The sequence below is a fragment of the Cynocephalus volans genome, chromosome 12 (genome assembly GCF_027409185.1).
Source record: "Cynocephalus volans isolate mCynVol1 chromosome 12, mCynVol1.pri, whole genome shotgun sequence".
NCBI classification, from domain to species: Eukaryota; Metazoa; Chordata; class Mammalia; order Dermoptera; family Cynocephalidae; genus Cynocephalus; species Cynocephalus volans.
Window position 1 is genome coordinate 82,281,184 of NC_084471.1, and position 141,252 is coordinate 82,422,435.

Consider the following 141,252-nt stretch of genomic DNA (forward strand, 5'->3'; position numbering starts at 1 on the left):
GTTTCCAATAATTTTTAACTTCTAATTTTTCCCCAAACATAAAGATAATTGCGTTAGCTAGGAGAATGTTGGTGGTAATAGTAGTCATTATTTTTTAAAACCTTTTGTTAATGAGAATTGCCTTGGGTAGAATGTCCTACCATACCGAAACTTATTCCCCACTGTAACTGTTGAGGATGGGAAATCCTATTATGGTAATTGAAAGATGGGGCCTTGAAGAGGTGATTAAGTTGACCGTTTAATGGTTGTCATGGATGTGGTTCTGAGGGCTTTAAAAGGAGAGCACATGAGGAGCTATCTCTCTCTCTCTCTGCTCCACCCATTTTCTGCCATGTAAGACCCCTGTGTTGCTGTAAAGCCACCACCAGAGAAGACTCTCACCAAATGTGTTCCCTGGATTTTGGATTTCCCAGCCTCCAAAACTGTAAGCCATAAATTTTATTTTCTCACAAAGTACCCTGTTCCAGATATTTTGATATAAGCAACAGAAATGGACTAATATAGGAGTGCTTCTAATACTATTCTTTGAACATTAGCTACCTTAGGGTTAAAATAGATTTATGTTAAGGAAGCTTCTTCTATCCTTCTTATTTTATGAACATTTTTGATCCAAAAGTATATGTTAAAAGATTTAATCAAATTCTTTTTTTTTTTTTTGGCACCTGGCTGGTATGGGGATCTGAAACCTTCACTTTTGTGTTATAACATTGCACTCTGATAACTGAACTAACCAGCCAAATTACTTTTCAAAGCCTATAGAATTGCTCTTCCTTGGATCTACTCATAAAATAGATGACCTAATATTTAATCATCCTTGTATTTCTGAAATAAAACCCATTTTGTCATGTTATTATTTTAAGGCATTACAGGATTCTTTTTTTCTAATACTTAGTATTATTTCATCAATATTTATAAGTGAGATTAGTGTGCAGTTTTTTTTTTTTTTTCTTCAGTCCTTGTCAGATTTAGTATCTGTTTTAGTTTGTTTTGTGTTGCTATTACAGAAATACCTGAGACTGGGTAATTTATAAAGGAAAGAGGTTTGTTTGGCTTATGATTCTGGGACAGCTGCATCTGGCATGGGCCTCAGGCTGCTTCTACTCATGGCGGAATGTGGCAGGCAGCCGGCGGGTACAAGCATATCATGTGGCGAGAGGAAACAAGAGGTGCCAGAGTCCTTTAACTAATTAGGTCTTGCAGGAACTAACAGAGTGAGAACTCACCCAGTACCCCTCCTCCCCAGGGAGAGCATTAATCCATTCATGAGGGATCCACCCCCATGACTCAATCAGTTTCCAACACTGCCACATTGGGATTCAAATTTCCACGTGAGTTTTGGAGGGGACAACACATCCAAACTCCATCATTCTGCCCCTGGCCCCCCAAAACTCATGTCACTCTCACATACAAAATATAATAATTCTATCCCAACAGTCCCAAAAGTCTTAGCTTGTTCCAGCACTAACTTAAAAGTCCAAAGTCCAGTCTCCTTCCAGCTATGAACCTGAAAAACAAAACCAAATTTATCTACTGCCAAGATACAATGGTATAACAGATGTTGGGTATATATTCCCATTCCAAAAGGGAGGAATAGGCCAAAAGAAAGGAAAAACAGGCCCCAAACAAATCCAAAACCCAGCATGGCAGACATTATGTCTTAAAGCTCCAAAATAATGTTCCTTGACTCCAAGTCCTGCATCCTGGGCACAATTGGGCATCTGGGCCCCCAAAGCATCAGGCAGCCTTGTTCCCACAGCTCTGCCAGGCACAGCCCAGTGGACGATGCTGGTGCCTGTGGCTTTTCCAGGCCTGTGTTGCATGTTACCACTGACCCTGCAGTTGTGGGGTCCTGGCGGCAGCCCTGCTGCATTGGCTCTACTAGACATTTCCCTGGTGGGGGCTCTCTGTGGGGGCTCTGACCCCACTTTCCTGCTTGGCACTGGTCTAGTAGATGCTCTCTACAGTGGCTCCGCCCCTGCGGCAGGTCTCTGCTTGGGCCCCCAGGCTTTTCCATACATCCTCTGGAATCTGGGTGGAGGCTGCCAAGCCTCCACTGCTCTCATGTTCTGCCGGCCTGCAGACTTAACACAACATGAATGCCACCAAAGTTTTGGGCCTCTACTCTCCAGGGCTGCTACACGAACCACACTTGGGGCTGCTCCACCTGGAGCAGCTGGGATGCAGGGAGCAGGATCCTGAGGGCAGCTGTGCCTCAGGTCTGTCCTCCAGGATAACTCAGTCCTTCTAGGCCTCAGGGTCTGTGATGGGTGGGGCACCCTTCCAGACTTCTGAAATGCCTGCAGGGCTTTCCTCTCATTTTCTCTGCTATTAGCATCTGGCTGCCTCACTGCCAAGATAATGTCTTTAGCAACAAGTTTATCTGCTTCACCACTGCATTGTTCTCTGGCTCTCTGCTTCTTTACCACATGGCCAGTCTGCAAATTTTCCAAATCTTTATGCTCTGCTTCCCTTTTAAATTCTGGCTTTACATCATGCCTTTGCTGCCATAACTCAGAGTAGGCTCTTAAAAGCAACCATGCAGCTTCCTTAATGCTTTGCAGCTTAGAAATTTCTTTGGCCAAATGTTCTGGTTCACAACTTCTAAGTTCCAACTGCCACAAAGTCCTGGGGCAAGGACCAAATGCAGCCAAATTCCTTGCTATCGTGTACCAAGGGGTATGTTTTGTCTAATTTCCGATAAGTTCCTCATTTCAATCTGAGACCTCATCATCCTCATGGTCTTTATTGTCCATGTTTCTATCAGCATTCTGCTCACCACCACATAAGTCTCTAAGACATTCCAAACTTTCCCTCATGTTTTTCTCTTCTTCTAAGTCCTCCAAACTCCTCCAACCTTGCCCATTACCCAGTACCAAAGCTGCATCCACATTTTCAGGTATCTGTTTAGCAACACCCCACTTCTGGTACCAATTTTCTGTTTTAGTCCATTTTGTGTTGCTCTAACAGAAATACCTGAGACTGGGTAATTTATAAAGGAAAGAGGTTTATTTGGCTTATGATTCTAGGACAGCTGTGTCTGGCGTGGGCCTCAGGCTGCTTGTACTCAAGGCGGAAAGTGGCAGGCAGCTGGTGGGTACAAGCAGATCACATGGTGAGAGGAAGCAAGAGAGAGAAGCAAGAGGTGCCAGGGTCCTTTAAACAATCAGGTCTCGCAGGAACTAATAGAGTGAGAACTCACTCACTACCCCTCCTCTCCCAGGGAGAGCATTAATCTATTCATGAGGGATCCACCCCCATGACTCAATCAGTTTCCAACACTGCCACATTGGAGACCAAATTTCCACATGAGTTTTGGAGAGGACAACACATCCAAACTCCATCAGTATCAAAACTATTCTTGCTTTATAGAAAGAATTTGGAAGGCTTTTTTCTTTCTCTATATTCTGAAAAAGCTTAACTTTGGAATTATCTGTTCCTTAAAGGTGCAGCATACCATCTATGAAAATATTTGAACCTGGCACTTTTTCTGTGGGACAATTCTTTGTACTTTCTTTTATGGTAATTGGTTTACTTAGATTTTCTGTTTCTTTTGAGATCAGTTTTGATAAATTATTTTAAAAGAATCCATTTTATCTAGACTTTTCAAATTATTTCCTCAAGTATTTTTTTGCTTTTTTTCTTAATTAACTTAGCTAACTTATCTTTTTTTTCTTTCAAGTAATCATCTCTTGGATTATTCATTTAATTCTAACTACTCTCCCCTTAATTAAGTAGTTTTTATTTTTATCTTTTTAATAGCTCTATTTTGCTTATCTTTAACTTCATTTGGATGCTTCATTTATTTTCATTCTTTCTTATTAATTAATATAGTGAAATTTTCCAGCTGCTTTATGATTTGTTTACCTGTGGATAAAACCTAGTTTGGAATATTTGTGGAGCCAGATTCTAGGATACGTCTGTGTCAGCATGACCTGGAATATATGCAATTTATATCTGCTAAAAAAACAAAATCACTTAGTGGACACTGATAGCCAGTCACAAGGCTGGTCAAACGTAGTGCTTGACATGACTTTACTGTGCTTTGACAAGGACGGCTAGGTAGGCCCTGAACTTTATGTGAACTTTATGCACTCTAACTGCTTTGCTCCATCTCAGACCCAAACTCTCTCTGATGTGCCTAACCACCAACTGAAATTTGCTGCCTTGTTCTTGCTGTTGATGCAACATTTGACACAATTCATTAAATCCAAGACTTCCCATAGCAATTTTATTTTATTTTATTTTTTATTTTTTATTTTTTTGTCTTTTTCGTGACCGGCACTCAGCCAGTGAGTGCATCGGCCATTCCTATATAGGATTCGAACCCGCGGCGGGAGCATCGCTGCGCTCCCAGCGCCGCACTCTCCCGACTGCGCCACGGGCTCGGCCCCCATAGCAATTTTAGTATGCCCCTTCCTCCTTCTACAGCCACCTGTCCCCCTACCGCTGCATATAAAAGTTTTATTTCCTCACCACTTCCCTGAGATGTTTCTGGCTTAGATTTTGAGTGTCTCTCTGCTGGCAGTTGTCACCATAAACAAAGTCTTGCCTTGCTAAGGTCTGGACTTGCATTTTTGCTTTGCTGTAAGAAGAGTTTGAAAGACACTTTGATTCCTAGAACTCCACTGATTTTTGGATTATAGTTTTGCTGCTAGTGACTTTTGCTTACTAAACAGGATAAACGTTTTACATATGTAGTAGATTTCTGGAATCCCACAGTATGATCCCTAGCTACTGTGAACAAATTCGGGTCAATTTACCTGCTATTTTAGCATATTACAAAAGTATTTATTTATTATTATTTTTTGCTTTGGTTTTTAATATAACACTTATTGTTAAGTTCTGCATTTGTAATTTGATATCATTTTCTTTAAGGTAAGTGTTGAGGAGAATTTCAGAAAATTTCTTTCCCTGCTCAGAACTTGTAACAAAAGTATTTAAAATATAATGTTTACCCTAAGCAGTATTGCAGATGTTCTGATATGTAATATTTTTATTACCATTACTTTCTAGATAGTCTGCAATTCCATTTGGATTTTTGTCCTGGGCTCAAGAGCTGTTTAGCCCAGTATATTTTATTTCCAAAAACAACAAGGCTTTTGTTTCCTTATTATATTATTGCCTTCTAGTTTCATTGCATTGCTACTAGAGAAAGTTGTCTGTACTGTTTTATCATTTTGAAATTTATTGAGGTTTCCTTTTTTATTTGGAATATAAAAAGGTATATTCTCTGTTTTCAGAATCACAAAGTTTAACATATATCAATTAGATCTACTTTATTAATTATGTTATTTAAGTCCACTATATCCTTATTTTTTTATATACACTTTATCTGTCATGGACTGAGAGGGGTAAATGAAAGTTTCCTACCATTATTGTGTTTCTCTCTACTTTTCTGTGTAGATCTTAACTTTTGCTCTAAGGGCTATGCTTATATTGATGCTATGTTATTTGTAAACAGATATTCATAACTTATTTCTGTGAATTGCAGCCTTTAGCATATGAAATATCCTTGCCTTATTTAATGCTTTTTGTCCCAAACTCGATTATATTTGAAATTAAGATCAGGACCACTTTTGTCTGAATTAGCCTAGTACAGATTGCCCTTTCATTTATCTGTTTTTGTTTGTTTTTTGTTTTTCATTTTCGTTATTGCTGTTAATTCAAGCAAAAAAGGGTGCATAAAATCCAATCTGCTCTAGAAATATAAATGGCCTTTCCAGTACATAACATTTCGAGTATCAAAGTATATGGTAAACATGCAAATAAGGAGAAAGTAACATAACTCCTACATACGGTACAGTATTTTAAATCATAAAATAAGCTACATAAAGTTCAATTGGTGAGTGATTCACATTCATACATTGCTTATCAAAACTGTCATCTGAGCAACTCAGCTGTAGCTCAATAGTTAATTTAATAATGTGGTCCCCAAATACCCAGATCAAACAAAATATATTTAATCAAAACAATTTTCTTTGGGCTGGCCTGTGGCTCACTCGGGAGAGTGTGGTGCTGATAACACCAAGGCTGTGGGTTCGGATCCCACATAGGGATGGCCGGTTCACTCACTTTGAAGAGCATGTTGCTGACAACCCCACGTCAAGGGTTAAGATCCCCTGGGGGCCGGCCCGTGGCTCACTCGGGAGAGTGCGGTGCTGAGAACACCAGGGCCCCGGGTTCGGATCCCATATACGGATGGCCGGTTCGCTCACTGGCTGAGCGTGGTGCTCACAACACCAAGTCAAGGGTTAAGATCCCCTTACCGGTCATCTTTGAAAAAAAAAAAAAAAAAAAAAGGGTTAAGATCCCCTTACCAGTCATCTTTAAAAAAAAAAAAAAAAAAAAAGGGTTAAGATCCCCTTACCAGTCATCTTTAAAAAAAAAAAAAAAAAAACAACACAAAACAATTTTCTTTACTCAAACTTTTCATACCCACCTCTTCCCCTTCCCCATAACTCCTAACTCTGAAAGTTTCGAAATGTACACTAGTGCAATAAATATAAATGCTACTTATGAAGCATTAAATTATGCTTCTTTTTTTCTCCAGTTTTTTTCTTTTGCCTAGCAATTGGTCAGGCTTCTGAATTAAAATGAAATATTTAAGTTCCTCTGCTGCATACCAACATTCCTCCACACAACTGCTGTCAACTGAGGAAAAATCTGCAACCTCTTCAACGTGTGACTATACCGTGGTAGTTGTTCATCGCTGTTGAAAGCAGCAGTCACCAACAAATCCACCCAATCTTTGAGATAACTTCAATGCACTTTAGGAAATAGAAAATTACCTGGAAGCAATTTAGTACATAGATTGGCTTTTCAAAAAAACTTTTATTTTTAAAGCAGCATTAAATTTAGTGACATGACAGTGACATGATTAATACCATCTTAACACATTCAGAATTGAGTCTTTCACATTATAAAGAATAGTGGTAAACTGTTATAAAAGTGACTTTGCTACAAGAGATAGCTTAGGGACTTTTCGTAGAAACCCATAGTTTCTTTTTAGATTGCAATAAACCACACACATTTTAAACACAACCTAATACTGCAACAGTTGGTATGGAAAAGAAGGAATCTTTGCTCAAGTAATGTCTCTTTGAGCATGACACAGTGGTACAAGATAAGTAAAATGACTTTTGTCATTTTTTTCCTTTTCCTTTTCCATTCTTCCAATCTCTTAGTTTTAGGTTTCTCTTTTTTTTTTTTAGTGTTGAATTATTCTTAATCTGTGATCCTATCTGACTTTTTTTCCATTTTACTGGATGAGTTTAACTCATTTACAATTATTACAATTCTTTACAATTTTTGATAAGAAAGATATGTTTGGTCATAATTATGTCATGTTATTTTGTGTTATGATTCATATTTTCAAGGTTAAAGATAATTTCCTATGTGAGATTTTGCTTTGTACATTTCTTCTGATGATTAAGAATGTTTATATTTTTGTCTAGTGTGTAATCTTTTTTTTTTTTTTGGTGGCTAGCCAGTACATGGATCAAACCCTGGACCTTGGTTAAACAGCACCATGCTCTAACCAGCTGAGCTAACCAGCCAGCCCTAATCTTCTTTTCTTTAGATAGTATTACCAATGTGCTAATATGAACAATAATTAGTAGCTTTCTTCTTCCTTTCACCTCCTCATTCTTTCAACAATTTCCCAATTTCAGTTAATTATATTATGTTTCTTAGTGTTTATCTTTGTCCTGTTTAATAACAATAATCCTCACATTGTTTTAGTCTTAGTTGTACTTACCAGCAGTCCTTATGCTGCTATTGGTCTTATGCTTTCCAGTCATCTCTTGTTTGATAAAATTTGTCCACTAGCAAACTCTTCAAATGAGTTAATGGAAACAATATTCCTAAGATGTTGCGTTTTCAAAACTGTTTGCCTTTATACTTAAGCAGCAGTTTGACTGGATATAAAATTCCTGGATCCTACCTAGTTCTTGAGGATTTTATTGGTATTATTCTATCTACAGTGTCTTCCAGGAGTGAATGCTGTGGAGAAATCTAAAGTCAGCCTAAGTTTTCCTCATTATAAGTGATTTATTCTCTTTGTCATTCAAATAATTGTTTATTTTTGAAATCTAATCATTTTATGAGGACATATTAGTCTTGACCACTTGGAATTTTTTTTTTTAATAATACACATCTGTTTACATTTCTAGATGCAAGTTTCCTTTTAATTCTGCAATTTTTTCTTGAATTATATTTTAATATTTTTTGTTCCCTTATTTTTTTTCTTCTTAGCTTTCAAGATCTTTGGATTTATGCTTTTCATGAGCCCTGGAAAATTCACACTCATTATCTCTTTACATATTGCCTCTCCTCTTTTCTCACTATTCTTTCTAAGTGGAACTCTATTTAAGTGTATTTTAGATCTTTTCATTCTGTCTTCCATATCTTTTAACCTTTTTTTCATAGTTTCCATTTCCTTGTTTCTCTTTGTTGCATTCTGGATTAGTTCTTCAGGTATATCTTCTGGTTCATAAATTCTCACTTTTTGAGTTATATAATTTGCTAGTTAATCCCCTCAATGAAGCCTCCCCTCTCCCACTCCCAACTATATCTTTTTATTTCTGCCTCCTTTTGGATTGTTTCCAAAATGTTTCTGTTCATTTCTGAGTGTGTCTAGTTGAATGTTCACTTTTTAAATTACATGCTTTATTTCTTTTAACACTTTATACATAGCTGTTTTATGTTGTATGTATGTAATTATGATTACAATATTTGAAATCTTTGGGGAATCTAAATCTGTTTATTGTTTCTGCTGACCCTCACTCATGGTGATTGCCCTCTCATGTGTTGGGTAATCTTGTTTGTGAGTTCCTTGTTTCATCATAATCTGTGGGAGTGCTCTGGATCAAACTTGGAGAGCTCCAGACAAGGTTTGTTTTTATTCCGTCAGTAACCATAAACACTTTAGCTCTCCTCAGGGTTTTTGGCTCAGAGTGTCCCAGACTCAGCAACCATTCTAGGGTTTGGTATCCACAGTGGTGTTGCAATAGGAATACTTCCTCAGGCCAACACTGTTCTTTCTGGCTTCCTGCCCATCATGGCAGCTTCCTGACACTCTGGTTCTCTACTGTTTTTCAGGCCACCAAGAATTTTGTGTATGACCCAGTATTAGTATATGAGTTTGTTTGGACTTTACTTCTCCCCAGCCAATGGAGACAGGCTGTTATAGGGATGTTCACAATGTGATGTGTCTCTCCTCCCTACTGTCACAGATGCAGACTGTTTTCTGCAAATCCAACTTATCTATGTGATGCATACGTTGCTGCACTTTCTCTGCTTTTTATAACCATGTGGGATCCAAGGAAGCTCCTGAAAGTAGCCTATGAATCTCATTCCTTCCTTTGAAACAAGAAATTTAGGCTCCACACAAGAGATTTAAGTATATTTTGCTACTTAAACTTAACTTTGACCCAAATCCAATCCCAGACACTAAATCTAATAAAATATTTCTAAAATCTGCACCCTTAACATCCTCCCATACTCAACCCCTCCGCTTATGTTGTAATTTAGGGATTTGTCTCATAGTTTCTTTTCCTCATTCTGCTTTTTACTTTTGGTGATTTCCCCCCCAAAAAGGAAAAATGCTAACTTTACACTATCTTTGTACATCTTAAGCCCTGCTACATTCTTAGTGATAATCTCATTTTTGCAGATAGCACATGTCCTTGAAAAGCTGCATTTGGCAATGTGTCTCCACTGTCGTTGTTACCAGGAGCTACTCATCTTGGTTTAAAGTATTTTCACAACACTTTAGTTTTCCATGTGGTTATTATGGTATGGCCTTATATCGCCAATGTTCTAAAAAATGTTAACAGGGACTTTGAAAGTGTCTCACTAAAGCAGAACATAATGATGAAACAGTAATGTGAATATTAAAGTTCAGAATGTCATAAATACAAAAAATGAACAGAAGCCCCATTTTTAGATAAGTAGATAGGCAAATGTGATAATTTCGTACAAACAAATGAAAAAGAAAAATACAAATAGTAGTACGAAAGTGGATATTAGCAAGCTAGCTATTCTTTTTTCATACTGTATTATCTTCTAAGGAACTTTATCAACTTTTGTGATGAAGTTATTGATTCTTTCATTTTGATTTGTAACTAAACACTGTTACCTCTGGTAAACCAATTAGATTTTTTATTACTAGCACAAAACAGTATAGTACAATATTAAATAATTCTTTTGTTCAAGTCAGAAAGAGACCAAAAGTACAGATACTTACTCAGCGTTGCATTCCTCATATACTAAAATAGGTAGTTCTAACAGTTGTCAAAAAGTTTGTAAAAACCAGGTGCAAAGTTATTGAAAATATGCTCAGAGAGGAAGCAAAAGAAGCTACTCACAAATTTACACTGTCAAGTGACTTATTTGACATTGTGTAACATTGATAGCATTCATTGTGAAAGAGGAATTATTGTCCTGTGTGCATGCTAGCAAATATCCTGTTCAGAATTTGATGAAGACACTAACACCTGCTTCTTCCATTAAAACATCTAACAAAGTTGCTGACCACCTTCACCTTGCCAAATCTAATGAGTAGTTCTCATCCAAATCATACTTAATCTCTTAGTAGTATTTGGCTATTCTTTTTTTTTTTTGAAACACTTTCTTCTCTAATCTGTCCTGAAACTATACTCAGTCTCCCTCCTTCATTGCTGGCTGCTCCTTCTCAATCTCCTTGCTAGTACCTACCTCTTTTCTCTGCACGTCTTCTAAATATTAGGACTCTCTAGCTCTAGGCCCCTGATGCTTCTGAAATTAACTCAAAATGGACCAAAGATCTAAATGTGAGAACTAGAACTCTTCAAAGAAAACATAGGGGTAAATCTTTGTGTCCATAGACTTAGTAAGGATTTCTTAACTATGACACCAAAAGTACAAGCAATCAAAGGAGAAAAAAAAAAGATAAGTCAGACATCGTCAAAATTAAAAACTTTTTTCTTCATAGAAATGGAACACTTTCAATACCTCATAAGGCCCCTTCCTGTCCATTTCTCCTGACTTTCTACAGAGATAACTGCAGTTCTTTGCGTGTGCGTGCATGCACTTGTGTATGTATGATCATTCTCTTGCTTTAGATTTATCTCATATGTATACATCCCTAAACAATAGTTTAGTTTTACCCATCTTGAAGTTGTGTAAATGAAATCTCACTGTATATATATTTTTTGTGACTTGCTTCTTTTGGATCATTAGCATCATCTGTCCTGGTGCATATAGCTGTAGCTCTGTATAGAATTTCATAATATAATATATCATAATTAATCCCATGATTCATTATATTATTTGTGGACTTTAGGATGTTTTCAGTTGTGATTAGTGCTACAATGAATATTCTGATACATGCCTCCTGGTACTTGTGGGCAAGAGTTTCTCTAAGATACATATCTAGGAAAATGCAGATATTGGGCTGTCTAATAAACTTGGAGATATGCATGCTGTATTTTTTTTTTAATTTTCCAAAATAGTTATACAAATTAAACATTCTGACCACCAGAGGATGAGTTTCCATTGGCATTGTCAAAGTTCCTCAATACTGTAAGATTGTTTTCCCTTGCTTTTATCAATCTAGTGGCCTGCGCAGGTATCTTGTTGTTTTAACATGTAATTCCCTGGTTGATTAATGAGATAAAACACTTTTCATATGTCTACTGATCATTTGGATTTCCTCTTTGGGGAAATGCCTGCTCAAATATTTTGCTAATTTCTAATTGTGTTGTCTTTATCATATTGATTTGTATGAGTACTTTTTAAACTCTACATATGAGTTATTTGTGTTATAGATATTTTCCTAAAATCTATGGCTTCAGACTGATCTATTAAAAAATGCATATCAGAGGGCTGGCCCGTGGCTCACTTTGGAGAGCGTGGTGCTGACAACACCAAGTCAAGGGTTAAGATCCCCTTACCAGTCATCTTTTCAAAAAGAAAAAAAAAAATGCGTATCAAATCCTGTCATGTCCTTGTTTAAAGCCCTCCAATATCTCCTGATTGTACTTAGCTGTAAAATCTGAATATCTACGATCCTCAAAGCCCTATATGATCTAGTCCCTGCCTACCTCTCTGTCCTTTTCTCCTTCCTCCCTAAGCTTTAGCAACACTGGTCTTCTTTAGTTCCTCAATTATGTGTGTGAGATAGACTTACTCTCCTTCTCTTGCACAGCTTTGGACAAGTGTCAGTTCTTGGCAAATGCTCACTTACACCTCTGCACCACTGCAGGAAGTTGAAAGGCCCAGCTGCAAGATGCTTAACCTAGCTTTGAAAAAAACACATTCTTGCAGTTGTGCAAGACCAGGAAAAAAAAAAAAAAGCAATAATAACCTCAACTACAAAAGGGGAAGTGAGAAACCAACTTATGTAATATCTGTTGTTAAAGCTTGTATCCAGTGGAAAATTACCAGCTTAAGTAGTAGACCAGATGTCACTAATAAGGAGAATTATATAAGTGTAGGAGAAGTTCTTCAGATGAGGCAAGTTCCCACCTAATACTGGCTGCGGGTCTGTTGGAGGCCACACATGCCAAGTGGCTTGAAGTCTAGAAAAATTGTGCATTCCTGGGGAAAAAAAAAAATACCATAGGAAATAACCTGCCTGAAAATATATGTATATCTCTTTCACTGGAAGTCTGAAATTGAGTTCCATACGCTTTGTGTTAATAGATGAACAATGATAAAAGGTCCTGTGTGAGAATTCTTCACTAAATCAGATCCAGTTGAATCAAACGGTTCTTCTGATTCGTACCAAGTTTGTCTTGTCTTGAGGCATGTGCATTTACTATTCTTTTTTCTAAATAACAGCTTTATTGAGTTATAATTCATCTACCACACAATTCACCCATTTAAAGTATATAGTTTAATAGATCTTAGTGTATTCGCAGAATTGTGCAATTATCACCAGATTCAATTTTAGAACATTTTCATCACCCCAAAAAGAAACGCTGTATCCGTAAGTAGTGGTTTGTTCTTCTTCACCCTTGGAATGCTAGTCTCCAGATTTTACAAGACTGACAACTTCTTTGCAAATCTCAAGTAAAACATGACCCCCCTAGGGGTCATGGTAACCCCTTACCATCTTTCCACCCCTTTTAGTTCTTCCCTGACTGTCCCTGGATGACAGTGCTTGTAATTTACAGATATCCCCTCTCCCCTCCCCTTCCTTTTAAAAGAATCCTGATTTTGTTCAGGTGTCAGGTGGCCATGTGCTACAAGAGCAGTCAGGCCCATCCTGAACCCTGAGGGATGAATCATGGTTGATCTAAGTCAAAGATATGTCTTATTTCCTTTGGCAGTGATTGGTTTGGTCATGATAGGAGTTATAATACTGAAGGTGCTGTGGGAGGGTTCTTCCAGGCAAAGATTTCATGCCATTAAAAAGAAATGTGAGAAAAACAGGTACATTTTCTCTGCCTCCAGGCACCTTAGTGCAAAGATGGATTTCTTGATCTGTAGAGCCATCTTGCAAGCATGAGGAGAAAACTCAAGGGAATCACAGAGATGCTGAGCTGGAGTCGTAATGTTTTTGAGCCACTGAATAACCAATCCTGGAACCATTTTACTCTGACTTTTCATGTGGGATACAAATCTTAATGCTAAAACCATTTTGATTTGGGCTTTCAGCCCCATATATTCTACCTAAAAATCTATTACAACATCCTTTTTTATTTTCCTCTTGGCACTTAACACTCTCTGTAATAGTGTGTGTTTATTGCTTATCTCCATCAATTAGAATGTAAGCTCCTTGAGATCAGGAACCTTCCTCTTGTTTGCCACTGTACCTGGCACCGAGTGGTAACCAATAATGATTAGTTGAAAATGAATGAATTAACAAAGCTTTGATTTCTCTTTTCAATCTTTACCTCCTTGCTTCCAGTCTTTCAGTGGTTTGCTTGGCTAAATCTTCAATATGTATCCAAATTTGACCACTGCTGGCCATCTCTTGGAACTGTCATCTGAGTGCGTATCTGGGTTGCCCTCCTATTCACTTCATTTCTCTTCCCATTTTTTTCGTTGATTTCACATTTATTGAGGCATGTGCAGGGTGCTGGGCTGCCCTTTTGAACTCTGTCTAGTGGGGGAAGTGGAAGAGGGAAACTGACATTACTGCACAAGAAATGGTAAATGCAGAGGTGAGTATGGTTGTCTGGGCAGGTAGAGACCTATAGGCTCCACTCCAATTGCACAGAAGACTAGGCTAGAAACAAGGAGCCCCAATATTTATTGAGTAATTCTTATGTGCCAAATTTGTTCCAAGCACTTACAGACAGTGTCTTGTTCCAGAAACCCTGTAAGGCTATATGCTATAAGCCCACAATCTCTTGCCTGCAATTTTGAAGCCCTCAAAATTCTGAAAACCAAATACTTTTCCTATATTTGCTGCCAAACCTCTTCTGGTGACAAAATTTGTCCTGAACAGATGTGAAGCTATTTAAGTTATAATTTTTTAAAAATATTTTTTTATTTATAAGTTGTAAAAATCAGGGGGAAAAGGCATGAGTATCCTTATTTTATTAGTATTCTATTGCTATGTGTTGATTAAAATGATCAGAGACGCGAAGGAAGACACAGCAGACGAGATGCAGGCGAAGAGCGGGGTGCTACTGCTCTCTCAGGCAAGTAGCACCGACCCAGCTGCTGTTACAGCTTTTATTACATTTAGCAAGCTTGTGCATGCAAGATAAGCATTAATGCATAAATTCTGTTATACTTTTCTCAAGAGCAGAAGGCCATTACTTCCCTTCTCAAGCACTTGGTTATCTATAATGCGCCTCCTGGGAACATCCCAAGAAAGTGTTCTCACAACTTCAAGCCATTCTCAAGGATTGTTTGCAATCCTTGACATTTCTTGGTTAACTCGTTTGCGAGTTCGCCAAGTGAACACGTCCGTGGGTGCTGACCACAGAAGTCCATTAACCATTTCCTTCAGCTATGTAACCATATTATCACAAACTTAGTGACTTAAACCAACACATATTTACTATCTAAGTTTCTGTGGGTCAGGAGTCTGAGCATGACTCAGCTGGGCCCTCTGCTTAGGGTCTCATAAGATGTATTAGTTCGTTTCTGTTGCTTATAACAAAAATACCTGAAACTGGGTAATTTATAAAGAAATAATATTTATTGCTCACAATTTCAAATGCTGGGAAGTCCAAAGCCCTGGGAACACATCTGATGAGGGCCTTCTTTGGTGGTGAGTCTACAGTGACAGAGTATCACATGGCAAAATGGCAGAAGCCAAGAGAAAGGGAGCTTCTCACAGATCTCCTTTTAAAGCCATCAGAACCATGCCCATGACCGCCATTAAACCATCAATGAAATAATCTAGTCACTAGCGCATGGTCCTCACAGTCTAATCACCTCTTCAAGGCCCCACCTTTCAGTTACCGTAATAGAATTTCCCACCCTCTTAACACTATCACAGTGGAGATTAAGTTTCTAATACTTTAAACTTTGAGGGAACACAATTTAATCCATAGCACGAGACTACAATCAAGGTGTCAGCAGGGGCTGCAGTCTCATCTGGGTTCAGATAGAGAAGGATTCACTTCCAAGCTCATGCACGTTAGTGGTGGAATTCATTTCTTTGAGACCGTAGGACTGAGGGCTTCAGGGGTTTTTTTGTTGGCTGTTGCCTGAAGACTTCCCTCAGCTCTTAGATGTTGCCCATTTCCCTTGTAGAGTATCCATGTAGAGTTGCCTAACATGGTCATCTGCTTCCTAAAGGCCAGAATGAAAGTAGGGGAAGCGGGGAGAGAGAAAGTGAGGGAGAGAAAGACTCCAGCAAGATGGGCACTACGATCTTATGTAACATAATCACATAGTCATGTACACATAATCACACACATCCCATCATCTTTTCCATATTCTTTCAGTTGGAAGCAAGCCACAGGTCCTGCCCACCATCAAGGGGAGAGGATCACATAAGGGAGTGAACACTGAGAGGCCAGGATTGTGGGGACACCTAAGAGTCTGTCCACTGCAATAGCTATCAATGCAGAAATATTAATGCATTTGATTATGGCCTAGACCCCCATGGGGGTGTCTCATAATATGTGGCATATGACACCATGAAAGCTTTAAAAGATTCTGAAAATTTGAATTCTGAGACCTATCAGTCCTCATGGATTTTGGATAAGATATTGTACTAGTGTACTTCAAAAAGCTCATGGAAAAATAGAATTGAAAGATAGTATGAATTTTTCCATGAGCTTTTTGAAGGACTCTCGTATTACTATCCTTATTTTACAAGTGAAAAAACTGAATTACTAACGAGGCAAGTGACTCACTTTAGACTAAAATAAAGGTCAGATGCTGAATTCAGATGCCAAGCTCTTAGTCACATGCAGGCTCCATGGTTCTGAGACTTGGGAGCTTACGATGCTAACATTCCAGGTGCTACCACTGCCACGACAGCAACGTGGGACTGCAGATGTTAGAGCCCAGACACGGAAGTCCTGTAGATGTCCTAGCTGTGTACCGCCACCATCGTCACCCTTCTCTATCACTGGAGGACATCCTCCACCTTGCAGGGGGTGGGAGGGCTAACGTTTTTAGGGGGAGTAGGGAGAGGCACAGCCCCTTCCATTTGTTACACTGTAGCCCAAATGGTATCAGTCCCTTTCCTTAACCCTTCAGTGTTTCCATTTCACTTGAATGTTATTTTGAAGAACATTCAAATTCATTCAGTCCTTTGATCATCAAGTTTTCACCTGATTTGGCCTCTGGCTTGTCCAATTCTATCTCCTCCTACTCCCCTCTCCATCCAGTCACACTGACATCCTTCTGTCCATCAGATGATAGATACCAAGCACATGTTTGCTTCAAAGTCTTCCTCTTCCCGCTGTCTCCAGATCTCTTCATGACTGGCTCCTTCTTATCCTTCAGATCTCAGCAAATATGCCGCAGTCCCAGAGATGCCTTCCTGACCACTTGGGCAAAAGCAAAACTCCCTCTCTTTCATCTTGTTCTTGATAGTCCTTATCTCCACATCCTGTTTTGTATGTGTACTTTTCTATCTCTCACACTAGAATGTAAGCTCCTATAGGACATATTTGTTTACTGATACATTCTGCCTAACACATAGTAGGTATTAAATATTTGTTTGAATGAGTGTAATTAATGGGGTTTTAAAGTCTCATTATCTGACAGAAATACAGGTATTTGATTCCATTGCAAATGACCAATAATTGTGAGTTAGGAATTCTATGACTTTTTTAAAAATAAAAATAACAAGTGAAGCTAACTAAAAAAGATAGTAGCTTAAGCTTTTATTGCACTGGCTCTCAGTATCCTGAGGGAAGACCACAATTGTCCTGGAGTATGAATTAATATGAGATATAAAAAGAAACTAAATTAAAAAGAGCATACGTTATTTTCTCACAGAGACCAATTAGAGGCTCTCCTATTTGGAAATGACCTACACATGGTAGGATAATAAAGTAGGGGCTCATCTGATTTATCTCCATCCTGTTTATGTGAATGTACACGTACATATATATATGTCTATATATATATGAGACTTACTTAATCATTTAAAATATACATATATTTATTGTATGTGGTTCCATATATATACATGAGTATCATATATATTATACTATGAATTAATAACACAATTTAAGAAAAATAATTTTGCTTATTATTCTTATATAACCTACCCAGATCAACAGATTATAATAAAGTTTTCTTTATATGGCACCTATGGTAGGAAATGGAGCAGGCTCTGAGCTAGAGGAAACTACAGTGAAATGGCTACAGTAAGCAAAGAGATGAAAAGCAGAAAACAACATCTTGCCCTTAGCGGATCCCTGGCCACAAATCACTTATTATAGACCAGAAAAAACTTCCATTCCTAATAGTATCATATTCCAAGATAAACCATGAATAACAGGAATCTCCTAAAAGCCTTGATTAACAGGAAATCCTAAAAGCTTTGCCTCTAAAGATAAGCCACAAAAACAAGAACATCCTGTTTTCTTTACCAAAAGATGGAACATCTTGTTCTTATCCAATCTGAATTAATTGCCATATTTGAACTATAAATATCTGTGATATTATCTGAGCTATAAATTCCGCTTATTCTATCTGATCAGCCACTATTTCCGAAAGCCTGGTTTCCTTGAACTTCCAGTAAACATGTTTCCCTGTGCTTTTATTTGCCTCTAACTTTAATTTTGACAAAGGGCTCTTGAATAGTAAGTACTTGGAAATGATTTTCTTGGGAAATCTTGAGGTTGGGTGCACCCGGGGCTGGTTTCATGGGTGGACAACATGTGCAGGCACACAGACCAACCCTTGGCTTAATGCTCTGCTAGTACCATGTTGAAATTCTTAATAATTTATTTTATTTTATTTTTATTTATTTATTTATTTTTGGTGGCTGCCAGTGTGGGGATCCAAACCCTTGACCTTGGTGTTACAACGCTACTCTCTAACCGAGTCAGTCGGCCAGCTCCTTTAATTTTTTTAAAGGGACTCTGCAAGTTATATTGCTGATCTTGGATGCACCATTGCTATGGTTTGAATGTTTGTCCCCTCTGAAACTCATGTTGAAATTTAATCCCCAATGTAATAGTATTAAGAGGTGGGGCCTTTAAGAGGTGATTAGGTCATGAGGGCTCTGCCCTCATGAATGGATTAATCCATGAATGGATTAATGGGTTAATGGATTAATGGATTATCATGAGAATGAGTCTGTTGTAAAAGCCAGTTTGTCTCTTTGTCCTGAGCCTCCTCGTCATGTGATACCCTGTGCTGCCTCTGAACTCTGCAGAGAGTCCTCACCAGTGAGAAGGACCTAACCAGATGGAGCTCCTTGACCTTGGACTTCCCAGTCTCCAAAACTGTAAGAAGTAAATTTCTTTTCTCTATAAATTACCCAGTCTCAGGTATTCAGTTATAGCAACAGAAAACGGACTAAGCCAACCATAAACCTCTCTCCTGGGTACCCAGATAGAGTAGAAAGAGCATGGTCTTTGGAGTCTGATGTACCTTTTTATTTGGGAAAGCTCTCACCTTCGTCTATAAAATACATTATACCTCAGACTTGTTTGAGGATTACATGAGATCATGTAAGTATTTATCATCTTTGACACCTAGAAGCTCCATAAATAATAGTTCTCAACTGTCCCGCTTTACCATCTTTGAAGTACAGCTATACTCTTGAGAAATACCTCTGTTCTCAGTGTGAGTCTGAATAGAAGCAGCAATTCATTTCAACAAGTATTTATTGTGAGTGGGCGTGGGCTACTTATGTATCCGCTTCCTCACTTCCCATTCATCTTCCCATTAAGATCAGGCTGCATCCTCCACCACCACCTCAATGACCCTCAGTGATCTTCTTATTGTTAAATTACTTTCAAGTCTTATCTTACTTTACCTCTCTGTAGCATGTAACAGTTTTGATCATTTGTTTATCTTCTGTACCCCCCCCAACTCGTTTGTTTGTTTGGTTGGTTTTTCCTACCTCTTCGGTTACTCCTCAGTGTCAACTGCCAGCCAATAAATGTGTTCTTCAGCTATTTCTCTAAGGATTTTTTGTTGCTCTCACTTTACATATACCTGTTAGGTGGGCTCATCCATTCCTAAACCTTAAATTTTCACCCATATGCGGGTGACTCCTGCTATGCATATGTTACTGTTAGAGTGTTTTTGACAGAAGAAATGGAAAATTCAACTCCATTGATTTTATCAACAACAAAGGGAACTTATTAAATTATGTAATAGAAAATAGAGAGAAGGAGTGATGCTCAGGCATGATTTAATTGGGACCCTGGCTGTTCTTCTGTAATTCTCATACTCTGCCTTCCTCTGTTTAATTCCATTCAACATGACAATGTTGAGAAAAGAGTGCTGCTTCACAAAGTATTGTCATAAGTTTAAGGAAGGTTCTTTCCCCAAAATCTCCACTTTTCCTTCTTCTTAATGCCCTCTCGTAGGTCACATGCCCATGTGCTTATTCTTGAACCAATCCTGTGGCTGAGGTAATACAGGCATACCTCATTTTATGGTGCTTTGCTTTATTGTGCATCAGATACTGCATTTTTTACAAATTGAAGGTCTGTGACAACCCTGTGTAGACCAAGTCTATTGGTACCATTTTTCCAACAGCATGTGCTTACTTCATATATCTGTGCACATTTCAGTAATTCTTGCAATATTTAAAACTTTATTATTATTATTATTATTATTATTATTATTATATCTGTGATGGTAAGCTGTGATTAGTGATCTTTGATGTTACTCTTGTAATTATTTTGTGGTGCCATGAACCACACCCATGCAAGATGGCAAACTTAATAAACGTTGTGTGTGTTCTGACTGCTCCGCCAACTGACCATTTCCCCATATCTCCCCCTCTCCTTGGACCTCTCTATTCCCTGAGACACAACTATATTGAAATTAGGCTAATTAATAACCCTACAATGGGCCGAAGTGTCCAAGGTGAAAGGAAGAGTCACATGTCTCTCACTTAAAATCAATAGCTGGAGATGATGAAGCTTAGTGAGGAAGGCAAGTTGAAAGCTAAGATAGGCCAAAACTAGGCCTATTGTGTGAAATAGCCAAGTTGTGAATACAAAGGAAAAGTTCTTGAAGGAAATTAAAAGTGCTATTCCAGTGAACACAGGAATGATAAGAAAGCAAAATAGCCTTATTGTTGATATGGAGGAAGTTTTAGTGGTCTGGATAGAAGATCAAACCAGCCACAATATTGCCTTAAGCTAAAGCCTGATCCAGAGCAAGGCCCTAACTTTAATTGTATTCTGTGAAGGCTGAGAGAAGTAAAGAAGCTGCAGAAGAAAAGCTTGAATATAGCAGAAGCTGGTTTGTGAGGTTTAAGGAAAGAAGCCTCCTCCATGACATAAAAGTCAAGGTGAAGCAGCAAGTGCTGATGCAGAAACTGCAGCAAGTTATCCAGACGATCTAGCTAAGGTCATTGGTGAAAGTGGCTACACTAAACAGCAGATTTTCAGTGTAAATGAAACAGCTTTCCATTGGAACAAGATGTCATCTGGGTCTTTCATAGTTAGAGAGAAGTCAATGCGTGGCTTCAAAGCATCAAAGGACAGGCTGCCTCTCTTGTTAGGGGTAATGCCTCTGGTGACTTTAAGTTGAAGCCAATGCTCATTTACCGTTCCAAAAATCCTATGGCCCTTAAGAATTATGCTAAATATACTCTGCCTACACTCTATAAATGAAACAACAAAGCCCAGAGGACAGCACATCTGTTTACAGCATGGTTTAGTGAATACTTTAAGCCACTGTTGAAACCTACTGCTCAGAAAAAGTTTCTTTTTAAAATACCTGTTACTGGGCCGGCCCGTGGCTCACTTGGGAGAGTGTGGTGCTGATAACACCAAGGCCGCGGGTTCGGATCCCATATAGGGATGGCTGGTTTGCTCACTGGCTGAGCGTGGTGCTGACACCACCAAGTCAAGGGTTAAGATCTCCTGACCGGTCATCTTTTTTAAAAAAATAAAAATAAATAAATAAATAAAATAAAATACCTGTTACTGCTCATTGACAATGCAGCTGGTAACCCAAAGCTCTGATGGAGATGTACAAGGAGATTAATGTTACTTTCATGCCTGCAGATACCATCCATTCTGCAGCTCATTGATCAAGTTATAATTTTGAACTTCAAGCCTTATTATTTAAGAAATACATTTCATAAGGCTACGCTGCCACACATAGTGATTCATCTGATGGAACTGGTCAGAGTAAAACTGAAAATCTTCAGAAAAGGATTCAGCACTGTAGATGCCATTAAGAACTTTCTTGATACATGGGAGGTCATAGACATATAAAGAACAAATTAAAGAAAAGAACAAGAAAGAATGAAAAAGCACTAAAAAGCAGCAAGTACTCTGCAGGAGAACCAAAGAAAGAGAATTCCACCTGGGGAAAGGTGTGCTTTCTTTTGTTCAAATCTTTCTGTTTTCAGTAAGTCCCCTCTTCATCCACAATGAAATTCTTACTTAGCGTATTATTGGCATGGAGTGTCCTCATCTGTTAAATAAGGCTAAATAATTCCGACTTCACAGGATTATAACGAATATGATTAATTATTAAAATAAAGCACGGAAAGCACGTAGCTCTGCGTATTTCATAGCAAGTGCTCAGCAAACGGCGGTCACTCTCGGATCCTCTCTCTCTGATCGCTCTTGTTTGATGTCACCGGAGTCCGTATTCCAGGTCACATAGGGGCGTCTCCGGTGTACACCGCCAAGTCCATGGCCCAGCATCCAACGCACCCCTTGAGTAAGAGCAGCGACCTGTCAGCACTCCCTTCGCCACAGGATAGTTCTCGACTCGTGGAGTAGCGGCTAGGCTGCTGGCAGGGCTGGAACTCCAGAGAACTGCCCGGAGCCCAGCTGAGGGCCAACGCCCGCGGGATGGAGGAACTACAACTCCCGTCGTGCTTCACCCGAGTTAGGGCTTCTCTACATATTATCATACCCCGCCTTTTCCGCGCAGCCCTCAGTGGTTCCGCCCCAAGGGGTGTTCTCTACTTTCCCTCCGTAGTCCCGAGCGTGGCCACTCCCTGATCGCCGGAAGAATCTGTGACGTCACACGGACCTTCGCGTCGCGCGGGCGACTGGAGTTGGCGGACGGTCCCTGGCTGGGTTCTGGAGGCTCTGGTTCCTCGGAAGAGGCTTCCGAGGGCGGTCGCGATGCCTCGGCCGCGGCGGGTCAGTCAGCTCCTGGATCTGTGAGTCCACCCCGTCCCGCCTCCCCTTCCGGGCACCTCCTCTGTCCGGCCGGGCCCTGCGCTGCTCTCCCTCCCCGCCCTTTTCCCACCTCTCGACCTCTGAGGAGGCCCCGCTGGTATTTCTCCTCCTGGGTTCCTGATTTGTTGGCTCCGCGCTGAGGACGGTTGCGGAGTGGGCTGCTGAGCGGGTTTGCCCCTCTGTCCTCTGCCCCGGGCGCTCCCTGACGAGGGGGCAAATGTCTCCGTCGGCCTTAACCGCCCAACGGCCGGTGGTTTCCGGCGGTGGACGGCCTCCGTCAGGAGCTAAAAGCCTTAGTAGAACAAAACACAACACTAGATGGGGCCCTGAAAAGCTTTCAACAGCATCCCACCCGGTTACGGTAACGGGTAAATATCGACTCTCTGAGGCAGTAGGTAGCAGAGTGGTTAAGAACAGCGACCTTGGTCAGCTCCCGGCTCTGCCATTCACAGGCATGTGACCACGGACGAGTCGCTTAACCTCTCCCTGTGCCTGAGTTCTTTCTCTGTAAAGTTAGTGTAGTAATAGCACCCAGGGCGTGGAGTGGTGGTGAGGAACAAATTTAACACATGTAAAGCCTTGGAAGGATGCCTAGCAAATAATAAACAACACTAAGTGGTAGTTATAGTTATTATTAATTATTTAATACCAGAAATTGTGCTGGAAATTGCAGTTACAGTGGCAATTGTTTCTCTCCAGGACCTTTGAGTCCATTAATGTTGCCACGTGAAAATCCAAGACCACGGGTTTGGATTCCTATATAGGGATGGCCGGTTTGCTCACTGGCTGAGCGTGGTGCTGACAACACCAAGTCAAGGGTTAAGATCCCGTTACCGGTCATCTTTTTTTAAAAAAAAGAAAGAAAAGAAAAATAGACAGCTTAAGGCTAAGGAAAATAATCTCCTTAATCTATTGAAGGCTCTCTAAAACAACGTGATTTGACATTTTACATGATATCTTGTAAACTCTTTGGCCTCAGTCCACAGTCACTTTTCATAGAAGAGAAATCGGTTGGTTCTCCTTTGTGTAGATTCCGTCTCGTGTAAAGAAACAGATCTTGCTGTAGTTCTTGGCATATATTTTACACGTGATCCAAATGGAATTTTATTTCCATCAGTAAAAGACAGTTCAGGGCTGGCGGGTTAGCTCTGTTGGTTAGAGCACAGCCTTCTAACACTAAGATCAAGGGTTCAGATCCCCATCCCCGCCAGCTGCCAAAAAATAGAGGCAGTTTTGTAAGCTAGGAAGACTACCTGAGTTCTATTCATACATCTAACGTTTACTAGTTATATAATCTTGAGCAAATAGTATAACCTGGGTTTCAGTTTTCTCATCGGTAAATGGAAGACAGTAATAATGTTACCCACATTATTGAACTGTTGTGAAGATTAAAAGCCAGTACATGTAAAGCCTATAGAACAGTGCTTGACAAATAGTAAGATGTTCATTTATGTTAGTTATTAATATTTTTTCATGTCTACCATGGAAAACACTCTGACAAGGGATATGTTACCTAGTCCTGACCTTTCTTCTAAAGCTCAGCTTAATTCTTATCTCTTTCCTGAAGGCTCACCAAGGTTTCCATACAAATGATCCTCTGAACTACTGTGGCCAGAATCAAGTCTTTGTTCTCTCTGTACCCACAGTTCCTTATTTTTAGGAGTTGCTCAGTATTCATTTAAGCATGTATTTAAACCATATGTGGCATATGAAGCTAGGATAAAGGAGGTGCAGTCTTATGGGAGAGTACAAGTTTATAAATAACTATAACATAGGTAGAATAATACCACAAAAGAGAGATTAACAAAGTGTTTTGAAATTTCTGATGAGGAAAAGAACATACAGTACTAGTAGAAAGCTTTGTAAAGGGGGTTATATTTGAAAATTGGTAGCATCTGACAGTTCCAAATGGGAAGGAATGCATCCAAGAGGGAGTGAGATACAGATATTGTATCCTCCATTCAAATTGTAATACTACTTTCTGGTTTTCTCACATATTTCTAATTGCCTGTCAAGGCAGTTTACTCTTATTACAGGTTGAGTATCCCTTATCCAAAATGCTTGGGACCAGAAGTGTTTCGAGTTTGTTTGTTTTGGATTTTGGAATATTTGCAGAACACCTATCAGTTGAGCATCCCTAATCCAAAATTCTGAAATAATAATGCTTATTGGAGCATTTCGGATTTTAGATTTTGGATTAGGATGCTCAACTGGCATGTGTTCTACAAATATTCCAAAATCCAAAAAGAACTGAAACTCGAAACACTCCTGGTCCTAAGCATTTCGGATAAGGGATACTCAACCTGTAATGAGTAAAGTCTTGACAGGCAATTTGAAATACGTGAGAAAGCCAGAAAGTAGTATTCCAATTTGAATGGAGGATACAATATAAATAGCAGAGTACTGAGACATAAATCCAGATAATCAGAGTAGAATCTTAGGGACCAGAATGAAGTAAGAGTACTTAATTCTGTAGCAGACTGGGGGTAGAGTCTTTATAGATGATAGGTGAAGCCATGACTACCTTTAAGGGAGAGGATAGAGAAAAAAAGAAAGTCAAGGACAAAATTTTATGCAACAGTTACATTAGAAGCAGACCATTTTGCCAAAAATCATTTCTTTGTTAGATTGATTCACCGTATCAGTGATTGGTTAAAAACTACTAAGTTGTTTTTTTAATTATAAAATTTAGAGTAATTCATATTGGATGGATATCCACCTCCCTTTTCCCCATTATTTTTTTACAGCTGTTGAAGATTTTGATGTTTTAGCTGACCACTTATCATTTTGTCTTGAGGACAGAGACCACCTGTGTCAACTTTGGGCCTGAGAACTGAGACCACTTATGTCAACAATAACTTTTTGCTTTGGGAAACTTTTGTAAATCCACTTATCTAAATAAACAGTGACCTGTCAGGACAAACATTTTGATTGTTAGAGCAAACATTATGTTTGTCAGGACAGATTGCTCATCAAGGCTTGCTTCAAGACCGTGTGTCTATCAATCTTAAACTATTATGTCACACTTTGCCAAGTACTATCCCATTCTCCATCTTGAGGGGAAAAAAAACACCCTCTTAAACTACTGGAGCTTACACCTCAAAACTCTATATATACATTTGCCTAACTTTCTCCTGAAACACTACCAAAATCCTGTCAAGGTAGACTCCGTTGCTGCAGTATATTAAATAAACTCTGCTATGTTTGACCAACAGGCTTTTTCTGTGGGCTTTGTGGACCATTTAATAGTCCTCATAGCAGCATTAAAAAATATTTTATTTGTTTCTGTCCTAGCTTCCTGCTGTTGCAGCAGGAGGAAACTGGAACAGAAAAGGGAAACCATTTATTGTGGGAAATACCTGGTACTGCCTGCACAGCTGAGCTCAGAGGAGAGCATACTAAAAAGCCAATATGAAAAAGACTGAGAGAAGAGATGGGGGTGGGGGGAGAGGATTATTGGGGGGAAAAAAAGATAACATTGAAATATAGCTGAAATCTGCATAAAGGAAAATATAAGGGGAGTGGCTGTCAGTTGCTTCAAATGCTTTACTTTTCTCCAATCATCCCCTACTCTCAGGGGTCAAGTGCAAGAGGAACAAGGGCATTTTTACAAAATATATGGAGACCCATCATATTTCCTACTCTGACTGTCATGGGCTACTGTAGGGGGACTTGATGAGCAGTGTACTCAACCAAGTAGTTATCATTTCATCATTTAGGACAGGGGTTGGCAAATGTTTTCTGTGAAAAGCCAGATGGTAATATTTTGGGCTTTGTGGACCACATATCCTCTGTCATAATTACTCCAGTCTGCCTTTGTAGAGCAAAAGCAGCCATATACAGTACATAAAGAAATGGGTATGGCTGTGTTCCAATAAAACTTTATTTACAAAAACTGGCAGCTAGCCAGATTCAGTCCACATGTTATAGTTTGATGACCCCTGATCTAGGGGTTCAGTCCAATGAGAGAATCCAGGTGGCTGAACCAGAATTAAGTTTCAGTTCCCTTCAGATCCCCATACCAGCCAGCCACACACAAAAAAAATAGTTTGAAATCCCTAAGCTTCCTTTTGGCCAGGCTGCAGCCCAGACAGTATATATACCTACCAGGCTGGTTTGGGGTTGCTGTCAGGGGAAAGAAAGATGCATCCTGCCCAGTAATTGTCAGAGTGGAATCCCAAAATTTCAGAATAAGTCTAGATAACCTTTTCCCCCTTTCATCTTAAGCATTATCTAGGAGGTTGCTAGGAGAATATGAACCCTTTTAGGGGATGGTTGCATTTAGTGATCAAACTACCTTACTAAGATGTGTGAACCAGGAGAATGTGAAGGAGGTAGAGTCAGAAATCTCTTTTAGTTGATTTTTTTTTAAAGTCCATGTTACCTCTTATTGGAGCCAGGAGCCTAAGGATGATAATGAGTGTGAAATGTCCATTGAATACTTTGACTATTGGCCCCTGTTGAATGACCTTTTCAATAAAAGGCATACACCACTGTCAGACTGCAAAAGGTCTGGAAAACCAAAAACTAACACATGTTATGGCCAGTGTGGATGGAGTTGGTTGATCAGACTAGAACAATGAAACTACAACCTGAAAAAATGTCAACAATAGTATGGCATTAATGATAGCCCCAAGGCGGGTGGGGGGGTCAAGGGGCCAATATAGTCAACTTGTCAGGAGCAAAATGAGGCAACATCCTATGCAATGTGGCCTGTTTCATTCACTATAAGACAAACAGGTTGACTTTTTAAAGGAGGCATAAGACTGGCATGTAAAGGTAGCTTCAGCACCAGACACATGTAATCTTTACTTTGTTCCCAGGCTAGATGGTAGATGTATTGCTATGTGCAGTATGTTGATGGATCCTGGGCAGCAACGGCAGCAATCTGGGTGGTGCATACTTGATTAGCAGAATGATTTCAGTCAATTCCTTCAGAAAATGAGCCATTATTATGTACATCTGTCTAATTGTCGGCTACGATTTGTTTCCATAGTTCACAGTTCATGATTCTAAAGAGCAGTGTCAGTAATCTGCCAGTCTGTGTTCTTCCAAGTGGCAGACCAGGTGACTAGGCCACTGGCAACAGTCCAAGAGTCAATAAAAATATTATATGCCTTGACCATAGGACTGTTGTCTATTGTCTAAGGTAGATACTGGCAAACTTTGTCTTTAAAGGTCCAAATAGTAAATATTTTTGACTTCGCAGGTCAAATGATCTTTCTTTACAGGTCAGATGAGTTCTGCCATTATAGTGTGAAAGCAGCCATAGATGATAACATAAATGAATGAGCATGGCTGTGTTCCAAGAAAACTTTATTTACAAAAGCAGGCAACAGACCAGATTTGGACCACAGGCCATAGTTTTTAGACACCTGGTCTAAGGCAAAAAAGTAACAGTTTTTAATCTGCCCGTTCCCAGACCAGCCCATACTGCAGTGTGTCTTCCACAGTTATTCAGGCTGGACAGCTATTGACACCCAATGAAAACCATCCTGGTGAACCAGCCCAGATATTTAGGGGAACCTCTGTGAATCAAGGGCCCCATTGAGCCAATGTCTTGACTTCAAGTGATGGGAGTGGCAGATAAAGCATCCCCCAAAGCTGTCACTTTTTCATGTAAAACCAAGATCCCACTAGGGCCAGGCCAACTATGATCTTGAACATACCAATTCAGTAAGGCCTTTTGGGCTCTTCCCTTGTTAGTTGTAGAGTCCTAGTTGATCCAGCCCAAAATGAGAATATCAGGCCATACAGTCACAAGCCCTCATGCTCAGGCAATCAATTTCAAAAGGAGTTTGTTATCAGGTTAATAGCTGCCTTAAAAAAAAAGTGCATGTAATAGTGGTGTCAGTCAGGTAGTAATGTTGTACTTGAAAAAGGCTTTTCTGAACACTGTGGCAATTAAGTGTTTAAAATCCGTGATTTCCTTTTCTCCTCCTGGAATTTAATAGATTCTGCTGTACTCTTAGGAAAGGTCAGGTAGGTGGGTTGGAGGGTGAGTTGCATGTTTCTTATTATCTCTCTGCACATGGCAGTCCTGGAACAGGAGAATCCTCTCTGATGCTTTTGGACCAGGAAAGAGTAACATAACATATCAATATCAATTATACATTCAGCAGCCACAACAACAGTATGTTGGTAAGCCTAAAGGACTCCACCCACAAAATTACTTTAGCTTCTCTTCCCCACTGAGAACTTTACCCAAACCCTATCAGTTGAATTTGGGTGCTGCTTTCCCCGAAGGGATCAGAGACTAAGGAGCTTAATATGTGCCCAAGTTATGAATTCCAGCAACAGCCTATGGGAAGACTGCTATTCCCTAGCTGGGAATGTGGGGAATGCAGAGTGGCAGAGAGGCCAGCTCACAAGGAATGGTGAGGGTAATGAAGATGCTTTTTTTTCCCTTGCCTCCCACTCCAGTATTGATGTCACCCCGATATTGGCACTACTTCTTCCCCTGGGTACCTCCCAGTGAGCATCCAGGCCCAGAGGTTCCTTTTTTCCTTCCCTAGTGGACATCACTGTGTTGCACCCAACAGTTGCTGGTAAATTTGGCCACCCCTATGACCAGCACACAGCCATCCTCACCAGTCATATCAGACTGTGGCAGGAGCCAGGTACACAAGCAGCTAGCTTTGCACTATTAGCCAAGGCTTTGCATTCACTTTTATTTTTAAGGACTGCTCGCTTGCGGCTCAACCGAATTAACTCTCAGTGTTTCTCATCTATCAAATAATATCTGGTCCTCCAAGGTCAAGGGTCAGATCCCCATATCAGCCAGCCACTGAAAGCAAAAAACAAGTAGCAAGGTCCTCACTACCGATACCATTTATTTCAGCTTTAGGGATTAATTGCATCAGAAACCACAAGCATATTGCCTTTTAATTGGAGCCACAGGTCTTGCTACCCAATTGGGGGTGTTTTTTGTTTGTTTTTTTAATTTTATTTTGTTGATATACAATGTGGTTGATTATTGTGGCCCATTACCAAAACCTCCCTCCCTCCTCCCTCTCCCCCCACTTGCTACCCAATTGTCATGATAATATTCCTTCCTCCTCCCACATGGAAGAGAGTGAGCAACAATCAAAACACCATTCAGTTTGATTATTTCATTCCTACTTTTAATCACTCAGCCTCATCAACAGGTAGGACAGTGGGGGACCGTTATTTCTTCCCCCTTTACCCAGCACCCAGGTGAGAGCATTCCCTGCCAGATATCAGGGAGTCTTCTCACATCCCCAAACCTGGCCCACAGGACCCTTAATCTTGCTCTTCTGTAAAGCCATGTTTCTATCAGCATCCAATTCTCATTGCCAAACTGTCAGATCTGGGATTCAATTTTACATTACTTACATGCTAATAGGTTAGACTGTTACTTTGTTTCATGGATGCTGGCAGAAGCCATGAGATTCCTGTGTTAGAGACAAAAGACTTTGTTACTAATAGCAGAAAAAGCAGCATGAGCATTACCATGTTTGCCTCAGTTCCTCTTCTCCCCCAAACCTCATGAGGGTGACACAGGACTTAGAAGGATGCCTGACCAGGCTTTGGTTGCATTACAGAAGAACACTGAGCTTGGGGAATACATTGTTTTTATGGCAAGCAGTAGGCAAATTTGCCCTTTGTCCTGTGTGAAATGATATCTCCTCTCTCAAAATTGCTGCTGCAGACAGCCTACCTGGGAAATGGTTCAAATAAAGACCAGTTAAGCCAGGGTCTTACATTCTTGGCATACCCAGAAAGACACATAGAAATGCAAAACACCTAACTGAGACCACCAGCCATAAGTTGGGAAGCTACTTCACTTCAATATTGAACACATTTCAACAGTTTTACTGGTTCTTGTGTATAAATGAGTTTTAAACCACACACAAAAGCACATATGCATACATACACACATGCGCGCACACACACTCCACCCCTTCCAAGAATTGTTTTAGAATCCATTGGGATGAAAGGACTTTGTACTCAAAAGTAATCAAACTTAAAATGACCAGTTTATTTGAAAAGTGACAGAGAATATATATGGAAGAAAATGAGTCATGGTATTTCTTATTAATGGGAGCTGATGTTTGTTAAATGGAGGAAAAGACTTGATATTTCGAAGACTTATGGAATGACAGTCTGAGGAGTTCCATGGACCTGCTCCTCAGTGAAATAAGCATGAATTTTGGAAATTGTAAAATAAAACCATTTAAAGTCTCTGGAAATTCTCCTAAGGGTGTACAGCAAATGAAGAAACAATTTTTTGAAGAAAATCTATTTAAACTTAGTAAGAACATCAGGAGTCTGTGGCATTTGAACCACAATCTGCTCCTTTCCTCCACCATCTGCTAGAGGGAGAGGTAGCCTCATCATCTTGACTAACTCCCCCAGCTCAGCTTGACTGGAAGCCCCACTTCAGGGGGGTTAGCCAGGATGATGGGGCTACTTCTCCCTCCAGCTCTCAGTCAAGAGCTTCATAATCTTCCAGGAAGGGGCAGACTGCCACCATTTCTTATTACTTGTCCCTACCCGACCCCACCCCTAGCTACTTGTGCATAGGCTAAATTCCAGGTCAGTGCAGCCAAGAGTTTGGAGGATTGTTGCTTCCACCCCACCCCCACTCATAGGACAGAAGATCAGTCTCAGAGTGTCATGATGAGAGTACTGGTGTTCACATCTCCCTCATCCCGCTTATTTATGGAGCAGAGGTTCTATCCTAGAAGAATCAAGCCAAGAAGACCAGAGGCTACTGCCCAGCACCCTGCTCCTAAAGCAGGGGTGCTGCTTAGAGAGAAGCACATCACTGTCCCTGTTCCCAGCCCTGAAATTGTAGCTCAGAGATTTTTCCCAGGGTGTGTGGCAGGCCACAAAACAGATTTCCAAAGCTCTGCCCTAAGAAACTGACTTTATTTAAAACAGAGTTTGGAGAAGTTCAAGCCTAAGGATACTCAAAAGTGATGTAGGATTTTAGTATGAAGCAATTAAAATTAAAATTAATGGAGGCAAACAGCTGGGTGTTATAACAACAGAGGCTTAACAGTAATCAGAGGAAGAGATAGAGAGGGGCTTACTGAAACTACTGTCAGATAGAGTGACAGTGTGAAGGCTATGCCTACTGAGGAGCAAAATCAGAGGTTGCATACAGTGAGGGAAACAGACTTAACTAAAATAATCCAGCCATGTCATGAAACAAATAAATAAATCAACACATCCCAGGGAGATCAGTTTCCAAAGGAGCTATACTATTTTATCTAAACTGTCTGGTTTTCAACAAAAAATTATGACAAGCAAGGAAACAAAATATGACCCAAATATGGGGAGTAGGGGATGGGGGGGATGAGGCAGCAGAAACTGCCTTTGAGAGGGCCCAGATATTGGACTTAGCAAAGACTTCAAAGAAGCTATTATAAATGTGTTCAAAGAACTAAAGGAAGACATACTTAACAAAGTAAAGAAGAAATCAGTTTGGTGATTCCCCAAAACATTTAAACATATAATTACTGCAATTCCACTCCTAGGTATATACCCAATAGAATTAAAATGGAGCACTCAAATACTGTCCATGAATGTTCATAGCAGCATTATTCACTTTAGCCCAAAAGTAGAAAAACCCCAATTTCATCAACCAATGAAAAAACAAACAAAATATGGTATATTCGTACAATTGAATATAATTCAGCCATAAGAAGGAAAGAAGTACTAATACATGCTATAACATGAATGAACCTTCGAACATTACACTAAGTGGAAGAAGCAAGATACAAAGGCCACATATTGTATGAATCCAGATAAATCTGTGTGACAGAAAGTAAAATGGTAGTTGTCAGGTAGTGGGGAAAAGGAGGAATGGGGACTGACTCCCTAATAGGTACAACTTTTCTTTTGAGATGATGAAAATGTTTTGGAACTACATAGAAGTGGTAGTTGCACACCATTATGAATGTACAAAATGCTACTGAATTGCACACTTTAAAGTGATTAATTTTATTTTATGTGTATTTCACCTCAATTTTTAAAAAGAAAAAAAGTAAAGCAAATTATGATGACAATGTCTCATCAAATAGAGGGTATTAATAAAGAAATAGAAATTATTATTTTTTAAAAAGAACCAAATGGGAATTCTGGAATTGAAAAGTACAATAACTGAAATAAAAAATTCCCTAGAGGGGCTTAACAGTAGATTTGAGCTGGCAGGAGAAAGAATTAACAAACTTAAAGATAGGTTGATAGAGAGTATACAATCCAAAGAACAGAGAAAATAAGATGAAGAAATCTGAAGAGAAACTCACTAGTATGGGACAACATTAAGCATGTTAACATATGTGTAATTGGAGTACCATAACGAAAGGAGAGAGAAAGGAGCAGAAAAAAATATTTGAAGAAATAATTGCTAAAAACATTCCAAATTTAATGAGGAATTTAATCTATACATCAGAGAAGCTCAATGAATTTCAAGTAGTAGAAACTGAAGTCAAAGACAAAGAGAATATCTTGAAAACAGCAAGAGAAATGTGTAAGGGAACCCCAATAAGATGAACAGCAGGCTTCTCATCAGAAACAGTGAAGGCCGGAATGTAATGGGATGACATATTCAAACTGCTGAAGGAAAAACCTCAACCAAGAATACTATAACTCACACAACTATCTTTCAAAAATTGAGGTGAAATAAACACATTCCCAGCTGAAGAAAAACGAAAAATTCGTTCCTATTAGGATGACCTTACAAGAAATACTAAAGGAAGTTGTTCAGGCTGAAGCAAGTGAATCCAAATTGAAATTCAATTCACATGAAAAAATGAGTGCTGATAAATTACATAATTATTAAAAAAAAAACAGTATAAATGAATCTTCTCTCAACTGATTGTGGGAGTGAGTGAGTGAGTCTGGGGAAAACACACATTGTCTTTCCTCTGGTCTCTCACAGCACAACAATCGTCAGCACAGAAGACTGACTTCTGTGACCAAACGTATGGGTATTTCTTCCCACTGGCAAGCAAGTCAGCAGTTTTCCAGCAGACTCCAGCTGTGTATCCTCCAATTCAATTCTGAAACTATCTACCTGGAGATAGTGTCAGATCCCACAGGGTTGAGGGCTCAGACCCCAAGACTGCTCCATCTTCAGATGCCAGTCACAAATCCAGGCCTCCAGAACTTCTGACTAACTAGCTATAAATCAGAGTTCCCACAACCCTCCCCTTGGGTTCAGTTAGTTTGCTTGAGTGAATCACAGAACTCAGGGAAACATATGCTTATGTTTACTGGTTTATTATAAAGGATATTACAAAGAATACAGATGAGATGCATAAGGCAAGATATGGGGGAAGTGGCACAGAGTTTCCATCCTTCTTGGAACACACCACTCTCCAAACCTCCACATGTTGAGCTATCCAGTAGCTCTCTGATCCCTGTGCTCTTGGGTTTTTATGGAGGCTTCATTACACAGGCATGATTGATTAAATCATTGACCACTGATCATCAGGTTAACCTTCAGTCCCTTTCCCCTCCCTAGAGGTTGGGGGGTGGGACTGAAAGTCCCACCTTGGTCTTTCCTGTGACCAGCCCTCATCTTGAAGGTACATATGGGCTGCCAGCCATCATTAGCATGCAAAAAGACTCATCACTTTGGAGATTCTAAGGATTTTAGGAGTTGTATGTCAAGAGACTAGGGATCAAGACCAAATATATATTTTCACAATATTACACTGATTTTTAAAGCAATTGTATAAAGCAGTGTGTTTATAATTGTAATTTTGAATCCGTGGCATATAGAAATGTAATATATTTGCCAATAGTAACGCAAAGGAGGTAAACGGGAGCAAAGATGTGTTAGACTAAGAAAATAACACAAGATGCTAACTCAAATCCACAACCAAAAATCCTTAATAAAAGATTAATGTAATAAGCACTATGAATATATGCTGCTTCTTTTTTCTCTCAGCTTCTTTAAAAGACAATTATATAAAGTAATAATCATACCACTGTATTTGTTGGGTTACATATAGATGTAACATGTATGAGGGTACCTCAGAAAGTTCATAGAAATACTTATATTATGTTTTAATTCTGTTTTTTTCACAAACTTTCTGAAGTATCCTCATATATCACTTATAGCACAAAAAAAGAGGAAGATGGAAGAGAGCTGTTTAGAAGAGAGATTTCTATATTTCCCTGAAAAGAAGTTAGTATAAATCTGAAGTTGATTGTGATAAGATGTATATGGTAAGCCCTAGAGCAACCACTAAGGAAATAACTTAAATATGCTGTGAAAATAGTATTAAAGGAATTAAATGTAATATTAGAAAAAATTCACTTAATGCAAAAAAAGCAGTAAAGAAGGAACAGAGGAACAAAAAGACCTGAAACATAGAAATAAAAAATGAAATAGCAGATGTAAACCCATCTGTAACAGTAATAACATTAAATGTGAATGAATTAAACAAATCTAATCAAAAGGCAGAGATTGCCAGTCTGGATAAAAGAACAAGATCCAACTATATGTTAACTACAGGAGACACATTTTAGATTCAAAGGTACATACAGAACAAAAGTAAAAGGGAGGGAAAATATATGATGCAAACAACAACCATAAGGAAGATGGGATGGATATACTAATATCACACAAAATATATTTTAAAAAACCCAAAAGATTACTAGAGATAAAGAGAGATACTTTTTAATGATAAAAGGGTCTATCCATCAGGAAGACATAACAATTATATATGTCCCTAACAACAGAGCACCAAAACCCATGAAGCAAAAACTGATAGAAATGAAGGGAGAAATAGACAAGGCAACAGTAATAGTTAAAGACTTTGACCCCCCACTTTCAATAATAGAAATAACTAGACAGAAAACCAACAAGGAATTAGAACACTTGAACAATATTAAAAACCAACTACTCCAGAGATCTACAGGATGTTTCACCTAATATCAGCACAATGTACATTCTTCTCAAGTGCACATGGAATGTTTTCCAGGGTAGAACATATGCTAAGCCACAAAACAAGACTCAATACATTAAAAATGATTTTAAACATACAAAGTACGTTTTCTGATCACAGTGGGATGAAATTTGGTATCAATAGCAATGAAATTAGAAAGATTCACAAATATGTGCAAATTAAACATACACTTCTAATAACCAGTAGGTCATGGAAGAAAGTACAAGGGATATTATAAAATATTTTTGAGATGAATGAAAATGAAGACATACTAAAAAATTATACAATGTGTATAGCTAAAGCAACACTAGAGGGAAATTTGTAGCTATAAAATGCCTATAATAAAATATAAGGCAGGCTGGCCAGTTAGCTCACTTGGTAGAGCACAGTGTTGATAACACCAAAGTCAAGGGTTCAGATGCCTGTATGGGCCGGCTGCCAAAAAAAAAAAAGATCTCAAATATATAATCTAATCTTTCACCTCAAGATATTTTTAAAAGAGCAAACTAAATCTAAAGCAAGCAGAAAGAAGAAAATGATAAACATTAGAGCATTAACTAATGAAATAGAGAACAGAAAAACAATAGAGAAAATCAACAAAACCAAAATTTAGTTCTTTGAAGAGATCAACAAAATTGACAAATGTTTAGCTAAGTTGCCCAGAAAATGAGGGCACTGAAATTACTAACTCGGGAATAAAAGAAGAGACATTCCTGACAAACTTACAAATAGAAGGATTTATAATTTCCTTATAGGGAATACTATAAACAACTGTATGCCAATAAATAAGATAATTTAGATGAAATCAATAAAATCCTATGAAGACACAAATTACCAAAACTGACTCAAGAAGAAATAGAAAATGTAAATAAAACTGCAACAAGTAAAGACATTATAATAGTAATTAGAAAGCTACTCACAAAGAAAAGCCCAGATTCAGATGGCTTTATTAGTGGATCATACCAAACATTTAAAGAAGAAAATAATACTAGTTCTTCTCAAACTTCCAAAAAATGGAAGAGGAGGGAACATTTCCCAACTCATTTTATGAGGCCAGTATTATTCTGATACCAAGTAAGATTTATCCCAGGAATGCAAGGTTGGTTGACCATATGAAAATCAAGCAATATAATACACCATATTAATAAAGTAAGGACAAAAACCACATGATCATCTCAGTTGATACAGAATGCAACATCCTTTCATGATAAAAACTCAACAGGCTAGGAATTGAAAGGAACTCTCTTAGCCTGGTAAAAGGCACCTATGAAGACTCCACAACTAACTTCACATTAATGCTAAAAGACTAAGATCAGAAACAAGACAAGGATATCCCTCTTGCAACTTCTGTTTAACGATGTACTGGATGTTTTAGTTAGGACAGTTCAGCAAGAAAATAAAGTAAAAGACGTCCAGATTGGAAACGAAGAAGTAAAACAATCTCTACTAGAAAATGTCATGATCTTGTGTATAGAAGATCTAAGACACCCAAGAAAAAATATTACGACTAATAAATGACTTTATTAAGGTTCCATGATATAAGATCAATATACCAAAATTAATTGCATTTCTATACCTTAGCAATGAATCTGAAAATAAAATTAAGAAAACAATTCCATTCACAATAGTATCGAAAAGAAAAAAAATACTTAAGAATAAATTTTTAAAAGAAGTGAAAAACTTATACTTTGCAAATTATAAAACATTGTTGAAAAAATTAAAGGAGATCTAAATAAATGGAGAGACATTCCATGTTCCACATTGGGAGACTTAATTTTTTAAGGCAGTGTATTAAGTTTGCTAGGGCTACCATAACAAAATACCACAGATTGGATGACTTCAACAACAGAAATTTATTTTCTCATAACTCTGGAGACTATAAGTCCAAGGAGAAGGTGTCAGGCAGCTTTGGTTTCTTCTGAGGCCTTTCTCTTTGACTGGTAAATGGCTACTGTCTTACATTATCCTCACACGGTCTTTCCTCTATTTGTATACATCTATGGTGTCTCTCTGTGTCCAAATTTCCTCTTCTTATAAGGTGAGATTAGATTAGAGTCCATCCTAATGGCCTCGTTTTAACTTAATTCCATCTTTAAAGGCCCTGTCTCCAAATACAGCCATAATGAATAAGGCCATAATGTGAGGTACTGGGGGTTAAAGCTTCAACATCTGAATTTTGAGGGGACACAATTAAGCACATAACAGATAGCAATAGCCTGTAAGTGGAGCTACAGATTTAGCATATCCAGTCAGAATCCCAGCTGGCTTTTTGCAGAAATTGACAAGCTGATCCTAAAATTCATATGGAAATGCAGTAGATCTAGAATACCCAAACACAATCTTGAAAAAGAAGAACAAAGTTGGAGGAGGCTTACATTTCTCTATTTCAAAACTTGCCACAAAGATAAAGTAATCAAGACAGTGTGGTACTAATATATAGACCAATGGAATAGAATTGGGAATTCAGAAACAAACCTTCACATTTATGATCATTGATTTTCAACAAGGATGCCAAACAATTCAATGTGGGAGATAATAGTCTTTTCAACAAATGGTTTTGGGATAACTGGATATCCACATGCAAAAGAATGAAGTTTGACCCCCACCTCACACCACATACAAAATTTAACTTAAAACTGAAAGTGGGCCTAAATGTAAGAGCTAAAACTAAAAAAGTCTTGGAGGACAATATAGGTGTAAATCTTTGTGACCTTGGATTTTGCAGTGGTTTCTTAAAGATGACACCAAAAGGATAAGAACCTAAAGAAAAAAAAATGGCATATTGGCTTATTAACAGTCAAAAATTACAAAGCATGTAGGGAAAAAAATAGCATTAAAGAGACTCAATAGCAAATAGGAGAATTTGGGTACTTTAGAAACTACAGATAATAGAACAATTTGAAAGGTATTGTAAATAAGTATTTCAGAGATGAGTAGAAACAAAGGAAGAAACAGTTATCCTTGAGGGAATATGGATAAAATAACCCAGATTTTAAAAAATTATAAGGCCTAGGAAAGAAAAATATAGTCATTGAAATAACAGTCTAACCCTTGCATGTTTCATAATGGATCATAGACTGGACTTTGACAACATCTACCTACTTATCACTTCTCCCATCCCCCCATATTTACTAACAATTAGGTGGATCTGGGACCTTGGGGTAACCATTAAAGTCATTACTGCAGGTCGGCTGCTTGGAGTACTATTGATAGTAGCCTTAATGAAATGCTATAAGAGACAAATTGAACACATTTGGTTTCAACCTCTGTTGGTCTCATAAATTAGAGTAACTGACAGAGTGACATGGTTATGTCAGTATTTGAGTTCATCCAAGAACATGTTGGCGTCTTGTTGGGAGAGGCAGTCTTCCATGGACCTGCACATTTTTGCTGGGTTTGTAAAAAATGCAAGACCCTGAATGCTTTTTACCTAGGCCATTTCTCAAGGTTGTGTGTATAGCAAGCAAAGTTGAGGGATGAAGTACTGTCTCCCTCTGAAAAAACAGCAGGCTTGCTTCAGATTCCTACAAAAGTGGCAAATCCTCCAAGTCCAGTGTTATTCTCCTGGTATCTTAATCAGTTCGGGCTGCTATAACAAAGTATCATAGAATTGGTGGGTCATAAAAAACAGAAATTTATTTCTCACAGTTCTAGAGGTTGGAAGTCCAAGATCAGGGTGCCAACATGATTGGGTTCTAGTGAGGACTCTCTTCTGGGATGCAGACTGACAGCTCCTCTTTGTGTCCTCACATGGTAGAAGCAGAGCTACAGAGTTCTCTGGAGTCTCTTTTATAAGAGCAGTAATCCCATTCATGAGGGCTCCATGCTCATGACTTAATTACCTCCCAAAGGCCCCACCTCCTAGCACTATCACATTGGAGGTTAGGATTTCAACATATAAATTTTGGGTGGGACACAAACATTCAGTCCAACAGCAAGCATCCATCTAGGCCCACCTACATTACTCCCATGGGACTCTGAGGACATGGGGAACCAACACAAACTCTGGCTACTGCTTTTGTCCTTTTTCTCTGATCCGAGAATCTCAAGTCTTCTGTCAGCTTCCACGAAATGGTAATAGACTAACTTATGTGCTCCTAAGTAGGGTAAAGTCTAAGACCATGCATAATTCTTGACATACAGAAATCAATTCCTGGTGGTTTTTAAGTCAAAAAATAAAAGGTAGAACAATTGGTCAATTTTTTTAGAGGAAAACAAAAGAATATCTTCATGACCTTCAGACAGGGAAGGAGTTTATAAACAGGACAAAAAAAATCATTTGCTGTACAGAAAAACACTGATAAATTGGACTACATTAGAATGTACTTCTCTTCAGAGGATGTGATTAATAGAGTGAAAAGGCAATCCACAGAATGGAGGAATATATTTGCAACATGTATAACAAACAGAAGGCTCACATCCAGAATATAAAAGGAATTCCTACTGTCAGCCCAAAAGAAAAGTGAGCAAGATACAAGAGTAGATACTCCAGGAAAGAGGATATCCAACTGGACAATTAAAAAAATGAAAATGTGACTGGTTAGCTCAGTTGGTTACAGCAGTGTTGGTAACACCAAAATCAGGGGTTCAGATCCCCATACTGGCAAACTGCCAAAAAAAAGAAAAAGTGCTCAAATTAATTAATCAAGGATTGCAATTTAAAACCACATTTCATTGCTACTATACATTCACTTAAATGGCTAAAAATTTTAGAAATTAACAATGCCAGGTGTTTACAGGGATATGGACTACAGGAATGCTCATTCACTGCTGGTAGGATTGTAAATGGGTACAACCACTTTGGAAAACTGTTTGGCATTAAGTTAAACACATGAATACCCTATGAGCCAGCAATTCCACTCCTAGGTATATACTCAGTTGAAACATGGCACACATGGACCAAAAGACATGTCCAAGAATATTCATATTAATATTTTTCATAATAGTAAAAAATTGCAAACAACCCAACTGTATATCAACTGTAGAACAGATAAGTCGTTCAAACAATGGAATATTATGCATTGATGAAAATAGACATGAGCAAACTGAAAATGGAAATGAACAAGCCATAGCTATCTGCAACAATACAGATGACTTTCACAAGCATAATGTTGAGCAAAAGAAACCAAAGAAAGATGATGGAGCAACAATGAAACCAGTCTGAGGGGCTGGCTAGTTAGCTCATTGGTTAGAACACAGTGTTGCTAACACCAAGGTCAAGATTTGTATCCCCATACCAGCCAGCTGCTCAAAATAGAGTAAAATAAAATAAAAACCAATCTGTATAGAATCTAAAGTAAAAACATTGCTATGGATAAAGAGAGACATTACTTAATGATAAAAAGAATATTACAAAAGAAAATATGATTATGCATTTGTAACTAATAACATAGTGTTTTAGAAAGGAAAGTTGTCATAATTACGAGGACAATTGACAAATTCAGTCATGATAAGACACTTAATATACTGATAGTCAACACTGTAACCCAAAAATATGTATAATCAATTATGTTTCAATTAAGAAAGCCAGGCCAGCACCTCAGCCACCAAAAAAAAAAAACAGAAAGAAATAATACCCTACTCTTACATTTTATAAATACAGAAAACAACACTATATATTATTCATGGATATATATATTAGTATTAAAAGTATAATAAAATTACAGACAGGAACCATTTTAGAAACTTCATGGTAGTAGTTGCCTCTGCAAAGGGAGATAAAGAGAATAAGTCCGAGTAGGTGTACAAAGGAGACTTTAATTTTATCTGAAATGTTTTATGTCTTAAGAGAGAGATCTGACACAAATATGATAAAAGAGTAAAAAAAATTTTATGTCTGGAGTACATAGATTTATATTATCCTATTTTAATTTTCTGTATTTTTGAAAATTTTCATTATAAAGAAATTAAAGGAAAAGATTTCAAAATATGAGTGTCATAAAATAAGAATACAACATATTTAGTAGAAAAGTAAGAATAGAAGAATTAAATAATACTATCAAACGTGTATACAAAATATATTTTGTACAGACACATATACATACACAGATATATATATATATACACACATACACAGAGTACATTACATCTGTTAAAGAGGTAAATACATTCTCTGATTATTTAGAACATATATAAAAGCAGTCATGTATTTGACCAAAACAGCTCTTACAAATTTAAGTCAAATAATAACAATATTGGCCAATGATATGTATAGACAATTTACAGAAAATCATGTCGATATAGCCAGCAAGTTCATGAAAAGTTGTTAAATTTATTGGTAATTAGAAAAATACAACATTTAAGAGTAGATGGATATGGAAAACATAGTGCTGAGTGAAAAACTAAACAAAGGATGTGAAGGAAAAGGAACCTCCACATACATATAAATATATGTGTTACAGACTTTCTGGAAAATAATGTGACAACATACGTTGAAAATACTAGAAACAGTGCTCATCACTATGGGAATGACTAAATAAATCATCCACACTGTGAAGTATTATGTAGCTATTAAAGGAGAATTGAATCTATATTTGATGTCTTCAAGGGATTTCATAAGATACTGTTGAATGAAAGAAGGTGTAAAATAAATGTGTATACCGTGATATCATTTTAGGAAACAATGATAGACCCTCCCCACAAAACTTTAAATGTATGTGTGTGTATGTGTAAACAAGCACAGATAAAAATAAGAAAGAATATTCTAGGTTATCATTGGGAACTAAACTAATAGAGGGGGGGAAGGATAGGAGAGGGAAAGTCATAGGCAACAAAAGAGGAAAAGGAAAAATTGCACTAAAAAGATCACAAGTATATGACCACATTCATTCATGAATGTAAAATTTAGTATATGTGATGGTATTTGTAGATAGAAATTAAATAATATTTTTATTTATTTATTTGTTTAAAGTATGAGTTTCTCAGATGTGTGGAATTTTAGGCCACAAATGAGATATGTTGGTTCTATGGGTCTTGGTTGTTGCTTGATCTGATAACTCAATACATATATTTGAATAATATTGGCACTAAGTTTGGTATCTCCATGATTTGTACTATTTGCAGATTCTTGGTGGTTATAGTTCTTTCTCTAGTAATTTCATTATCCACATAAGTTTTTTAAAAAATAAAAGAAGTTTGCTGGATTAACAGATACAACTTTTCAATTAGTGGGCCCAGTTTAATGTTTATTTAGGAATATGTGACTGAAATCTTGGTGGTAACTGTGTCTTGGGGAATTAGACAGACTGATTTAGAAAATCAGAAAAACATTCCTTTTGATCATTTTAAATGCTTTTTTTTTTTTGGTGGCTGGCTAGTATGGGGATCAGAACCCTTGACCTTGGTGTCATAACACTGCTCTAACCAACTGAGCTAACTGGCCAGCCCTCATTTAAAGTGTATTTTGATAAATGAGGTATGCTGAGAAGAAGTGTAGAGGAAGCGCATCTTGTCCATAAGTTAGCATAGACTAAGCTTTTGAACCTTACTGAGTTGAAATTGTAAATATTAATATAAAATGTACACATTGTTTTATGAAAGAGCTAAGTGTTAACAAACAGCATTAAGTGTTAGGAATCAGTACAGGCACCGTGTGATTTACTATATTGTATTTATATTTCAGATGTCTTTGGTGCTTCATGAAGAATATTTCCAGATATATCACAGACATTAAGCCTTTGCCTCCCAACATAAAAGATAGACTGATTAAAATAATGAGCATTCAGGGGCGGATAACAGATTCAAATATAAGTGAGGTAAGTGTATGTATACCTGTAAAGCAAGCATATTATATTTTACTACTTAGATATGGTTTCAGAGTTTTGGAACAATGGTATATGGTAGAATTAGTAATCATTTTTAAATGCTATAAAGCATCAGGGTTGGGTTTTTTTTTTTTTCTCCTGATAACCAAAATGTCTATATGCAATACTTTCTAAAAAGTCTTCTCACACCAGTCTCAGTTATTTCCTTTGCCTTCATGGTACCAGCACCCTTGATCTCCATGTTTTCAAAAAGTGTAAGACTTTTTGGTCAAGACTTACAATAATACGTTATAACATCAAGGTCAAGGGTTCAGATCCTCATACTGGCCAGCTGCCAAAAAAAAGAAGAAAAGAAATATATGCTACACCATGATCCCAGTACACAAACTACACTTAGGTGTAACAATACTGTGTACAGTACACTTTGATATTTTATATTTCATTTTATTCTGTTTTCTCTTACTTCCTTTTTAAATATGTTAATCATAACCAAATAAATTGATTTTTTAATCCACTCATGGATAAATACCAGCAGTTAAAAATCACTCTTCTAAACTAGTCCCTTCTTCTGGATACCTCACTCCTTCCTGCTGATTTATATTTACTTCCCTTCCCTACAACTAAGCTAACTTTCTTCAGGACACCTGTGCCTTTCATTGGCTTTTCCACAAGGCAGTAAGTATAGCAAATCCATCCAACCTGAATTAAAATTCCAGCTTTGCCACTTTTTCTGACATGGAGCCTCAGTTCTCTGAACTATAAAATGGGAGGTAAAAGTAATTACGAGGAGGGGTTTTATGAGGACTATTTCCAAGTGGCTAATACATGGCTTTGGAAAATCATGTGAGCTTGAAATTGAGAGAACAGCTGAGCCAGTTCTCTGAGCAAAGAACAGATGAGAAATTGAGCTAATGGAAGGGAGGTGGCCCAGTGTTGAGAGACTATTGTTAGAAGCAGTGGGAGGTGGTTTTCTTTCTTAATTGAAAGAGAGGGTTCATGCATTTTTGTTATTTTTTGTTTTTGGGTTTTTTGGTGGCTGACAAGTACAGGGATTAACCCATGGTGTTATCAGCACCATGCTCTAACCCACTGAGCTAACCAGCCAGCTCCATACTTTTTACATTTACTAAATAGTTTATTAATTTTGTGAAAGTCAAGTTGTGTGAAAACTATCCTTTTGTTCTACTCTTTCAGTGTGTCAAAACATAATTCTAAAAATGTTAAAAGCATAATTCTCACACAAATAAAAAGCATGTGCCAAAGTTTTAAATAATTGATTAATAAAAGAACCAGCAGGAATACAGAACAAGTTCAAAAGAATATTTGAGAAACTGATATCTACACACACACAGACACAACACACACAGACAAATGAAGCTGGAATAAATTTACTAAATTAGATACAAAATTGTATAATGTATAATGTATTGGAAAATAAAACTAACCATCTAGGCTCTCTTTTCTACTGAACAGAAATCTTTGCACCTCTATAGAAAAAAAAGCATTTGCATTTAATCAGTTTTCTTTATATATATACTTAAATTTATTTTATTTATTGAATCAAAATTGATTATACATATTTTGGGGGTTCAACATTGAGATATGTTGATCAAATCAATATTACTAGCATATATATTGTTACAAATTGTAATTATTCTTTATGCCCCTTTGTCCAATCTCTCCCATCCCCCTCTCCCACCCCCCTCCCCCCTCTAATTACCCTAGATTTCTTCTCTCCTTATGATAGAATAATGGTTACTCTGTTGATTTGTTGCCTAGATGATCTGTCCAATGCTAAGAGGTGTGATCAGGTTCCCCAGTATTATCATGGAGCAGATGCTTCTTCTGTCACTCTGAAATGGGCTTGGTGGAGAGAGACATCTCTTCTTTTCTTTATCTCTGCTGGTGACTCTCCTTGTGTGAACGCACTCTAGTGGTTGGTGGGCCATCTGCGTGGTGGTTGTGGTGTCTAGCCGCTTTCACAGCAGCCATGGTAATTGTGGTGGCTGTGGTGGGCCACCCACATGGAGGTGATGTTTTTGGCATGCTCCTTAGCACTAGCGGTGTGCCTGGTTATGGGGTGTATCTGGTCCCCTTCTCCATGCCCCAGGTCCCCAGGTGGGCCCTGAGGTGCTGGTGCGGTGTGCCTGGTTATAGGAGGGGGTTCCGGTCCCCTTCTCCATGCCCCAGGTCACTGGGTGGGCCCCGAGGCACTGGTGTGGTATGCCTGATTGTGAGGTGGGGGTCTGGTCCCCTTCTCCATGCCCTGGGCCCCCAGGTGGAGTCCCAAGGCACTGGTGGTGTGCTTGAATGTGGGAGTGGGGTCTCGTCACCTTCTTAATGCCTTGGGACTCCAGGTGGGCCCTGAGGCACTGGCATGGTGTGCCTGGTTGTGGGAGCGGGGTCCAGTCCCCTTCTCCATCCCTCGGGTCCCTGGGTGGGCCCTGAGGCACTGATGTGGTGTGCCTGGATGTGGGAGTGGGGTCTGGTCCCTCACTCCAAGCCTCCAGTTCCCAGGCAGGCCCCAAGGTGCTAGTGGTGTGCCTGGGCTGGAATTAATTTTTTGTCCTTTGCTTACTTCTAAAACGGGGGAACTTCCTGTGGAAACCAATACTTGTGCTGTGTTGAGGTAAATTGCTGCTTTGCTGCTATTTCCCTAGGGAAAGCTTTTTGTGCAGCTCAGGTTTTAATGGTTGACCTTATAGGTACTTCTGGCTCTCCAGAGACCTGGTGGATCTGTGTTGTATAGAAACTCTGTTCTGGGCCTGAGTTTTTTCATCAAACTGTACCCTGTGCAATTCTGCATTCCCGACCAGTCTCCTCTGAGTGGTCCTGCCCTGATTGGGGGGTGGATCAGCTGTCTTTGCTGTGTCTCAATGTTCTCCCAGTGGGCCCATCTCCTCTACTGCCTGTGCTCCAAACACTTCCCATGGGATGGGCCTTGCGCTGTTCCCTTGCTATGACTTGCCAGCCTCTGAATGGCTCCCGTTTTTCAGTTGTTCTGGCTCCTTGCCCCTGCATGGGCCCTCTTCTCCTCTGCTGCCTCCAAGCAACTCCATCCGAAGGGCACAGCTGCAGCTTTTGCTGGCTCCTGCTCCATGCGCTCAGCAGTTCCAGCCTAGAAGCACCCACGGCACAAAATGCTCAAAGCAGTTTTTTATTTCTCTCATTGTGGTTTCTCCTGCCTTCATGCACTCCATAGGTCTCTCCTCCTCTTCCCCTGAGCTCCAGTGGCCCCAGCTTGGCTGATGTTACATTTTTTATAGTTGTAAATTGGTTGATTTGTGGGAGAGAGTGATGCTGGGGATGGTCTAGTCCACCATCTTGACCGGAGCTCTTAATCAGTTTTCTACAAGTTAACCCCTCACTTTACAGAACTGTAAAATAATTAGGATCTCTGCTTCAATTAATAGTAAATAGGAGATCAAACTTGACCATCAGGTGGTCTTATGGGTTGAATTGTGTCCTCCATCCAAAAATATGTCCAAGTTCTAACTTCTAGTATGTTAGAATGTGATCTTATTTTGAAATAGGGTCACTGTAGATATAATTAGTTAAGATGAGGTATTACTGGAGTAGTGTGGGCCCCTAGTCCAATATGAGTGGTGTCCTTATTAAAAGATGGCCACGAGAAGACAGAGATACTGGGAGAATACCATGTGAAGGTGGAGGCAAGTCTGGAGTGATACATCTACAAGTCAAGAAATGCCAGGGATTGCTGGTTATTACCAGAAGCTGATAAAAGAGGCATGGAACAGATGAGCCCTCAGAAGGAAACTACCCTGCCAAAACACCTTGGTTTCAGACTTCTACCCTCCACAACTGTGAGAGAATAAATTTCTGTTGTTTTAAGCCACTCAGTTAGTGGTACCTTGCTATGGCAGCCCTAGCAGGCTTCTTAGACAGTGTTCTAGTGTGATACTTGCTGTAGATTGAATGTCCTGCCCCCAAACTCATTGAAGCTTAATCCCCACTGTATCTTTGAGGATGGTAAATCCTATGATGGTAATTGAAAGGTGGGGCCTTGAAGAGGGGATTAGATTGTGAGGACTATCCCCTAGTGAATGGATTAATAATGGTCATGGGCATGGTTATGAGGGCTTTAAAAGGAAAGCACATGAAAGTCTCTCTCTCTGTGTGCTCCACCATTCTGCCATGTGAGATTCCTGGGTCACTGTTACCACCACCAGGGCCTTCATCAAATGTGTTCCCTGGACTTTGGACTTCCCAGTCTCTGAAACTGTAAGCAATGAGTATTGTTTCTTTATAAAATTACCCAGTTCCAGGTATTGTGTTATAAGCAACAGAAATGGACTAATGTAGAAAATTGGTACTAGAGAAGTAGGGTGTTTCTTATAACAAATACTTGAAAATGTGGAAGCAGCCTTGGGGAGATGGGTGTTGGGAAAAGGCTGGAAGAATTTGAAGGAAGAGTCTAGGAAAAGCCTAGATGCTGGTGAGGAAAGTTTGGATCATCTTAGAGAATAGTTAAGTGGTGGCAACCACAATGCTGATATAAGTATGGACAGTAAAGGCAATTCTAAGGAGGTTTCAGATAGAAATAAGAAGTTTATTGGAATCTGGGGCAAAGATCACCCTTGCTATGAACTTGCAAAGAACTTTGCATTTTGTTCATGCTCAAAAGTTTTGTGGAAAGTGGATCTTTAGGTGCTGACCCAGGATATTTGGCAGAAGAAATTTCTAAGCAGCAGAGCATTAAGGAAGCTATGTGGCTTCTTGCAACAGCCTGTGCTGAGTTATGGCAGAAAAGTCACGACATAAAGCCAGAATTGGTAAGTTGACAAGAAAGCAGAGGGCAAAAAATTGGAAAACTTTCAGCCTGGCCATGAAAGCAAGGGCGCAGCCCAGAGACCGTTTGCTAAAGAGATTGGTACAGAAGAAAGGTATTATGAAGAGAAGGGAAAAAAGACCTTGAAGGCATTTCAGAAATCTTTGAAGCTGCCTCTTCCATTACAGGCCCAGAGGCCTAGGGAAACAGAATGGTCTTGGGGAACAGGACTGAGGCACCCTCCACGGGCTCACTGCCTAGGGCCACTTGGAGAAGCTGTTTCCAGTACAAGCACCCTAGTTGCTTTGGCTGCTTCAGCTATTGCTAAATTGGCCCTGGTGTAGCTGGACCAGTAGCTTCAGAAGATACAAGCCAGAAGCCTTGGCGGCATTCAGGTGGTGTTAGGTCTGCAGGTTCACAGAATGCCAGAGCTGATGAAGGCTTGGGAAACTCTACTCTGATTTCAAAGGATATATGGAAAGCCTAGAGGCCCGGGAAGAGATCTGTCACAGGGGTAGTCACCACAGACAGCCTATGGTAGAGCAATGGCAAGAGGAAATAAGGTCAGAGCTGCAGCAGAAAACACCCACAAGCACCATGCCTAGTATAGCCATGAGAGTGGGACCACAATGGAGACCCCAGATCTGCAGAGCTACCAGCATGCACAGCTAGCCTTGGAGACCCAACCCCTGCACCAGCATACAGAGAACATTGAACATGGAGTCAAGTTACATGATTTGCCAGCTTTGAGATTTAATGCCTGCCCTGCTGGGTTTCAGACTTGCTTAGGACCTATTACCCCTTTCTTTTGGCCTATTTCTCCCTTTTGTATGAGAATATGTACCCTATGCTTGTCCCATCCTTGTATCTTGGAAGTAGATAACTTGTTTTGATTTCACTGATGGGTCTTTGACACTTTGGACTTTTGAGCTGAAACAAGTTAAGACTTTTGGATGAAATGAATGTATTTGTATGTGAAAAGGACATGAGTTTTGCGGGGTTCAGGGGTAGAATGCTGTAGATTGAATGCTCCCTCCAAACTCACTGAAGCTTAATCCCGACTGCAACTGTTGAGGGTGGGAAATCCTATTATGGTAATTGAAAGGTGGGGCCTTGAAGAGGTGATTAGATTGTGAGGACAATGCCCTAGTGAATGGATTAATAATGGTAGTCATGGGCATGGTTCGGGGCTTTAAAAGGAGAGCATGTGAGAATATCTCTCTCTGCTCTGCCATTCTGCCATGTGAGACCTCTGCATCACTGTCCCCACCACCAAGGCCTTCACCAAATGTGTTCCCTGGACTCTGGACTTCCCAGCCTCTGAAACTGTAAGCAATAAATATTTTTCTTTATAAATTACCCAGTTCTGGGTATTTTATTTAAGCAACAAAAATGGACTAATGCAATATTAAAGGTAGTGTCTTGAAACTAGACCCTATAAACAAGAAATTTTAAAAAACAAAAGATCTAGATCCCTACCTCTCACCATACAAAAAAGTCAACTCAAAATAGATCAAAGACCTAAATTTAAGACCCAAAACTATGAAACTCCTAGATGAAAACATAGGGGAAATGCTGCAGAAATGGGAGTGGGCAGCACTTTTTGAGCAAGACTACAAAGGCACAGGCAACAGAAGCAAAAATACGTAAATGGGACTACCTCAAACTAAAAAGCTTCTGCACAGCAAGGGACACTGTCAACAAAGTGAAGAGACAACTTACAGAGTGGGAGAAAGTGTTTGCTAACCACATATCAGACAAGGGGCTAATATCCAGAATATGTAAGGAACTTAAATAACTCAACAGCAAAAAAATAAATAAATAAATAACCCAATTAATTTTCAATAAATGTGCAAACGTAGAGTGCAGCCTTATAACACGAAGGTCACAGGTTTGGATCCCTGTGCTGACCAGCTGCCAGAAAAAAAAAAAAATGGGCAAAGGACCTGAACAGACATTTCTCAAAAGAAGACATACAAATGGCCAACAGGCACATGAAAAAATACTCAACATCACAAATCATCAGGGAAATGGAAATTAAAACCACAGAGAGATATCATCTCACTCTGGTTAGAATGGCTATTATTAACAAGATTAAAAATAGCAAATGCTGTTGAGGATGCAGAGAAAAAGGAACTCTCCTATATTGCTGGTGGGGGTTTAAATTGGTACAGCCACTGTGGAAAACAGTATGGAGATTCCTCAGAGAGCTAAAAATAGATCTACTCTACAACCCAGCTATCTCACTACTGGATATAAACTCAAAGGAAATGAAATCAATATGTCAAAAAGACACCTGCACTCCCATGTTCATCACAACATTATTCACAGTGGCCAAGAGATGGAATCAACTTAAATGTCCATCAGTGGATGAATGGATAAAAAAAACCATGGTAAATATACACAATGGAATACTATTCAGCTTATAAAAAGAAATGATATTTTATCATTTGCAGCAACATGGATGGAACTACAAACTATCATGTTAAGTAAGTCAGGCACAAAAAGACAAGTACCACATGATCTCACTCATATGTGGAATCTAAAAAAAAAAAAAAGTGGTTCTCATAGAAGTAGAGAGTAGAATAATGGTTACAGGGTTAGGGGGCAGTTAGCATGTGGTGCTGATAACACCAAGGTCAAGGGTTCAGATCCCTTTTACTGGCCCGCCACCAAATAAATAAATAAATAAATAATAAACATGACACCAAAGTTAGAAACCAAGAAGAAAAGAAAAAATAATTGCAAAATGTGTGAAAATTTATATTTTTAAAAATCTTGACAACATAAAGAATCCCTGCAAACCAATAAGAAAACACAAAACAACCAAATAAGAAACAGAAGAATTAGGAAATACTCAAAGGAAAAAATTAGAGATCACTAATAACATAAAAGGCTATCTAACTCACTAGTAATCAAAGTGACAATTTGCCTTTCAGTTTGACAGAGACTTAAAAAATATAATACCTAGTGTTGGCAGTAGTGTGGGGAAACTGTCACTTCTATCCCCTCTTAGTGAGAGTGTAAATTGATTTTTAAAAATCCTTTTAGGAGAACAGATTGGCATTAACTATTAAAAGTCTTAAAAATACCATTGACTCAATAATTTTATTTGTGGTATAAATCTCAGGAAAAAAATAGAAAAGCACACAGGTATGTTCATCATAATATTGTTTATAATAATAAAAATAGTTAAATTATGTATAGCCTATATTATAAGCAAGATACCTTTCTTTCTCACCACATCTTATCCCTGCTTTAATAATGAGGATGGTCAAGCACAGAGAAAACAGAGCTTAATCACAATCACAGGGTTCAAACTCAGGCTGTCTGCCTCCAAAGGAGGCACTCTTAATCACTATACCATATTGCCTCACTAAATCAACCTGAATGTTCAACTTAAGTGTTGGCCAGTGTAGGATGCATTTAATAAGTTGTGGTACCTGAATAAAATGGAATAGTATGCAACCACAATCGATTGATTTTGTAAAACATGCTCATCTTATAAATGAGCTGATCCTATTTTTCTTCAAAGGGATTTTTTTAAACTCAAAAACCATCAAAACTAATATAATTTTACCTCTGGGTATTGATATTATGGGTAATTTTAGTTATAGTGGTTGAAAGCATAGTCTTTGGAATTAGAAGGACCTAGGTTCCAATCCCAGCTCTGCTCCTTTTTTGGCTGTGTTCTTTATGTTGGCTACTTAAGGTCTTGGGGCCTCAATTCCTTCATTTATAAAATGGCAATGACCAATCCCTCAGGGTGTGTGTGTGTGTGTGTGTGTGTGTGTGTGTGTGTGTGTGTGTGTGTGTGTGTGTGTGTGTGTGTGTGTGTGTGTGTGTGTGTGTGTGTGTGTGTGTGTGTGTGTGTGTGTGTGTGTGAGAGAGAGAGAGAGAGAGAGAGAGATTGAGAGAATATTTAATAACATAATGTATATAACACTTAGTACCCTTCCTGGTAAGCACCCAATGAATAGAACTAGTTATTCTTATCATTTATTATAATTTTGCTATATTATCTTAATGTTTTACAATAATAATCCATTGCTTTTATATTCAGAAAAGTGTGGCTCTGGGGCTGGCGAGTTATCTCAACTGGTTGGAGCATGGTCTCATAACACTAAGATCAAGGGTTCAGATCACCTTACCAACCAGTTGCCAAAAAAAGAGAAAAGTAAAGCCCTTTCTATTTGGGAAAAAACATAAAGTAAAAGAAAGGAGGGAAGGGAGCTCCAGGAAGGGAGCTCAGAATTCTTAGAAATTGATATTGTTTGTTGCCTTTAAGAAAACACTCAATAACACTGGGTTTGTTTGTTCTACCTCCCCAAAATAATGATGAAGAAAGTAAATGTTCTAGATATGCAATACTAGCAACCAGTGAGCATTTAATATATAAGCAATTAAAGACTCATACCTGCTGGGTAAAGAGGCACAGGGGTACAGTCTCTAATGAAAGTGAGGGACTATCACCTTGGTTCTGCTTCTCAGGTCTAGGGGTTCTTAAATTGTTCCTTACATCTCAACAGTGCTTCATATCCCAATAAGGGCTTTGGGCACACTTGGAAGTAGACTTGTTTTTTTCCTGCTTTATGTCAGTTTTTTATGATGACCAAACCACTGAATATGGAATAAATGTTTATATTTATAGAAAAACTTAATTTTTTGAAATCATGTATTTGTTACAGATTTTACATCCCGAAGTTCAAACTGTAGATCTACGGAGCTGTGATATCTCAGATACTGCTCTCCTGCACCTGTGTAACTGCAGAAAACTGAAGAAATTAAATTTAAATTCCTCAAAAGGAAACAGAGTTTCTGTAACTTCAGAAGGTATGTTTATTAACATTGAATAAATTGGTAGATTACTATTCACCATTTGGATCAAAGAAGAGGAAAATATATCAAATGACAGTATAAAGATGTCAAAGAAATAGGAATTATATTTATCAGTAAAAATATTTAGGGTAAGAAACATAATCCAAGTTAGAATTCTTGCTTATAACCAGTGCTAAAAGTTAAGAAATACATTGGGTATGTCACTACCTTGTATTTTAAACATACTTAAAATAAGCATGGATGCATACTTCTTTTATATTTTAAATATTTTGCCTGGTATAGTGGAACAAGAAATGACCAATTCATATATTGTTAAGGCTTTTTGGATGCAGTATTATAACAGAATTAATCATTAGACTAAATTTTACCAGGTACTCTCCTATGAGTCATAAACATCGTTTTATATGGCCAAACTCCATTTTTTAGTGTCAGTATTACACGAATTAGTGGATTTTTACCTTTTTGTCTTCCAATATAGACCATTTTTTTCCAATATAAAATTTGTATCTTTTTATTTTCAATATAGGAAAAAGAGCCTTATTTGGCCAAGTAGGTTTCTAGAAATTTTTGTGGGTAGTTGGCTATATTTTGCAGTTATCTTGGTTAGCAAGTTAGGATATTCATAATATTTCAAACAAGCATAAGTTTTTAAATGTATACATAAATAATAACTCACTAAAAAACTCCGAAAAAATACATTTCTCTACACAATACTTCTGACAGATAATGTGTGGGTTTTTTCCCACATCAAGCAGTTCTCCAACCTTCTGGACACCAGCTAGATGTCCAACAACATAATTCAATTCTGACACTATCTACCTGGAGGTAGCATCAGATTGCACAAGTTAAGGGTTCAGTCTTGTAACCAAGCCAAAGAAATCTAATTGAGTTTGGTTGCTCATGGTACCAAGAGCCAGTCAGAGAAATAAAAATAGTGCCTGGAAGAAGGATTTTATTTACAGCTGGCTGGGAGAACTGGTGGACAGAGCAGCAATCTCAGCCCACCTCCATAATGACTAAAGTTTTGGTTTTTAAAGGGAAGAAAGGAATGCAGGTCATGCAGGAAGGTAGTGAAGGGGGGGAAGTAGTGAAGGGAAGGGTAGTGCAGGGAGGTAGTGAAGGGAGGGTTTGCAGGTGACTTAAGTCAGAAGTCAGGATTTCATGATAAACAGAGTTCCTTGATGTCATGGGGTCTGTGGTGGTGGTCTGGTGAGCCTCAAGTCTCTGATGTTATCTCAAAGCTGGAGTTGTTTCCTGGGGGAAAAACTCAAAGACAAAATGACTTTAGCCAAGCATCAGTGGAACTTTGAAGTATCTGACTCAGACTCTTTACTAATGTGCATGCCTGACACAATCTTCTCTAAGCAAGAGTGTAGGTTAATAATCAACTTAGTCTTTCTTTGGAATGCCTTTGTTCAAAAAGGTTGATTAGGAAAGTGGGAGAACAGGAGGGAGACTCAGTTCTGATTTATAACCCTTAAGCATATAGAAGCTATGTAAGTGGGTACATGGACAAAGAGTAAACTTTTAAGAGAAATCCTTATGGGGGCTCGGTTTCAGTCTCACAAGAAGTCCCACTTCAGATGCCAATCGCAAGTCCAGGCATCTGGTACTTATGATTGACCAACTGTAAATCAGGAGTTTCAATGACCTTGTTTTGAGTAATCTGGCACAACGGCTCACGGAACTCAGGGAGATAATTTACTTACATTTACTAGTTTATTATACATAAAGGATACAGATGAACAGCCACATGAATAGTACATAGGATAAGGTCTGGAAGGGTCCCAAGCTCAGGAGCTTCTGTCACCATGGAGTTGGGGTGCACCGCCTTCCCACTGTGGATACATTTACCAACCTGGAAGCTCATCAGATCTCCTTGTTCAACAGACAGCGTGGACCAATGGAACAGAATAGAGAACCCAGAAATCAGCCCACAAACTTACAGCCAACTGATCTTTGACAAAGGCACCAAGAAAATACATTGGGGAAAAGACTGCCTCTTCAATAAATGGTGCTGGGAAAACTGGACATCCATATGTAGAAGAATGAAACTAGACCCATACCTCTCATAATATACCAAAATCAACTCAAAATGGATAAAGACTTAAATATTAAGACCTGAAACTATAAAACTCCTAAAAGAAAACATAGGAAAAACACTTCAGGAAGTAGGACTGGGCAAAGACTTTATGAATAAGACCCCAAAAGCACAGGCAACAAAAGAAAAAAAATAAACAAATGGAATTCTGTCAAACTAAAAAGCTTCTATATAGCAAAGAAACAAGTGAAAAGACAAGCTACAGAATGGGAGAAAATATTTGCAAACTATGTATCCGTAAGAGATTAATATCCACAATATACAAGGAACTCAAACAGCTTAACAGTAAAAAAAAAAAAGTAATCCTATTAAAAAATGTGCAAAGCAGCTGAGTATATATTTCTCAAAGGAAGATACACAAATGGCCAACAGACAGATGAAAAAATGTTCAATATCTCTAGGCATCAAGGAAATACACATGAAAACCACACTGAGATATCATCTCACCCCAGTTAGACTGGCTATTATCAAAAAGAGAAAATAACCAATGCTGGCAAGGATGCAGAGAAAGGGAAACCCTCCTACACCACTGTTGGGACTGTAAATTGGTGTGGCCGTTGTGGAAAACACTATGGGATTTCCTCAAACTATAATCCAGCAATACAATCCAGCAATCCCACTGCTGGGTATATACCCAAAGGAATGGAAATCATCATGTCGAAGGGATACCTGCACTCCCATGTCTATTGCAGCTCTATTTACAATAGCCAGGAATTGGAACCAACCTAAATGTCCATTGACAGATGACTGGATAAGGAAAATGTGGAATATATACATCATGGAATACTATTCTGACAAAAAAGAATGAAATTCTGTCATTTGCAGAAACATGGATGAACTTAGAGAAAATTATGTTAAGTGAAATAAGCGAGGCATAGAAAGAGAAATACTGCACGTCCTTATTCATAAGTGGAAGTTAAAAAAAAAACCAATAAAAAAAGAAAGAAAGAAAGATACAACCATTACAGTAATTCACTGAACTTTCAAAAGGAGAGAATGGAACTGAGGCCACACAGGTGGAAAAGGGGGAGGGGGAGGGGGAGGGGACTTAGTGAGAAACTGGTAAAGGGCCACAAAAAAATGATTACATTGTAGGATGTTGAATATACTTATTATCCTGATTTGAGCATCACATATTGCACACAGGTATTGATATCCAATGCCATGTCCCATAGATATGTACAAACTGTCAATTATATTTGAATAAAAAAAAACCCCAAAAAACAGTAAAGAGTTTCTCATATGCTAGGCAGGTAGTTTTCATTAAATGTTTGGAAGTGTTTGGCTAGTGATGTAGCTAACATTTAAAGGTTTGGGGAAAGTGAATTTTTAAAATCCATAAGTAGGAAGGGAATATTCGTTCAGAGGAATCTTGGCCATTTGTTTGTATTATTATTATTACAATTATTATTATTAATTGGCTGCTGTCAAATGCACAATATTAATAAACAGGGCATTAAACAAACTAAAACAAAGTTTTTATTTATAGAGTTTAATTCCCACCCCCTCTTCCCAGAAGTCAGTAAAGTTCTAACCTGATCACTTAGTCTTTCTGGAGACTGGACACACACACACACACACACACACACACACACACACACACACACACACACACACCCCACACACACACACACACCCCACACACACACACACACCCCACACACACACGCGTAAATAAAAAAAGAAAGAAAGATAACAATCACAATAATTCACTGAACTTTCAAAAGGAAAGAATGGAACTGAGGCCTCACAGGTGGAAAAGGGGGGGAAGGGGGTTACTGAGAAACTGGCAAAGGGCCACAAAAAATGATTATATGTGTGTTTGTGTGTGTGCGTGTGTGTAAAGATGATGGTAACTAAATTTTTATATTCAGAAATTTTAACAGTGCTATAGTGTTTGTGCCTGCAATGTGGCATGATGTGATGTACCAGTCTCCAGTGTGCATTTACATCAGGATCTAAGGATTTCAAGACTTCTCTTTTCTTGACGCTCAGTAAAATGTAAGACTGGTCTGGACTAACAGAGAAGTAACATGGTGGCCAAAAAGAAATCCAGGTTTGAGGACAGAGTCAAAGGGTGGGAAGAGAGAATAGATACGTATAACTATGATTCCTAAGGATAAGCATGGAGACCATTACTTAAAACATATGGGCAATTTGGGCCGGCCCCGTGGCGCTGCGGGTTCGGATCCTATATGGGGTTTGCCGGTGCGCTCACTGGCTGAGCGTGGTGCGGGCGACGCCAAGCCAAGGGTTGCGCTCCCCTTACCGGTCACAAAAAAGACAAAAAAAAAAAAACACATATGGGCAATTTAACTTTTGATTTCCCTTCAGAGTCCACAAGAAAATTAACTTTATTCCTTTAAAATTTTTGTTTTAACCAAAAGGAGAATCATCTAATTTGGTTCTGAATGAATTTTTCCTATGTCTTAAAAGCAAATCTACTTGTGACAATACAGGCTTACCATTAATTGCGGATATTCTGAAGAATACACTACAGACTGTAGAGAATTCCTGAAACATTCCAAGAATTTTGAATAATGACAGCATCACTAGAAAATAAGCATAGCCTCACAGATGGACTGCTTTGAAAAAGGTTAACATGCAATTGGTGATTGTTGAAATGAAAACCAGTCACATTTCTCATAAATATGTAATATACACACACACATGTGGCTCATTGATACATAATTGTGTTTTTCTCCAGGAATAAAAGCTGTGGCTTCATCTTGTTCATACCTGCACGAAGCTTCTTTGAAAAGATGCTGCAATCTCACTGATGAAGGAGTCCTGGCTCTTGCACTCAATTGCCGGCTGCTGAAGATCATTGATTTAGGTGGCTGCTTAAGTATTACTGATGTGTCCTTACGTGCATTAGGGAAAAACTGCCCATTTTTGCAGTGTGTTGACTTTTCTGCTACTCAGGTAAATGAAACAGACTTGAAACATATTGACTGTGTTTGCTCAATGTATTTCAATGATGAATCAGAAGAGCATAATTACTGTAATTCTTTTTGTTATTGAAACTGCTGACCACTTCTTGCTTTTGGTGGTTAAGTAATTGCAATATAATTTGGCTTATTCCCCTCAATTTTGTTAAGTAACAAGTGTAGAACGTATGTATGGCTAAAACACGTTTGCTGAATGGGATGCGATAAAACTATATCTAAATGATTAATACACTTTAGAAAATTCTGCTCCCATCATCTCCATTTATGGTTGTTTTTCTTTTTCCCTTTGCTTAGGTATCTGACAATGGTGTGGTTGCACTTGTTAGTGGACCTTGTGCCAAGAAATTAGAGGTAATTTAAAAATATCTATAAAGACTTGTCAAACAGGTCCAGGCAAATATATATATATTATATATATATATATTATATATATATATATTTATTTATACTAGCAGACAACCAATGCCTTATCAATTAGGTATTTCATTGACTTGGTTTTTTTTTGCCTCTACCTCTTTATTCCCAGAGTAAATAAAAACTGGTAAAGTAGGAGGTAAAATAAATGTGCTTAAAACACACACACACACACACACACACACACACACACACACACACACACACACACATTCTACTTGCAATGAAAGTTCTCATTTCCCAGAAATTTTAGTTTCTAACAGATTTAAGGATAGTCTTATGGATGAAGATTGTAAAAGTTTATCAATATAAAGTGATATTCTTAGGATTTCATGTTTAACTGATATTTCTACCAGGACTACTAATTTTGTTACCATCCTATTTTTCTTGATAGCCACATTGTACAACCATTTAAAAAGATCTTAAATTAGTGTTTAGCCTTTGGATTCAATGACTGATGTGGCACCAATAGCCTTTTTCTAAATATATTAAGAAGGCTATCCTTGACCTTGGTGTTACACTTACCATAAGTTTGCAAGGTTCATCCATGTTGTAGCATTTATCAGAATTTCATTCCTTTTAAGGCTGAATAATATGCCATTGTGTGTGTGTTTGTGTCTCTGTGTATGTCTGTGCATGTGTATCACATATTTTGTTCATTCATCTGTCAATATTTTGTTCCTATCTTTTGGCTATTATGGATAATGCTGCTATGAACATGCGTGTACAAATATGTTTGACTCCCTGCTTTCAATTTCTTTGGGTATATACCTAGAAGTAAAATTGCTGGAACATATGATAATTCTATGTTTAATTTTCTGAGGAACTTCCAAACTGTTTTTACAGTAGCTGCACCATTTTACATTCCCACCAGCAATGCAAAAGTGTTCTAATTAGAACATCAAACAAAGGATATATAATATTTCAAACATATGGAAAAGTATATAAAGTAATATAACAGAGACCTGTGGACCAACCACTTGGATTTTAACATTTTCTGCATTTACTTCAGTTTCTTTTTCTAAAATAATGTCACATCTAAAACCCCCCTCATTTATTCCCCCTTTCTTCCTTCAGAGGTAACCACTATCGTAAAGATAATTGTGTATCTTTCCTTGCATGTTTGGATACTTTTTCTTTTTTTTTTTTTTTTTTTTAAAAGATGACCGGTAAGGGGATCTTAACCCTTGACTTGGTGTTGTCAGCACCACGCTCAGCCAGTGAGCGAACCGGCCATCCGTATATGGGATCCGAACCCGGGGCCTTGGTGTTATCAGCACCGCACTCTCCCGAGTGAGCCACGGGCCGGCCCGATACTTTTTCTTTATATGTATAAATCCATAAATAAGATATAGTATTGTTTTATATGTTTTAAAAATTTACATAATGATTTCATAATGTATATGTCCTTTTACAATTTGCTTTTTTATTTAAAATTATGGTTTTAAATTTTTTAAGCTTGGGCTGGCCAGTTAGCTCAGTTGGTTAGAGTGCAGCCTTGTAACCAAGGTCACAGGTTCAGATCCCCATACCAACTAGCCACCAAAAAAATAAATAAATAAATAAAATTTTTCAAGCATTATTGAGATATAAGTAACATGTAAGTAAATTCACCCATTTTAAGTGTACAGGAATTTCGATAATTATTATATCATCATGTAGCCACCACTACAGTCAAGATATAGAACATTTCCACCACTCTAAGAAGTTTTCTGCTATCCCTTTGTAATTTTCTCTTCCTGTGACCCTCCCTGAGCAAACACTGATTTACTTTGTCATTATAGTTTTGTCTTTTCTAGAATTTTATATCAGTGGAGTTATGCAGAATATAGTCTTTTGTATTTTACTTCTTTCTTTTATGTTGCTTCTTTCACTTAGCATAATGTTTTTTAGATTCATCCATGTTATTGCATGTGTTAATACTTCATTCCTTTTTATTGCTAAGTAGTATTCCATAGTATGGATATGCCACAATTATTTGTACTTTCATTTGATGGACATTTGGATTGTTCCAATTTGGGGCTATTAATGAATACTGCTACAGACATTTGAGTGCAAGTCTTTGTATAGATGTACATTTTCATTTTCCTTGGGTAAATACCTAGGAGTGAAATTGCTGGGTCATATAGCAAGTACATGTTTAGCTTTATAAGATACTACCATACTGTTTTCCAAAGAGCCTGAACTAACATTGTGTTTGAGATTATGTCCATTAATACAAGTAGATATTTTTCATTTCAACTGTTTTATCTTATCCCATTATATTAATAAACCACTTACTTACACATTCTCTACTTCTTTACTATTGCAAGTAATATTGCAATCATCATATTTATAAATTGTTTCCTTATACACATGTATAGAGGAGTTTCTCTGAAATGGAAATCTACAGTTGGAATTGCTGGGTTCTGGGGTATACTTATCTTCAGATTTAATTGATATTGCCAAATTCTTTATTAAATGGTTGCATATTTAACTTTTAAGTCTGCTTTACCTTCCAAATTACTTCAGACTTACATTGGTCCTTTCTTTATAGTTTTTCTTGCAAGTAGATATCTGGTTCTTTTTGTACCCGAACTTTTTCATACTGTTATAGATATATTTTTTTCCTTTAATTTTCTTTTTATTTTTAAATAGGAGATCCATATGGGACATTGTGTAAATCTGACTGATGAGGCTGTAGAAGCTGTCCTTACTTACTGTCCTCAGATACAAATATTACTTTTCCATGGATGCCCCCTGATAACAGGTTAGTCTGATAGTCTGCTTGGCTCCAAATCCTGGCTTCATCTCTTACAACTGTGTGACCTTGAGTAAATTACTCAATCCATTCCATTATTCAGTTTCCTCATTTGTAAAATGGGCATAATGAAAATGGGCATAATGATATGGGCATAACTCACAGGCTTGGTCATAAGGATTATCTGACAACTCTTTTTATGGTACCTTGCACATAGTAAGAGCTCAATTAATGTTAGTCATGATAATGATGGTGGTGGTGGTAAGTGCTAATAAATGTTAGCAAGGATGAGGATGAGGATAACAGTAGTGGTTGTGGTCTTGATATTAAATACGATGCTTCATGTAGACAAAATTTCAAGTTTGTAATATTACATCTATCAGACATGCTAAATGGCCTGTCAACTGTTATCAAGTGTGGACATTGAAATTGAGGATAATTTGGACTCTATTCTAATGTGGCTCTTCACTGAATGAGAACAAAGTAGCCATAACCCATTTGGCCTGTGTAAGAGCCATGATACTGTTTATCACCCTCCCCCAGAAACCATGGCACCTTTCACATTACCCCTACCCATACCATAACATAACCTGGGTCTCACTTGTAAAACAGGAGTTATATCCATTTCTTTAATTACAGTCTAAGCAATTATTCTCTAGCTTGAGTTTCTATCGTGGAAGTCCCTATGACAGCTTCTCTATCTTTTCTTATGTTTGGATTGCCAGTGTCTTAACCAAGGCTGTAACCTTGGGTTTTATTTGGGTATTAGTGGCATCTATAGTGAAGAGTAGCTCTTATTTTAGGCAGACATGTCTCAAGAAACTGGAGCCAAAAGGGACATATAAAAAAAACGTTAACAGTGGTTACCTCCAGAGAAAGCTGTGGAGGGACAAAATTAGGAAACAGGCTTCACTATATACCCTTTTGTACCATTTGAATTCGGTATCATGTGGATGGTATTAACCTATTAAAAATTAATAATTTTTTTTTGGCAGCTGGCCGGTAGGGGGATCCAAACCCTTGACATTGGTGTTATAACATCACGTTCTAACCAACTGAGCTAACCGGCCAGCCCATAATAATAATTTTAAGAAAATAATTTAGAACCAGAAAAACTCATGGGACTGTGACTTGGTATGTGTACACTATTCTAGAGATTGTGAAAGGAGAAACAAAGGGTCTTTGGTCATCAAACAAGACAGAAAATTGTATTTTCAGAAAACAAGTAAGCTATTTTTTAAAGTAGAAGAGACCACAATATGCAGAATGTTATAACAGCAACCTTTGATAGCAGATCTTTTCAGAATACCAGCTAAAAGTGTATAAATCTACCCACTGAGCTATGTGTGCATTTAACCATTACACTGAACAAGCAAGAGGGACTCATAAAATATGTTTAGAAATATTTTTAATCACAAACAAAATGATAATTACAATTACAAAATAAAAATACCTCAGTTAATCAGGAAGGCCATTCCCATGCCCATGGTCAATTAAAGATTAACTATTTCCCTTTCTATAGAAAAGGGAAAAATACTTTAAAAATATTCCGTTTTATTCAGAGGTCATAACACTTAAAAACATAATGTAGAAAACTTAAAATGATTCTTAATACAGTCAGCCCTGCATATCCATGAGTTCTGTATCCACAGATTACAACTGAAAATATTCAGAAAGAAAAAATAAAAAATACAACAATAAAAAATAATACAAATAAACAACACAGTAAAACAACTATTTACTTAACATTTACATTGTATTAGGTATTGTAAATAATCTAGAGATGATTGAAAGTATATGGGTGGTTGTGCATAGGTTATATGCAAATACTGTGCAATTTTATAAAAGAGACTTGAGCATCTTCAGATTTTGGTAACTGTGGGGGTCCTGGAACCAATCCCCAGTGATTACCGAGAGACAACTGTACTATGAGACTTACTAGCCATTCCCTTCTTCAAGGAATTCATTCATTCATTCAGTGGACTTCCAAATTAATGTGTTTAGAAAATTGTTCAAATAAAGCTATTGACTTGTAATCTCCAGAGTATTTATGGAATTATTATTCAAACTGTAATATTCTCTAATACAATGATAAGCTTTAGTCAAATTATGAATACATAGTTTATTCTCTTAGCTTTGAAAATGGGCCATTTCTTCTTTAGTTTAGGGAATTTTGTGACTCTATAGTTCAATCCTTTTGGTTATTATGAAGGAAAGAATGACCATAAAGCCTGTGACTCATCCCCTTCAACTCAGGATCACCCTAAGGAAGGATTGCCTAAACTAGACCTCCTGATAAACATGTGAACTAGTAAGGCTAATGGAAAGGGTCTGTTTAGATTGCTTGTTGCACACAAACTTGGAATTTATTAATTTATGGGGCATCACTGACTGCATAGTTACCACATGCACTCTTTTCTATCTGTGTAACTAATAGTACATAAAAATAGAAATTTCCACACTAAAACCAGATTCCTCTGAGAGGAATGGTCCAGACACATTGTAAAACAGTTATGTTAATCTGAAAGCAAAATGTATCCTGTGGTTTATTCTTTGTGAGAAATAATGTTCTGATGATGTTGACCTATGTAGGTATGTCAAAATCATGTTTTTCTCCTTCCCTATAGTATTTTTGTTTCATCTTCCTTCTAAAAGATATATGCTAGAAATGTTACTCAATTATGAAAAATCTTAGATTTTTGTATGTTTCAGAACAATTCTATTGGTTTTCCTTTGTATTTTTTTTATCAGTGATTAGACAAAAAAACCTTCACCATTTGTAGGTTTCAGTAATTGAGATAATAGTTTCTGGCAGCATTTTTCAAATAGGCCTTAGAACCCATTTATATTCTTAAAAATTATTGAGGACCCCAAAGAGTTTTTATTTATGTGGGTTATGTTTACAAAGTTAAAAATTAAATTAAAACAAAATTTTAATGTATTTATTCACTTTTTAAAAAATAATAAACCTGTTACATGGAAAAGAGAAATATTTTCATTCAGATCATCACGTTTTAGATCATTATGGATATACTTCTTTGATATTACCCCAAAACTCAGCCAGTGGTAATTTCTTAAAAGTTAATTTTAGTGTGGAAGTTGAACACATATCAATTAACTTTTCATATGTTTACATTATAATTCACTGGTCTGTCTTGAATTTTGAATGGGTCTTTTACCCATGTATGATTTGTAACATCATGCACTGGCAGTTTGGAAAATATTGGTTCTCTGAGTTATACAGGTCTTCCAAATGTTGACACATTTCCTTATACAGAAAAAAATTACTGGTTAATATTACCACTGATCTCCTCAGAAAGGTACTAAGTAGCTTTCAAGATCATAGTGATAGCTACAAGTTTTCCAAAATCCACTTGAAAGCTAAAGTTTTATCACTGGCAACAAATTCTGTCATTTGTTTTGTTTGAAGTGACAGGCTCGTTTCACTCTTTTTCAAGAAACAGTCTGTCAAGTACCCAAATGGGAATAAACTTAGGCTGTCAGTCATTCTCTCAAGTAAAAATGGTGTTCCATGAAAAAACTCTGAAAGGATCATGGACTGTAGAATACAAAGACCACACTTTGAGAACCATTACTTTATGGTAAAGAAAAATGATCAGTCAACTAAAGCATTACAAGCAAGAATCATACCCCTTTCAAATCACTTCTTATATTTTCATGTGGCTGCTGGAAGTGGAGAAAGTAGACATTGAAATGGCAAGAGTTCAAAATATTTCGTATAGAGTAATAATATTTTTGACCTAGAAGTTCATCTGGCCCAGGATTTACCAACTATGTTGCTGTTACATAAATGACCCAAAGATGCCCTCTGAGGCCCTATGTTTATTTTTTACAGCATACCAGGACTATTAGCTCAAAAGCCTGCCAATACCAAAGTCAAATTTTTACATATCCAATTATTTTAAATATAGATAAAAATAAGCACATTTCCAGACATCTAGAGCCTGACTGCTGTTAGGTTCAGTGAGACAGAGAAAAGGGGGGGGGGGAGAAATAGAAAAAGAGGGAGACTCACACCAGGCGCTATTTCATCCAAGCAGTTTTATTCCACCAACATGGAGGGGAGACTGAGTCAGATCAGTTCCCCCAAACAAAGGAAAGCAGGAGATTTATAAGCCTTTGAGGGTTCTGGCAGAGTAATGGGCAATTTCAAAATCAGTGGTATGCAAGGTGACAGCCCTTGTGGTCCGCTAACATCTGGTCAATTAGGGTATAGGCTTCTAATTAATGTGCCACTGTATCAGTACAAAGCATTCCAGCCCAAAGCCTGTTCCCGCAGCTCACAAGATGTTCCTTTGATGATAATGGTCATGTTTACCCCTTTCCAGGAGAGGAATTTTTCTGACCAGTTCCTGGAGCAGAAAAGATAAAAGGGAGGGGGAAGAGGATTGAAAGTTGCTTAACATTGGTGTGCTGATGTTAAGCTAGCCATGAGGCCTAATATTCCTCCCTTTATATATATATATACACATACATATATAAAGGAAGGCTTTATATATATATATATATACACACACACACACATACACATATATAAAGGAAGGCTTTGTATATGTTATATATATGCATAAATGTATATATACATATATACATAAATGTATACGTATATACATATATATACACATACACACACACACACACATATATATATATAAAAGAAGGGAGGGGAGAGTTTGGACAAAGGTCTCCTGTATTTTCTTCTAGCTGATTATGGGCACCAAGTCATTAGCGGGTATTTGGGGGGTCTGATAGTAATCACTGGTATCAGACAGCTTGAAGTGTAAGGACTGTCTTGACCTGCTGGGCAGTGATGGATTCTGTGGTCCGTTTGATGAGAGTGATGAATATTTGGAATTAAAAAATCCAGTTGTTAAACCTAGAACTAGAAGCACATGAGGAGTTGGAAAAGGGATTAGAAGGGAGGCCCACTGGGGCCATTGGGACCAGGATGTGTCTGTTGTTTGTTGAATTTGAGGTGCCCTGTCACATTACTTTTTGCCGCATCTCAGACTGTTCTGGACTGGTTAACATAAAAAACAGCATTCTTCCTCTAGGAAGAGACAGGTACCTCATTTTTCAGCAGTTAGGATATTCAAAGCCATCTATTTTGAAGAATGATTTCTGCCAGTGAATTTATTTAATTTTGAGTGGTGGTAAAGGTGGAGGCCATTTCACCTAGAGTGTCAGAGAGAGCTTTTGACAGTTGTTGGAAATGGATTGTGGCAGTGCTAACCCCAGCTATTCCTGTCCCTAGAGCTGTGGAAATTCCTCGGGTAGCCAGTAAGGGAATGAGGAGTGGAGCAGCCCAATTATGATGGGCTGTAGAAGAGAGAACTGTGTCAGGAAGGGTTTGATTGAATAGTTTGATTGCTTGACAGTAAGGTAACAGTGGGGAGCTGGAACACTAAGGTACAGGTGCCAGGCCAGGCAGAGGAAAGGCAGAGGTAGGATGAGGTGCCACAGAGGAAGAAGACACCTGGGGTAGTAAAATAGAAGCTATAGGCCTAAATGGCCAGCCATGAAACTTGTTTATTTTCTAGGTCCCACACTGAGCAGGATCTGGAGAGGATGACACCAGTTAGGGGCTGGTAGGGAAGGTTGGTGGGGGAAGAGACAAAATCTTTTTTGTTTAAGAGTGAGAGGAAGAAGTGGGTGCTGGGAAGATGTGTTGAGAGAGAGAAAAGGAAGGCAGGAAGACTGGTCGGAGCATTTCTGCCAAGGCATTCCTTTCTGTAAGACACATGGTGACCTCTTGTCTGCAGAGAGGGTGTGTGGTTGTTGGTTTGGAGGTGGTGGTAGGAGGAGGTTTATTCCAGGAGATGGAAAGGGGACCTGAGAAGCACATATCATTTCCCCAAACTAGGGTGGATCCTTTTCTGTAGTGAGTTTATTGAGTTTGGGTAGAAAGACAGATCCAGCAATTAGCTGACAGAGGAGAATGTGACTGGATTAGGAGTTGTTGTGTAAGGTTTATGAAAGGGATCCAGCTATTGATTTGATGGCTGCACTGAGGAGTGGAAATATTTGTGGTGAGGATGAGTAGTAGAAGGAGTGGCCCGAGCATTATGGAGTATATCTGGCAAATAGAAGGATGCAGGTAATAAAAGTAAACCACTGTAGCTGGTCTAAATTGAAGTTGCTGAAATCTCCCTGGAGGTATAACTCTCTTATAGCCGCCCAAAGTCCATCTACTGAGGTAGGAGGGTGTTGAAAAGGGTACCGAGAGGTTGAGGTACAGGATATGAAAGGTTTGTAGATCCTTTAGCACAGGACCAATGGGAAGTAAGGAGTGTCTGGAGTAATAATTGGATTTGTAATTAGATTTAAAAGACATATCAGTTAGAGCAATACAGGGTACAGTAAGGTTGGCAGTGGGATAGAAGTAGGAAGAGTCAGAAGGCCCAAGCGGTGAAAGGAGGCCGAGGATTGAGGCAGCTATGCTGTTACTGATCTGCAGTAGCCTGTTCCTCTGGTATCCGAGAGAGCCGGATAGTGGTTGGACCAGTGTTGATTACTCTGAAACAAAAGGGGGTGACAGACTTTGGGAAAATGGGTTTCCTTTAATAGGCTAGCCTGGAGTGATTATTGAATAACTGGCTTAAGTCTCTGGAGTCCCTCTTTACTGACTGGATATAGGGCTTGGTGACGGAATGTGGAAGGGTTTTTTTAACTTGTGTTTGTAGTTGGGGGGTGATGTTGAGCAATAGAAGTAGTAGTGGTATCCCAGACCTCGGGGTCAACTATTTCAGGGGGTAGGGGGTTAGAGGGAGAAGCAAGTCTGGGTGGCATAAGAGTAGAAGAGGTTCAGGTGGGTTTGGAGTGAAGTATATGGATGCCTGGAACTTAGTGAAGATGTCCCTTTCCAAAATAGGAGTAGGCCAATGTGGAATGACTATAAACTGCTGTATGAAAGGTACTTTAAAAAGAATACAAGGTGGGCCGAGCCCGTGGCGCACTCGGTAGAGTGCCGCGCTGGGAGCGCGGCGACGCTCCCGCCGCGGGTTCGGATCCTATATAGGACTGACCGGTGCACTCACTGGCTGAGTGCCGGTCACGAAAAAACGACAAAAAAAAAAAAAGAATACAAGGTAGAGGGGAGGTGACCTTTGGTTTGAATGGAATTCCTCCCACTCCTACAACAGAAATGGAGGAATCAAAAACTTGGCCTGAAGGGCCGAGCCCGTGGCGCAGTTGGTAGAGTGCTGCGCTGGCAGCGCGGCAACGCTCCCGCCGCGGGTTCGGATCCTATATAGGACTGACCGGTGCACTCACTGGCTGAGTGCCGGTCACGAAAAAACGACAAAAAAAAAAAAAAAAAAACTTGGCCTGAATATTCTGGAAGTACCAAATGTGTGTGGTCCCCATATCTAGTAAGAAAGAAATGAGCTTACCTGTTATCATTACTGTTAACTGGGGTTCAGAGGCAGTGACAGGCGTGGCAGCAGGGATTGTAAGCCCCGGGCTGCATCAGTCGCAGTCTTCAGGGGCTTATCCCAGCAGGTCAGATAGCTCCAAACTGGGCTCAGTAGGGGTATTTGGAGCGGGTCCAGAGACCCTTTTACTACAGCTGACTCTCCAATGCCCCTTCTCACCACACAGGGGACAGGGCCCTGCTGGAGCCTCAGGTTTGAGCAGACACTTGCTTAGTGCCCTGGTTTACTGCACTTGAAGCAGTTACTTGGGAGAGCAATGGTAGGTTTTTAGCCTTGCCTTGAGGTGTTCGCGGTTTCTGATTTTCCCAGATAGCAAGCAGTAGTCAGTAACTGGTATTTGATTTGGTCATAGTTTAGTTTTTGGGTTTTTTAGATTCCTCCTCTCTGTTTCGGGATTACGGTTGGTATATTATATTACAGCCTCAGTGAGGTGAGACATAAAAAGTGCAGGGCTTTCAGTAGGTTCTCGAGTAACTTTCTTTATTTTGTTATAATTGACTGTTTTTAAAGAAAACTTTTTCATCCCTTCTGTAAGACATGTGAGCATGTGACCTCTCTTTCTTCTATCTGGAGATTTTAGTTGATAGTTCCAATTTGGGGTCAGTTCGTGGGACAGCCACAGGACCCAGAGGATACTGAGTCGGGTCCTGAGTGTGTATGGTGTCTGCATGGGCTTGGGCTGCAGTCCAGACTCACTCCTTCCCCTCCAGGGCTAACGTGGAAGAGAGGATAACAGAAAAGTCATGCCAAGTGAAATCATAGGATTGAATGAGATATTGGAATTCCTTTAGATATTGAGTAGCATCTATAGTATATGATCCCAGTTGCTTCTCTATTTGAGCCATATCAAAAGGAACATGAACCCTAATAGTGTCCTCAGTTCCTGCTACCTCTCAAAGGAGAAGAACAGGAGAAGGGGGATGCAGTGATGGGGGCAGGTGGTGGCAGGTCAGTTTGGTCATATCTGAAAACCTGACATTCCAATCAAAGACATTGTAAAATAACCAGTGTCTCCAATTGTGTCCTATTACAAGAAGAACACATCCTTATTGAACTTATGTAAATAACTATATTGCCATAAAATAACAATACTTATGAATAGTTTTAAAATCCTAGATGCATAGAGTAGAGAGAAAAGTAAATGTTTTAATTGTTGAAAAGAATCATCAATGTTTTAAAACAAAAATTGTAGAAACCCATTTTTTATCAGTTAATTTAGTTTTAGGTAATTAACTTTTGTTCTTTTGACCTTGATTAGTAATTTTATAAACCCATTAGTTTTTTTATTAGAATATTGGTACAAACTCAAAGTTGTCAGGAACCTGTATCTGTTAGGTTAGGAAATAACATTTTAAAATTGTAATTGAACCAAGATTATGACTGACAGCATTTATATAAGACATAGATTTCTAAGAACCTTATACAATTTTGGAACACAAAGAGAGTCAAACATTATTTCTTGTTTTGACAATTCTTCCCATATAGTTTAATTTATCACATAAGCCAATTGGTTTTGATACATCTTGTATATATATACTTTGAGAAGCTCCAGCACCCTTGGAACCCCTCAAAGTTAGTTTAAGTCAAAAGTTTGAATTTTTAGAATTTGGTTTTGGAAAGTGTGTCAAATAACAAAGACTTAAAATACTTAGATAAATAAGATCACAAATCATTTATAAAAATAAAATCAAAGTGATAAAGGATTTTAAAGGCAGAGAGCACAAGAAATTGTCTTGATAAAACATGGAATGTTTCCTAGGCCAGTTATCTAAAAGGTAAAAAAAAAAAAAAAAAAACCTCTTAAAATTTTTTATTAAGAGCAATTAAGAGCTTTCAGAAAACATGGTTGTCCCAACATAGGAAAGCAAACTCTAACCTTGCATCAGAGTACTTTTGATATTAATGTTTAATTAAAAAAATACATAATTTGATTCAAAATGATCTTTTTATTTTTGGCTGGGTTTACAACTTTAACCTTAAAAGTCTTTAGCAAAGTCAAATGTAATCCCATTTGATTAGAAAACCCAGGCAAAGATGTAAGCTGATAATTCTGAAAACTTTTTTCATAGCAATATGATTTTAAACTATTTACACCTGCATCACCACCTTTTTTCTTTCTGATTATCAGATCTTAGGTAACCAAAAGGCACAGACTTAGTTGCTCAAACCCAAGCATACAGACCTTTCCCAAACATATAAAATGTTGGCTTTTTTTAATCCTTGAGTCATTTTTAACACCCAAAAGGTAACTTTTAAACAGTGTAAAAAGAGTGTTACCGAGAAAAGATGCTTGAAGAGGGATACACAGAAAAACAAGGAAGAGTGCAAAGCTCACAATGTTCAGCATAATTAGGGAGCAAAGCATGCGGTGAAGGAACACAGAAAGGAGAGGGTCGCCTATTGTGCCTCCCCTAGTTTGGCCGCTGTAGTTACTCCTTGTTTGACCATTAGGCTATGTCTTAGCTACTGAGTTCCATTGCAGGCTATAAGTTGAAACTGTTTCAGTCACTGCAGGAAATATTCCACATTCCACCTTTAGCTCAGAATGTTACACATACAATGTTGCTAAATGAGCCCTGCAGTTTCTAAACAAACCCTGCCAGAGATGGCTCCTTTTAACTTTTTTTTTTTTTTTTTTGCCTGTAAGACTGTGTGATGGGAGCATGTAGCCTAATTTGCTATATACTGATTGTCTATCCTAGTAGCCTGACACAAAGTGGCAAGGTTTGTGATCCAGTGACAGAGTGATCAGTTCTGCCCTGGGCCATGTAGCGTTACCCCAAGGCAGGGAGTTGGGTTCAGTTTGTAAAAGAAGTATCTGAAAAGTAGCACAAGAGCAACAGAGAGAGGGTTGAGAACGAAGGTAAACAAAGGCTCAGGTACAAGGGACTTTAGACCATTTTCCATTGCAGTGGAGGAAGTTTTCTAAATTGCAGAGAATTTGGAAATTGAGAGCACCATCTTCTGGCCACCAGCTTTCATTATCCAATTTGTATTGTGGCCAGGCAGTGTTGCAGAAGAAAATAAGTCATTTGGGGCAGATGTCAGGTGATAGTATTACAAATGGTCTGATTGCCCATAAGGTGAGAGGTAAATTTGAGGGGTGAGAGAAATTCAGGTCTCTCAGATCCTCAGCAAAGACCAGGCATCCCCAGAAATCTGTGAAGGTCTGAGAGTGAGAGGCAAATCAAGGACACTAGGTGTCCCTAAGTGTGGAGGTGCCTAGCCACCAGTGTGGCTGAGAGGAGAGCTGCCACCCTGGTGCTGGGGTTTTGTTGAGAGTCCTGGATTGTCTGTGAACAGGGTCCCATAGTGAGAGGGAGACAAGAATTCACTCACCTAAGCAGAGATCAGTAGCCAGTGTTGGATGCAGGAATCAGAAATGGAATATGGTAGCAAAAAGTGGCTGGCTCAAGTCTTGGGACAGTATAGATGAGGCAAAGCAGAAGAGAGAGAAATCTCCAGGGCCTTCAGTTGCCATCAGTTATGCTGCCTTTTAGTGGGAGATTTCAGAGACAGAAGGAAGAAGAGAGGGTTTGAGAGAAAGTACCTCACTGGGTCTTTGTGGCCGGGCTGGCTGGGAGCAAAACTACCCGGCCCCATGTTGGGCGCCAATAAATGTTAGGTTTGGCAAGATGGAGCAAAGAGAGGGAGGGAGGGAGAGAGAGAGAGAGACCTGAGCCAGGTGCTATTTCAGCCAAGCAGCTTTATTTCACCAACACGGAGGGAGACTGAGTCAGATCAGTTCCCCCCAACAAAGGAAAGCAGGAGGTTTATAAGCCTTTGAGGGTTCTGGAGAGTAACGGGCAATTTTGAAATCAGTGGTATGCAAGGTGACACAGCCCTTGTGGTCCGCTAACATCAATTAGGTCAATTAGGGCATTGGCTTCTAATTAGTGTGCCACTGTATCAGTACAAAGTGTTCCAGCCCAAAGCTTGTTCCTGCAGCCCACAAGACATTCCTTTGGTGATAACAGTCATGTTTACCCCTTTGCAGGAGAGGAATTTTTCTCTCTGCAGTTCCTGGAGCAGAAAAGGGGGAGGAAGATGGAAAGTTCCTTAACATTGGTGTGCTGATGTTAAGTTGGCCATGAGGCCTAATACCTGCTTTGCACACCCTGCAAACTACACCCAACATCTACTACCCATAGAGAAGATAAAACCCAGGTCTACAAAAGACCCCAAGCCACTGCTGCCCTGGTGAACAACATCATGACACATTAACTGTCTCTCCAGTCCTCCAGAAATTCCCTTACCCTTCTCCCCTTCTGAGTAGTGACTCCCTACACCATTGCCTTTGGAATGTCTCATGCTGTGAGGGACTTACCCTGCACTCAAACCTGTCAAAGTGCTGCCTGGCTAATGTTCATTGTATCTACTGCCATCTTGTGGTCATACCTTCCTCCTTGATCTGCCCTGAAATCTCTCAAATTCACTACAATGACATGGTATGGCATTCTAGAAGACATCCATAGGTATAGCATAAAACAAAAAGTGTTTATATGTCCAAATGTTTGCAAAATGCAACATACTACTATAATGAATGTTAATTTATCAAAGGCTCTGAGAAATACTGTAAATAAACTTGTTTAACTTTATTTATCCAAGCATTTCCCAGTTTTTATCACAGAATACTTTTTTGATTGACCTAGCCAACTCCTTTGTTATATTTTATTATATGTTATTATTCTGACCCTTGATTTCACAGAATAGGAAAGTGAGATGCTAAAATGTTATTTGCCAAATGTGACAGTTTTTAATAATAGTGCCAAGACCAAAACTACAATCTAAGGTATTGTGAAATGAGTATTGATCCCCAGTCTCCTGCCATCTCTCCAAAACTTTGCATAAATCACTTAACTTTTATGGATCTCAACTTTCCCTTATGCATAGTGATCAATCATAAAATTGGGAGATCTGATGATAATGCAAGAGTTCATACAAAATGGCTTTTATTAATAAAGATTCTGTAGGGAGAAAAAAACTGAACATTAACTATCCAGATCATTTCTACTCTTCCCCCTTTCCTGTCAATACTCTTAAATCTGCTGCCTTTGCATATTTTTGCTACCATCATTGAATGAAAATAAAGCGGGCTAATATGTTCATTTTATATTTAATTTTTAATTTCTTCTTTTTCCAAAGAAGATAAATGCTTCTTTTTTTTTTCCTGGTTCGTTAAATGAAAGTTATTTCTTCTTTCATGACACCTTATATAACGTTTCCTCTTATATATGCATGTGATCGCTCATATGAGTGTTTAATACAGTACAATTTATATTCTATAGTACTTACTATACTTGCATATGCACGTGCAATTATAATATTATATTATCCTCAAAGCAACCTGACCCCCAAATTGGCAGTGTTCACTGTAATTTCCCATCAGACTCCCTGAATTAATCTATTTTCTCTACAATATTTCTTAGTATTTATAGTATTTCTTAACTTTAGTCAGACTATAAACAGAACTCCACATTATGAGTTAAGTTGTGAAACTGTTGGAAACCTCTGACTTGATTTCTGCAGAAGAGACAAAAACTAAGCTGCTATCTAAAATACTATAAATCATAATGTAGTTTTTATAGATGTTATAGAAGCATAAAAATAATTTTTAAACTTATTAAATTATTTTAAATTCAATTATGTCTGCAATGATTACCAGTAAATTCAACTTATATACCTTTGTTAATATCCCACGACAGACATGCATTTCAGTTTCTCAATTATCTAAACATGTTTCACATGAGGCATGGAGGTTTAGCTTTGAGAAGGGCAATAAAGCAATTAGACAGCAAGGGAGTCCTTATATTTTATATTGAAAGGTGGGAAAACCCACCAGAAAATCTGCCACTTTTGAGCGAATTGACTTAAACTTTAGTCATATCTGAGAATTTTTTTCAGCCAGATTACTTTACAGGCAAGTTCTTTCCTACATTCCTGGATAATACATATGTCAAGATTTACCACAGAGAGCCCAAATCAAATTATTTTAAGACCTGAGTGGTTTGCTTCAGAATTTCCCTTTAGTTAAAGCTGACTCCTTGCTTAAAGGACAACTTTATTTCATATATTTCTTTTTCTAAATCCTATATTATTCTGTTTCTTCATCATTATCCCATTACTTATTACTAATCCAGCATGAGAGAACTTCTTTATGCCAGACCACTGTAGAAGCATTAGAACTTTTTTTTTTTTTTGGTGGCTGGCTGATAAGGGGATCGAACCCTTAGACCTTGGTGTTATAATGCCGGGCTCTGACAAACTGAGCTAAACAGCCAGCCAGAACTTTGATCACTGTTTGTAAAAATGTACCCAGCCTCAGTTTTTTTCACTGTGTACTCCACAAAAATGTCTAAATTACATTTTCACCAATCAATTGAAAAAATTATTTTGTTAAAAGTTTGTATTTCACATAGTTTCTTCTTACTCTTGCTGCTCCAATAGTGCCTGCCATGAATCTTTCAGAAATGATCTCCATCTATATAGTCATAGATTTTTAGAAAGATAGTGGATGGTTCCTTAGAGGTCATTTATACAATGGCTTCTCTGTAAAGATAAGGAAACAGAGACACAGTGGATTTAAGTGGCTTGCCCCAGATTTTAGAAATAGTTCATAGACTTGGAAGTAAAACCTAAGTCACCTGATCTACAATCTATAATTCTTTCCCCTGTAGAGCAATTTCCTGAACCTTTGGTGTAAAGCAGCTTAACTGTTACTAGAAAAAGGAAAGAAAATAGGGTGACATCAAGCATCAGCAGTGTGATTGGTATAAATGACCTTTTAGCTCCTTTTCAGTCTGGAGAGTCTGCTTCTATAAAGTGTTCTGCCAGGGGATCATGAAAGAGAGACCCCACAGTTTTTCCCTATGCATAATAAACTCATAGGCACTGAATATTCCTACTATTTAAACACACAGTCCTAAATACTCTTTTCATGGGAAGGTGCCTAAAGAGACTGTGAGTAATGTAATACTGCCATCTAGCATGAAAAATTTTTAACTGCGTAAAAATATGTTGTATGCTTACTATTGGAGGGAAAAGCATCTTCCTGTTATGTGTAATAGTAAATTCCTACAGAAGAGTGATAAATGTAGTCAGAAAACAAATGTTTATATATAATGTTTGATAACATGTTCACAACTAGGAAAAATGCCAAAATAACCCTAGAATAGAAATACCGGCTAAAATGAAATTGGGAAGTACAGGTCCCCAATTTTGTTCATTTTCAAAATCATATTGGCTATTCTGGGTTCCTTGAACTCTCATATAAATATTAGAATCATCTTATCAATTTCTGACCCCCCCCCAAAAAGCCAGCTGGGATTTGATACAGATATCTGAAGATAATCTGGGGAGTATTGCCACTTTAACAATATTAAGTTTTCTTATCTATGGACATGAATGTCTATTTATTTAGATTTTCTTTCTTTCAATAATGTTTTGTAGTTTTCAGAATATAAATTTTGTTAAATTTATTCCTAAGTATTCTATTCTTTTTGATGGCAACATAAATGGAATTATTTTCTTAATTTCATTTTTGCATTATTCATTGCTGGTGTTTAGAAATATAGTTGATTTGTGTATATTGATCTTGGACCTTGCAACCTTGCTGAACTCCTTTATTAGTTCTAAATCTTTTAGTGGATTCCTTGGGACATTCTATATACAATATTTCATCGTCTACAAATATAGTTTTACTTCTTCCTTCCAACCTGAATGCCTTTTATTTTTTTCTTGCCTAATTTCCATAGCTGGAAACTCTGGTATAATATTGAATAGAGGTGGCAAGAGTGAACATCCTTGTCTTGTCTTTATCTTAGGGGTAAAACATTTAGTCTTTCACCACCAAGTATGACGTTAGCTATGAATTTTTCACAGATGCCCTTGTCTGGTTGAAGAAGTTCCCTTCTATTCCTAGTTTGTTGAATGTTTTTATGAGTTTTGGATATTGTCAAATAGTTTTTCTGTGTCTACTGAGAAGATCATGTGGTTTTTATCCTTTATTTTATTGATAGTGGTGTATGTGGTAGGCAGAATAATGTTCCCATACGAAGAAATCCATGTTCTAATGTTCAGAACCTGTGAGATGTTATGTTATATAAAGTTGCAGATGGAATTAAATTTGCTAATCATCTGACCTTAAAATAGGGACATTATCCTGCATTATCCAGGGAGGCCCAATGTAATCATAAAGGTCCTTAAAAGTGGAAGAGGAAGAGAGAAGAATAACCATAGAGATGGCATCATGAGAAGGACTCTGCCCAATGTTGCTCATTTTGAATAAGCAAGAATGCAAAGAATGTGGTGGTCTCCAGAAGATGGAAAAGTTAAGGAAGTAGATTCTCCTGTAGAGCTTTTTTTTTTTTTTTTTTTTTTTTACAAGAAGCTGACATGTCCAACAGAGAATTACATTTCCACCTTGACATACCAGCTGGGGATAGTTGTTCTTTACATAATAATAATGACTGTAAATTTTCTTTTTTTTTTTTTTTTTTTTTTTTTTTTTTTTTTTTTAAATTTTATTTTGTCGATATACATTGTAGCTGATTAATGCTCCCCATCACCAAAACCTCCCTCCCTTCTCCCTCCCCCCCTCCCCCCCAACCATGTCCTTTCTGTTTGTTTGTTGTATCAACTTCAAATAATTGTGGTTGTTATATCTTCTTACCCCCCCCCCGTTTGTGTGTGTATGTGTGTATGTGTGTGTGTGAATTTATATATTAATTTTTAGCTCCCACCAATAAGTGAGAACATGTGGTATTTCTCTTTCTGTGCCTGACTTGTTTCACTTAATATAATTCTCTCGAGGTCCATCCATGTTGTTGCAAATGGGAGTATTTCATTCGTTTTTATAGCTGAGTAGTATTCCATTGTGTAGATGTACCACATTTTCCGTATCCACTCATCTGATGATGGGCATTTGGGCTGGTTCCAACTCTTGGCTATTGTAAAGAGTGCTGCGATGAACATTGGGGAACAGGTATACCTTCGACTTGATGATTTCCATTCCTCTGGGTATATTCCCAACAGTGGGATGGCTGGGTCGTATGGTAGATCTATTTGCAATTGTTTAAGGAACCTCCATACCATTTTCCATAGAGGCTGCACCATTTTGCAGTCCCACCAACAATGTATGAGAGTTCCTTTTTCTCCGCAGCCTCGCCAGCATTTATCGTTCATAGTCTTTTGGATTTTAGCCATCCTAACTGGGGTTAGATGGTATCTCAATGTGGTTTTGATTTGCATTTCCCGGATGCTGAGTGATGTTGAGCATTTTTTCATATGTCTGTTGGCCATTTGGATATCTTCCTTAGAGAAATGCCTACTTAGCTCTCTTGCCCATTTTTTAATTGGGTTGCTTGTTTTCTTCTTGTAAAGTTGTTTGAGTTCCTTATATATTCTGGATATTAATCCTTTGTCAGATGTATATTTTGCAAATATTTTCTCCCACTCTGTTGGTTGTCTTTTAACTCTTTTAATTGTTTCTTTTGCTGTGCAGAAGCTTTTTAGTTTGATATAATCCCATTTGTTTATTTTTCCTTTGGTTGCCCGTGCTTTTGGGGTCGTATTCATGAAGTCTGTGCCCAGTCCTATTTCCTGAAGTGTTTCCCCTATGTTTTCTTTAAGAAGTTTTATTGTCTCAGGGTGTATATTTAAATCCTTAATCCATTTTGAGTTGATTTTAGTATATGGTGAGAGGTATGGATCTAGTTTCATTCTCCTGCATAACGATATCCAGTTATCCCAGCACCACTTGCTGAAGAGGCAGTCCCTTCCCCAGTGAATAGGCTTGGTGCCTTTGTCAAAGATCAGATGGCAGTAAGTGTGAGGGTTGATTTCTGGATTCTCTATTCTATTCCATTGGTCAGTGTGTCTGTTTTTATGCCAGTACCATACTGTTTTGGTTATTATAGCTTTGTAGTATAGCTTAAAGTCAGGTAGTGTTATGCCTCCAGCTTTATTTTTTTTGCTCAGCATTGCTTTGGCTATTCGTGGTCTTTTATTGTTCCATATAAATGTCTGAATAGTTTTTTCCATTTCTGAGAAAAATGTCTTTGGAATTTTGATGGGGATTGCATTGAATTTGTATATCACTTTGGGTAGTATGGACATTTTCACTATGTTGATTCTTCCAATCCAAGAGCATGGGATATCTTTCCATCTTCTTGTATCCTCTCTAATTTCTCTCAGCAGTGGTTTGTAGTTCTCATTATAGAGATTTTTCACCTCCTTGGTTAACTCAATTCCTAAGTATTTTATTTTTTTGGTGGCTATTGTAAATGGGCAGGCTTTCTTGATTTCTCCTTCTGCATGTTCACTATTGGAGAAAAGAAATGCTACTGATTTTTGTGTGTTGATTTTGTATCCTGCTACTGTGCTGAAATCATTTATCAATTCCAACAGTTTTTTTGTAGAGGTTTTAGGCTGTTCGATATATAGGATCATGTCATCTGCAAACAGGGACAGTTTGACTTCATCTTTTCCAATCTGGATGCCCTTTATTTCCTTCTCTTCTCTGATTGCTCTGGCTAGTACTTCCAACACTATGTTGAATAGGAGTGGTGAGAGTGGGCATCCTTGTCTAGTGCCTGTTCTTAAAGGAAAAGCTTTCAGCTTTTCCCCATTCAGGATGATATTGGCAGTGGGTTTGGCATATATGGCTTTAATTATGTTGAGATACTTTCCCTCTATACCTAACTTATAGAGGGTCTTTGTCATGAATGAGTGCTGAACTTTATCAAATGCTTTTTCAGCATCTATAGAGATGATCATATGGTCCTTGTGTTTGAGTTTATTAATATGGTGTATCACATTTATTGATTTGCGTATGTTGAACCAACCTTGCATCCCTGGGATGAATCCCACTTGATCGTGATGAATAATTTTTCGTATGTGTTGCTGTATTCTGTTTGCTAGTATTTTAGTGAGGATTTTTGCATCTATATTCATCAAGGATATCGGCCTGTAGTTTTCTTTTTTGGTTATATCTTTACCTGGTTTTGGTATCAGGATGATGTTTGCTTCATAGAATGAGTTTGGGAGATTTGCGTCCGTTTCAATCTTTTGGAATAGTTTGTAAAGAATCGGTGTCAATTCCTCTTTGAATGTTTGGTAAAATTCTGCTGTGAATCCATCTGGTCCTGGGCTTTTCTTTGTTGGGAGCCTTCTGATAACAGCTTCAATCTCCTTTATTGTTATTGGTCTGTTCAAATTTTCTACGTCTTCACGGTTCAGTTTTGGGAGCTTGTGTGTGTCCAGAAATTTATCCATTTCCTCCAGATTTTCAAATTTGTTGGCGTATAGTTGTTTATAGTAGTCTCGAATGATTCCTTGTATTTCAGATGAATCAGTTGTAATATCGCCTTTTTCATTTCTAATTTTTGTTATTTGAGTCTTCTCTCTTCTTTTTTTTGTTAGCCATGCTAATGGTTTGTCAATTTTATTTATCTTTTCAAAAAACCAACTTTTTGATTCGTTGATCTTTTGAATTGTTTTTTGGTTTTCAATTTCATTCAGTTCTGCTCTGATCTTAATGATTTCTTTCCGTCTGCTAACTTTAGGATTGGATTGTTCTTGTTTTTCTAGTTCTTTAAGGTGAAGTGTTAGGTTGTTCACTTGCCATCTTTCCATTCTTCTGAAGTGAGCATTTAATGCAATAAATTTTCCCCTCAATACTGCTTTTGCAGTATCCCACAGGTTTTGGTATGATGTATCATTGTTTTCATTAGTTTCAATAAACTTTTTGATTTCCTGCTTGATTTCTTCTTGGACCCATATGTCATTAAGTAGAATGCTGTTTAATTTCCATGTGTTTGTATAGTTTCCAGAGTTTTGTTTGTTATTAATTTCTAATTTTAATCCATTGTGGTCTGAGAAGATACATGGGATAATTCCAATTTTTTTGAATTTATTGAGACTTGATTTGTGACCTAATATGTGATCTATCTTGGAGAATGATCCATGTGCTGATGAGAAGAATGAATATTCTGAGGTTGTTGGGTGGAATGTTCTGTAGATATCTGCCAATTCCAATTGGTCTAGAGTCTTGTTTAGATCTTGTGTTTCTCTACTGATTCTTTGCCTAGATGATCTGTCTAATATTGACAGTGGAGTGTTCAGGTCCCCTGCTATTATGGTATTAGTGTCTATTTCCTTCTTTAGGTCTAATAGAGTTTGTTTTATAAATCTGGCTGCTCCAACATTGGGTGCGTACATATTTATGATTGTTATGTCTTCTTGATGGATCAGTCCTTTTATCATTAAGTAGTGTCCCTCATTGTCTCTTTTTATGGTTTTTAGTTTAAAGTCTATTTTGTCAGATATAAGAATAGCCACTCCAGCTCGTTTTTCTTTTCTGTTTGCATGGTAAATCTTTTTCCATCCTTTTACTCTTAGTCTGTGTGAATCTTTATGGGTGAGGTGGGTCTCTTGTAGGCAGCATATAGTTGGGTCCTGCTTTTTGATCCAGTCAGCCAGTCTGTGTCTTTTAATTGGGGAATTTAAGCCTTTAACATTAAGAGTTGTTATTGAAAGGTGTTGATTTATTCTTAGCATTTTATTGGTTGTTTGGTTGTCTTAGGTGTCTTTTGTTCCTTGCTTTCTGATTTACTGTTTGGTTTCTTTGTTTGTTGGTTCCTTAGGTTGTAGATAGTGTTTTTGTTAGCTTGTTTTCTCTTCATGAATGCCATTTTTATTGTACTAGCGGGTTTAGATTTTTCTTAGGTTTTTATGGCAGTGGTAGTTATTTTTCAGGAACCAAACCCAGTACTCCCTTGAGGATTTCTTGTAAGGGTGGTCTTGTGGTAGTGAACTCCCGCAGTTTTTGTTTGTCTGAGAAATATACTATTTGCCCCTCATTTCGGAAGGATAGCCTTGCAGGGTAGAGTATTCTTGGCTGGCAATCTTTGTCTTTTAGTATTTTGAAAATATCATCCCATTCCTTTCTAGCTTTTAGGGTTTGTGATGAGAAGTCTGATGTTAACCTGATTGGGGCTCCCTTATAGGTGATTTGACGCTTCTCTCTTGCAGCTTTTAAGATTCTCTCTTTGTCTCTGAGTTTTGCCAATTTGACTATGACATGTCTTGGAGAAGGCCTTTTTGGGTTGAATACGTTTGGAGATCGTTGAGCTTCCTGGATCTGAAGATCTGTGATTTTTCCTATACCTGGGAAGTTTTCTGCCACTATTTTGTTGAATATGTTTTCAATGGAATCTCCATTTTCCTCCCCTTCTGGAATACCCATGACTCGGATATTTGAGCGCTTGAGGTTGTCTGATATCTCTCTCAGATTTTCTTCCATGTCCTTGATTCTTTTTTCTTTCTTTTTGTCTGCTTGTGTTATTTCAAACAGCCCATCTTCAAGTTCAGAGGTTCTCTCTTCAACTTCGACAAGCCTGCTGGTTAAACTCTCCGTTGTGTTTTTTATTTCGCTGAATAACTTCTTCAGTTCAGCAAGTTCTGCTACATTTTTTTTCAGGACATTGATTTCCTTGTATATTTCCTCTTTCAGATCCTGTATACTTTTCCTCATTTCATCATGATGTCTAGCTGAGTTTTCTTGTATCTCATTCAGTTTCCTTAGAATTATCACTCGAAATTCCTTATCAGTTATTTCAAGGGCTTCTTGTTCTATAGGATCTAGAGTATGAGATTTATTAACTTTTGGTGGTGTACTTTCTTGATTTTTTGTATTTCTGGTGTCTTTTTTTTGGTGTTTATTCATTGTGGCAGGGGGTTTCACAGTCCACCGGTTTAAGACTAATGACTAACTAGGATGTTGCTGTGGTTGCCTATTTGGTATGGCTCCCGCGGTGACTGCTCAGTTGGCCTCTAGTGTCTTGTGTGTGTGGTTGCCTCGGGTCTTGGGCTTCTCCGGGGATCCACCTTTCTGGTCAGCTTGTACTCTGCTGGGCTGGTGGATCACGTACCACAGGGTGTGTGATCTCTGTTGAGCTTTCACTTTCTGTACAGGACTTCTCCCCGTTCCGTGTGCTCTGGCCCAGGCTGTTAGATCGTGCAGTGGCAACCCCACCGGGTGTGTGGTTTCTGTCGAGTCTCCGCCTCCCTGGCCGCACGTCTCCCCCCTCTGTGCACACTGTGCTGGGTTGGGGCGTGTCTTCTGCACCCCTCGTCTATCAGCTGGGCCTTCAAGACCCTGCTCAGCACCGCCTCGCCCAGGAAGTCTACCAGGTTTCTGCTAGGCACAGACGACCAGTCTCTCTGGGTGCCTTTGTAGCACTGTGTAGATCTTTCTCGGGTCTTGTTCACCTTTGTATCCCCCCGGTATAAACCGAATCTAGTGCCCGCCTGCAGCCTGCTCTCCGGCAGGTTCAAGCAGACCTGGGAACTCTCCTACCACACTATTCCCAACCAGAAATTCATTAGGCTTTTTTCCAAACTGGTGGTCGCAGAGATGGTATCTGCCTCCCAGTAACAGGAAGTTTACCGGGGCCGGAGTCCAGGGTGTGGTGGAGTGACAGTCGGCCCGCCCGTACTTCCTAGCCCTCCCAAAACTGGTCGGGACGCCCCACACCCCCAGCCCTGCCAGAGAACCGTGGAGGGAGTGGGAGAGGAGGTCGGCCCGCAGGGTCCGGAAAGCCCCGCGCCAGGCCAAGCAAATGGGCTCAGTGATGGCCGAGCAGGGCGGAGCTGCCCGCACCTGGGAAAATGGAGGCAGCACCGGGGCAATGAGTGGCCTGGTGGTGCAGGCGGGGAGCCGCGTGGGCATGCACCCCCCGAACAGAGCTTTGCCAGGGATCACTCACAGTGCTGTGCCAGGTCGGGCGCTCGCTCTGTCTCTGGTTTGTTGCCTTCCGTGTTCTCGGCGCTGCTGCCTCGGGCTGTTCAGTCGCGGCGCCGCTCGGGCGCTCCCAGGAGTCTTCTTTAATGCCGGCCTGAAACCTCGAATCCTGGATAGGGCAGCTGGCCGCCTTCAGTGCGGCCCCAGCCTCCGGGATCCTGGCTGCATCCACAGCAGCCCTGGCGCCGTGTTCCCTGTTTCAAGACTCGCTTTTGCAGCTAAGAATCAGTTCTTTTCCTGCTCCACACTTCAAAGCTGTTGCCTGTAAATGAGGCAGCCTCTCCTGCCGGGGGCAAAGTGGCGTTGAGCCCCCACGACCGGCCAGCAGCAGCAGTCCTCCCTTAAGAGATGGCCAGAGAAAGGTCCACAAGTTTCCCGGCTGCCTGAGGCCCAGTGGCCACCTTTTCCACCTCAGCTACTCCGCGCCAGCCACCGCAGCCGCCGCCATCTTGAAACTCTGTAGAGCTTTCAAAAAGGAATGCAGACCTGCCAATACCTGATTTTAGCCCAGTGAGAATCATTTTGGAATTCTGACCTTTAAAACTGTATGATAATAAATTTATGTCATTTTAAGCCACTAAGTTTGTGGTAATTTGTTACAGCAGCAATAGGTAACTGATACAGTTTATTACATTAATTTATTTTCAGATGTTAAACCAACTTTGCATTCCTGGGATAAATCCCAGTTGGTCATGGTATGTAATCCTTTATAAAGTTGCTAGATTTGGTGTGCTAGTGTTTTATTGAGGATTTTTGAGTCTATATTTATAAGAGATCTTGGTCTGTAGTTTTCTTTTTTTGTGATGTCTTTGTCTGGCTTTGGTGTCAGGGTAATACTGGCCTCAAAGAATGAGTTGGGAAGTGTTCATCCCTCTTCTCTTGGTATAGGCACTCCAGCTTTGTTATGGTTGGTGTTTGCATGGTTTATCTTTTTCCATCCATTTACTTTCAACCTACTTGAAACTTGCCTCTAATCTAAATTTCCTGTATAATAGATTTCCTCTATAATAACTGGTGATATTTTTATGACCGTGAACAAAACTGCATTTGTTACTTTACTAGCTGCTTTAAAAAAAAAAAAAGAAATTGATATAAACCTTTGTTTTCCGAATGATGATAACTTCTCATTTCTCTACATTCTCTGGTTCTCTTACTTGTGATAAACCTTGGTTTTTTTGCTAAATTAAAATTTTGCTAAATTTTAATATAAATTTTAGTAACTATATATACTGGGCTCACTTTTTTTTTCTACTGGCCTGTGAAATATGTATGTTTAGGAACCATAAATTGCAGATTTCCAAGACTAGGTTAGAGATATCTGTATATAGGTTGTATCTATGGAGCAAGTTCATTAAGTTTATGAATAACTTTTAAAGTAATAAAATTATACTCACATTTTTGCTTTAACCTATATTCTTAAAAATCATTCTAAAACTGACTTTGCAAAAGAGATGGAAACCATATAAAAATCATTACTATACACTGGAAAAATTAAAAACCATCTAAATGTCCAGTAACATAGATTGGTTAAATTACAGTGCATTCGTATAAGTTATCTATTAAAAATCATGCTTTATAAGAATAGTATTGTACAGATATGGAAAAATATTCAAGTACAGGTCAACATCACATTCTAATAACTGCTCCCTCCTCTAGCCCTCTGGACATGTTGCAGCTTCCCAAGGTGGTTTTAACATACCTGTTGGCTTTCTTTAATGCAGCTCACTCCTTTGTAAAAACTCCCTTCATTGAATTCTGTTCAGTCACCCCACTTTAGCACATTATCTATTTCCTGCTAAGACCCTGAGAAAGATTACATACAGGTTAATGGTGAGATTACACCATTACTCTCTGGTTGGTGAAATTAAGATAAAATTACAGAGAAAACGACAAATGCTTTTTTAAAAAGTATTACTATGATATGTGCACTACACCTAATAATAATGAGGGTTCCCATTAATTATTCAGTTCTTCAGTTGTATACTATGCTTTATGTATCATCTCATTCAATCCTTTAAATAATCCTATGAGCTATAATAGTTATCATTATCCCTAGTTTATACATGAGGAAACATTAAATATCTTTGGTTACTGTGAATTAATATATTGTCATTGTTTTCTTTTACAGATCATTCACGAGAAGTCTTGGAGCAATTAGTAGGCCCAAACAAACTAAAGCAAGTGACCTGGACTGTTTATTGATGTTTTGAAGCTTATCAAAGCTATGAAAGCTTATCAAAACTACTTTCCCAGGAAACAAGTCTATAAAGATTTGCTTTCCACTTAACACTACTTTATTATTTAAGCTGTAACTCTCAGAGAATCAGCTAGTATCAGTATATGTACATGGTTTGTGCTTTGAAGTTAGCTAGACTCTTAAACATTTTGATAGTACTATTATTCTATATTTGCTTGATGAGTCATTGTTTTTGAAATGGTAATCCTAGCATGAATTCTGATCTATTTGGGGTTGGGGGGTTGGGTTTTGTTTAGTAAATAGAATTTCAAATTATCTATTTTTCCTTCAGATTTCCTTCTCCTGCATAGGTATTTGAGCTGTTAGAAGTGTACAGGCTGGCCAGTTAACACAGTTGATTAGCATGGTGCTACTAACACCAAGGTCTGGAAATTTGATCCCTGTACAAGGCAGCCACTAAAAAAAGAAAAAGAGATATTTACTTACATGGATAAACTTTACAAGAATTGTTAGAGGTATTTCTGAAAGCATAATTACCTTCCTAGCTATTTTCTGGGTCTGACCTTCCTGAAGTATTTAAATGCCCAATTGGCATAAGCAAAGCTGAACATCAGGCCTGTTAATTCTTCACAGAATTTATATATTTCTTTGTTTCACTGAAATAAATACTTTAATATCATAACTAATGACATTTAACCTTAGCCATTCAGCATATTAATATTACTGGGGCCCATGCCCAGGTACTTATTTCATTGATTTTTATGGCTACTCTTCCCAAATACATTTTATTCATCTATAAACTTTCTTCCTTAACAAAACTGCATTTAGAAATGTATAAAAATGAGTAAATATGAAATATCATTACAGAGACTGTATCCTGAAACTCTTGATTTCACATCGTGAAATAAACAGCAAAGGTCTTAGTTTTCAAATGAAAACTCTTTGGTAATCACGAAATTATTGATGTATACTATGCTTAAACTACCACTACCCCCCACCACCCCCCAATTTAGCATATTCCTTGTGTCATGAGCCTGTCTCGTTGGGACTTCTTAAAAATTTCTTATTTTACCTCTGATGTAGTGAAAAACAGGGAAAGTATGGAAGTATGGTATGGTACATTTCTTGTACATGTTAGGTAGAGGGGTTACATATTCAGTTCTATTTCTTGTCCCTCCTTTTACTTTATAAATGTGGTATGTGTATAATGTGGATATATATTGTCACTGCAAAGGTGGTACATATGTATATATGTGTAAAATGGGTGAGGCCTGTTCTATGAAATTTTTCTAATGATAAATTCAATAAAATTTAATGTTGAAAATCTAACCAAGTCAATAGCTTTTTCCTCTTTTTGCAGACACTAGTTTTAAGATCTAAGGTGTGAGCTTCTTAGGGTCTATAAAGGATTTATTTTCCTCCAGCAGTTCGCAGTTTGATCTTCTTGCTTTTTCATATTGCTGATTTTATTAGCTATTTCTCACCACTCTGTTTAAAACATTAGCACCCCATCCAGGTTCCCAGTACTCCCTAGCACCATTAACTCTTTTTCTCCTTATTATCTGTCACCATCTGATATCTGTTTCATTTATTCATTCATTATCTGTCTCCCCACCCTAGAATATAAACTTCAGGAGACAAAATATTTCTCTCTTTTCTTCATGGCTGTATTCCCAGTGCCTAGAACAGTGTCTGGTACATAAGCAGCACTCATATATTTGTTGAATGAATGTACAAGGAAAGAAAAAAGGAGGAAAGAAAAGTAATACCCATATTTCTGGTCTCCAGTCTTATTTGTGTATTCCAATATAATGAAATTCTAAGTCATCACTCCTATCCCAGAAGAAAAAAGGTAAATAAACTGAAAAATCACCACCACTTCTTAGATCCATCAGAGAATTGAAGTCAAAGGGAAAATCAATGCCTTGCAAATTGCAAAGGCAGGTGATGAAGTTTGGATGTGTTGTCCCCTCCAAAACTCATGTGGAAATTTGATCCCCAATGTGGCAGTGTTGGAAACTCATTGAGTCATGGGGGCGGATCCCTTATGAATGAATTAATGCTTTCCCTGCGGGGGGGGGGGGAGTAATGAGTGAGTTCTCGCTCTATTAGTTGCTGCGAGAGCTTACTGTTTATAGGACCATGGCATCTCTTCTCTCTTGCCTCTCTCTCTTGCTTCCTGTCGCCATGTGATCTGCTTGTACCTGCTGGCCTGCCTGCCACTTTCCGCCATGAGTAGAAGCAGCCTGAGGCCCGTGCCAGATGCAGCTGTCCCAGAATCGTAAGCCAAATAAACCTCTTTCCTTTATAAATTACCCAGTCTCAGGTATTTCTGTTATAGCAACACAAAACAGACTAATACAACAGGTAAATAGAAAGAATCACAGCTTACAGGGAGCAGAGGCCTGCTGGCGGGGCCAGTACCAATAGGAACACTTAAACTGTAATTCATGAGTTGCTGGAGGCTCCATGTTGATGAACTTGAGAGTTAAAAACTCCAGGAGGCCCAGTCCTAGATGAAACACCACACCTTCATGAATCTTACCTCCAGGGTAAAGATCAGAGAAAAATCTCTTCCAGCAGGGGAAGGAGAAAAGTAATCAATTTGAAATATGCACAAGCATTCTATTCTCCTTAACAAAAGCTAGCCCTCAAGGGAAACTATTTTACTAGAGTCTAACTGACCTAGGAGAAAGGAAGTGTTGAACTCCAGCCCCCTCTGTCTCCACATGCGAGCAGGGAAATACCCAACTCCAGCCCATCTAGACTTCCTATTTCACAAAAGGAGGAAAAAGAAAAGCTGAGAAGCTCTTGTGAAGATCACAGCTCAGGGCCACATGCAGACTAAAAGACTGAGACCTAATCACAGGCCTATAGAATACAACTTCTCCCATATCTTACCAACACATCAGCTGGGCTACAGTATAACGACAAGTGATTACAGCTAAAAGATCAGCAAGCCTCAGAGCCTATTTAAGAAGGAATTTCTAGGAAAATCCAAAGGTAACAGGAGACAAGAACAAGGACACTAGAGGAAATTTTAGCCTCTGATACCTATGCTACAGCACATAGTAACCCTACCCAGATAAACATAAAACCTCATAATTCCTCAGTGTACCTGTTTCTTTTACCCAACACATCATGTCCCACTATCAACAAAAAATTACAAAAAACAGTTTGAAGAAGCAAAGCAAGGATCAGAACCAGTATCAGATATGACAGAGATTTTGGAATTATATCAGAAATTTAAAATAATTGTGATTAACATTAAGGGCTCTAATGGAAAAAATGGACAACATGCAAGAACACATAAGTGATGTAAGCAGAGATAGAAACTCTAAGAATCAAAAGGAAATAATAGAAATCAACAACACTATAACAGATATGACAAATTTCTTCAATGGGCTCATCAGTAGACTGGACATGGCTGAGAAAAGGATCAGTGAGCTTGAAGATATGTAAATAGACACTTTTCAAACTGAAAAGGAGAAAAAATAAAAATAAAAAGAACAGAATATCCAAGAACTGTGGGACAATACCAGAGATGTAACACACATAATGGGAATACCAGAAGAAAAAGAGAGTAGGAACAAAAGAAATATTTGACTGCAATAATGACTGAGAATTTCCCTAATTAATGACAGACACCAAACCACACATCCAGGAACAAGGATAAGAATTATATTGACTTCTCTTCAGAAACCATGAAAGCAAGAAGAGAGTGGGGTAAAATACTTGAGATGGTGAAAGGAAAAAACTCCAACCTAGAATTCTGTATCCAGCAAAATTATCCTTCAAAAGTAAAAGAGAAATAAAGACTTTCTCAGACAAAAATTAAGAGAATTTCTTGCAAGAAATGTTAAAAGTCCTTTTGAGAGAAGGAAAATGCTATAGATCAGAAATGTAGATCTATGTAAAGAAAGGAAGAGTGTTAAAGAAGTAATAAATTAAGGTAAAATCTTTTATTTTTCTTATTCTTAGTTGATCTAACGGACAACGGTTTGTTCACAATAATAACAGCAGCAATGTATCTGGTGACTGGAGCGTATGGATAAGTGAAGTGAATAATGGCAATGCTATCAGGGATAGGAGGGAGGAATTGGGAATACTCTAAGGTACGTGTGCTACACATGAATTGATACAGTATTATTTGAAAGTAGACTTGGATTCATTGTAAATGTATACTGCAAACTCTGGGACAACCACAAAAATTTTTTTTTTAAATAAGTATAATTGATATCCTAAGTGAAGAAAGAAAATGGAATCATAAAATGATCAATTAAGTACCAGCCAGTTGCCCCATCCAAAAAATAATAATAAAATGTTCAGTTAAAACCAGAGAAGGCAGGAAAAGTGGAAGACAAAAAAGAAACAACAAGGATAATGAATAGGAAACAGTTACAAATATGGTAGATGTTAATCCATTTCTATAAATATTCTCTTCAAATGTGAATGGTCTACAAGGATTTGGATCCCCTTACCAGCCAGCCACCAAATGGTCTTAAAAGAAACCTATTTGTTAAGCTATAAAGTCATTTCAGGACTCACTGATATATACATGGAAAGCTAAGAAATATTTTCAACCAGCCGCCAAAAGAAATTTTTTTTTAAGTAACGTTTGGATACTTCAAAGACCTTCTTGTGCCTCGTCATAAATCACTAAGAGAGGAATAACAGAAACAGGGTTTGGGCTGATCTGCTAGCTCAGTTGTTTAGAGCAGAGCCTTATAAACCCAAGGTCATGGGTTTGGATCCCTGTACCAGCCCATACCCCCACTCCCCCCCAAAAAACAGAAACAGGCTTGGTAGATATTTAAACTTAAATCTACTCTTTGACTCATCCAGTTGACTTCCAACAGTGCTCCAGAGTATAATTTTCTCTTTTTATCTTGCTGAGAAGGGCAGTAACCAGCAGAGTACCCTGAATTTTCAATGACTATGTCAATAAAATTATTTCCTTTCAAATATCATCCAGTGCCATTGTAGCCTACAATTTCTATTAGTTTTAACCAAAGCTGAATTAAAATTTGAAGTTTCTAATTTTTAATTTTTTCATTAGCAGATACTAATGAAAATTTCATGCAGTAAGGTTGATTTACTAAACTATAATAAACTCTGACTTCCAAAGTTCAAGATGCACAAGTACGGAAATTCCAGGAACCTCTGCAATCCCAACTCCAAAACTCCCATCTAATTATCCAGTTTTCCTAAGGAACAACTTGCCTTTAATTGCTTTTTCCACATTTCTGCTGTATGACTGTAACTCTGATCACATCTCCCAGTGGCATGTGTATATTATTAGAAAGTGTATAATACAAGTGTCATAAACAATTCCAAGGCAGTTTATAAGAACATGAGGGTACATTAGAAAGACTGTATTTGATAACTTACAACATATATTGTGGTGCTGTTTAGTTTTAAATTAGAGAATAAGAAATATGTACATGTAGGGCCGAGCCCATGGCGCACTCGGGAGAGTGCGGCTCCCGCCGCAGGTTCGGATCCTATATAGGACTGGCCGGTGCACTCACTGGCTGAGTACCGGTCACGAAACAAGGCAAAAAAATAAATAAATAAAAACTAAAAAAATAAAAAGAAATATGTACATGTAATTAGTACAAAATTCTAAGACCCCAAAGTAAAAAGTTAAGTCTCCCTCCCATCCCAGTCCACAAGCTATTTGGTTCCCTCCCAGAAGGCAACCATTATTACCAATTTATCCTTCCAGACACATTCTATGTACACTGCAAGCAAATATGTATTTTATATACATACATATGTAGTGTAGTGGATTGAATTATGTCCTCCCAAAACTCACTGAAGCTTGAATTGTGTCCTGCAAGTTTTACGTATTAGAAACTTAGCCCCCACTGTGACTGTTAAGAGGGTGGGAAATCCTATCATGGTGATTGAAAGGTGGGGCCTTGAAGAGGTGATTAGATTGTAGCACCATGCAGTAGTAAATGGATTAAAAATGGTGTTCAAGGGTGTGGTTCTGAGGGCTTTAAAAGGAGAGTGAATGAGGAGGTTACTCTCTGCTCTGCCATTTCACAATGTTTTACCATGTATCACTGTTGCCACCACCAACACCCTCACCAGATGTGTTCCCTGGACTTTGGACTTCCTAGCCTCCAAAACTGTAAGCAATAAATTTCATTTTCTTTATAAAATACCCAGTTCCATATATGTTGTTATAAGCAGCAAAAACAAACTAATACATGTAGGCATCTACTTTTTTTATATATAATTAGCAGTATATAATACACATACTTCTTCCCATTGTTTTTCACCTATATTATTTTTATTGATATATAAAATCCTGACAACCTGAAGCATGTAATGGTGGCATAAACAATTTCTAGCTAACCTTAGTAGACCATAAAGATGCACCATAAGATTTCACAGCACAGAGTATGTAGGAAATTCTAAAATGTTTTTTTCCATGATTGTTAATTGAGGTCCTACTATGTACTAAATACGATATTAGGCACCTTATACTTGCATTTAATATAACAATTCTTTGAGGGTAGATTTATAGAGTTTTATTACTATTTTACAGATGAGGAAATTAAAGCTTGGAAAGTTTAACTAGTCCAAAACCCCAGCTAGAAAGTGACAGAGTCACCTGTCTCCAAAGCCCATGTACTCAGTACCATACTAACTGCATCTCTGATCTTTACTCATAATATTTTTAAATACAGTATTCTTCTATACTTTGTATTTTGTTTGTTTAATTCAAAGACACATGACAATTGTCCTCAACTATAGAAAGAGATTCTGCTACAACATCTAATTCCTCTCCACTACTTAAATTACATTTTACCACCATTGGGTATTGCATTCTAAAATCATATTCCTACAGCAGTAAAACTAGAAAAAAAATTACAGAATTTTTCTATGCATTTTTCTATGGCATGCATAGAAATGCAGAACTAGTTATATGACAAAGGCTGACAAAACTTTAAACCTTCATATTTTGGAAACAAAATTTGCCATTTAACAGGATTTGCATTCTTTAAACTGGAGACAACTATGGAGACAACTTTCAGGGTTAAATCCAAACATAACTATATTCATATTTGGAAGCACTTTGACAACTCATGGCTGAAAATCCCACACTGTGCTTGTTGTCAGTCCATTGTTTTCCTGCCTAGTAGGCTGTGGAAGTGAATATTCTACCACTTTGTGCAGTTGATGCTGAATGCTGTGTCCACTGAACTGGGGCCGTCCAGGGTCACCAATCAGCACTCGAGTTCCAAAGGTCCAACAGCAATTCTTCAGCCACTGATGAAGACTGTCTGCGAGGTTTTCATCATAAAACATATCTCCAAGAACAACAAGGTCCCACTTATTTTGTTCCAAATTCAAAATATTTTTGATTAAAATGGGAAAAGGATTCAGTCCGTTCAATTCACAATTTAGTGTAATAGCCATTCCTGCAACTTTTAAAAAGCACATAATAAATTGGTAAACATGAAGCTGTTTTAATTCTCTATTGATTAATTTAAATAATTCAGAAAATCTCTGAACAATATTTTTTTTTTTCCTTTTGGTTGAAAGTTGTCTTTATAGGTAAAGAAGCCTAAAGTTTATGCCAATATGAGGTATATACTGCAATTTCCAAATATATGACTGGATATCCTGAAAACAAAACAAGCAAATTTTCTGATCTCAATAACCAAGAGGTTTGGCCTTTTACTGTGGACAGGAAAACAAGCCTTGGACTTTAGCTAGGCAGCAAGTTAGAACTGAGACCCCGATATAAAATAAAGATCTTCAAGGGCTATATTCTCAGTGAAAGGGTAGACCAGAAGAAAATCAGGTAAAATTCAAACTTACCTGTCTCAAATTGGGTTCTAATGGAATAAAACTCTCCCCCAAAGACACAGGCCTATCCTCACCTGGGTTTTGGGTCAAATAAACATTATTTACATATTTCAGGAAATTCCTAGCCCAGAAATCAACATAAGTGCTCCCAGGTTGGTATTGGGAAAAAAGCACCATGAACCCAGACCTCAGAGGATTACCACAGATATTGTCCCACTGAACATAAATTCACTAGATCAGATTTCAAAATACACATGGCAATAAGCTATCACGTTGTGGCATCTGTACGTATCCTTCCTAGAAGGAAAAAAAAGATGAGCTTTAAATATTTTAAAATATGAAATCCTTACTAGGGTCTATGTCGTTGGCCAAGATCTTTGATGCCCCATTCATCTTAGCAGCAATAGCTGTAGCTCCACATCCACTCCCAAGATCTAATACAGATTTTCCTCTGACAACATCAGGATTATCCAAAAGATACCTAAATTAAAAAGAAAGGAGAAAACATGTCTCAGAGAGATGAGAAAAGGTCATTAAGAAGTATGAAAAAAAAAACGCTGGCCGGTTAGCTCAATAGGTTAAAGCACAGTGTTCTAACACCAAGGTCAAGGGTTCAGATCGCTCGTACAGGCCAGTTGCCAAAAAAATATATCAGAAAAACAAAAAAAGAGAGAGATGAATGTCTTAGGGTTAACCGGACAAAGAAATAGTGGAACTTAAAGTGGAAGCAGAAGAACTTGGTCTAACCTTGCAGGTTTGGCCTGACTAGAGTAAGACAAAACATCAATCTTAAGAGCTGGGCAGCAGTGGCAGGAGAAAGGACAGAGTCATTTGGTCTTTCTCTTCGATGGGTGTGAAGAGTAGTTCCACAAACTGACTAATTATGTTCTTCAAGTAAAGTTAAAAAAAAAAAAAAGTACTGAGCACTTACTGTGATCCAGAAGCTTGGGCTGTCTGGTTAGCTCAGTTGGTTAGAGCATGGTGTTATAACACCAAGGTGAAGGGTTGGGATCCGCATTCAGCCAGCCGCCCAAAAAATAACACAGACTGATCAAATACTGCTATAATCAAGACTAAGTCAACTACATCCAAAATTCACTGTCTCCTTTGGATTATTCATCATAGAGTGATTTTACCTGCTGCTTAGATTGTATTGTAATGACCTTTCTGGTAAGGCACAAAGTCCATCTTAACCAAGGAATTTGGCCCAGGGTAAGTAGTTACCAAACAAGTGAAGATGGATACGGAAACAATTAAATAATAAATGCCAACTGACACTTGATCTTAAGATTGGAGTAACAAAAAATAGTGGGGACTGTGGCAAAGTAGGGGTGTTCATTCCCTGTCGAAAGGGATAGCTGCTACCCATCTTTAGCTAATTGTTACCATACAGAATTCTAGTGCTATCAGATATTCCTGTTTTTCTAAAAAAGTAGATTTTTACATGAAATCTCTCAAGTTTTAAATGTTAGCAAGTAATTTTTTTTAAATTTACAAGTATAGGCCAAACAAAACACACCTATGGGTCACCAGTTTATGATCTCTGATTTAGTCTCTTAAGGAAGTTGATTATATTTGGGGTTGGTAAACAATTACTTTAATAGACATTGCTTAAAATGTCAACATTTAAAAAATATGATGTAAGTAAATAAAGTTTGAAAATCTGGCAACACAACAACCAGAAAATTGGAATTGTTTGGTACCATCTGGAAAGCTTCCAGTCCTTGGATTTCCCCCCAAAAGGTCTGTGTTTGCATTTATATACTTTGCATTTAAAATTACATACAACATTAATTCTGTAGGTCATACCATTCCTGTGAAACAGAAGACCTGGTCATCCTTTTTGTTTCACAGCTTTATAAACCTCAAGATATAAACAGATTATATCATTTACCAATCCCAGAGCAAAGACTAGATCGAAATGCTAAAAGCTCTTGCTTTTGTTTCAGCAGCTGTGTTTTAATAAAAAGCATAGTGTGGGGGCCGGCCCGTGGCTCACTCGGGAGAGTGCGGTGCTGATAACACCGAGGCCCCGGGTTCGGATCCCATATACGGATGGCTGGTTTGCTCACTGGCTGAGCGTGGTGCTGACAACACCAAGTCAAGGGTTAAGATCCCCTTACCGGTCATCTTTTAAAAAAAAAAAAAAAAAAAAAAGCATAGTGTGACTATGTGAGAATATGCCCTAAGAAGACCTCTGCAATATTAAGAGTTGGAAGTAGAGGGCCTTAAAAATGCATATTCAAGTCCAAAGTTTGCCTGAGTTATCAATAAGCCGCTAGAGAAGATGGAATCTTTGAACAGCCCACTCACTCACATCTCTTGTTCTATGGGAGAAGAGGCAACTATGGAGGGAGTGTGAGGTTTAAGAAGCAACATTAACAGGATTAAAGAAGGAGACCTGGAGGACCTGGTCTTTAGGTTCCAACTAGGAAATCTGCACTGGTCATATGCTACAAACCATAAACCTGAGAACAGTGTGAAATTTCTGGATCATTTATAGCTATCTAGGGTCTTAACAGGTGACCCTAGGATTTCTCTTGGGGAGAGAGCTATATGAGTATGTGGGGAAATACCTTGACAAGTTTGGGTTAGAAGGTAAAACTATGCAACAAAGCAACCAAAAAATACGGCTAAACTGCTCTAAATAAGAAAACAAGATTTGGGGGTTTTTCTCTGGTTTTTTGGTGTGCAGGAGAATGTGGAGTCGGAGGGTGCTGAAAAGAGAAAGAATCTTAGCAACCTTAATGGTTCCCATTTCAATAGGGCAGTACCTAGACAGGGCTTGGCCTCCTGGCCAGTAGATTGCCCAGTAAGGATCACTGTGGGGCCACAGGTCAGCTCTTTCCCACCAGAACTTGCATCTGGGGGTCAAAAGTCGCAACTGGATTTCAGGTGTGAGGCTGCCACTGCTGGTAACTTCAGTGTTCTCCTCCAGGAAAACTTTTATCTCAGGGTCCAAAAAGCTTCCAGCTCCTGTCCAGGAACAGTGGCCCCAGGGAAACACAGGAAAACCACTGCGTCTTGCAGCCTTCAGAAGAAGACCATAGCAATTCTTGGGAACTTTCCAACCTAGGCTCAAAGCCATCAGTCCTTTTCCAAAACACAAGTTCTGTCAATGTTGCTGTTGATAAGAGCGCTCCTCAAGGGGAAAAAACAAGGGTCTGTCTCCGGACTTGATCTCAACTGGAATCTCTGATTTCTAAAAACAAAAAGAATACTGAAAATTCCAAGGCTGACCAACTTTTCCAGATCCTATTACATAATAAGAAAATATTACAGTATAAGCTTTGTATCTAACCATTCACAAGTGCAAGTTCATTTCAGATGAAAGTTCTGTTGCATCAATTTGGGAAAATCCAATCTTTTAAAAGAATTCCTTTCAGGGCTGACCAGTTAGCTCAGTTGGTTAGAGTATGTATTGGTAACACCAAGGTCAAGGGTTCAGATCCCTGAACAAGCCAGCTGCCAAAAATTTAAAAAGTATCTTTTACAATGCAATCCTTTTAATAATATAGAATGACACATATACAACAAGCATTTGATTTCGAGAGAATCCTCAGGAAAATGCCTGTTACATAAAATAAGGTACACCTTTAAAGTTCTTTAATACATTTAACGAATCACTTAACTTTAAGAAGGCATGCTTGGCAACTGTGAACAAAATAAAAGTCCCAAGTCTTCAGGAAACTCATATTCTAATGATGGGATAGAACAGTTAACAAGGCAAACACAGCTTTTGCCTTTATGAAGTCTAGCCGAGAGTTGTGGAGCTTAACAAATTGTAACTGCCTGTGGGCAGACGTATACAAATTATACTGTCCACACTTTCATTAAAGATTGTTGTATCATGGGCCGACCCCGTGGCGCACTCGGGATAGTGCGGCGTTGGGATCGCTGCTAGCGCTCCCGCCGCGGGTTCGGATCCTATATAGGGATGGCCTCGGATCCTATATAGGGATGGCCGGTGCGCTCGGTGTGGCCGGTCACAAAAAAAAAAAAAAAAAAATTGTTGTATCACAAAACAATGCAATCGATATTCAAATTTTTCCCTTTTAAAAAAAACCTTTATGGACTTAATTGTAATAAAAGAATATCAACTCCCAAACCTCTTTCTGTAAATATTTCTGGTGATTTGACTTTTACTAAGCTCAGACTGAAAAGATTTGTTCCAATAGAAAAACATGTTGATAAGAGTAAGTTGGAATGTGAAATAGTAACTTAAGCGCAAATTATACACCCAGTTGTTTGGGACTCTGATCTGTTCTGCATAAATGTTTTAAATAGTGTTATATCCACCCAAGTATTTAGAGTAGGGTGATGCCTACAAGGGGCCAGATGTGATAAGTGAGTGATGCAGGCTGGTTGTAGCGTGACAAAAGGGCACTGGCAAACTGGAGATTGTTTCTAAACAGTCCAAAGGGACCAGGCAGGAATGTGTGGCCAGATCTTTCAATTTCTCAAAATAATCCAGAAATACAGATATTTATGCATTAGCTCCCACTTTTAAACCCCGGCAATTCATTCAAACATCAAAACACAGGGCAGACCAAAATGCATGTCAGCTCACTAGTCTGTGAGCTTAGGATAGAATTTCAGTGGGTGTTAGTTACCCCACGTTTATACCCTGGGGATCCCAGGGGTCTCTAACGGCCTGACATCTTATTAGACTAATTCTCTTAAGCATCATCGGGTTATCCCTAGAATCTTAAAAAGCCTCAAATTTAAAAATAAAGCAGAACAAATATGAGAGATTACCTTGGATGTGGACATCATGTCATCTAGAGGGATGCTTCTCCCTTCCACCCCAGCACCAATGAGGCATCGGTTATGAAGTATGTGATTATGCGATGGATACTTAGTACATACATTAATTGATAAGGAAAGATGACGGGATAAAAAGGGCTAAATTCCAAAACGTGTCTGTGACCACGTCTATCTTCCAACGGAGGACAGGAGTCGAACTTATGGGGGCAGGCACAGTCCTCCTTGTCTCCTTACCTGGCTTTGCTGACACCGCACCCGGAAGTAAAGCACAGGGCACGTGTGTCACTCGCCCTCGCGACTCTTTTCGCGCATTCTTTGCAACCGCGCGTCGGGTCCCGCTTCCCAAGACCGTGAAGGGCGGGGGGCGGGAGGGGAGGCGGAGACACACGCGGCCTCCGCCCCGCCCTCTTTCCCAGCAGCGCTTTCTTCCTTCCTACACTTTCTTAAAGGGGCAGGAAGTGCGGGACCAAAGGGCGCCCTTACCTCGCTTGGAAAATAAGGCAACGTTAAATCTGTGTGCGATGTGTGTCGAATTCTGGCTTCTAAAAAGTTCATTCTGAAACTATGTTTGGAGCATCTGTTATGTGCTGTCACTATTCTAGGCACTGGGCATAGAGCGGTGAACAAAACAGATACAACAGTCCTTCATGACGCTTACATTCAGCTGTAAATCATAATGTATGTCCTCCTTTTTATAATAATTTTCAAAATGCTTGATTTGCAGCCTATGTCGCTTAAGTTCTGGATCCGTCTGTTTCCGGTTTCCCAAACAGGATCTCCCTTCTCAGTGTCGCTCAAGCCAATGGCGCGAAACCACGTTCGGTTCGGCAAAATAGCGGCTTTATTCCGTGATCAGGGGGTGCAGAGGTGGAAGCCCACGCTCTGGCAGCTCACACTCTCTCCCCAGGCTGGGGCAGGCTTGGGTTTTTAAAGCATAATTGGGGAAAGTGCACCTCTGGTACAGGTTCGGAGCATGCGCTCTCCACCTCTCCTGGCGCCAGCACCGCTGGTTGCCTTGGCGACAGATGTGCCTTCAATACCAGTCTTTGTTTCCTATAGGCAAACACAGCTGCCCACGAAAATGGTTGCTTTGGTGACTGTGTTTGCTCTCTCGGCAGTTGTGGTGGGCATCGACCTTCATTTCCCGTAAGCAAACACTGCGTTCCCTATTTTTACCGCGGCCATAGAGCGGTTATTGGCATATGTCTTTCAAACGCAGCTTAAAGGGGAAAAAATAGCACTTTGGCATTCCTTTATAGTTTTACTGTGGGGTGCCCTGGTGACATATCCACCTTTCTACTGGACCCAGATATCCCACGGGTCTCTCAACACTCCAAAATTAACTCACCCCGTAGCTTGACAACAATAATAACCTGCTCTGCCGTACCAGAGGGGGAAAATGTCCCTAAGAAATGGGCAAACCACGTTTCTGCATCTTAGTTTGCAGTCTGAGAACTGCACTGGCAGCTGCTGTTCAAAATCAGAACTTGTCGGGCCGAGCCCACGGCGCACTCGGGAGAGTGCGGCGCTGGGAGCGCGGCGACGCTCCCGCCGCGGGTTCGGATCCTACATAGGAATGGCCAGTGCACTCCTGCCACGAAAAAGACGAAAAAAAAAAAAAAAGAAGAACTTGTCTCTTGGGTTCTCTGCCCTGGCCTCGGTTCAGTGGGTTTCCAGCTTTCTAGGTGAAGTGGAATCTCTAGGAACTCCTACTGGAGAGTGAAACTTTGCTATTCCAATTAGCAGCCCCGATGCATCATTATCATTTGCTTCTTAAATGAATGGCGTTTTTATTCCTGTTGATAGGCTTCAACTCTGGCATTTCCGAGTATTCTGCTTTAGATTTTTTTCTAAGATAACCGATATAAATGAGTGCAGGTTTTTATGTCCTGCATTCACTAACTTACAACTGCTTTTTTTCCCTAATTAGCTGCTGATGTAAACCTCAACTATAATAAATTCTCTTTTTCACACACTCTCCAATTATCTTGCTAGCAATCAACCTTGATACACATTCAAGATCAATTTGTCTAAGAAATGTTTTTAACCGGCTTCTGTGTTCTATCCCAGTGAATAGCTCAAACATTCTAGTCCTTGCCCAAGAAACCAGAGAGCAGAGGCAAGTCCAACATTTCTACAAAAGAAGGTTTCTGGTAAAAAATGGTCATCATTGAAGATGCACTTAATGTGAAGACACTGTAAGATGGTAGTAGGATTGTAGAAATGACAAAAAATATATAGCTCTAACCTGCACAATTCTGCAAACGCTTGCTAAAACGGGGGAACATATCTAAAGGCATTTTAAGTAAAGCAGCTTCAAATAGTTCAAGAAGAGGTCAGGCAGACTTAAACACACATTCCAGGAACCAGTTGGTCCCAAGGACTAAACTAGCCCCCCCTTATCTTCGAGACACCTGGCTGGACCAGGGAAGATAAACGATTGAAAAATGTATCATCTCCTTATCGGGGTGCAAGCCTGTTGAGCCTAACCATAAATCCTAAGGCACCTCAGTTAATTAGCACCTATTCCTGTTATAAAAAAAACTGTCTAAAAAACTGTATAAAAACTTTGATGTTAAAGAACTCAGGGCCGCTTATGTCCGAAAGACAAAGCGACCCAGCATGCTGAAATAAAGCCCCTCTTGCTTAATTGCAGCGATCTCTTGTCTCGTGGTCTTGGTGAAGTGAGCCACCCCCGACGTGTGGGATTTGTGCTTAGTGCACGGATCTTACAACACCTTATCCAAAACTTGGAACTAGGCTAAAGGATTGCTGCATGCCTTTTCCCCTCCATAATAGTTTTTAAATCGGTCCACTTTTTGTTATCCCTCCTGTCATTGCCTTGGTTTGGCCTCATGGTTGCTTGCCTGGATTCCTGTAACTGGTCTGTCTTCATTCCTGCCTTCCTCTAACCCATTCTCTATACTGTAGCTTAAATGATTTTTTCTGAAACTTGCATTCCATAATCCAGAAAAGGCCTTATATTCCTATAGTCCCAGATAAGCCAGGAAAAGCAGAGACACGTGGATTTTCTTTCCTGTTGTTTTCCAGTGTTAATGTCTTATTTTCTAATTGAATGAAAGGACCGTCTTGCTTTTATCAAAACTGATGCAAGTGCATCCAAGCAGCCGTGTCAACTAACTGTCTGATAATTTGACTTTGTGATTTTTACCTTTAAATATCTGCCCTACATTTTTATTCAGAGAGCCAGTTTTCTAATAACTGGTCTTTCTTGCAAGTAGAAAACTTCCTCCATACTTAAATTTGCCTTTAAGCGTTTTTTTTTTTGAAAGGTTATTTTACTATACTTATTAGCTGTATGGCCTTGGGTACATTACTAAACCTTCCTAAGAATCAGTTCCCTCATTTGGAAAATAGTGATAATAATAATGTATTAGAAAGATTTAATGAGATAAAAGTGCTTAGCACAGTTCCTGGTATATAGTAAATGCTGGATAAGTGTGCTATTATAATGATTATCATTATTAGAAACATAGATGATGTTGATAAGAAGCAAGACTGGAAACGGACGCAAATCTCCCAAACTCATTCTATGAAGCAAACATCATCCTGATGCCAAAACCAGGTAAAGATATAACCAAAAAAGAAAACTACAGGCCGATATCCTTGATGAATATAGATGCAAAAATCCTCACTAAAATACTAGCAAACAGAATACAGCAACACATACGAAAAATTATTCATCACGATCAAGTGGGATTCATCCCAGGGATGCAAGGTTGGTTCAACATACGCAAATCAATAAATGTGATACACCATATTAATAAACTCAAACACAAGGACCATATGATCATCTCTATAGATGCTGAAAAAACATTTGATAGAGTTCAGCACTCATTCATGACAAAGACCCTCTATAAGTTAGGTATAGAGGGAAAGTATCTCGACATAATTAAAGCCATATATGCCAAACCCACTGCCAATATCATCCTGAATGGGGAAAAGCTGAAAGCTTTTCCTTTAAGAACAGGAACTAGACAAGGATGCCCACTCTCACCACTCCTATTCAACATAGTGTTGGAAGTACTAGCCAGAGCAATCAGAGAAGAGAAGGAAATAAAGGGCATCCAGATTGGAAAAGATGAAGTCAAACTGTCCCTGTTTGCAGATGACATGATCCTATATATCGAACAGCCTAAAACCTCTACAAAAAAAACTGTTGGAATTGATAAATGATTTCAGCACAGTAGCAGGATACAAAATCAACACACAAAAATCAGTAGCATTTCTTTTCTCCAATAGTGAACATGCAGAACGAGAAATCAAGAAAGCCTGCCCATTTACAATAGCCACCAAAAAAATAAAATACTTAGGAATTGAGTTAACCAAGGAGGTGAAAAATCTCTATAATGAGAACTACAAACCACTGCTGAGAGAAATTAGAGAGGATACAAGAAGATGGAAAGATATCCCATGCTCTTGGATTGGAGGAATCAACATAGTGAAAATGTCCATACTACCCAAAGTGATATACAAATTCAATGCAATCCCCATCAAAATTCCAAAGACATTTTTCTCAGAAATGGAAAGAACTATCCAGACATTTATATGGAACAATAAAAGACCACGCCAAAAGCAATGCTGAGCAAAAAAAATAAAGCTGGAGGCATAACACTACCTGACTTTAAGCTATACTACAAAGCTATAATAACCAAAACAGTATGGTACTGGCATAAAAACAGACACACTGACCAATGGAATAGAATAGAGAATCCAGAAATCAACCCACACACTTACTGCCATCTGATCTTTGACAAAGGCACCATGCCTATTCACTGGGGAAGGGACTGCCTCTTCAGCAAATGGTGCTGGGAGAACTGGATATCAACATGCAGGAGAATGAAACTAGATCCATACCTCTCACCGTATACTAAAATCAACTCAAAATGGATTAAGGATTTAAATATACATTCTGAAACAATAAAACTTCTTAAAGAAAACATAGGAGAAACACTTCAGGAAATAGGACTGGGCACAGACTTCATGAATACGACCCCAAAAGCACGGGCAACCAAAGGAAAAATAAACAAATGGGATTATATCAAACTAAAAAGCTTCTGCACAGCAAAAGAAACAATTAACAGAGTTAAAAGACAACCAACAGAGTGGGAGAAAATATTTGCAAAATATACATCTGACAAAGGATTAATATCCAGAATATACAAGGAACTCAAACAACTTTACAAGAAGAAAACAAGCAACCCAATTAAAAAATGGGCAAAAGGGCTAAGTAGGCATTTCTCTAAGGAAGATATACAAATGGCCAACAGACATATGAAAAAATGCTCAACATCACTCAGCATCCGGGAAATGCAAATCAAAACCACACTGAGATACCACCTAACCCCAGTTAGGATGGCTAAAATCCAAAAGACTCTGAACGATAAATGCTGGTGAGGTTGCGGAGAAAAAGGAACTCTCATACATTGTTGGTGGGACTGCAAAATGGTGCAGCCTCTATGGAAAATGGTATGGAGGTTCCTCAAACAATTGCAGATAGATCTACCATATGACCCAGCTATCCCACTGTTGGGAATATACCCAGAGGAATGGAAATCATCAAGTCGAAGGTATACCTGTTCCCCAATGTTCATCGCAGCACTCTTTACAATAGCCAAGAGTTGGAATCAGCCCAAATGTCCATCATCAAATGAGTAGATATGGAAAATGTGGTATATCTACACAATGGAATACTACTCAGCTATAAAAACGAATGAAATACTGCCATTTGCAACAACATGGATGGACCTTGAGAGAATTATATTAAGTGAAACAAGTCAGGCACGGAAAGAGAAATACCACATATTCTCACTTATTGGTGGGAGCTAAAAATTAATATATAAATTCACACACACACACACACAAAACTAGGGGGGGGGAGAAGATATAACTACCACAATTACTTGAAGTTGATACGACAAGCAAACAGAAAGGACATTGTTGGGGGGGGAGGGAGAAGGGAGGGAGGTTTTGGTGATGGGGAGCAATAATTAGCCTCAATGTATATCGACAAAATAAAATTTAAAAAATAAATAAATAAATAAATAAATAAATAAAATAAAGTGTACCATTTGATGCTCTGGTGTATGTACACACCCATGAAACCATCACTGAAATCACGGTAGTGAACATATCCATGCCCCCATATAATCCCTCACTCCTGTCCTTCCCCACAGTGCCCCATCCCCAGGGAACCACTAATCTGCTTTCTGTCACTATAGATTAGTTTGAATTTTCTAGTTTTTTATATATATGCCATTTGTATTCTTTTTTGTCTTATTTCTTTCACCCTACCTGATTATTTTGAGATTCAGCCATATTGTTTCCCTCATCAATAATTAACTCCTTTATATATTGCTAAATAGTGTTTCATTTTATGCATATACAAAATTTGTTTATCCATTTACATGTTGATGGACATATAGGCTCTTTATTTATTTTTTGCTTTTACAAATAAAGCTGTTATGAACATTTGTGTACAAGTCTATATTGGACAAGTGCTTTCTTTTTGTTTTTTTCCATTGAGTAAATACCTAGGAGTAGAAAGGCTACACCATACGGTAGGCATATGATTAAGTGAAAACATTTACCAAAATGGTTATGTTATTTTATATTCCCACCATCAGTGTATGAGAACTCCAAAAAAAGAAAGAATTCCAGTTGCTCCACATCCTTGCTAACATTTATTACTGTCTGTCTTTTTTATTATAGCCATCCTAGTAGGTAGGTGTGAAGTGGTATCGCATTATGATTTTAATTTATATTTTCCCAATAACTATGTTTGATTGTCTTTCCATGAGATTATCTGCCATCTATACATCTTTGGTAAAATATCTATTTAAATTGTATCTCATTTTAAATCCAAATTTTTGCATTGTTTTTCTGATCTTCCATAATTCAGGTACATTAAAAATAGCTTTGTATATGTGCTTTTTCTCAATGCTGGGAGAATAGTTTGATAAAGCTGATGGAATTATCTGGAATGATGAGGAAAAAATCACTTATCTTGCTATTTTGGAAAATAATATTATTTATAAATATAGCATATAACTTATAAGTGTTTATAAATATAAGTTATAAATAAATTCTAATAAACAGTTATGTTTTACAAATCAGCCTTGGCGTGCAAACAACAGATAAATTAAATTATGCCCAAGCAAGTATGATTTGCCTCTGCAATCTCAGAATGTGTTTCTTCCCAGACTTTTGAAGGAAGTTTGAAGTTTTGGGTTTTCTAGAGCTTCAGCTTTCTTCCAGCTTCTCTCTCCACCAAACTGCCCTTGCAACAAATCTACAGCATCATGTCTGTGTAAATCTGTGGGTTTCCTCTTTTTAGTTCCTCATCTGAAATTTGCAGTTGTTGCTCTTTTAGTCACCAGGCAAATTTTTGAACACAGGTCACTGAATCATACCTAAAAATCCATACAGCTGGCCATTAGATCAGTTTGCCTTAAAAGGGATAGAGGTCTCCGTGCAAAACCCAGAAATCTTCAGCTAACTAAGACTATGATGCCATCTGGTGATAACTTAGCTTAACATCTGCCAAGCATGTCTGAGCTAAAACTAAAAACAAAAAGTAAAAAACAATACTGAAACTGAAATAGACTTAGTTATATGTAAAGAGCAAAGATTCTCATCCACAATGTTACTATACACTGGCATACTTGCTTAGTTGTAAGATATGGCAGAAGTACTTATCACTGGTAATAAATAATTAAGGCCTGAAGTTTAAGAAAGATTTGGTGTCATTTATAACACATTCTCTTTCTTTCTCTCATGCATATGCACACACAAAAACACATAAACGATCCACCAGCAATTATGAAATACAGTATACCCAGAATCTGCCTGATTTATACCACCTACGTTACTTCCCCCCAGTAGAAGCCACCATCATCTCTAGCCTGGATTGTTGCTGTTGGGGAATAGGATAAGTTCTCTCTACCCCCTTGAGATCTTTTCAGCTGGGTCTAAGAAATAAATTGACACAAGACAGATTAACAGGAGAAAAGCACACAAGTTTTATTAATTTCTACATGTCCATGAGGGCCCTCACAAGGTGAAGGGAGTGAAGGCCCAAGGAACATGGCCAAAACAGAAAGCTTTGACAAATGATAAATTTATGAAGAAATGATAAGACAAATTGATCTGGGTTAGGGGCAGTAAATTCTAGGGAAGTCACTAAGAGATATATGTGGGAGTGTAAAGCTAGTGGAAGATAAGGATTAGTTTAGTAAGTTTATTTGTACAGATCCATTGCAGCATCAACTTCCAATCTCTGGTGTTCGGGATTATTTTCTCATCCTTGTACAGGGAAGGCATCTTTCTCAAAGGAATTTTTTTTTTTTTTTTTTTTGTCCTTTTTTCGTGACCGGCACTCAACTAGTGAGTGCACCGGCCAGTCCTATATAGGATCCGAACCCACGGCGGGAGCGTCGCAGCGCTCCCAGTGCCGCACTCTACCAAGTGCGCCACGGGCTCGGCCCTCAAAGGAATTTTTAAGATTTGCTACAGGTAGGAAGGGGCTGGTGAGATAGTCCTTTCTGCAACTCCTGTTTCTCAAGTGCTTTCAGCTCAAAATAATCAATATGCCAAACAGGCATATTTGGGGGTGGCACATTTTTAACTCCTTCATTGCAGTAGATTCCTAACTATCCTCGCAACTTCCACCCTTGCTGTTTTTGGTTCATTCTCAACAGAAAAGCCAGACTGACCCTCTTAAAAGGAAGTCAGGTTATGTCAATCCTCCACTCAAAACCCTCCAATACTATCCCATCTCCCTTTACAACTGACATCCAGCCTGATCCCTTCTCTGTCTTCAATTCCTACTACTTTTCCCCTTTCAACTCCTTTTCAAACATGTTGGGCTGACCATCTTCTGGTTTGCAAACACACCAGGCACATTCCTGCTTCAGGGCCTTTACACTTGCTATGTCCTCAGCCTGGGATGGTCTCCCCTCAGACATGTGCACAGCTAACGCCTCACCTCCTTTTTAATTTTGTCAAATGCTTTTTCAAATGCATCAGTTGAAATGATTGTGTGCAGTTTTTTCCTTTATTCAATTAATGTGGTATATTACATTGATCAGTTTTTGTATGTTAAACCATCCTTGCATTCTAGGATTGAATCCCACTTGGTCATTGTATATAATTCTTTTAAAATGCTGCTGAATTCAGTTTGCTAGTATTTTGTTGAGGATTTTTATCCTTTAAGTCTTTGCTCAAATGTTACCATTGCAACAAGGTCTTACCACTGCATGTAAAATTGCAATCCTTCCTTTCCCTGCTTTGTTTATCTACATAAAATCACTAATTTTGCTTATTAAACTCCCATGAAGCCAGGGACTTGCCATGACAGCAGGGATTTGTTCCCTCTCTTTTTTTTTTCCTAATTCAGGTCTAATTTACATACACCAAAATGCACAGATATTAAGTGAACAGTTTGATGAGTTTTGATAAATGTATGCACACATTTAACTCATATCTATCAAGATGTAGAACGTTCTCATCACCCCAGAAAGTTCCCTCCTGCCCCTTCCCAGTCAATCCCACCCATTGACTTACCTACTTCTAGGCAACCACTGTTTTGGTTTCTATCATCATAGATTAGTTTTGCCTATGCTAGAGTTTCATATAAATGGAATTTTACAGTATGCACTTGTTTGTGTCTGGTTTCTTTTGCTCAGCATAATGTTTTTGAGATTTGTCCATGTTGTTGCTTATATTGGCAGTTTATTCCTTTTTATTCTTCAGTAGTATTCTGCTGTATGAACATACTCGAGTTTGTCCATTTTCCTGTCTATTGACATTTGGGTTGTTTCCAGTTTGGGGACATTATAAATAAAGTTATAAAGCTGCTATAAAGAGTTCTACATCCTTGTAGAACTCTTCATGGACATACCAAGGAGTGGAATTGCCAGACCATAGGGTAAGTGTATGTTTAACTTTATAAGAAACTGTCAAACAGTTTTCCAAAACAGTTATGCCATTTTAACATTCCCACAAATTATGTGTGAAAATTCTATGTCATGGACTTTGTTGTCAGTCATTTTGATTTTAGCCATTGTAGTGGGTGTGGGATGGTATCTTATCATGGTTTTTAATTTGCATTTTCCTATGACTTATTTCCTCATGCTTATTGAAGGCTGGGATTTTGTCTGTTTTATTTATTGCTGTATTTCCTGCACCTTAGAAGAAGGTGGGACCCATACCAAAAAATCAATGAATATTTGTTGAATGAATGGATTAATTATTTATTCCAAGAAACAAATTAGAGCAGGTTCAAGCTTATTATTCCTTGATAATAAACCAAAGACCACTCTCTCTGACTTGGATTTGAAAACTTTTTTGAGTGAGAGAATAAGGATATTCTAACCTAGATGAGTAGTGTGGGACCGTGAGCATAACTAACCCCATCTTGAGCCTTTACCAGTTGCTATGTCTTTGTGGGAGCTTTGCCTATAAAGTCTTACCATAACTAGGGGTGAGGTAGTTAGAACAATAGATAAGAACAATCAGCTGATGGTAAAGAAGGAATGATTATGTACCATGTGGCAATAGGCTGGCCCGGCCACCTGAATCAACATTTGGAGTTAGTTACGTTAAGCTTGTTTATGAACTGCTTATATAAACCTAAGTTTGGCCAGGAGGTGGTGTGGAGAAGCTTTGCATATGCCTTTGGATCACCATCCACCCAAACCATCACCCTGTAAGTTATCCTGTAACAAAATTCTTTGCTTTACCACATGAAAAGGTCTGTTTTGTTGTTTGGTCTCTAGATGCCGTTCTAGTTTGGTGGACATTCGGTCCTTGGTCCATCTACAGAAAATTAGGATGCATATTCAACTCTCAGCCCATTTTTTCCCATTCTGAACCAACATCATTTTAACATCATGGTGATTAGAACTTACTAGTGCTTTACTTCCTCAAAAGTCTACTTATAATTTAAAAAAATATTTTGTGCCCATAGGACTACATGGAACATTCAAACATCATCAGGCCTTCTTAGCCTGTGGGGGCAAATGCAAGAACTTTTAATATAATCTATGTAACCATTCGATTTGAAATTATCCTTGGATTTTTATTTTCTCTCTGTATTAGTCCATTTGTGTTGCTATAACAGAAATACCTGAGAGTGGGTAATTTATAAGGAAAAGAGGTTTATTTGGTTTATGATTCTGGGACAGCTGCATCTGGCACAGGCCTCAGGCTGCTTCTACTCATGGTGGAAAGCGGCAGGCAGCTGGCAGCAGGTACAAGCAGATCATATGGTGAGAGGAAGCAAGAGAGAGAGAGAGAGAGAGAGGAGGTGCCAGGGTCTATTAAGCAACGAGCTCTCTCAGGAACTAATAGAGCAAGAACTTGCTCATTAATCCCCCCGCCCCCAGGGAGAGCATTAATCCATTCATGAGGAATCCGCCCCCATGACTCAATCAGTTTCCAACACTGCCACATTGGGGACCAAATTTACACATGAGTTTTGGAGGGGACAACACATCCAAACTCCATCACTCTGACAGTGTTTATCTGATATGCTTAGAATTCTTAGAGCGTCATGATGTAAGACCCGTGCACTAAGCACAAATCCCACACATCGGGGGTGGCTCACTTCACCAAGACCATGAGACAAGAGATCGCTGCAATCAAGCAAGAGGAGTTTTATTTCAGCATGCTGGGTCGCTTTGTCTTCCGGACATAAGCGGCCCCGAGTTCTTCAACACCAAGGTTTTTATACAGTTTTTTAGACAGTTTTTCATAACAGGAATAGCTGCTAATTAACTGAGGTGCCTTAGGATTTATGGTTAGGCTCAACAGGCTAGCACCCAGATAAGAGATGATACATTTTTCAATCGTTTATTTTCCCTGGTCCAGCCAGGTGTCTTGAAGATAAGGGGGGGGCTGGTTTAGTCCTTGGGACCAACTGGTTCCAGGAATGTGTGTTTAAGTCTGCCTGACCTCTTCTTGAACTCTTAGAAGCTGCTTTACTTAAAATGCCTTTAGATATGTTTCCCCGTTTTAGCAAGTGTTTGCAGAAACAAATTGTGCAGGTTAAAGCTATACTAGCAAATTGTGCAGGTTAGAGCTATGTTTTTCCATTACTACAATCTTACAATGACTGACTTGTGCATGAACTTTTTTATGAACTATTAACTTAATAAAGAAAAATTAGTCTGGGAAAAGAGGTTTTAACTATAAGGATCTCTGTGGTTAAAATTTCTGTCTAACCATTGTAGTGAAAAACGTGTGCTTTGGTAGAAAACTATGTATTGTTTAGCATACATCCTCTGGGTTATTTGATTCTGTGGGAAGTGTTTTACAACTTTGTACACTGTCGATATCTAATAGCAATCCTAGATGAATCTTGACTATAGAGACTTTAGAGGGAGGGGAAGCAGCTGGCAGGTACAGAGTTTGAACTCTTGACCTTGGTGTTATCAGCACCATGCTCTAACCACTGAGATAACTGGCCAGCTATAAATCCTGACTATAGACATGCAAATTCTGTCCTGTCTCATAGACCTCTGTCCCACTCTGTAGAAAAAGCTCGTTTTTCCTCCATTTGCAGATTTATTTCCATATTCCTGATCTATAAATAAGTCTTTTGGGGCTAGCCCATGGCTCACTTGGGAGAGCGTGCTGCTGACAACACCAAGTCAAGGGTTAAGAACCCCTTACCCGTCATCTTTTTAAATAAAATAAAATAAAATAATAAATAAATCTTTTGTTGAAATCTTCTTTGAACTGGTTGTAACAGCTTAACAGTTTCCTTATTAACAAGTTTTTAAAAATCCTTAACATATGTTTATTTTATATCTGTATGAGATATGATTTTACCCTTTTTAAAAAAATATATCCTTTAATAATTAGTCAATTAAAGAACTAGTTAATCATACAAAAAGGCATATAATTAAGCTCTAAATTTGGAAGTCTGGTCCATCTAGATGCATCCTCAACAGAGAGTATCTTTGGCAACTGGGATCTGGCTTAGTTAGTATAGCCAGAATTAGTTTTGGGGGGTTTCCCCCATGCTCACCTACTGATTGAGCTAAACAGATTGTGAATAGATCATTGAAATATTTGATCAGAAAGTTGGTTTTCAATAGACATGGGTTCTTCTGTCCTTTAAAAGTAAAAATAGGAGCTGGCCAGTTAGCTCAGTTGGTTAGAGCGTCTTGCTGATAACACAAGGTCAAGGGTTCAGATACCCTCACAGGCCAGCCACTCTCCCCCCAAAATAAATACAATAAATAACAGTTGTCTGATAGACTAGCTCTTGAATATATTTCCTATGCTTCAAAATATATTTTAAATGTGACCTGTGATAGAAAAGGAGCTATTCTTAGAATATTCTTAGAAGCTATTCTTTTATCTTTTTCCATAAATTTAATTGGAGAGACAATATACACACAGACAATGATCAGCTTATGTGACAATAGAATTCTGACCCCAGCCTCTGCAGTGATCAGCCCAGAAAGGTCAGGACTAGGTCAATGACTGTCAGCTTCCCTAATATTTGCTCCGACTTCAAACTGAGGACAAACCAGAGAAAGCCAAATAAGCTCCCCAAAGCAATCTCATAAGATACCCCACTTTAGTTGGCCCATCAGCTGCTGCCTCATGGAAACAACCTTCAATCAGAGCATACCTGGTGACTTCCCACTTCCCTTTGAGTCTGCCAAATGAAAGTGAAGGGGGATGACTACTTTGCTATACCAAACTCTGAATAAATAGTGTGGAATAACAGTCAATAGAGGGGCAACAGATGTGGCAGCTATTATTCTTCCAGGAGGTTGTGACCCTTGTTATTGATTGTAAGAGTTTGAAAGTTCAAGGTGCCTTTGGATGTGATTGATTGCAAGAGTTCAAAAGTTCAGGCTGTTGAAATGGGAGTGGGCAGCGCTTTTTTGAGTGAGACTACAAAGGCACAGGCAATTAAAGCAAAAATATGCCAATGGGACTACATTAAACTGAAAAGCTTCTGCACAGCAAGGGACATTTAAAAAAAGTGAAGCGACAACCTACAGAATAGGAGAAAGTGTGCAAACTACACACCAGAAAAGGGGCTAATATCCAGAATATATAGGGGACTCAAACAACTTAGCAAAAAAAACACAAATAGCCCAATTGAAAAAATGGGCAAAGGGGGCTGGCCAGTTTGCTCAGTTGGCTAGAGCATGGTGTTATAATACTGAGGTCAAGAGTTCAGATCCCTATCCCAGCCAGCCATGTGGAAAAATTTTTTTAAAATTTAAATAAAGGGTCTCAACAGTCGTTTCTCAATAGAAACATCCAAGTGACCAATAGGCACAGAAAAAATGTTCAATATCACTAATCATCAGAGAAATGCAAATTAAAGCCACAATCAGATATCATCTCACTCCAGTTAGAATAGGTATCATCAACAAGACAGAAAATAGCAAATGCTGGTGAGGATACAGAGAAAAAGGAACCCTCCTACATCATTGGTGGGAATGTAAATTGGTACAGCCATTGTGGAAAACTGTATGGAGGTTTCAGAGAACTACAATCGATCTACCTTACAACCCAGCTATCCTACTACTGGGTATACACTCAAAGGAAATAAGACCAATATATCAAAAGACACCTGCACTCCCATGTTCATCACAATGCTTTTAAACAATAGCCAAGAGATGAAGTCAAACTAAATGTCTGTCAGCAGATGAATGGGAAAACCGTGGTATATTTACACAATGGAATACTATTCAGCTACAAAAAGAAATGATATTCTATCATTTGCAGCAACTTGGATGGAACTGGAAACCATCATTTTAAGTGAAGTAAGGCAAGAGGTACAAAAAGACAAATACCGCATGATATTACTCCTATGTGGAATCTAAAAAAGAAAAAGTAGTTCTTATAGAAGTAGAGAGTAGAGTAATGGTTACCAGAGGCCAGGAGGGGAAAGAGGATTGGAGGGTGGGGGGAAGTCTAATGGTAGACTAATGGTTACAAAACTAAACTGTCTACCCTAAGTGAATCATTGTACAGTACATGCATGATTGAAACAACACCCTGTGCCATGCAAAAATGTAAAAGTAAATGTTAAAATATTTCGAATAAAAAAAAAGTTCAGGGTGTTTTCAGATGGACGTGCCTGGAGCTCAAGCTGAAACAGTCTCCTGACTGCATTTTAGGTGCCTTGACCACACTGACACCATTTTCTTTCATTAGTAGTCTCTGTTTGTTTTCATTTGTGTGCTCTTCACTTATTTCTACAATATAGTAAATTTATTTCACTAGAGAATTTGAAACTTATTTGAAGAGTATATATTGGTGGCCCAGAGAAAGCACTCAGAAGTCTGTAGATTGATGTGTTCTTCCAGGAGATCAGAAAGCAGTTAGAAATTCCTTACCCGTATTACTGATAGGAAATCATACAAAGACATTCTAGAACAAAGAGATGAATTTTGAGGCCAGTCAGTTTCATCTTAAATAAATGTATGAAACAGATGAAACATTAACAGCAAACTGGTTTTTAATTTTCAATTCAGAAAAAAAAAAAAGGTCCCTGTTCTTGGTTTCCAGAAAAAAAATCTTAAAGCTGAAAAGGACTTGTCCCTTGCCCAAGCCCTCGCTTTCTACAGAAGTCAAAATGAAGTTCTGGGAAGGTAAAATGGTCTTCCTGAGAGCCGTGGCTGCCCCGAGGATAGCCTGAGTGTCTTCAGCTATGAACTCCCTCTCCTAGAGGTCTCAAATATGCATACACCCTCAGGAGAAACTGTTTGCAAATATAGTTTCAAGAAAAATCCCCAACATTCCTTCTAGACTAATTGCAGCCCCTAAACTCTGAACCTCACATTTTGCTTACTCCTATTTTGGTTTTGTTTCCACAGCAACACTTGACCTTTGCCTATGTTGGGGCTCAGAAAATGATACCCCAAAGTATGGTGCCTTGACATGTTGAGTACTTTGAACTGAAGGACATTGGAAGGGCCTCAGAAACAAAGTCCCTCTGACTTTCTCCTGCCCTCCTGTCTCCCCTAAGGCAGGCCATAGACACTAGAATTCCTTTTCCCTGAGGTAGGCCATAGAAACTAGAATGTCTCTCCCCAAAGCCAGCCATAAAACCTAGAAATATTACTCAAACCTTCCTCCCTCCCACCTGCCTTTTTGTGTAGGAGCTGGCCATAAAGAAATTCTCTGACCTACCCTGACTGATGGTAGATCATAAGACCCTCATTTCAGGAGGGTTCCTGCCCCATTCCCAGAGGAAGGAATGCTGGACAGAGAGCTCAAGAAGAATCCGAACATACAGGCCTTGCTGAGTTTCCCTTATATTACCATTTGATCATTCTCTTTTTGTCCAATCACATTTCTATGCAGCTGTTCACTCTTCACCAAATCTAAGCATAAAAATAGACAGTTTTCTCTGGATCTTCATTTCTGAAGTCTCCTGCGTCACATAAAACTTTGATTAAATAAATCTCTTACGCTTTCATCTTGTCTACCTGTCTTTTATTATAAGACTTTCAACCGGGAACCTTATGATGGGTGACAAAAAATCTCACACCTTTTTTGTCCCTACAACAATTCCCCATTTTCGCATCAGCAAAAGCCATTTTTCAAATGACATTACCCAGAAGCCAAGAAGGGGGGGTGGCTCTGGCTTCTCTTTGCAGGTGCCTTGGTGCATTTGTTGTTGGGAATCAAAGTATTTATACCTCCAAGTACTTCAGGGCACTACTTCTTCACCAGGGAATCTTGTTAAAGGTCAGATTCTGATTCAGGTCCTGGCAGTGCATGAGAGTCTGCGTTTCTAGCAAGTTCCCAAAGGAGGAAGAGATACAGATGGGTATGACCTGAGAAGAGGTTTTAAATTACACATGCACACACTCCAACTACACGTTTAGGTGCAGAGCCTTCAGAAAAGAATCTAGGAGCTGCATTTTAAAAGCTCCAAGTGCCACCCAAGACACTTGATTAAATTCCAATTCTAGGCCCTCTCCTGAAGATGCTGATTTAGTAAGTTTGGGGTAGAACTCAGGAATCTATTTTACAAGAGACCCAGATTGACTGGCAGCCCAGAAGTTTGGCAGATGATGGCCCTCAAACACAATTTGAAAATCATTCTATTCTACCTTCCAACCCTAAGATTTCTTTATTCTTTCAACTTCAGTGTTAACTATTGAATTGCCTCTCCTCTAGGTCCTGAAAAAACTGCTGTTTCTTTATCTTCACCTTAATCAGACTTTCAGATGGTGATTCTAAAAGAACCCCAGGCATTCCCCAGAGGGCATTTTAGAAAGTTCAATTATTGCTTATGGTGAGGGTAGGGAAATTAACTACCGAATCTTATATCTTAGCAAGAACTATTATCTGCAAATACTGGGCACAAGAAATCTCAGAAGGAGCTGTCAAGATACAAAAGGAGGGTAAAATATTTTATGGGACATGAGCAGGAGGGGTCTGTCAAAGCTGGTTTGGAAAATAGAAAAATTGTTCTTGAGAATTAGCAGCCATAGCTTGAGGCATCTGGATTTTACCTAGAATGATGGATAGGAACAGATAGGGGCTAAAGTTCTATGAAAGAGGAGGTGGGGCAGAAGAGCTATGGAGGACAAATGCCTGCCAGGTATGCAGTGAAAATTCCAGTCTTTCAGGGACTTGCAATCCCTCATCTTGATCAACAGTGTAGTGAGTCTCATATCTTGGTCTGACCATATCTTGATTTATTCATTTCCCCAAATCTACACTACTCCTGAAGATTGTTCTGTCAGATTCTGGTAATGACAGGCTTCCCATGACTTTTGCCTTTGTAGCTGAATTCCAACCATTTGTCAAGAAAGCAGCTGCACAGAGGAGAATACAAGAAATGACTGTGGAGACAGGGACAACCTCCCTATACTTAAAAGACAGGAATGATAGATCTTGAACATAACCAGCGCCATTTTAGGCAAGGCCAAGCACACAATGGCCCCTAACCCCTCTCCCCCCCTTCGCTTTATGAGAAGCCTTGTGACTTCTGCAAAATAGAAACTCTTTCTGTTTCCACAGGGGAGCAATGCCCCTCTCCCGCAATGCCCCTCCTTGATTGCTTCAGCCAGCCCTTGGCGCCCTACAGTCCATATAAGCTCTCCCACCCCCAGGCCTGGTGCTGCCCTCCATTTTGAGTGCAGCCCAGCAGATTTTCTTTCTTTAATAAAGTGTGATCAATACCCAGTGTTTCTGCTCACTTTCTTTCATTGGGTGGATGCTGTTCATGTTTAGCCACCTGCTGCATAGTCTCAGGTTCCTGGGAAAACGTCTCTTTTGTGATGCTTTGTGTTTCTGATAAAGTTCTTACCAACAACGTTCAAGAACGTCTTACAATGGTATCATTTCCGATAAGCCATTTCTCTGGGATGAAGGTCATGCAGGAGACCCTGTGGCTTATCTTTTGGGAAAAGCTGCCTAGACATGTTGAGTATAAAATTGGATATTCTGCATTAACCCTCCATAACCTTTTTGTCATTGTCTTAGTCCATTTCACATGGCTATAACAGAATACCACAGATGGGGTAATTTACAGTGAACAGTGATTTACTGGCTCACAGTTCTGGAGACTGGGAAGTCTAAGATCGAGGGGCTGGCATCTGGTGAGGTCCTCTTGCTGGGTCAACCCATGGTGGAAAGCAGAAGGGCAAGAGAGGCCTAGAGAGAGTAAGAGGGGTCCAAATTCACCCTTTTATAAAGGCACCAATCCCACCCATGAGAGTGGAGCCCTCATAGCTTAACCACCTCTTTAAAAACCCACCTCTTAATGCTGTTACAATGGCAATTAAATTTCAACATGAGCTGTGAAGGGGACAAATATTCAGACCTTAGCAGCTATCATGGGCTATAAAAGAGCACAGTCAAGAACAGGGGTGACACCAAGGTCAAGGGTTCAGATCCCTGTACCTGCCAGCTGCCAAAAAAGAAAAAAAAAAAATGAGGATGAGATCCATAGACACATGAGATATTCAGAAACAGCTCATATGGAGATCATCTACAAGTTCTTGCTGGAGTGACCCTAATGGCCATGAGACCTAAGGGCAAAGCCTTTGGCTGCAGCAACTAAATTGTTAGTTTTATAAGTTACCATTTATTCATTTTATTTTCTCTAGGGACTCCCAATGGTAAGGACAGCAAAGGTCATGGGTGACAGAGGCTTAAAGAGTTTCTTAGTTACTGTTTCAGTGAGCTGGGTGCCTCTATCACTAGACAAATGAGGTGAGTTTTCCCCAAGTTGGAAATATAAAAACTTGAGTTTCTTTGCTACTATCAGGGCAGTTGTTTTACAAGAGAAGGCTACCCAACCAGAAAACAGAGACAGAGTAGTAAGAATATATTTATAACCCTACAAACAAGAAAATTAATTAAATCTATTTGTAGAGATTTAAAAGGGTATAAAGGTTTTGGCTCATATCAGTGTTTCATCTTTGAAGTTTTTCCAGGAGTGTGGTTTGGACTGATGGATCATGTCTCAGAGACATCCTCAGAAATCTTATGAAAGATTCCCCTCAAATGCATATTAAAGACTGTGGCATAATATTTATGGTCTTCGTCCCTGGTGCAGGTTGAGTCTTCACGCCATCTGACAAAATTGAAGTTAACAGTGAATGCAGCTATATCGCCTTGTGCTGGAAGTAGCCTACTAATTTTGTACCCATATAACTCTACCCTACATGAATGGGAGTGGACTGAGGGGAAGTACTTGCTGCATTGGTATTGCTGCCTGCAATCTAGAACTAATATCCCTTCAAAACGTGGAAAAAGTTTGGTATAAATGGAGAGAAGGAGAAATAGTAGCTGAGAGTAAAGAAATGAATAAGTGGGCTTTGTAATAAAGGAAATCTAATATCACATTAACACCTTGAAAGAGGCTCAGAGGGAGAGATAATATTGTCCACTAGCTCAATATCAGATGTCTGAAAAGGTGAAGCTATATATTGCTGAGACCACTTCTGCTATATATTGCTGAGACCACTTCTGCTTTTGGAACTTGACAACATCAGGTTGAACTTGCCCTGGGAGACATTTTCATATGATAAGAATAATGGACTAGATTAATTATTAGTGACTGAATGGGACTCTAGTAATGTGCCTGTATCTTTTGACTATTACAATCCCTTTGCTATAAAGAATCCATTGTCAAAGACTACATGGTATAATAAAAAAATACATAACTGGTCTTTGTCCTCAGTTCCTGCAACAGTTTCTAAAACCCTTGGAATTTAAGTGATAGGAGTGATAGGAGCATCTTTTGTTGCTCATAACAAGTCCCTTTCAACTGTACCTGAATTTATGTTAATGAGGTGACTCTTGGTGGACTCCTGGATACCTTCAGGATGGGGCTGGTTGCCAGATGAACCAACTGTGTGATTAGATGGTTGGAACATTCAGCCTGGACATCGAGGGAGAGGAGAGGGGTTAGAGATTGAGTTTAATCACCAATGGCTGATGATTTAATCAGTCATGCCTGCCCAATGGAATGTCCATAAATCCCCTAAATGATGAGGCTCAGAGAGCTTCTGGGTTCTCAGCACGTCAAGGTGCTGGGAGGATAGCGCACCTGGAGAGAGCGTGGAAGCTCAGTGGCTCCCCCATCCCCCAGTCCTTGCCCTATGCATCTCTTTCATTTGGTTGTTCCTGAGTTATAACCTTTATAATAAATTGGTGATAGTTAGCAAAGCCCTTTCTTGATTTCTGTGAGTCATCCTAACAAATTATTGAACCTGAGGAGAGGATTGTGGGAAATAAAATTTGAAACTAAGTCAGACAGAAGTGCTGGTGTCCTGGGGACCTGGTACTTGTGACAGGCACTTGTTGGACTGAGCCCTTAAACCTGTGGTGTCTGATGCTAACTCCTAGTAGTTAGTGTCAGAATAAAATTGAACTGTTGAACACCCAGTTGGTGTTCAGAGAAATGGAAAATTTCAGAAAGATAAATTTAAAATGTTTCTTTCCAAGGTGGGTCATAGCATGTAACATTTTTGAGAGACTCCATTTCAGCATCTCAGGGCAGACCAAACAACCATCTTGGTGCCACCAAGGGTCACCTGGGTGGAGAGAATCATTTGATCTTTTCCAAAGTATTTTCCCAGAATTGGATACTTGAGACTGGAGTTAACTTCAAACCTGATGCCAATATGCAGGAGTTAGTTTTGCCCTTGATGATTGGACCTGTTGGAGAGCCTGGCTGTGCATTAAAGAAACTCAGCACCATAACTTTCTAAAGCATTACATTTTTCATCTTTTTATTTATTGATTGAGATATAATTCATATACCATAAAATTCATCTTTTAATGTGTATGATTCAATGGGTTTTAGAATATTGACAAAGTTGTGCAAATATTTCCACTAATTCCAGAACATTTTTGTCACCCCCCACAAAACCTGTACACTTCATTCCCTCCCACTAGCCCTTGGCAACCACTAATCTACATTCTGTCTCCGTGGACTTGCCTATTCTGAACATTTCCTATAAATAGAATCATACAATATGTAGTATTTTGTGACTAATTCTTTCACTTCATTTTTTCTTGTTAATTTATGATGCAGCATGAATCAGTACTTTATTCTTTTTTGTGGCTGAATAATATTCCATTATTTGGATATACCACTCTTCATTTATCCATTCATCACTGATGAACATTTGGATTGTTTCCATTTTTTAAGATATTATGAATAATGTTGCTATGAATATTAATGTACAAGTTTTTGTGTGGACATATGTTTTCAATTATCTTAGGTTTACACGTAGGAATGGAAGTGCTGGGTTATGTGGTAAGTCAATGTTCAAAGTTTTGAAGAATTGCCAGGCTGTTTTCCAAAGTGGGCCACACCATTTCATATTATAAACAGCAATTTCTGAGAGTTCTAATTTCTCCACATCTTTGGCAATATCTATTATTGTCTGTCTTTTTTATTCTAGCCATCCTAGTGAATGTGAAATGTTATCTCATTGTGGTTTCGATTTGTATTTCACTGTTGACTAAAGATGTTGAACATCTTTTCATGTGTTTATTAACCATTTGTGTATCTTCTTTGGAAAAAATATTTATTCAAATCCCTTGCCAACTTTTTAATATGATTATTTGTCTTTTTAGTATTGAGTTGCAAGGGTTCTTTGTACATTCTGAATACTAGACTTTTATTAGGTGTATTATTTGCAAATATTTTCTCCCATTCTGTGGGTTATGTTTCCTCTTTCTTCACAGTGTCTTTTGAAGCACAAAAGCTTTTAAGTTTAATAAAGTCCAATTTATCTGTTTTTCCCTGATTGCTTGTGCTTTTGGTGTCATATCTTAAAAACCATTACATAATCCAAGATCACAAAGATTTGTACCTATTGTTTCTGATGGAGTTTGGATGTGTTGTCCCCTCTAAAACTCATGTGGAAATTTGATCACCAATGTGGCAGTGTTGGAAACTGATTGAGTCATGGGGGCGGATCCCTCATGAATGGATTAATGCTCTCCCTGGGGGAGGGGGGATTAATGAGTGAGTTCTCGCTCTATTAGTTCCCGTGAGAGCTTGTTGTTTATAGGACCCTGGCACCTCCTCTCTCTCTCTCTTGCTTCCTCTCGCCATGTGATCTGCTTGTACCCACCAGCTGCCTGCCACTTTCCACCATGAGTAGAAGCAGCCTGAGGCCCATGCCAGATGCAGCTGTCCCAGAATCGTAAGCCTAATAAACCTCTTTTCCTTATAAATTACCCAGTCTCAGGTATTTCTGTTATAGCAACACAAATGGACTAAAGTTTTAGCATTTACATTTTGGTCAGTTTGCTAGTATTTTGTTTAAGATTTTTAAATCTATGTTTATAAAGAGTATGGTCTGTGATTTCCTTTTTTTGTAATGTCTCTGTCTGGCTGTGCCTCATATAATGAGTTTGGAAATGTTTCCTCCCCTTCTATTTTTTGGAAAACTTTGTAAAGGATTAGCACATACAGGGTTTTTTGAAATCTCTAATTCAATCTCTGTATTAGTCCATTTCTGTTGCTTATAACAGAAATACCTGAAACTGGGTAGTTTGTAGAGAAATAATATTTATTGCTTACAGTCTCAGAGGCTGGGAAGTTACTACCTTCTTTTGAGTTAAATACATATTTTCTGGTGTACCATTTTAATTCCCTTGTTTCTTTTTGTTGGCTGGCTGATACAGGAATTCGATTCCTTGACCTTGATATTATAACACTGCACTCTAACCAGCTGAGATAACCAGCCAACCCTTGTTGTTTCTTTCAGCACTCTTTTTGAGTTATTTTCTTAGTAGTTGCCCTGAGGGTTACAATCAACATCTTAACTTATAACAGTTTAGTTCAGATTAATACCAACTTAATTGCAATAGTATACAAAAGTTTTGCTTCTATATTCTATTACTTCCCCTTCCTTTGTGCTATTAATGCCATATATATTACATCTTTATACATTGTTTGCCCATCAACATAGATTTGTAATTATTGCTTTATGCAGTAGGCTTTTAAATCAGATTAAAAAGGAAGCATTACAAATAAAAAAAATACATTTCTAATGTTCTTCATTTTTTAAATAGACTATTTTTTATAACAGTATTGGACTTACAGAAAAATTAAAATAATACCTACCCATATATACTGCAATCAGTTTCCCCATGTCGGGAAAATAGAATAGTTTGGTCAGGGCCCTCACCTCGGGTCCAGTTGGGTGTTGTTTTAGCACATCCTTTGTAAGCAAATTGTGTGTATGTGTGTGTGTGTTTGTGTGTGTGTGTGTGTGTGTGTGTGTGTGTGTGTGTGGAGTTAGTGTGCATGCACGCCAATGTATCTTTTTAGTTTTATTGCCATTCTTGTGTTCTTAAGAGAGAGAGAGAGTTTTAGTGAAGCAGGCAGGCGGGCATCTGCCTCAGGCATCCACCTGGTGCAGCCATGCTTTCCAAGCTGTGGCTTCAAGGACCTTTTGGCTGGTTGCCTAGCTCTTAGACCTACATGAAGGGGTCTGGTGACCCAGCCTGGTGTGTGTGGGGTCTGGTGACCCAACCTGGCATATGAAGGGTTTGTGACCCAGTCTGTGAATGGGCTTGAGGGGTCTGGGAGCTCCAGACCCAGCCCTAGCTCAACAATCAGCCCAGTTGGTGAAGGATTACCAGCAGGTAAAAGAGTCTGACAACTGGCGTGGTCGTGGAGCTAGACAGTTGGTGTCACAAACAGGATTAAGAGCACTACAATTGGCAATGTCAACAGGATTCTAGACAACAGCCATGGCACAGCACCCTACTATTAATATTTTATTATTAGTGTGGTGTATTCATTATAATTAATGAACCAATATTGACATATTATTATTAACTAAAGTCCCTATTTTATTCAGATTTCCTTAGTTTTTACCTAATGTTCTTTTTCTGTTCCAGAATACCACTTTACATTTAGTTGTTGTCTCCTTAGCCTCCTCTTAGCTGTGGCAGTTTCTCTAGATTTTCCTTGTTTTTGATGACCTTGACAGTTTTAAGGAGTACTGGTAGGATGTAGATGGTGCAACTGTCTTTTGTAGGATGAACTCTGTTAGAATTCGTCTGATGTTTTTCTCAAGATAAGACTGAAGTTAGGGGTTTTAGGGAAGGTCACAGAAGTAAAGTGTCCTTTGCATCCCATCATCTCAAGAGTACATGCTATCCACAAGACTATGACTGCTGACGTTGACCCTGACCACCCAGGTAAGGGAGTGTTTGTCAGCTTTCTTCACTATAAAGTTTCTTTTTTTCTCCCTTTCTATTCTGTACTCTTTGGAAGAAAGTCACTACACACAGCCCCCACTTAAGGAATGGGAAGTTATGCTCTTCCTACTTGAGGGCAGAAAATCTACATAAATTATACGGAATCCTTCTGCATGGGAAATTTGCCAGTCCAGAGATAATATTCATGCAAGGCATTGTAAGCAGTGATAACGGCCCCTTGAGGCTGTCCCCTCCTCTCATTATCCACTTCTCTGGTAGCTACCCCTCCCTCAGGCCACAGAGGGGGCCTGATCTGATCGAGAGGCTTGGGATCCCACCAACTTGTCTACATTATGTGACCTTGCCTCCCTGATTCAGATGGCCTAGGAGAGGTAGCTGACTAAATTTGGACTTGGAACCAGGAAAGAGGGCAACTCCTAGGAGCTGTCAGGGAACGTATTTCCCATCAAGTAAAATGGACAGTAGATATGGATAAAGCCATGCATGGGGAAGGATGATGTATCAAGGGCCTATGGAGGATGCAAAGAAGTACGGAACACTGTTCTTATCTTTAGGGAAATGACAAGAAAGATAAACTGAGCAAAGGGGAGTTCCTATTGTGTCCAGGCCACAAGGTAATCCCTAGGAGTCAATAATTGATAAATCATGGTTCTCAGGAAACTTATCATCTCATGAAGAAGATTAGTAAGAAGAACATCATATTATAGTTTGATTGATACTAGAACTAAGCATAAGGTGCTGCAGTCACTCAGAGGTCTTAATCCAAACTCAGGGCCAAGGAAGGAGAGGGTTAGTAAAGGTTTTCAAGGGAGGAAAAGTCTAAACTACTTATTGATAGTAATAATAACTAACATTTTTAAGAGATCACTGGCTCATTTAATCTTCTCTATGACCCTACATAGTGGGTACAAATATTATCCCCATTTTACAGATGAGCTTTGGGAAAGTTCAGTGATTTGCCAAAGGTGACACAGCTCTGAAGTAGTTCAGCTGAGCAGTCATAACCAGTCATAACAAGTAATAACCACCCATATTCATGACCATTGACATTCATAACCACTGTGCAACATGACAGATGGCCAGTAGTTCACAAGGCCAGAATGGGAAAGGGGATCTTCAAGTCAAAGTGAGCAGGATAAGAAAAGGTGGCGTGTGAGAGTACAGTTTGTGTGCCAAGAACCGAAGTAGTTCAGTATGGCTGGATCAAGAGGGCAACGGAGAAAATTGTTGAAAAAGAAGAGAAACAGGTAGATAGGACTCATATCATGAAAAGGAGCCATTGAAGATTTAAGCATTAAGATCTAAGATAAGATTTAGAAAGTATGCAGAATGGATTGTGAAACGGTAAGGTCTTGCTTGTACAAGAAGAACAGGCAAGAGACAGTTGCACAATCCACAAGCAGAAATACGATCTTAATTGAGATTACAGCAGGAATGGAGAGCAAGAAACAGAGTCAAGAGACACTGAGACACAATACTCAGAAATGGGGCACTCAGCTCTTTTTCTACCTGAGCAACACACTCCAATGAGCCTTCTCCGATTTTGGCTAAATCCAAGAAGTTTATAGAGAATGTAGGCTTTTTGCTTTGATAACATTCAGCTTTCTGATTTGAAAAACTGTGGATAGTGGTAATATTCCCCTAGTTACAGAAGTACAAGAAAAATAATATATTTTGGGTGGAAGGTATAGGTTCGATGTGAGTTCATATTGAGTTTGAGGTAACTATGGAACTCTAGGGTTGTAGGAAGTTCTAGAGACAGATGGATATAGTTCTGGAGTTCAGGAATTCCAGATTTGATGTTGTATATAAAATCTGTAGGGTGGAGGGGATGGGAAGGGGAAAGAATAAATAAATAAATAAGTCTGTAGGGTGACCAACCATCCTGGTTTGCCCAGGACTGCGGAGTTTCCTGGGACATGGGACTTTCATTCTTAAAACCAGCAGAGTCCCAGGCAAACCAGGGCAGCTGGTCACCCTAACACTGGTCTGGGGTCTGAGAGAGATGTGAGCGGGAGATATACATCTGGGCAGCGTCGGACTGTAAGTGACAGCTAGGAAGAGAATGGAATCACCCACGAAGAACACGTGTAGCATAAAGAGAAAAATGCTAAGGAAGGATCCTGAGGAATACTAACACCAAATGAAAAGGTAGAGAAATGAAAAACTGGCCAAAGTTGTGTGGCACTATTGGCTGTTCACCCAATAGCCGTTGTCCCTTTTTAAAGGTTGGGCAGGGTTTTCGCAGCCACCACTGCGCCACTGACGCTGTCTAACGCCAGTACCGCCCGCCAGCTGGTCAAGCTCCAGGCAAAGGAGAAGGAGTGTAAGTAAGGAGGTCTCTATACCATTGCTGCAACAAAGCAGACTGTCCCCAAATCGACCAGTGATAAAGCACCCAGGAAACAGCTGGCTACAAAATCCGCTTGCGAGAGTGCGCCCTCTACTGGAGGGGAGAAGAAACCTCATCGTTACAGGCCTGGTGCTGAAATCAGACATTACTGGAAGTCCACCGAACTTCTGATTCTCAAACTCCCCTGCCAGAGCGCAGCTATTGGTGCTTTGCAGGAGGCAAGTGAGGCCTATCTTGTTGGCCTTTTTGAAGACAACAACCCATGTGCCATCCTTGCCAAACATGTAACAATTATGTCAAAAGACATCCACTAGTACACTGCATATGTCGAGAACATGTTTAAGAATCCACTGTAATGGGAAACATTTCATTCTCAAAAAAAATTTCTCTTCTTCATATGATTGGTAGTTCCGAACATGAGATTTTTTTTTTTCCTATGGGGTCAAAGGTACCTAAGTATATGCTTGCAAGTGGAAAAACAGGGTACAGAAATCAGGTATTGGCAGTTTTCCATTTTCATTCATGTGTGAATTTTTAATATAAATGCGGGGACGTAAAGCATTAATGCAAGTCAAAATGTTGCAGTGAACAAGTTTCAGCAATTCAACTTTATGACAACTATAAATAAACCTGTTTAATTATTCTGGACAATGCCAGCATTTGGATTTTTTAAAAACAAATAAATTTCTTATTGACAGCAACTAAATGATGCTTGTAGCATTTTTATCATACAGTAGATTCCATGCACTCACTGTACTTTTCTAGCTGAACTGTCCTACATACAAGTACATGTTTTTAATGTTGTCTGTCTTCGGTGCTATTCCTGTAAGTTTGCTGTTAAAATACATTAAACTATAAAAAAAAAAAAATGTTGGGCAGCAATATACTTATCTTGGAGGGTAAATCGTGTCTAGTCCGAGCCTCTCATGGTGATCTCTTCCCCCTTTGCTAGAGATGTGGCTAAGGGTGGACATGTGACCCAATTCTGGCAAAGGAGATTCATTTGTTCCTTCTGCAAACACTGACAAATTGCCGACCAGGTGCCAGGGCTGTGGGGATACAGCAGAGAACAAAATCCTTTCCCTCGCAGGGCCTACTTTATAGCAACAGGAGACAAATAATAAAGAAATAAAGACATATGTCAGCTATTGATAATTCCTAAGAAAAAAACCAGAGTCGGGGACTAGGGGGAAGTGGATTGAGGTATAATACTATTTTATATAGAGTGGTCAGGGAAGGCTTCACTGGTAAAAATGGCATGAAATGAATGGGACACTGTCCTGGTAAGTACAAAGATTACCTACCAGGGGTTTCAGCACCACCTTGTGAACATCGAGGGAGGTACTGCTGAACCACGTCAGAGAGAAAGAGTCTGAATCCTTGATGGCGTCACCGAGGAGCCAAGCGCATCCTAACTGATACAAGGCTGGAAAGGAAGGACAGGAAGGTGGCCATCAGGAAAGAGTGGTGTCCTAGAAACTAAGGGAAAGAAGAGTTAACAGTTCAAAGGCTAGAGAGAGGCTAAGAAGGTAAGTGTTTTAAAGTGTCTGGTGATGACCTCGGCCAGGGGGGTTTCAGCAGAGCCTTGTCGGGGTAGCCATTCTGTCACAGGAAGGTGAGGAAGTAAATAGATTACCATGGAGATGGCAGGTGAGAAATAGTGCGATCACTGGGCGAGGAATACAAAGCAGAAGGACAAAATTATTTCAGTGGGAGACACAAATTTGTTTTACATGGAGGAAAAGTGAAAAACAACAGAGAGGGAGAAGTTAAGATACAGGTTAGAGAGGAGTTCATTGATGGACAGTACCCAGAGTGGGGGAAAAGACAGAAATGCACATATTCTGTTTTCTCAGAAAAGCCCAAGTCCTCAGATGGCCCCCAGTGCCTCTGATCGCGGCCCACACTCTGCTCCTTGCTCTCGTGAGCGCTGAGTCACCCTGGCCTCGGCTGCTCCTCCGTCCAGCCAAGTAAGCTTTTGCTCTTCTTGTCCCCTTACCCCAGATGCCCACGGCTCTCCCTCGCTTCCTTCAGCTCCCTGCTCACTGGTCACCTTGTTAGGGACCCTCCTTGACCATGCTACATAAAACAACAACACTGCCGTGGCCACCCCTGCATTCCCAATCCCCTGCCTCAGTTTCCCCCATTGCATTTATTGCAATCTGGCATACCGTATGTCTCACTTATTTAATTTTCCACTTTGTCTCCCCACACCAGAATAGAAGCTCCATGAGGGCAGATGCTGTGTTTATAGCACTGAGAACATTGTGTGGCACTTAATAGGCATTCAAAAAATATCTGTGGAGTGAATATATGGCAAAGAGGTAGCAGAGACAATCTATGAGTTTAGAAAAAGGAGTCATTATTGTGAAACTGAGTGGTCAGAAAAGGCTCAGGCCCAAGAAGGAGACCTTAACCACAACCCCTAACATTAATTAGACACACACTACCCCTAGATGTTCTGATTAGCTTAGATAGATAGATAGATAGATAGATAGATAGATAGATAGAGAGATAGAGAGATAGAGAGATAGATAGATAGATAGATCATCTCTTTTAAGGTTCAAAGTAAGTCTAGAATGTAGGTACTATTATGACTTCTCTTTTAAAAGCAAAGAAATGGAGACACAGTGAGGTTAAGTCACTTGCTTGAGGTCTCATAAATCATGAACAGTGACACTGGGATGCCACACCCAGGCTGTCTGGTTCCAGAGCTGTACACTTAAACCTTAAGGTTTTAGACTCAGTAATGAGAAAGAAGAAAGATATTTAAAGTGCAGAGTCAAAGGCAAGATGTTACAGGTTCATTGTGGAGAGAATAAAGAGCCCGTCTGGCTGGAGAGGAGCGTTCCCAGGAGCCAGGTCGTGGGAGCTGGAATGCGAAGGCCAGGACGAGGCCAGCTGGGGACGGCCACCACTGCCAGGTCGGGAAGCCTGGATTCCACTAGGAATTTTAATTGGGAGTCATGGTCGGTATGTGATCAGAGGAGGAACAGAATGAAAACAGCAGTTCATTAACTGTCAACATGTTAATGGCCTTTGAAAATAAAGTATACAGAGTTAGAAGTGTTGGCAGGGTGTAAGAAAAGCTTTCTCATCACCAAGCTCAAGCTACCCTGTATTATAATTATACATTATAAAAAAGATGGAAAGATTATAAGTTATCCTCACCAACTTTCCCTGCCTCCTCAGACAGATTTAGATGTCCAAGTTTATAATTAGCTCTTAATAGTGATGATATACTAACAACCTCATACCACCTGTGTACCATATTTGATGTCCTTTATATAAAGTATTTCATTTAATCTACACAGCAACCTGTACAGAAGAGAAAACTGATGTTCAGCGGGGGGGGGAATGCTGTATCCTTCAACTTTTCTTTAGAATCACAAACTGTTAGAATGGAAAAGAAACTTTGTCATCCATGCTAATTCTCATCAAGCATGTGAATTTCCTCTACAACATCCGAAGATCTCTAGAATTCTTCCTCTTAAGCCTGTGTGCTTCTGAGAGGGGGGACAAGACAGCATTTCACAGAGCCTGTTTCCAATGCCTTCAGCCCACAGTGATCCTCGGGAGCTAAAAGAACATCAGAGAAAAATATCACTGTTACCTGAAAGATACAAAATGATGCTTACATTTAGTATCACAAAAATCTTTATCTGTATAAAAATGCAGTCCAGGAAAGCTTAGCTTATATTCCCCTCTTGGACTCCAGCCTGTTTCTACCTAACTGTTTTCTCATACACCAGAAGAACAGGAAGAGAGTTCAGGGAAAGTACAGCAATATTTATCAAGTGCAACTCTACATCTGCCTTTTTTAAAAAAAAAAAAAAAGGTGACCAGTAAAGAGATTTTAACCCTTGACTTGGTGTTGTCAGCACCGCACTCTCCCAAGTGAGCCATGGGCCAGCTCTTACATCTGGCTTTTCATTCACGTCATTTCACTTAATTCTTGTAACAACCTTGTGAGGTAGAAATTATTATGCCCAGTTTTAATAGCATGTATGGAAACTGAGGGCAAACAGCTTAAGTAACTGGTCTAAATTCACACAGGTCTGTAAGTGACAGAACATGGATTTCTACCCAGGTTCCTACAGCCCTAAAGACTTCTTTCCATATTATGTCCCTTGGACTCTCTTATCTCTTACATTCTCTTTCCTAACAGTCTCCACTTATCTAAATTGCTCTCTTTTTTATGCTTGGATATCTTCTGGCTTCAACAAATAATGCCTTGAACATTAGTAGCAGTGTTGGGAGGAAATTAGCTGAACAGCATATATTGGAGACAGTGGCCAAATGAGTCTTTCCCAGCACATGCTCCCACTTTATCCCATAGCAAAAGACTCCAAGGAACGGAAAACCCAAACATTTTGCTCCACTTTTTTTGTTGTTAGACTGTGATGGTTAATTTTGTGTGTTAACGTGATTGGGCCACAGGATGCCCAGATAGATGGTCAAACATACTTCTGGGTGTTTCTGTGAGGGTGTTTCTGGATGAGGTTAACATTTGAATAGGGTAGACCGAGTCTAGCAGATTGCCTTCCCTCACGTGGGTGGGCCTCATCTAATCAGTTGAAGGCCTGAATAGGCTGACCTTTCCTTGAGTAAGAGAGCATTCCTCATGCAGCACTGCCTTTGAACTGGGACATCAGCTTTTTTCCTGCCTTCAGACTCAAACTGAAACACTGACTCTTCCTAGGTCTCCAGCCTGCATGCCCTCAGACTGGAACCACATCATGGGCTCTCCTGGGCTCCCTGAATGCTAACTCACCCTGCAGATCTTGGGAATTGCCAGCTTCCAAAGTTCTGTGAGCCAGTTCCTTACAGTAAAGCTTTCTCTTTCTACAGACACATGCGCGCGCGAGCACACACACACGCACACACACGCATGCATGCATACATACATCCTATTGATTCTGTTTCTCTGAAGAACCCTAACTAATACAGGCTACTTCAAAAAGAGTTCACAGCACGCCCAGTGTCCCTGGCCCCATCACATTTTGTAGTGATAGGTGGATAGAACCCAAGCCTTTAGAACTGATGTGTGAAGGCTGCTGGTGAATGGGTGGGACCAGAACAAAGGTGCCTCAGGTATAAGGTGATCCTTGACCTGGCCAGGTACTGCTACAGCCTTCATGGGCGGATTCCCTCCCAGCCAGCCCTGCAGGCTAAAGGGACAGCACCTATTCCAGTGCTTCAAGCCACCCTTCAACTCTTTTGATTAAATCAACATTTATGGCTCTGACATTTTTTACATTTGCTAAGGCATGACCTTTAGGGGCATATTAAGAACATAGAAACCTTGTCTATGTTTCATAATAATTACGATCAGAAAGAAGTATCTCCAACCAGCTCAGCTGTCAAATACTCTTTATTGAGAATCTGCTAAGGGTAGACACTGTGGGAGAAACAAAAATGAGTAAAACTTGGTTCTTACCTTCAAGGAGTTTTAATATGAATCTCAGTAGTTTAAAATTATGTCTTATGTTACAAAATAAATTCTGTAAAAGAGCAGATCACAGTGGCTATAAATCAAACTGTTCTACCACTTACTAGCTCTGTGAGCTTGATTAGGTAACTTAACCTCTCTGTGCTTCGAGGTCCTTGTCTGTAAATAAAATAATAGAAAGTACCTACTTCATAGGGCTGTAGAGAGGATTAAATGAGTCAATGCATATAAACTTCTTAAAGTAGGGCCTGGAACATAGAAAACATTCAATAAATACTAGCAATAATAGCTGTTATTATTATTATTATTTAAACTACCAACAAATATTATACACCTGCATGACTCAAATCAGCTAAAATTTTTATAAACTTAGCACAGGAAGTCCTCTTCATCTGTTGTTATTTCAGGAGTTGGAGTATATCTTTTGTGGGGGGGGGCAGCAGGCCAGTACAGGGATCCAAACCCTTTACCTTGGGGTTATCAGCACCATGCTCTAACCAACTAACCTAACCGGCCAGCCCACATGGGTTGGAGTATATCTTTACACAGAAACATTGTAATAGATGATGCTTAGTTCCCAAGCCCTCAAACAAAAGGCTCTTTAAGCCATGTTATCTCCTAAGACTTGCATATTTGCAGTTTAAAAACAAACTTAAGACCATTCTATGGTAATAACAGAAAATAAAATGGAGCAATGATAAAAACATAATCAGTAGCTTTTTATATATCTTGAAAGTTGGCCTCCAAGAAAAGCAGGGTAGATTTTTAAAGAATGAAGAGGAATATGGAAATTGGTGATGAGAAGAAAAGAAACATCTGGATACTTGGAAGCTTTTAGAGATTGATACTCTGGTTTTTTTTTTATGAAGTCTTATTTCACTCCAGGACTTACGTGGTTTTTTTCTTTTCAACCATTATGAGAAGTGTTTCTGCACCTGTACGTGGAATTAAAAGAGACGGAAGGGGACAAAAGGAAGATGTATTTTCCTTAAAAGGATGTGTGTATATGTGGGAGAAAAAACCTGTTTGGAATGGAATTAACTCAGCTTTAAGAAATATGGACAGGATAGAGGTCTACAAAGGAAACATAAAATATTCTGAGCAGTCCTGGACTTTCATACTACCAACCATTGCACTTTTCAAACCTGCACAGAGTAAACATTGGTAGCCAGCAAATGTGGACTTGAATCCTTGTGAGAGTTCCTGCCAGCCGTCAGCACAGCATGCCATCTTTGTCCGGCACTGCTTGTCCATATGATCTAATACTTTATTCTATTTTCCCTTATTTTAATTTTTTTAAATGAGAGGAATTTTTAAAAACTAAGATAATATGGAGATAATATAAATAGAACACAAGCGGGACAGAGATGACTCTCAGAGGAACACATCCTAAGTCTCAGCCAAATGTTCACTGGTTAACTGTGAAGGAAAAGGAGAAAATTAGAGAACATGTGCCAATTATTAGAAATACATTTTTGAAGATTGTGAAAAAAAAATTAAGAATTTGATTATCCATTTTCGTTCTCTGAGAATGGAAACCCCCATAACCTGTACATTCATACATACTATATAAATCCAACTTTTTCACTTCTGATTTTCAGAAACGCTGTACAAGGTAGCGAGGAAGCACGCTGGGCCAGGTGGCTCCCATGTTGGCCACCGGGGGGCACCATCAGCTCACAGCTGCCTGTCTATGGCCCCTGTAAATGAGGGGAGTTTTCAGTGAGGGTTGTTTTTGTTGTTGTGTTTTGGTGGCTGGCCAGTTCCGAGACCTACCCCTGGACCTTGGCATTATCAGCACCACGCTCTAACCCACTGAGCCAGCTCCCTTTTCAATGTGGTTTGAGAAGAAAAAAGCAACCCACTGTTTAATGTGTTCATTCAGTTGGGACTTTTAAAAATCAGTATTTGTAACCTAGACACTGCTGGAGATTCAGGATGTAATTAGGTTTTTGCTATATCACTAACATACCTTGTACAAATGCCTTTAATGCAGTCTTGGGGTTAATTGACTCTCACTTCTCCATTCTCTCAAGAGCCTCCAGAGTTATTCCAGTTTTGACGTGGCCCCGGTAGCTTTTATCTGCTCAAGTAGATGATCTTATCTCTTTGAAGCCTGAAACGCCAAATCTAAGTAGGAATCCGACCTTAGATTTTTATGTCTTTAAATTAGATAAACTGTTGCACTTACATTTATCTGTGTAAGTGCTGTTTATATCAAGGCAGGGATCAGATTCCAGACTGAACTAAACTCTCAGTCAAGAGAATGGTGGCCCTCCTGCCCCACTCAGTTTCCATGAGTGTTCCCCATTAAGACAGAGAGTGTTGCTACATCATGACTGCAGGAGACTTACGCTCTCAAGCAGTTTGCTTTTCCCTTTCAGCATGTTTCCTCTTGCTGGAAATCTGCTTTATTAATGGCCTAAGTGACTTTAAACCATTGAAAGGACAACTTGGGCTGCAATGAGAAATTTTGGCTGGTAAGCTAGATGCTGCTAAAGAAGATCTTCCTGGGAAGCAGAAATCCAGTGGGGACCTCACATTCCAGGTGTCTGGTCCTTCTTGCCATGGTCCAAAAATCAACTGTGGCTGGGCAACCCTGATTGGGTCTTCTGCTGCCACAGTTCCAAGAGATTGTTGTGCAAAGCACAATACACTGCTATTTATTCAATCATAGCAAATAGGGCACAGTAGTAGTGATGGTGGCACATGGTTTGATGGAAAGAGCTCTTGGGTCACAGGTTGTTTCAACAGATAGCAGCAGAACCTACTTTATTTATTTATTTGTTTGTTTGTTTGTTTGTTTGTTTGTTTGTTTGTTTGTTTTGTAGCTAGTCGGTATGGATATCTGTACCTTTGATTTCAGTGTTAGCTGAATCTATTAAATGTGGGCTTTTATTGGTTGATTTCCCAGTGAGTACATTATTTCCAAGTGTGGGGGATACACTTCTTGTAGTGTCCCATGTACACCACAGTATGAACGTTCCTTATTCTACAGTCACTCACCACCCCTTAGTGTATATCCCACATGATGTTCTTCCCCATGTTGATATGATCCCACTCCAGTGCAGAGCAAGGAAGATCACGCACGGTATTAGGATAGGATAGACTATGCTGGGGTAACACACAAACCCTAAACTCTCAGTGGCTTAACACTATAAAGGTTTGTTTCTCGTTCATGCTGATGTTGCTGGTCAGAGGGTCACCAGCATAGCTCTTCTCTAAGCAGCACACTCAGGGATCGGGGCTCCTTCCATGCTGTGTGTCTGCCATCTTGGAACCTTCACTTCCAGCCATGCAGATGGAGAGAGAGCCAGCCTGAGAGATCGTGAGAGATGTTTCATGCCGAGGAGTGCTGGGAAATGTAGTCATCCCCTGTACTCGAAAATGAAACAGTTTGGTGAATACATAGAATTGTCTCTGCTACCGTCATTAGTCATGATTTCTAACAAAGAGACTTTCTGTAAATGTTAATTTCATCTTTCCATTTCAATTCTACCTTCTTAGATTCTGTAAAATTCCTATTAACAGGAAGAAATGAAATAAGACTTTCATATCCTTGTGACATTATCAGAATCATTTTAACCTACATAAGCATTTTAATCTATTTGAGATGTCCTGGAATATTCCTTAACCTGGAAGAATAGTCTGATTATAGAGCACCCTTCATAAATGGAAGAAAACATGCGAATCTCCCTCACCCCGCCACTCCTACCTCTAGACTTCAGCCCATTTTATAATTACGACCTACAGCCACTTGTAGAGTTATATTTCTCCACAGTTGCAAAACCTTAATATCCCCAACACAACAGAGAGCATTAATCTAGTGCAATGTCTCCAAATTCCTGGGAGATATCAATCTTTGCAATGCTGGAATGAGAAATCATAATCCCCAGAAATTCTCAGGAATTCCAGAAACCATGAATTCTTCTTAAAATGCTGTAAAAATTTTCCTGTTCTTTAATCACTATCATGGATACTGAAGTAAAGTTCTTCAATAATTTTAAAATATTAAATTTAGAAGTGTTTACAAAGTACTGAAGCCCATATACCAACACTAAAAGAAAAAAAAAAATCAGTGAACATTAGCAGATAGTATCTGAATAATGTAACATTCAGATTTCCTGGCAAGTTTAACAGCATTACACAGAATTTCACATGGAAATTGACAATTTAAGGATTTATTTTTCTCCCCCAACTTATTATTCCTTGAAACGCCACTCATTTGTATAAGGTATACCATACATATAAACACATAATATTGATTTTTTACTTGCAAGAATGACTCACTGTCAGCAGCAGATGGGGCCACAAATACACACCTATAACATGGCAACAACGACAAACACCAACTGATTAGATCGAGACGCTTCTCTCCTAACTGCTTCTGTCCTGGTTGGTGAGAATGTTAATGTTTACCTTCAGCTTCTCAGAAAAACCTTTTTAAGAAAAGCTGGAAAGGAATTTGGCATAGACCCAGTAAACTAAGGCAAGTGCAACTAACTCCTGCACTAAGACTAGCAGTGATTACTGCTTGCAACCTCACTGTCACTGATTGCCAGGTTCCTGCCTGCATCACTGACCTTTGAAGAGCCCTTTGCCTTTTATCCATTTCCCAGTATCAATTAGTTCCCATTTACTTTGCAAGACTTCCCAAACTCTGAGTGCTGCTTCCCCATTAGGATCTCTAGTTGTTCCTTCCTGTACTTCTCACAAACATTTCCCTGTCTTGACAGACTGCCTACCCAGCTTTGGTGCTCCTGCTTAACTCCAGACCTGAGGGCTGCCACCTCCCATTACCAGACTGCCCTGGGCGACACACTGGTGTTGATAACTCACTTTACCTTTGTGGACCTTCATGGAAAATATGTATATAAAAATATTATCTTTGATATCTCATGACATCTCTGAGAGGCTGAGAAGATGGTAGACATTTTCTCCATCTTAAGATCAGAAAAATTGTTGCTTATGGAAAGTGCAATAAATTTAAATGTCTCAACATTTACTAGAGCTGGACTGAGATGGATGTTTCCCTTTTATTCTTTGAACAGATATTTGAATGCCTACTATGTGCCAGGCACTTAATACAGCTTTTATTCCATTGCTCCGTACTCCCCAGGACAAAATGCACTTATTCTATTGGTAAAAAAAAAAAAAAAAAAAAAAAAAGAGTAGCATTTTTTCATTATGATATGTCAACCAGATATTCACAACAAGAGGTTATGGAGGTAGATTCATGCTATTTGTTTTTATTTTATTTATTTTATTTTTTTTTGGTCTTTTTGTGACCGGCATACCGGGTTCAGCCGCACCGGCCATCCTTATATAGGATCCGAACCCGCGGCGGGAGCACTGCTGCGCTCCCAGCGCCGCACTCTCCCGAGTGCACCACAGGGTCGGCCCTAGATTCATGCTATTTGGATATTCTTTAGAAAGCACTAATCATATCTGAGCACTTTCCTTACATTGTTTCTTAATAAGTGATGCTAAGAGCTAATTCACTCAGGTGAATTAGCCCAGAGAGGAATGCACGGGGTGCGAGTCAGAGATGGTGACTCAGAGCACCTTCCAGTTTACAAAATCTTTCACTTATGTGTCCTCCGACTTAATCCTCACCATTCTCTGAAAGAAGAGGTTCAAGTTTTTCCTCATTACACAGATGAAACCAAGACTCGGGGGTAAAATTAGATCTAAGGACAAATTTACTTTTACACTGTTGATAAACAGGAACAGTATTTGAAGAACCCAGCGTGGGTCAGAAATGTGATAAGAAAGTGAGTGTCACAAAATTCCCCTGAATCTTATTTTACCCAGCCGACAAACTAAGACAGTTACATGAATCTTGCAGTTTCATTGATAAATAAATTTGACAAGTAAATGTGTAGACTGGCTACGTTTGTAGCTTCAAGCTAGCAGCACGTTCATTGTGCTCCTGTTGTGCTTATGACCACAGGAAAGCTTTGCAACAGCCCGGGTTCAGGTTCAGATGGAGGACTTTTACCATTTACTCTATTTCTGAGTTTTAATGATTTACAATATGAATTTACTTATCAATGAATTATTTGTGTAATTTGAAAAGTGATACAGAGAAATAAATGATTATTGCAGGGCTGTGAGAAAACATCACATCATATGCTAAAAACACCTATCATTTCATTGAGTAACAAAGGTTTTTTGTCTTTTCTAAAATAACCTTAAAATATCTAGAAAAAAATACAAATCTCAAAAATCATCTTAATAATCTAGAGATTATTGCTCTAGGAAATGATTAAATCGGTGCCATAGAAACCTGCATTGTGTTTCAATCACATTGTCTTAGAAATCTCAAGTCATGTCATCATAACAGGAGTTAAAGTACATGACAATGCCACCCATTGTCATTACCATGTTACTGTGCAGAGTGGTTATTGTCTTTAGTCTGCTGTAGTCATACCATGCATATTCGAGTTTCCACATTACAAACTTACATACATGTGACCAAGGAAGTTCCATGTGTGCTGCTGTCATCATTTCATTTGGGCCCTGAGTTGTTCCATAAGACGTGTTTCTATAGTTAATAAAAGAACATTACAACAAAGATAAACTTTTTAATTGAGAGCCAATGTTCTGCTCACCAGTCAAGAATTTTTGTGCCTTTTGGGCTGGCTGGTTAGTTCAGTTGGTTAGAGCACAGCCTTATAACACTAAGGTCAAGGATTTTTGCGATTTTTATGATATGTGTTAGGGAATATTAGTAATAATAATTTAACTATTTAGACAATTTTATCCTTCATCTCAAGGGCCTAAAAGAAAAGAAAGAAAGAAAAACTTTGGTGGGAGGAGCTGTAGTGGACATGCTTCTGGAGTTAGAACCTAACGGTGCAGAAAGGGGTCTCTGCTGACGCATTCCATCTATATTCAGGTGTATTAGGAAGTCTCTGGGACCTGCGAAGGCAGAGGCTTGAGCTTTCCCAGCTGGGGAAATTGAGTTGAAGATGACTAAGTCAGAGAGATCTTTTCAGGTTACCCTTTTACATTATCCCAAAGGGAATAAAGCCTTCTCCAGAGGATGAGAGTTGCATCGAGAAGTCGGGAGAGTGGTTAACAAGAGGGAGGAAGGAAGCGCTAAGCAGACAACGCCAGGAGCGGTCTTTGGAGAAGCAGCCAGTTGGAGCTCCCGCTATTGCACGACACGACCAGCAGGCGTCGCATGGGATGCGTCACGTCCAGGCACCTGGTGAGTACAGGCTCGCGCTGAGCCCGCCAGCCCCCAGGCCTGACACCTGTAGTCAAGTAAATAACTTGCGTTGATACACGCTGAGGAACTGTGGGCCGTCTAGCTAAGAGAGAATTAGGAAAGGTTTATGTAATGGGATTTGAGTTTATGTTAGATAATTTGGGGAAGGGTTGAACAGAGTGAGGATGGCTCTGGATTGGGTGCTGTCAGAAAGTGGGGCCAATTTGGTGACTGGGTATCTTAATTTTTATGTGGGAGGTGGCAGGGACCGGCCTCAGCTAAAACTGTCCTTGATAAAGAAGCCGCAGTTGCTCGTATTAGCCAGGAGAGGGGGGTGTTTAGCCGTTTCTGTAGTTCACACAGTGCGTGTTCCTGTTTTTGTCTGTGCTGGAGGTGTGGTGACGCATGGGTCTCTCTTTTGTCTGCTTATCACAGTCACAGAGTGACCTCATTAGACGTTTCTGCCCTGTGAAATGGTTTGTGTTTGGCAGGTGGACACCATCCTCCAGCTGGTGCTGCCAGGCTAGTTCTCAGCTGACGGTTTCTTTCTCACGTGTTTCCTATCCACGGAGATGCCAGCCACCAAAAGGAGCGTCTGCAGGAGAGCATCTCTTAAGAAAGCCCGTGTCATGGTGGTTAAATGCCCAAGCCATGGCCTTAGACTAATCTGAATTTGTATCCCAGCTCTGCCACTCACTGGCTGTGTGACCATGATATGTTATTTGACTTCTCTGGGCCTCGGTTTCCTCATTTGCAAAACAGAGTTAAAAGTAGTACCTATCTCTTATGGAAATTGGGAAAATGAAATGTGATAACATAAATAAAACACACGGGGGCATTTAACTTAGACTATCTGCCCTCATTATCATTTGTCAGCAGTCACCTTCTCTTGACAAGCTACTGTGCACTCTGGAAAGCCATCTGGCGGGCTGAAGAATCAAACAATGTTCAGTCTCCATGAAACTTCTACTGCTAGAAGGAGCTCAGAAGGAGGGCTGATGGGTTATATTCCATTTCTGGTCTACTAAAAAAAAAAGTTTTGGACTTGATAAGGAGAGACTTTTATTCAAAAGGGTTATTGCAAGGGGGTGGGGGTGGGACTCTTGCAATAGAGGGAGAACGCTGTGTCTGTGAGGTCTGCAAGCATCTAAGGGCCAGGCAAAGAGTTCTTCTGTGATAGACAGGAGTGAGCAAGGCTAGGATGAACGGGATGTGGGGAAGTGGGAAGAAAGTGGCAGACTGGAGAGCGCAGCAGAGAATATTTGGCCCCGAGGCCAGCCTGTTCTCTGAAGCTGGCTCAGGCCAAGGTGGGCTGAAGTTCAGAGACCTGGAGGAGGAGAGAAACTTAACCAAAGTTTGGTTAACAAACATTTTGTTCCAGTTGATCGGTGAGGACAAGCAATTAAGCTAATCATTTGTGAGTCAAAGGAAGGAAATTTTGAGGGTCCGTGTCTGGCCTTGTCATAGGTAAACAAGGGAGCATCCCTGAGTCTCATATGGGGGAGAGTGGGTCTTTGCAGTAAGCCATTTTCCAGAAGATGAAGGGTGGGGAGATCTCGGAACCTTCACTGTTTTTTCCAGGATCACAGGGCTCAGATAAAATTCAACTTTGTCATGTTGTAAATTATACACGTTTCCTATTTCTCAAATTGTATTTCAGATGAAGGATTTAACATAGGTTTTAATATGACATCTGACCTGAGAAATTTCTGGATCCTTACACAGAGGGGCAGGTCCGTATGGCAGAGGAGGCTGGGATGGGCTTTGTTTATTTGTGACTCTCTTGGTGAGCTGGAATATTTGGAACATACTTGCTTGGTACCAGAGCTTGTGTGGCTCTTGGTGTTTCTCTCTGACCTACAAGTGGATCACTGAGAAATAAAACTTAAACTGAAGCACATCAGCACAAATGCTGGAACTACATGTTGTTCAACCCGTACTGTTCCGCAGCACTGAGGGCCCAACGCGGTCTTTCTCCGGAGTCCCTGCCTTCAGCTCAGCATTAACATGCCGCTCACGGACAGACTTCCGCCGCAGGATTCTCCCTGCCTCCCCTGGACGTCTGAATGTTTTCCTGTGTTGCTTGCTTGGCCTCTCTTGGAAGAGTCCAAATGGCTCACTTGTGGTGCAGAGTTTTCTACACCAGTTTGCACCTGTAACATCTCCCCTCTCGTTATTCCTTCCTCCTTTTATAGCCTTTTATTCTGCACTGACTTAGCTCAAGGGCTGCTAATCCATTCCGCAATAAAGCTGGGCAATCTGGTCATTGCTACAACTTGCTCCATTTCCTGGAAGCCAGCCTCTGTATTAAATGTTCCTGCCAGGCTCTGAGCAGACAAGCTTTGATTTACCTTCCCTTTCAAGAGTCAAGGGAATCAAGCTGTCAAGTATGAGCTGATGATTGGAACTAATTCTGAGGATTTGTGAAAATGCTCAACATCCAAGTGGGGGGTGAAGAGCAGCCACGCTGACGAGGAAAACTGGGAAATGGTGAAGCTGGTCTTGCAGTGCCTGCGGGCCCTCCCCCCGCTCGCGCCCACCCCCACCCCCTTCCTCTTTCCTGGAGAGCCTTCTCTCTTCCCTGCCCGCCTCTGCAGGAGCCAGTGCCCTCTCTCTCCCCTTACTAAAAACAAACCAAAAGCTGCCATTCTAAAACAAAGGATGTGAATCATAGAATCCTATAACCAGAAGGAACTTTAGTGAGCTGTCTAACCCAACTCCCTCATTTTGTAAAATACTTGTTACTCCACATTTGGAAATCTAAATCTAGACCTTTTTCTTTACATCTTGGAAGGTTCTAATTATGCATTTTCCTAGAGGTGGAAGAAAAGAAGTAACTTTCATCTGTTGATCTCCTTCCTTCTGGAAACTGCTTGTCCGAATAGAGCAAGGCATTTCATGTCACCTCAAAGGGAAGCCACAAAACATTTAGAACTGTCCTTTCTATTTACGAATCCAATCTGTTCTTCAAAAACGTTTTACCAGTTCATACTTATACTAGAAGATTTGGACATTGTTTCACCGGTATTATACCGTATCATATTGTTTCAGTTTGAGAAATAAAAAATGTCATTTTTCCATTTTAATTTCCATTTCTATGAACATCTTAGAAAGTCTTTATTAGCCACTTGTGTTTCTTTTGGGTGTGTGACTTGTCTGTTCATGTCCTTCACCCAATTTCTGTTA

The 141,252-nt window shown here is 39.0% G+C and overlaps 2 protein-coding genes across 3 annotated transcripts; one reads left to right on the top strand and one right to left on the bottom strand.

Moving 5' to 3' along the window:
- The first annotated feature begins 22,587 nt into the window (after window positions 1–22,587).
- AMN1 (antagonist of mitotic exit network 1 homolog) lies at window positions 22,588–86,999 on the top strand. 2 transcript variants are annotated; one of them, XM_063075004.1, is made up of 7 exons: window positions 22,588–22,712; window positions 43,302–43,434; window positions 52,921–53,065; window positions 57,880–58,097; window positions 58,418–58,474; window positions 61,175–61,286; window positions 85,663–86,999. In XM_063075004.1, the coding sequence occupies exons 2-7, from the start codon at window positions 43,318–43,320 to the stop codon at window positions 85,734–85,736; spliced, it is 723 nt and encodes a 240-aa protein (XP_062931074.1). In that variant the 5' UTR covers window positions 22,588–22,712; window positions 43,302–43,317; the 3' UTR covers window positions 85,737–86,999. The 2 variants fall into 2 exon arrangements, with proteins under 2 accessions (XP_062931074.1, XP_062931073.1); XM_063075003.1 differs by having other exon boundaries at window positions 22,625–22,732.
- A 5,081-nt stretch (window positions 87,000–92,080) lies between these two features.
- Window positions 92,081–98,668, bottom strand: ETFBKMT (electron transfer flavoprotein subunit beta lysine methyltransferase). Its single transcript, XM_063075002.1, has 4 exons — window positions 98,560–98,668; window positions 96,333–96,760; window positions 93,909–94,039; window positions 92,081–93,173 (listed from the first exon to the last, which is right to left on the bottom strand). Exons 2-4 carry the CDS (start codon window positions 96,644–96,646, stop codon window positions 92,830–92,832), a joined length of 789 nt encoding a protein of 262 aa, XP_062931072.1. The 5' UTR covers window positions 96,647–96,760; window positions 98,560–98,668; the 3' UTR covers window positions 92,081–92,829.
- Window positions 98,669–141,252: the final 42,584 nt, after the last annotated feature.

Excerpts from the sequence above, each read along its gene's own strand:
- AMN1 (XM_063075003.1), top strand. The coding sequence starts at position 22,695 with ATGCCTCGGCCGCGGCGGGTCAGTCAGCTCCTGGATCT. Across the intron at positions 43,435-52,920 it reads CAGATTCAAATATAAGTGAG|ATTTTACATCCCGAAGTTCA; the intron begins GTAAGTGTATGT and ends TATTTGTTACAG. Across the intron at positions 61,287-85,662 it reads TGGATGCCCCCTGATAACAG|ATCATTCACGAGAAGTCTTG; the intron begins GTTAGTCTGATA and ends TTTCTTTTACAG.
- ETFBKMT (XM_063075002.1), bottom strand. The coding sequence starts at position 96,646 with ATGGCTTTGAGCCTAGGTTGGAAAGTTCCCAAGAATTGCTATGGTCTT. Across the intron at positions 94,040-96,332 it reads GGAGGCCAAGCCCTGTCTAG|GTATCTTTTGGATAATCCTG; the intron begins GTACTGCCCTAT and ends TTTTTAATTTAG. Across the intron at positions 93,174-93,908 it reads GGCCAACGACATAGACCCTA|TTGCAGGAATGGCTATTACA; the intron begins GTAAGGATTTCA and ends GCTTTTTAAAAG.